The sequence below is a fragment of the Myodes glareolus genome, chromosome 19 (assembly GCF_982192425.1).
Source record: "Myodes glareolus chromosome 19, mMyoGla1.1, whole genome shotgun sequence".
In the NCBI taxonomy this organism is placed as follows: domain Eukaryota; kingdom Metazoa; phylum Chordata; class Mammalia; order Rodentia; family Cricetidae; genus Myodes; species Myodes glareolus.
In genome coordinates, this window is record NC_142044.1 from 62,490,991 (window position 1) to 62,632,587 (window position 141,597).

A 141,597-nucleotide genomic window follows, 5' to 3' on the forward strand; every position below is an offset into this window, starting at 1 on the left:
AGGAACACCTCTTCTCATCGTTTCTTTTAGTAGACCTTCAAAAACATTTTATTATTGATTAAATAATTAATTAGCTAACTTAGTTATGTTGTTGTAGAGAGGTCAGAGACAATCTGCAGGAATCAGTCTCCTCTGCTACCAGAGTTCTAGGGATTGAACTCAGGTCATGAGGCTTGGTGGCAAGTGAGCCATCCTGCAGGCTTGTTTATTCAGGACATTAGTCTAGTATGTTGCTCAGGCTGGCTTCAAACTTTCAGGATCAAATGATCTTCCTGCTTTAACCTAACTGGCTAGTACTATAGTGCATGACCTAAGCCGGGCCTGGGGGAAGGGGGCTTGCTCAGTATTAACTCCTGATTTAGATGGAGTCTTGGTATATTTATCAAAGTGTCCTTGTTTGTGGGAAGTAAGCACTATAGTATCTGAGATGGTGGAGCAACAAGCTGGCGACCCATTTGCAAGTAGTTTAGGAGAGAAAAAGTTCTCTGCACCACACTTGAAACACTCACTCATGCATGCCATCACTTCAACTTAACTGTGTGTATCTTAACTGGAAGTCTCACTCTGGTGAGGCAGAGGCAGGATTTCAAAGTTGAGGAAAGCCTCCTGTTTCAAAAAAGAAGTAAAAAAAAAAAACCCTACAAACAAAAATCTTAACGCTCTTAAGACCAAATTTCTTTCTTTTCTCTTTTGTGACAGGGTTTCTATGTTTAACAGCTCAGTCTGTCCTGGAATTTGTAGACCAGGCTGGCCTTGAACTCAGGGATCCACCTGCCTCCCAAGTGCTGGGATTAAAGGTGTGTGCCATCACTGCCTGGCCTGTTTGCCTTTAATTAGAAAATTTTAAAAAAAGGTTTATTCCTAAAATCACAGACTTGCCAAAAAGTACTTACCATGAACTTGTGTCTTTTAAGAGATTATATACTTGAAGTACCTCAGAGAGGGAGGAGGGTGTCTAGAGGAAGGAGAATTATCTGGGGGAGGAGGGGATCTAGAGGGAGGAGAGCATCTAGGGGGAGGAGAGCATCTGGGGGAGGAGAGAATCTAGGGGGAGGAGGGCATCTGGGGAAGGAGAGAACCTAGTGGGAGGAGGGGATCTGGGGGAGGAGAGCATCTGGGAGAGGAGAGGATCTAGGGGGAGGAGGGGATCTGGGGGAGGAGACCATCTGGGGGAGGAGGGCATCTGGGGGAGGAGAGGATGTAGGGGAGGAGACCATCTGGGGGAGGAGAGCATATAGGGGAGGAGAGCATCTGGGGGAGGAGAGAACCTAGGGGGAGGAGACCATCTGGGGGAGGAGAGCATCTAGGGGGAGGAGGGCATGTAGGGGAGGAGAGCATCTGGGGAAGGAGGAAGGGATCTGGGGGAGGAGGTCATCTAGAATTTGCTGCTGAGCCTTTCTTTTTTTAACTTTTTTTTTTTTTGGTAATGGAAATAAAACATACTATTTGTGGGGGTAAAAAAAAAAAAGCTAGAAATAGGAAAAGAAAATAAAACCACTGCAGCCCTGAGAAAAAGCTCAGTCCACAGTTTTGGGACGGCCTGCAAAGGAAGTGCAGCAGTGAGTGGTGTCTTTCTTCATGGGAAGGTGAACACTTGCCCATTGTTCTTGAGTTAGGAGTGAGGTCACTCACTTTATGAGCAGCTGTTGCACACTGAGATATCAAGTGTTTTGCCCCAGCCAGGATCAAGGAGGTTTTTAGCCAAGGCCTTCCTTGAAGTCCCAGAAACTGGGTTCCCTGGAGTATCAATAACTGCACCCACACACTCATCCCCAAACCGTTTCAGTTGGAGCTGGGCCCTCATTGGGGGTGGGCACAGTAGAGCTGTGGGCTGCAGCTGTTCAATGCAGAGGATCGGGTAGGAGAGCCATGGCGAAGGGCTGCCTCTGGGCATCGGCATGGCCCATGCAGTCCTGGGATGTTTCTCCAGTCAGCTCACACTGGCCCAGGGACCAAGGTGTACCTGGGAGTTTCAAACTCCCAAGAACAGAGCCCAAGAGCAAACTGACTGGACCCTGGCGAGAATGTGGATGGATCCTTTGGTCTTAGCTTTGAAGGGAAAGAGATGAGACGCAAGCCAAACTGCTTTCCAGAAAGGAATGGCCACTTGAAGGCCTGGGCAGTTCTAACAGGAAATGATGTAATACATCAAGCTTAAGGCAATAATAGGCTAAGAGAAAAGTTAGGAGGCTGCAGACTTCCTTCAGCCCACTTAGGAAGAGGCAGGGACATGAAGGCTGGCAAACTTAAATAAAACTGTTAGCATCACCCTGTTCTGGCTCTTGTAATGTCTTCAATGATGACATCAACTAGGGGAAGAAGGGATAGGCCAGACATGCATGGACTGCAGAGCGTTCAGGGGGAAGTAGCTGATGGGACCACCTGGCTTAGCACAACCTAATACACAGGTGAGGAAGACTGAGGTTTGTAGTGATTCAGCTTTTAGAACAGCAGCTTTGGTGATGACGATCCTTGACTTCTGGTCTAGTGCTCTGCAGCTATAGGGGATGGTTTGCAAGCCACGAGGACGGGAAGATGACATGGTGTAGCACCCACCAGGCTCGTCCCCTCTCTGCCTGGGCAGTCACTAACTGTTGTTCCTCTGCGCAAAGCCAGTGAGGCTGCTCTTCAACTGGCCTGTCCCCCAGCTGGCACACTGGGGGGCTTGAGTGCACCATCAGTCTTCCCCATCTCTCCCCAAGGCTGCCCAGCCTTGTGCCTTCCCTGGCCTTGGGGGCAGCCTCAAACCTCAGATCTAAGCAGGACCTCGTTCACAAACCCCTAAGTCACCTCCTAGAGGACTAGCCACATTCTCTTGCTGAAAGGCAGGCACACAGCCTCATAAGAGCATCTGGGGTTCCCTTGACCTGCCCACCTGCCCACCTCGGGATTATGTAGAGAAGCTAGCAAGGCTAGCATAAAGGGAGACGCTGTCACGCAACAGTCGCGGTGGGGAGAGGCCACCATATTTTATTAGGGATACCGCAGAAGCAGAGGCTGGAAGCAGAGCAGCCGCTTTAAACATCAGATAAATTAACTGCAGTGCGGGCTGGGCGTGGGGACTGGGCCAGGCGCTTTTATATATATACGTATATATATAAAAACAAAGATGAAGACAGACAAACAGACCCCAAAGACGTGGGGAAGGGAGGCAGCACCATTCAGACAGCAGGGAGGACCAGGGCAGAGAGAGAAGGCAATTTGTCCCCCTCATCCCCAAACTCCACAAGCCTGGGGCTTCCAAAATTGGCCCCATGGGGGCTTTTGGGGCAAGGTTGCAGCCAGGTTGGGCAGAAATGGCGGGCAGGAAGCCCAGCACCACAAGATGGCTCCGCCTAAAGCGGGAGCTGGGACAAAGCAGTCTGGGCCCCAGTCCCTTAGAGAAGAGCCTGACTCTGGGCGAACTAAGGGACCAGGGGTGAGGTCTCTCCCTGAGCTGAGCATGGTTGTCTCATCCACAGCAGCAGTGGGGTATGCCAGGGACCCCTGTCACCTTCTTATCCACCTTCTCCTTGGTCCCTTCAGATGGAGCCTCACTGGCTCCGAGGCAGGGAGCATGAAAGCAGGCCCAGTCTGGGGTCCCCAGCTCCGGAGGAACTGGAGTGGGTGCAGTCCTTCAGCCCTGACTCCCACAGGACGACAGCGAGTCATAGAGTGAGTCACTTAGGGACTCGGAGGTCTCCAGCCCGGGAGCTCCCCCACTGGCCACTCTGCCTTCCTCGCCCATGTCCGACGTGCTGGGGGTACGACTGCCCCCAAATGCTGGGCCCTGAGGCGTAGTTGTGCGGCTAGGCTCCAGGCTCTGCTTCCGGTCCACGGGCAGGGCCTAAAGAAGAAGGACCTGCTAAGAGGACCTCAGAGGCAGACTGGCGTTCTGACCATACACAGTCCTTCCAAGGTTCTAGGGAGCAATGAAAGCCCTCTCCCAAAACGGGCCATCACCCCTGGATGGGCAGGCTGTAAGCACCTTACCAGGCACGTCTGTCTCCCGGTGTCCCTCCCTCCCAGCCCAGGCCCCTTTCTTCTTCCTTCTGGAAGCTTACCATGGTGGTCCTAGGCAGGCCCTCCAGTTGTCGGGGTGGGCACAGGAAGGGGTCGCTGGAGCTGCCAGTTGCTCTGGTGTTGGGGAAGGTCCAGTTCTTGGCCAGCTGGACAGGTGGGGGAGGGCCTGGATCTTCACAGGGATCTGCCCAAGAGAAGGGGAAAGTGGCTGCGTCTGCCCAGCGCTAAGCATCCTCTTGACGGTTCCACTGCCTGCTAGGACACTCACCATCAGGACAGGTCTGATGGCTTCGGTGTCCTGAAGGAGCAGTGAGAAGTCCAGGAAAGGCTGGCATGCTGGGGTGCCGCCCACTCACCAGCAGCTCTTCAATGCCTGGCACCTCCCGCTCCAGTGTGTGGGCACGACGAGGGACTTTGGTGAGGGCTGAAGGCCGAGCTGGGGGTGCCCCTGGCGAAGGCTCTAGACGCAACGACTTGGTCTTGGGGAGATTCTTGTTGGGGGTTCCACTGCTGCCGTGATCTGGCGGGGGGAAGGTCCCAATGCCACTGTCCAAGGTCCGAGTCAAGGAGCCACAGGCTGTGGAGAGAGCACACAGCTTGAGGCCCGGGCTCAGCCCTTGGCGCTCTCCCAGCTTCAGGCCCCTCCTCCCACCCAGTCTTCTTGGCCCCGAAGGACGGTACGAATCTGCCACTCTCTCTCAGGTTGACACAGGTGGCCCTAAGGGCAGGGAGAATTATTCCTATGCAGCCACTGAGATCTACATCCCCGGCAGCTATGGCTGGGCACCAACATGTCACTCAAGACCTGGCACTACTGGCTCTGCTGCAGTGACAGGCAGTGAAGAGGGAAGGGGACCCCGCTGACCTGTAAAGTGTGTGGTGGAAACTGGCTCGGCCAGGCTGTCCTCCGAGGGCATCTCTTCCCGCCTACCTGGCTCATTGCTGGGCTGTGTGGGTACAGAAGATATGGGTGTCCATTCCAGTGACTCCCAAGTCCCCCTACAGTGCCTCTAGGGGTACAGAAGGCTGGGTGGTCGGCCCTATGCAGACTACGGCGTCCAGGTGCCCAGGAAGCCAGGCCCTTGATGCAGCCCCTGCTCAAGAACTTACCTTTCCAGAAGGTTTTCCGCAGCCCTGAAGTGGCCCTACCAGGCCATTCCGGGGTCCACAGGCAGGCCAGGGACTCTTGGGGTCAGTGGACGCTGGCTGGAAATCCCCATACTCAGGCTTGGGCTCCCGCCAGCTCTTGGGGGGCAGCTCCTTGCCGTCCACCCTAGGAACAACAGCACAATGGACATGAGGGAAATCGGTGTCTCCCAAGGCTTGAGGTTGAAATGCACCGTTCCTAATGAGGTATTAAGATGGAAATGCTGGTCAGATGGCAGTGCTGGCACACATGTTTAATAGGCAGATGCATCTCTGTAAGTTCAAGGCCAGTCTGATCTACAGAGTGAGTTCCAGGATAGCTGGGCTACGCAGAGAACCCTATTTTAAACCCCCATCCGAAAAGATGGAAACGTTGTCAGGCATGGTGCTGCGCACCTTAATTCCAGCACCAGGCGGAGCTTTGAATTTGAGGACAGTCTGGGCTACACAGGGAGTTTCAGGACAGTCTACATACTGAGACTCTGTTTCAAACAGAGAGACAAAAGATGAAGATGCTTCCAGAGGTAGGACCTTTCGGGAAGTGACCAGTAACAAGCATAGTCATTAGGGTACAGACCCATGACTGGTAGTTTTCAGGAGACACCAACAGAGTCACATACATTCCCTATTTCAGTCCATGACACTTGGGATGCTCTGGAAGGAGAAGGCAATCACCAGATATGACCCATGGATCTCTAGAGCCATGGTCCAAAATGAAGCGCTTTATAAAAGTGGTTTGTCTTAGATATGCATTTAATTAGTGGTACAAAATAGACTAATATACCAGCCATGAACCCTCCATCAGAGGTGGTCCTAGAGAGGTACTTTCTGCTGCCCATCCTGGGGAGATGGCCATATGGATGACTCCTCCTCCCGAGGTTTATGATGGGCAGGGTGGGGGAGGGGAAGCAGGAAAATAAGGAGGGGCAGGAAAAAGCGTGGGGGCCCAGATTCAAATCCTCCCAGGGTCATCATGCCCTGGCTCAGTGGCAGGCACTAGATACAACAGTCCCAGCCTGCTGCCCTGGGGTGTCTGAGAACATGGTAGTCCCAAATGAAAGCCCTTCGCAGGGTCTGAGTCCTTCATTCTTTTTACCCAACTGGCCTAGAAAGAGTAAACATTGTAAGTGGGTCCCCTTCCCTAAACCACTACCCCTTAGTGGCAAGAGTCAAAGGGGTCTTTCTTGTCCTCTCTGAGGCAGACTTCCATCAGCCTGGTTAGGAGCAGCCTTCAATTAGGCACCTGGGGGGGGGCGCAAGAATTGGGGGAGGTGGTGGGTTAAAAGAGAGCTAGTCTTTCTGAGTCTGACACCAGTCAGCATGGAGGAGGAAGACAGGGCTGTCAATCCCACACTTCTGAATCCTAATCCTCCTACTTGGTCACTGCATTCCCCTTGACCTCTGGAAAGCCCCAGCACTCCCACCTGGTCCAGGACCTCACCTGTTCAGGAGCTGCTGCATGAAAGTGTCTGCACCCTGATACATGCCAGCTAGCTGGCCTTGCACTTGCCCCAGACCTGTGCCGGGCACGGTGGCTGGGCCTGCAGGCCGCGGGCGGGCTCTGCTGCTCAGGTAGGCCTTCTCTTCCTCCAGTGCCCGGCGCAGGTCCTCTGCCTTAGCCATCAATTTGGAGATGTTGAGACTCTCAGCCTCCAGCTTCCGGGCGTCTGTCTTGACTTCTTTCCGGAGTGGGGAGCCTCCACCAGTCCCTTCCTTGTTCTTGGCAGCCTCTGTGCGGCGGTTCAGAGCTGGAAGTTTGCTCTTTTTAAGGCCAAACCAGCTGGCAATGCTGCTGGTATTGCGGTGCTTGGCTTCGGAGCCTGGCGTCCGTTCCTGACCTTGAAGTCGCAAGACATTCTCCTCAATGCCCTTCATCACCTTCTCCTCGATGGCCGAGTGTGGGGCTGGCCCTTCTGGGCCCTGGCTCGGATCGGTGGGGCCAGGTACCGGGGATGTAGGCTGGCCCACTGTGTTGCTGCAGTCTGCCCAAGGTGGGCCCTTCCCTTTGTCAGGCTTGGAGGGCTCCTTGGTGCCTAAGGGTGCCACAGGTCGGGGCGCCACCTTGGTGGGTGACTTGGAGGGTAGCTTTGTCGGACTGCTGTGAGGGCTTTTGGGCTTGTTCAGGCTAGGGGCTGGGGTTGGCACTTTTGCAGGTGTGCGGGGCACCTGGGGACACAGAGCCCCTGCCAGCCGACTCTTAGCTAGCTCCACTTTGGTGAGGCAGCTCCTTGGTGAGATGGGTTCCAGGTCCACTCGAGCACCCATGGAGTGGGAGGAGTAGACTCGGGCCCCAGGATCTGTCAGTCCCAGTTCCTGCTGCTTCAGGCTGCTTGTGCCTAAGGCCACGGCTCCCCTCAGGATGCCCTTAGCTTCTGGCTGTTCAAGAGGCCTCGTGGAGGGAGGCATGTCTCCAGTATTCTCACCTGACCGCCCTAGTCCCTTGGCCTTCTCCGTGCCAGGCCGGACTGGTACTCCGTTCTTCTCTAGACCCAGAGGCCCCTCGGGGCCTGTCTTCAGTTTGCTAAGGGCTGCCAATCTGTCCCGCAGAGGTGTGTGGCTAGGATCACCAGGTCGCCGCCCTGATCCCTGGCCAGGCTTCTTGGATGAGCCACCCGAAGTCCTGCGGCTGGGGTGGGGAGACTCAGAACCTGCCTTGTCCAGACCCTTCTCCTGGGGGCTCCCATATGAGCAGGGTTCTGAGAGGCCAGGGCTGGGAGCCCCAGGGCTCCTGAGGACCTCAGGGGCCTGGGGTACCTCCAGAGTCAGTTGTGAGTAGGCGGGCACCTGCAGCGGGGATGGAGGTGGCTCTGGGGAAGAGCTTCTAAAGGCGTTCCGGGAGAGGTCCAGGATGTTTTCAAAGCAGGGAGATGCTACTGGTCCTGGAGACAGTGTAGTGGGCACAGCTGACTGTGAGGGTCTGAACTGCACAGACTCTGGGACTGCAGAGCAGGGCGAAGGGCTGTTGGGCAGGCCCTGTGTCCCGTCTGGGGACAACTCTCCTCCACCCAGACCTCTGCGGGCCAGTAGCGGAGAGGGGCTACCATCAGAGCCACTGTTGCGACAGGGGATTCGAGAATTCCGGGGGAGCTGGGGGCTGAGTTGGGGGCCTCCTGGGCTGGGGACCTTCTCTGAGGCTGGAGGCAGTTTGAGAAACTTGAGACCTCTGGCTGGAGAGGGCAGAAGGGGTCCCTGGGCTTCCCCGGGAGAAGGGGGCCCAATTTGGAGCTTGCTTTTCACCTGAGATGAGTGGGAGTGGCCAGGCCGTGAGCCCAGCGGGGCATCCCCTGCACCCACGAACATGCTGAGGAAGGGAAGGGGTCCCTGGCCCTCTGAGGTAGCACCAAATCCCAGCCTGTTGACCTCTGGGGTACCCCCACCCCAAGCTGACTTTGGGAGGCCTTTGGACTTAGACAGCTGCTGGGGTCCTGGATCTGGTGAGGATGGCTTCCCAGCACCTGCGTGGTCACCATTGAGAGGGCCTGCAGCCCCAGCCAGGAAAGCCTGGAGATAAGTCTCTGTGTCTTCGAGGAGTTGGCCCAGGTTCACCTGCTTGTGGGCCAGGGCACCTAGCAGGCTGTCGGGGCTGGGTGCCTCATTGGGGTCGCCTGCTTCATCGGAAGAGGAGGAGGAGCTACTGCCTGGGGCACAGTGTGGGCCAGAGCTGGGGCCCTGAGCTTGTGGGGGAGCCCTGCTAGGTGCCCAGGGTTGCCGGGTACTTCCATCTTCCCCAGGGCCCCCCAAGAGACGCTCCCAGTGCAGCAGAGCTCCTAGGCTCCCAGAGCCGAGCAGCAGATAGGGTGCCCAGGGGGAGGGCTCAGGCTGGGGTGGGCCACAGAGCTCGCCATTGATGGGCTCTGGGGAGCTGGGGCCCTGGCCTGGGGGCCGCCAGGGGGTGGCCGGTGAGCAGGCGAGCAAAGGGTCAGTCTCCTCCAGGGCACGCAGCACCTCTAGAATCTGGGCTTTCTTCCGAAGAAACGGGGACAGAGCATCCAGCGCTGGGGGTGGAGTGGCTGGAGTTGCCGGGCCTCCTGGCCGCAACTGCTGTTCCCAGCACACCTGGGGAGAGACGGCGTGGGGAGAGGTGTGTGTGGCTGGCATGCAAGGCCCAGACAATAAACGTAAGAGAGTATCCTAGGGACAACCTCATCTGGCTGTCTGTCCTACAAATGAACACACAGCTCAGCTTCCTCGGGGACAGCTGAGCCCTGCTTAGCCCAGCTGCTGTGCCTCATACCCGGAGCAGACTGGTTACCCCATGCCCAGTTTTCCATCCCCACCACTCTTCACATTGCCAGGCTTGATCAGCTCCAGTTCTGACTTCCATATTTGTTCTAGGATGGAGGGAAGCCTGTCTGTTTTTCTGGCTCCAGAAAGAGATATTCAAGAGGAGGGTGTATCATAGCCAAGACCTAAGTCACTCGCTGCAGGCAAGCCTAGGCCTTCCGCAGCCAGCCGACCAGCAGGCAGGAGTGCCAGCAGAAGGGACCTGTGGATGCTTCCATGACTCTCTCTGTGACCCAGTCCCTTCTTGTTCTGGTACAGTGCTTAACTACATCCACTGTGGAGTCAGAGTGGATCAAGTCCAGGTCCCTTCATTTACATGACCTTCAGCAAGCCATCTGAGCCCTAAGTTTCAGGGTGTCCAATGTGAAAAGAGATAGTGATTACGCTTCACCCCATAAAAGAGCCCCAAGGTATCCTGCACAGTCGATACCCGGTATGGAAGGGTCAGCAAGTGTGAGCACTGACCCCGCTGCACGACTGCACACATTGGCCTGCAGGCCATGGCGCGGGGAGGGCAGGCCTGTTTTTCTTGGTCTAAGGCTGACAGCTGAGGGCTCACACTTCCAGCCTGGACAGGAGTCTGCACATAGGAAACAGCCCCTCCCCTCAGACTTGCTAAGAGCTGGCAGTGGAGCCTCTAGTCACTCAGACACAGCATCAACACCCAGTCCTACCTCTCTTTGCCCAGCACAGTGTCCTAAAGGAAGGGAGGTGGCTGGTCCCTCAGCAGCATTCAGGGACGGGGAGGCTGGTGCTTCTGACGGTGTCTGGAGTGGGGTGAGTGGGATCTGCAGACAAGGGAGAGTTGCACAGCTGTCATCAAGCCCTCACACAGCCAGGCAGGCGTTCCTACCTGCCGTGCCCTTCAGAGAGCTCTCCCAGTCAGGGAAGCCTAAAAGCTGGAGCCTGAAGACAGAGCAGGGTCAGGTAGCATGGAAGTAGACTAGCACAGAGGATTTGGGCTGGGAGAGACGTCCTAGGGCCAGGACCCGGTGTGCCTATCTCAGCTGCAGCACTACTTTGCTTTCCCGTTTACAAAGGAAACTACCATGAAGGTTCCTTCCTGTTCTGACCACCTAGGATCTGAGTATGCAGAGACGGAAGGGCTTAGAAAATGAAGGCAGGATGGATAAGATGGCTCAGTGGGTAGAGCACTATGCAAATGTGAGGACCAGGACTCGAATACCCCACATCCGTATGCATACCAGGTGGGCTATGAGACAAAGACAGGGGCTCCCTGAAGCAAGCTGGCTACCTACACTATCCAAACCATCCGGCTCTGGGGTCAAGTGGGATCCTGTGCCTCAATAGAAGGTAGGGAGAACAACTGAGGAAGACACACCAACCTTTGGCCTCTACCTGCAAGTACACACACATACATGTGCCCATCCATACACATGCATGCATACCACACACATATATACACACACAAAAAGAACCAAACTAGAGAAGACAGGCTGAGCAGGGGAGATCAGTAGGTAAAGTGCTTGCTATATAAGCATGAAGCCTAAAGTTTTTGATCCCCAGGACACATACATATATATAAAGCCAGGCACAGTGGCATGCCCTATTCATTCCAGCTTGCAGTCAGCAAAAGGTCAGTGAAACATCCTCTTCCTTTCCTGTGTTCCTCTGGGACAAGGTGGACAGCGTGCGAAGAATGGGTCACAACCAAGGTTGACCTCTGGTGTACACGCTCACACACATGCACAGGAACATACAAACACACACACACGAAAAAAGCCATCATTCTGTGTTCCCCAGTGGTTTCATGAGCTGAATGGGAATGAGTCAGCTTTAACCCTTCACTTACTCTGTCTCTCACAGCCTTCAGCGTCTGCCTTGCCTCTGGCCATTTGCAGCCCAGAGCTTCCCGCTTCTGGCCTGGACAGTGCTTGGCATTCCAGTGAGTCCCCTAGACCCCATTCAGTGGCCCTCTAGTCTGGCACATCCGTTTCCTAAAGCGTCCTCATGCTACAAAGCCTCCTTTCCTGGCCGTTGCCCACCGGAGATCTTCTCCCCTCCCAGCCGGCGATTCTCAAGACAGCTGCTCCAGCTTTTGTCACCCGCATCCTTTCACACATCCTTTGCTCTAGGCAAGCCGCCAGCATGCCCCTGTCTAGGTGTTCAGAAACAGGGATTCCTTCTGTCATCCTCCTGACCAATAGCATTTCCTTACAGGAACCTTAAGTCTCTCTCTTCTCTCTCTCTCTCTCTCTCTCTCTCTCTCTCTCTCTCTCTCTCTCTGTGTGTGTGTGTGTGTGTGTGGTGCTTGCACATGTGTGCACGTGTGCATGTCGGTGCTTTTCCTCAGGAGTCACCTGCCTTGTTTTTGAGACAGGGTTCATCATTGGGACCTGGGGCTCAGTGAGCAGGCTAGTGAGTCCTGGGGCTCAGTGAGTAGGCTAGTGAGTCCTGGGGCCCAGTGAGCAGGCTAGTGAGTCCTGGGGCCCAGTGAGCAGGCTAGTGAGTCCTGGAGCCCAGTGAGCAGGCTAGTGAGTCCTGGGGCCCAGTGAGCAGGCTAGTGAGTCCTGGGGCCCAGTGAGCAGGCTAGTGAGTCCTGGGGTACAGTGAGCACGTTAGTGAGTCCTGGGACTCAGTGAGCAGGTTAGTGAGTCCTGGGGCCCAGTGAGCAGGCTAGTGAGTCCTGGGGTACAGTGAGCACGTTAGTGAGTCCTGGGGCTCAGTGAGCAGGTTAGTGAGTCCTGGGGCCCAGTGAGCAGGCTAGTGAGTCCTGGGGCCCAGTGAGCAGGCTAGAGAGTCCTGGGGCTCTTCCTGTCTCCGGCTCCCCAGAGCTTGAATGAAAACTGCATGGTATCATGCCCAGCGTTTTACATGGGGCCTGTGGATTAGACACAAGCCTTAACATTTGCACAAGAGCAATAAGACCACTGAATAAGCCACCTCCCCAGGCCTCCGAGGGCTAGCTGTCCCCATACTGGGATAAGCAGTATTGCCACACTTGACTGTAGCATGGCTGCCCACAGACTGCTCTAAGCAGTCTCAGCCTTCCAGGGCCACACCCACTGCGCACAGAATGTGACCCCCACATGGCCTTGAGATGCAGTTCAGTTCCTCAGGCTTTGGCAAAGGCGTGGCTCACGAGAAAAGCTTCGTTGTGTCTGCCGAACAGAGCTTTTGCATAGTGAAGCACACCCTGGGAATCACATCAGTAGTAGAAACTGCTGCCACTTACTGACTTCCTGTGAGCCAACCACTATATATTATCTCATTTAATCCGAGCAACAATGTGTAATGTAAGCATTTTCATGTCCATTTGTAAGGGGGAAACCTATAGTTTATCCAGTTTGATACTTTGCCCGAGGTCACACTTAGTTAAGAAGCAGTTCAGTTAGAAATCTAACCCCAGTTTATCTGAGGCCAAGGTTTGTAATTTTCCATTGCATCATGGTAACTTGGAATAGAGAGATCTGCTAGACAAAACCCTCAGTGGTCCCAGAGTTCATCTAGGTTTTCTAAAAACCTGACTTAAGGTTGCTCCCTGTTTCGCTATCAGTCACTGAAACTGAGGGAGCTTGGTGACGGTAGGCCTCAGTTCTGGGCAGGTTTTCAGGGTTCTGCCCGGCAGTGACACAGCAGGGCAGGAACAACTGCTGACTCTCCCCTGCTGGTGGGGGCCCAGTTCAGGGGTCAGGCTCTAGGCTGCATTATCCGGCGAGATACACAAGTTCAGACCGACAGAGACACAGCTCAGCTCCTCCCTGCTAAAGCCCTTCTCTTCTTGTCAAGCTGGGGAAGGGCTGGTTGCTCCTCAGAAGTGACCTGCTTCTCTCCTCAACTTCCAGATTGCTCTTTATCTTCTTTCTGTGTCTCATCCCATCTTTGGGGTCCCTGACAGGTGGCACCAGTGACAAATGAACACAGGGCCCATCCACAGAGCCTTCCACTGTTCCCAGGGCAGGTAGGAGCCAGGCTGCCAGCAGAAACCACTGCCTCTGAAGGTACGAATCAGAAGCCAGTGTGTGCAGCCATATACATCTGGTTACCAGGGTGATGAGCCTTTCTTGTCCTCTCTGTGACACGAAGCCACGGGTTGTTTACGCTTAGCCCTGCCCTAGCCCTGGCCAGGAAGAAGCCGCGTCAGTGGCCACAGGGCCTCTATGGAGCTAGAAATAACTGCATGTCTAGCCTCCACCCAATTCTCCACACAGGGCTGGAGCAAGTTTGAATTTTCTGTCAATAAGAAGGGGTACACTGGCCAGGTGGTGATGGCATATGCCTTTAATCCTAGCACTTGAGAGGTAGAGGCAGGCAGATCTCAGTGAGTTTGAGGACAGCATGGTCTACAAAGCAAGTTCCAGGACAACCAGGGCTACACAGAGAAACCCTGTCTCAAAACCAAAAAAAAAAATTAAAAAAAGGAAGGGGGTTCCCTGAGGGTCATACTCACAATCTCAGTACTCAGGAGAATTGCCTCAAGTTAAGGTCAGCCAGGCTAGAGTGAAAATCTGTTCAACAACAACAAAGATGCTGGCTGGCTGGGTAGGGAGGAACTGGGAATGGGTAGCAGCTAAGTTTGTAAGAGGATTCAGTGAGTTTTCCCTCCCTCAGCTAAGGTATGAGTTTGTTAGTCTGGGTAGGCCTTCCCTGCATGGCCCTGCAAGCCCCTGTGCTGAGGACAACTCATGCCCTGCTCCTATGAGGTGAGCAGAATGGAATGCTGATGCCAACAGGGCCACAGACGCTGGCTCCAGGGAGAAAGGAGAAGCATTTTGCCTACCTGAGGGAGGGGGTTGGCCGTGAGCTGTAGCTTTTGCTGTAATAGTGCGCTCAGCATCTGGTTCTGTCGCTCCAGGTCAAACACCCTCTTCTTCAGCTTGATACACTCTTCCCGCAGGTCCTGTCCACCCAGGAGGTACAGGAAGCAAGGTGGGGAGGCAGGAGAGGAATGGAGAAATGAGCAGGTCTCAGCCCAGCCAGCTGTATTCACGGCTACAGCCTCTGGGGACCAGTTCTCTAGGTTTACTATTCTAATGGACCATAAAGGCCAGGGTCTCTGTCCTTTTCACCATTTCTGGGGCTGGCTTCCTCCCGCCTAGAAATCGTGTCAAAGAAAGGTCATAAGACATGGACGACCCTGAAGTCAAAGGGCTTCATGGTATGGTTATCCGCAGCAAATGTTTCCGGGCCACTGGGCCTCATAGCGTCAGTACCGCTCTGACCGCCATCCCAACCTAGAGAAGCCAGCGGGTTCAGACTAAGGGAAGGCGCCAAGTCCAAATCAAAGTTCCCACATTTCAGAGACCAGATCTGGCCTTACCTATCCCCACCCACCCCCCCACCCCCTCCACTGCCACCCCCCACTCCCCCACCCCGTCTCCTAGTAAAGAAAGATGGTCCTGCCAGAGGCAGCAGATTGGGCCCAGGTGGAGAGAGGATCAATGATAGCTCCTCCTACATTCCTCTCTCTCTCCTCTAGGCCCCTGGAGTCCCAGGATAGCCCTCCTGACTACATTCTGGGTCTACCTCGTGGTGGTCGGGTGTGAGTATGAGATGGTTCTTGAATCACTCACCTTCTGGTTCAGTAGTGCCTGGACCACATGGTTGGCAACCTGGAGACAGAAAGCCCGGAAGCTGAGCTGGCATCGTGTCTACCCATACCCATCCCCAGCACTGTCCTTTGGCATACCCACAGACCTCATCCAGACAGCGTTCGTAAGTCTCCCGCTGGTTCTCATTGGCCTGGGCGAGTGCTGAGTTCTCTGCCTACAGGGGGAGGAGGAGAAGGGAAGTGTTGGAGCTCATTCTTACCACGGGGGAAAGGGATGCTTTGCCTTGTCCGTCAACTGGGCCCTAGGTCATCTGACTGTTTTATTCAGTAGTCTTTGAGACCACCATTTCCCCTGGGGTCAGCAGGGCCATAAAAGTGAAGAGGCAGGGAAAGACACTTGGGGTATAGGATAGTTCACCCCTTTGCACACGTCTTCTTTCCAAGCTGCTCAGGGGAACTGCACTAAAGCACCCAGCCTCCTCCAGCTTGGCAAACCCTGGCTGGGCAGCCCTGACTCCCCAGGGTCCTGGCCAGCACCACTGCCCCACCCTGTCTGCCACCACACACCTCCAGCTCCCGAAGTCGGTGCAGAAGCTCGTGGCAGGTGCCCAGCTCCATGCTGCTATCGTCACCAGCCACTGGCTTCAGGCTTCCAGTGCCTACGGCCGGCTGCTCCATCGCCTTGGGTGTCAAGCCCTGGGAACAAGAGAGCGAAGCCCTGGCAGGCTACTCACAGGCAAGAAGAGAAATAAAGAGGAGGACAAAACTCTTTGACCCCTGTTACACCGTGACAGTGCGACAGCTCAAGGTCAGGCTGGTGACCCGTTTGCCCTTGGGGCAGAGGCTAAAGAAATCTCAGTGTCCCCATACCCTGCCCGGGTTCGGTTCCCAACACCTACACAGCAGCTATGCTCTGTCACCTCCTCAACACAGTGGAAAGTATCCCGTGTCCCTCCAACACTTCTAATGGCCCAGGTACTGAGAGAGCTGCTTTGCAAGGGGGCCCTCTCTGCAGGCGCCTCCTGCTGCTGCCCAGCAGCAGGTCTTCCCATTGTGGCCTGGGCTCTTGCAGCCAGTCTGTGCTTGGTGCTGCTCCGGCAGTTCTGTAATGGTCCCCTGACCAAGGCTTCTGAGCACAGGGTACAGCACTTCCTTCCCTGCCCAAGCTCACACTGTCCTCGTGAAATCTGGCATGCAGCAGACAGGCTGAAGACAAGAGACTTGTCTACCCTGGACAAACAAGCACAGCAGAGCTCTGACGAGCAGTGTGCCGTGTGTTCCTCCTGTCCACGAGGCTCCCGCCATTGCTGTTAGCTGTAAAGGCCAAGTCTTCATCTCTCACCTGAGTCCCACATGTTACGGCCTGACTATGAAATGCCCCCGCTGGGCTCACCTTGAGCACGCAGTCCCTGTCTGGCGGCAGTGCTCTGAGGGCCTATGCAGTCTTTAGGACCTTTGGAGGACACGGCTCAGTCCCTGCGCTCACCCTCCCCACCTCCTGGTCAGTAGATTGTGAACAGTTTTTAGCTCACACTTTTGCCACCAGATGAAGTCACTTTACACGTTCTTCCTTGCCAAAAGCCAAAACTCTTCTCCCATTAAGATGTTCCTGCCAGCTATTTTGGACCCAGTGACACCAAAGCCATAGGGAACCTTAGTGGGAAAGGGCTCCATCGCTTCCTCCTTAGCTGATTAAAGGCCCCATAAAAGGAAATTAGAGATTGTAGATCACAGAAGAGGGAGGAACTCAGCATCCAAACGCGCTCTCCTCCACACTGAGGCACAGTGCGCCCTTCTTGCCCCCAGCCCTTTCTCCAGACCCTCTCACCAGCAAGCACAGGCCTCAGGCTACTCACCGGTCTCTGTCCCTCACCCAGGCTGGCACCCTCACTCTGGCAGCCAGATCGGTCACCTCACCTGTAGAGAAAACAAGGAGATGATGTCAGTGACGCCCTCTCTCGGTACTTGTGAGCAGTGGCTTTGTGCCAGGTAGAGGGCACAGATGCATGCTGAGGAGCCCTGCCATTCCGCTCTCAAAGCTTCTACCTCATGGACAACACAAAGCACAAGACAACACAAGGGTCTGACTATAGGCAGAGGTCTTATCAGCTTTACAGGGTAAAGGATCTGCCACAGTCACATGACTGGTCCACACAACACACTGGACAGGCATGATGCCCCCTCCTTCGTGGTCTCAGCTTTACTGTCAGCTACATGGAACAACTTACATGCAAACTCTGCCCAGCCCTGGGAGCACAGTAGGTAGAACCTGCTGTATTCCTGGAGTTTTACAGCTAGGCTGACTTGAGCTGAAATACTGACCCCAGAGAATTACTTTCCTGGCTTAAGAAATGGGGATAAGGCTACTCAGTACAAAGGGCAGATAGAGGACACATGAGATAATGGATACAGTGTTCAGCAGAAACTCACAGGACACTTCCAACATACCACGTGCTCATCAGGCAGTCCAAAACCTGCTATGACCTTGGGATCATACACAGGAAGCCTAAGTTCCAGGCCCTCTGCACTCGAGTCTTAGATGCAGGGCATCTACACGTCTTAGGTGCTGCCTGGCCTGGCCTGCTCTGTCCTTGGAGGACTTTCCCTTTGAGTCCCTTGGTATATACACTAGAAAGAGTTAGCTGACAGTTTTGAGGGTTTTGAGAGTAACAAGCAAAGGAGAGAAGCCTTTCTAATGGTTTCTGGGCAGGGCCGGGAGGGCAGTGCCAGAGGCCTTGGGGCATGCCAGGCAAGTCTCTGCTGCTGAGCTACAACCCCAGGCCCAAGAAGTCTTTCTTCTTAGCTGTATGCATGCATTCCCGAGCGAGCAGAAAAGGAAGAGCTATGTAATACTTATTTTTAACATTGCACAAGAAAATGTACAGCACTGGCAGCGGGAGGGATGGCGCAGTGGTTAGGAGCACTCATGGCTCTTGGAGATGAGTAGGTTGTTTCCAGCACCCATTTGATCGCTCATAAGCACCTGTAACTCTAGTTCCAGGGGATTCATCACCATCTCCTGACCTTCAAGGGCACTGCACATCCGTGCTGCGTTTACACAATGCAGGCAAAAACATTCACACACATAAAATAAACATAGTAAGTCTTTAAAGAAATAAAGCCCTTTGTTATTTTAACATTGTCAAATGAGCTGAGTATAACTTGATTTTCCCGACATTATCTCATTTGATATATTTAGAAATGGGGGCCTGGGAAAAATGAGAACAACTTTAAGAAGTATTTCCCTTCCCACACATATGTAAGGGTTAAGACTCAGAAGGCCCCAGGTTACATTGACCCTTCGGCAGTTCTGTGCTCACCCCTCAACTCTGGTGTCTGCAGCGTCCCCCAGTCTGTGGTCCTGATGCCCAGTGGTCACCAGCTTTCCCCTCTAGCTTGCACTCTTTGTTTCCTCCATAGCAACTCCCAGGGAAGAGCAGCTGGCATGTATGCACACATCTGTGCACTGGGATGGTGAACGAGGCAAAAGGGATAAACTGGACAGGGCCCAGCGTCCAGAAATAAAACTAAAGCTAGCGAAGTCCAACAGCTTGTGCTCTTTACACAAAAACAAAACCCAAAAGAGAACAGAGGTCATTTACCGGGATGTCTCTTTGGAGCAAAGAGACTGGGAGTATTCTGGAAGCAGAAGCTCTCTCTCAGTCACTCCTGCGCAGACCACCGAAGAGGCAACATGTAAGCTGTCACACTGAGAAAGGTACTGAGCCCATGTGGCTAACATAGATAAGGATAATGGGGTAATATATGTTATAAGAGTTAACAAGAAGCCTGACCTAACGGGCCAATCAGTTTATAATCTTATGAAGTCTTGTGAGTGATTTTCTTTGGGCTTGCCAGTTGTGGGGTACTGGGCGGGACAGATACCCCAACAAGCCAGCCCTCGTGTTACATATGGCGCCCACGTGGATAACTGAATCCACAGAAAGCTTGGGGAAGCTTGGGAAAGAGTAAAGCATGTTTTCTTGGTAGCAGCAATTTCTCGGGTCTGCTCTGCTTGCTAGAGGCAAGCAAGGCTTTCATCTAAGAGAGGCTTCCTCAAGAAGCTAAGAGAGACTCAGCTTCAGCTGCAAAACCCTGCAGCTCTTTTAAGAGGTCCTGCCACGAAACACTTAAATGGTGTTGATCAAAAGCTTAACGCATGCTTTTCGGTTTTCAGCCGTAGCAGGAAAAAAGCTGCACTGTTTTAAAATGCTGGCTTTCTGGACTGTCCTGCCAGGGCAATCTCTGACTCTTTCAGGCAGGCAGTCTGACTGAGTGTGGTCTGTGAGCAGAGTGCTCCAGCTTGCTTGCTGGCAGGGACCTTGAAACGCCATAGAGTTGTGGCAGTGAACTGAAGCTCTGGCTGGTATCTCAGCCATGAGGAATGGGCTGGATCTAGCTGTCAAAGCCACAGCTCTCCATATTGCTTAGTAAATTAAAGGCTTATATAGTCAGAAAAAGAGAGATAAACAGTAAAGAGAGATTCAAAGATGAAGAAAACCTCTAAATGGTTTACAGTGTGTTAAAAATATATGCAGGCTAAAAGGTTAAAGTCATTAAAAATAAATAAGAAAGAAAGGGAGATATAGGGTGTGGTGGTACACAGTTTTAATCCCAATGCCTGGGAGGCAGAGGCACATTGACCTCTGAGACTTTAAGGGGCAGAGGTAGTTGACCTCTGTGACTTCAAGGTGTGGTAGCACACACCTTTAATCCCATTGCCTGGGAGGAAGAGACAGAAAGATCTCTGAGTTCAAGGTGTGGTAGCACACACCTTTAATCCTAGCACTGGGGAAGCAGAGACACGTGGATCTCTGTGAGTTCAAGGTGTGGTAGCAAACACCTTTGAGCCCAGTACTGGGGAGGCAGAGACAGAAGGATCTCTGTGAGTTCAAGGACAGCCTGGTCTACAGTTATTCCAGGACAAAGATATATACAGAGAACCTGTCTCAAAAAGCCAAAAGATAAAAGTAAAAATAAAGAAATAGACGTTAAAATAAAGATGGAAAATACAAAGAGAATCTTGATACTGTATGCTATTATGCTCTCTTTGAATTGTTTGAATGCTGAGGAAGGAGCAACAGTTGCTAGAAGACTTTTGTTTATAAATGCTGCTGAATTAACCCAAGATAGGTATTTTGAAAATACCTTGGATTTAGAACTGAAGTCAAAGGGTATGATACTTTGGAGAAGGGATTTTGCTTTTGTTTCCACAGAAAATGAGAAGCTGTGGATTCATTCAGAGTTAAGAAAAATCATCTTTGACCAAGGGAGGCCACCTGAGAAATCTCCGATAGGAACAGATGGCCCAGAAGACAGAATTCTACATCCAGAACAGATTCAAGACTGCTGCCTGAGATGATCAAGACTCACAGGATACTTCAGTCAGGACTTGATTATAATTCTACATTTTCTTTAGGTCCCCATAAGATTATCAGCACCCCCAACCAGCAGGAAGTAGCCTGAAATACTACGCCCATATTCCCAACAAATGGACTATGGGTATTTTCCTTTGTTTTAAAAAAAAAAAAAAGAGGGAAATGGTGCGGGAGAATTATCTGTATTCTGTCAATCATATTTTAATAAAACGCTGATTGGCCAGGCAGGCAGTATAGGCAGGAAAGCCAGACAGGAAGTAGGGGTGGAGCAAAGAGACTGGGAGTATTCTGGAAGCAGAAGCTCTCTCTCAGTCACTCCTGCGCAGACCACCGAAGAGGCAACATGTAAGCTGTCACACTGAGAAAGGTACTGAGCCCATGTGGCTAACATAGATAAGGATAATGGGGTAATATATGTTATAAGAGTTAACAAGAAGCCTGACCTAACGGGCCAATCAGTTTATAATCTTATGAAGTCTTGTGAGTGATTTTCTTTGGGCTTGCCAGTTGTGGGGTACTGGGCGGGACAGATACCCCAACAAGCCAGCCCTCGTGTTACATCTCTTCATAAATGATAAGAAAGCATCCCAGTCGGGAGTAAGGGCCAGAACTTGAGGTCACTGGAGTTTTATCTGCTGAAGTAGGTGGAGACCCACATACCTCAAAAGCAACCAGTACCTCTCTCCAAATATGAACCCTACATACGAAGAGGCAGGGGTCAAGTTGCACAGGGATATAGTGGATGACCTGCTGTTTCATTTTTTTCTCTTTAAGATTTATTTATTCAGTGTTCTGTCTGCAAGTTCTGAACACCAGAAGAGGGCGCCAGATCTCATTACAGATGATTGTGAACTACCATGTGGTTGCTGGGAATTGAACTCAGGACCTCTGGAAGAGCATCCAGTGCTCTTAACCTCTGAGCCACCTCTCCAGCCCCAACCTGATGCTTCTAAGCTACGAGTGATAGTCTCTCCTGCAGCTCTCTGCAAGTATTGACAAGGAAGACCGTGAGTCATTCCTACTGTGGGAGAAATGCTGTTGTTCCCTTCCCCAGAGGCCTTGGCCACTCAGGATGGCGTCTGTAGGCTTCCAGAAGCAGAGAGCAGGGAGCTGTCAGCCCACTCTGGGAATGGTCACGGGATAAGCCCTGTGCTGAGCCTTGGTGGTGAGAAGAAGCACATCGGTACCCATTTGTGGAGCCGGAAGGCAAGCAGAATACTTTTTTATTGTACTTACTGCATTTGTGTGTATGTGTGAGAGCAGGCCGGAGCATGTGACATATCTCACACTGCATGGCAGTGGATAACTTATGGGAGTTGGTGCCCTCCTCCTACCATGCGGACCTAGGTTGGCAGGCTTGGTGGGAAATGACTTCACCTGCCTTGAAGGTGCCAGAGCTGAAGGTGTACAGAGAGAGTTAGTGTGCGGGGCACAACCCTGGGACACTTGGGAGTTTAGGCAGATGTATCATGAGTTCAGAATCAGCCTGGCTGCATCTTGAGAGCCATTTGTTCTTAAAAACTTTAAAAGATTTTTTTCAAAGAAACTTCCTGTGGCCCTCTAGGGAACACCAGAATGCACCAGTGACATTATCTCCAGGCACACGCCAGACTCAAACAGGAACTCCGCTGATGACAGTCTCATTAAGACCAGGGACTGTACATATGGGATGTCACTGTGCCTCTGGGGCTGAGCACTCTCCTCCTCCCTTGGGTCCCAGGATTTCCGACATTCCACCACATGATCCCACAGCACATCAGAAAGGTTGTATCGGATCACTCCCTGCCAACCAGGCTGGGAAGGGACAAGACAGCTGGGTTTGGAAACTCTTAACTTGAACTGGAAGCTTCTGAATTGGAAACAGGAGGCCCTCTCAAGATGGCTGATTCCCAGGAAGTGGCCTCAGTGGAGAGGGAGTGAAGGGAGGACAAGCAGAGAGCTCTCAGGCAACGGGAGACAGGGAGGGGGAAACTGCGTTAGAGGCGACTGGTTAGCCAGGTGTGTGGCTCACACCTGCAATCTTGACCCTGAGGTAGGAGGACAGCTGGGAGTTGAAGGAGAGCCTGGGCTATGAAGTAAAATACACCACACCAGCTTGGATCTGAGTGAAAACCAGAAATAAATAAATGAAACAAAAACCTTAAACACAAAGGTATGGTGGCTAATGCCCGTAATCCAGGGATTGGAAGAGAGGGGCAAAAAATTAGGCCAACCTGGGCAAAAGGAAACCCGGCCTCAGACAGACAAAGAAATGACTGGGTTACTTTGGGACTTTTCTCAGTGAACTGGGTCATGGTCACCTCTAATCGGTCATGAAACGGCCCTTATCTCCCAATCCCAGTGCCAGGTCTGCTGCATGCAAAGTCCGGCCTCCCTTTAAATCTGGGAAGTTAGAAAGGGCAGAAGTCGTGCACCTACGGAGATCTTGCCATGCTGCCCTTTATTCAGCCAAGGAAAGCAGAGGTCTGTGCCCCCATCCTCTTTTTCTCTAGTCAGGGCCTGAGTCAGTCTCTCTCTCTCTCTCTCTCTCTCTCTCTCTCTCTCTCTCTCTCTCTGTGTGTGTGTGTGTGTGTGTGTGTGTGTGTGTGTGTGTGTGTCCTCACCTGGGCCATCAGCCAAGGCCTTCTGGCCCTGAGGAGCCCCTCATTTCCCAGCTGTTCCCCCAACAGTCCTCCTGGGAAAAAAGCCAGGGGCAGGCGGTGGGGGCGGGGTGGGCAGCTGCAGCAGGAAGGCAGAGATGGGGACTTACTTAAATAAAAGAATCCTCTGGGACACCAACCAGCTCAGCTCCCCCGCCAGCTGCTTTCTGGAATCCCAGCCTGTAACACCCAGGAGTTCACTTGTCAACAGCCAACCTTGGCACCCACAGCAAGCACACAGCAAGCTAAGAGGAGCCCTGGGCTGCGGAGGGTGTAAGCAGGGATAGGGCCAGACCTGAGAGGGTCCACGTCATCTCTGGCCCAAAGTACCTAAGAATTCCAACTGGAATTGGAACTGGGAAAGAGGGCAGACAAGAGTGTCGTCCTGTCCCCGTCATCCCCCGCAGCCCCCCCAACAAGTGGTCCTTCTGCAGTGATGCCTACCACAGGGGTGCAAGTTCTTCCAAACTCAACTCAAAGCAGGGCGGCATGTTATTAGCCCCCTGAAGTCCCCTGGATTTCAAGAGTCCTCACCTCAGCTCAGAGCTCTTGCTGTTCCCTGTCCAAGGCATAACCAACAACAAAAATAGCAGCTGCTGGAGGTGGGGCGAGGGAAGGGGTTCCACACAATGGGTTTATTTATAGGACCACACACCAGGGGCTCAGCAGCCAAGCAGCCTAGGCCCCACTCCCAAAAGGCCAGCCAAGAGCCTGCCCAGCCCAGCTAAAGAGATGGGAAAAACCTCAGACCTGAAGGCAGGGGCATAGCCTAGCCCAGCTCTACAATTTAGTTGCTTTAAGGCGACAATCTCTCAGGAACAAGCCCTTTCCCACTCCAAGGAGACTATTCTAGAATAGTGACTCACAAAGAGTGGCCTGGGTTTCTTGAAGCCCTGTCATGCAGTCCACAAGGTAAAAACTATTTTACAGGAAGAAGACACTGTCCACCTTAAATACTGGCCTTCTCTCTTAAGTGTCTCCAGTAGCATTTCCCAAAGACTGTGCAGTCCACTCTGACAAGGACGATGACGTTGGAAGCGGATGAGACTCTCTACTCTCTACCAAATCAGACACCAGATTTGCAAAAATTGAGAACACTGATATCCCCCTTTTTTTGTTACAGAATGTAATTGCTTTTCATAACATATCACTTTTATTATTTCTTAAATTTTTATTTTACTTTGACTTACTATTTTTTGTTTGTTTTTGGCGACAGCCTTGGCTGGGTTATGGTATTGTGGAATATTTTTTTTTAAATATTTATTTATTATGTATACAATATTCTGTCTGTGTGTATGCCTGCAGGCCAGAAGAGGGCACCAGACCTCATTACAGATGGTTGTGAGCCACCATGTGGTTGCTGGGAATTGAACTCAGGACCTTTGGAAGAGCAGGCAATGCTCTTAACCGCTGAGCCATCTCTCCAGCCCGTGGAATATTATTATAACTAGGAAAAGATGCATTACGTTTATTTATGCTGCAGACTATTACTTTAACTGTGTAAAGGTGTGTTACTTTTGCTGCATTTGCTTAATGATGTAAGAATGTGTGTTTAATTATGTAAAGATGTGTTACCTCTCTTTCACCTTGACTGCCTAAGGCACCTGACTGGACTAATAAAAAGCTCAATGGCCAATGGCTAGGCAGGAGAGGGCTAGGAGGGGAAATAAACAGAAGGAGAATCTAGGCTCAGGAGGAGAGAACAAGGCAGCCCCCAGCCAGCCATAGAGAAGCAGTGAATGTAAGATATACAGAAGAAAGATAATAAGCCCCAAAGGAAAAAGAAACAGGTTAATTCAAGTTAAAAGGGCTAGCTAGAAACGAGCTAAGAATGAGCATTCAAAACTAATAATAAGGCCGGGCGGTGGTAGCGCACGCCTTTAATCCCAGCCTGGTCTACAAGAGCTAGTTCCAGGACAGGCTCCAAAGCTACAGAGAAATCCTGTCTCGGAAAAAAAAAAAATCTAATAATAAGTCTCTGTGTCATAATTTGGGAACTGGTTGGTAGCCTAAAAGAAAAAGCCTGGTACAGGATGGAAGTTTCTTTGTAGACCAGGCTGGCCTTGAATTCAGAGATCTGTCTGCCTCTTGAGTACTGGGACTAAGAGTCCAGCTAGGTTGCTATTGCTGTCATTATTATTATATTATTTTTTCTCCACCCCCCCCCGTCTCTCTCTCCTCTCCTCCTTCTGGTGCCTTTGTGAAGATCAGCACTGACTACAGAAGTAGCTGTTTCTCTTCTAGCATGTGGTCCTTGGTATCAAACTCAGGTCATCAGGCTTGGTGGCAAGTGTCTTTACACACTAAACCTTCTTACTAGACCTGTTTTTACATTTACTTAGGGAGCATGCATGCACGTAGAGGTCAGAGGACAACTTCTGGGAGTCAGTTCTCTCCTTCCCCACCAAGTTTCCAGAGATCCAACTCAGGCTTAGTGTCAAATCCTTTACCAGGACAAGTCATTTTACTGCCTTAATTTTTTTATAATTTTTTTACTTATGCATATGAGTGCTCTATTAGCATGTGTGATGTGTGAATACCATTGGTTAATAAAGAATCTGTTTCAGCCAGTGGCTTGACAGAATACAGCTAGGCAGGGAAAACTAAACTGAATGCTGGGACAAAGAAGGCAGAGTCAGGGAGACAACATGTAGTCATCAAAGGGGAAAGACACAGAGCTGCCAGCTGGAACCTTGCTGGTAAGCCACAGCCACGTGGTGATACACAGATTGATAGAGATGGGTTAATTCTAGATGTAAGAGCTAACTAGCAATACACTTAAGCTATTGGCCAAATAGTGTTGTAAATAATATAGTTTCTGTGTGAATATTTCAGGTCTAAGCAGCCAGGAACAAATGAGCAGTCTTCCACTTCTCCTGTGTGCCTGAATGACAGAAGAGAGCACTGGGTCCCATTATAGATAGGAGTAGGCCATTATGTGGGTGCTGGGAATTGAACTCAGGACCTCCGGAAAGTCAGTCAGTGCTCTTTACCATTGAGCCATCTCTCCAGCCCCCACTGGCCTTATTTTTTAAGAGAATGAAATAAATATTTGAAACCCATAGTTCTAAGAAAGCACAGGAAGGTTGGCGAGAGCGTAGAGTGGGCTCTTCCCTGCTGCTTCCTGGATACACATTTCTACCCTGCCACAAGTCTAAAACCAACAGTCTGAATGAAGCCAGTGAAACTAGAGATTAAATAAATGAAAGCATAGAGTTCATACACCAACAGGCTTGAGAATCACATTTGGTTGTTTTATCTATTTCATTCTATTTTTGCAGTGCTGGTGATCAAACAAAGGGATGAGCACTCTACCAGCTGGGCTTCCGCACAGCCCCTGAGCATCACATGCTGTCCAGGGCTGAGAGGAAAGGCTCACTTTATCACTGTTACCACCACCTACAGGGGGAATGACGTCTAATCTGAGAAATTAAGCTCTATCTATCTATCTATCTATCTATCTATCTATCTATCTATCTATCTATCTATCTATCTATCCATCCATCCATCTACCTACCTACCCACCCATCTACCTATAATTTTACAGTAGCTGAGGCTGGCTTGAACTCCTAGTCCTATCCTCCCATTTCCTAGTCAAGGAATTCCGGGGAGGCACAAGCCAAGCTCAGACTGAGTCAGTTTTAAAGAAGCACTAGTAGCCGAGGACTTTAGGTCCACAGGAGAGGGAAAGGAAAGGACGGACAAACATTCCTTTGCTTACCTACTCTTCTCTGCCCAGACCAAAGGAGTCATCTTAGCTGCGCCATGGGCCCTGCCAGCTACCCACCAAGGCCTCCAGCGGGGTTGGTCTCTTCACCATTCTTTCTCCACTTTCCTCAGACTTCTGTCAGCTACCCATCCTGCATCCCCAGAGGGTAAAAAGCCAGCAGCAGGCTAATCTCTGATCTCCTGCCATGACATTTCTTCTAGTCCTATACGAATCTTCTCACCAGGCATGGTAGTGCACATCTCTAATCCCAGTGCTCCAGAGGCAGAGGCAGGAGGATCGACTGGTCTCTATGAGCTCATGGCTAGCCTGGTCTACACACTGAGTTCCAGTCCACGAGGACTACATGTCTCAAAACAAATTAACAAAGGAATTCTCCCTACCTACTCATCACCTACAGTGAGCAGTAAAAGGTGGGCCCTCTCAGACTAAGTCCCTCTCAGAGTTAAGCTGCAATGAAGACTCCCAGAAGAGAAAAGCTGCAAAGACTCAGAGACCAGAGAGACTGCCGGGAAGCAGAGAGCACCAGCTGCTTGCAGAGGGTTAAATCCTGAGGCACCCTGCTGAGCTTCCTGCAGGTTGTGCAGTGTGCTCCAAGTTCCCAGCTCTGCCAGCTGTCATTCATGCTAGGGTCAGCTTCCTCCAGGAACTGTCTGAGTCATTTCTGCTCCTGTAAGTAACCCCAATAAAACTGAGTGCTTCACCAAGTTGGGCCTTGGTGGTGTCCATACTCCGGTCTGTTGTGGGTTCTCTATCTGGGGTGGGTAGATGTGTGTGTTGTCTCTCCAGAAAAAGTTTTGTCATACAACACCAAGTTTCTTTAAAAGAGAGAGAGAGAGAGAGAGAGAGAGAGAGAGAGAGAGAGAGAGAGAGAGAGAAAGAAGGAAAGAAAGAGAAGAAACACTGCAGCAAATAACAAAACCAAAACTAAGAGCTGCTTCTCACTTGCGTATTCCTGTCCTGAGGAGCAGCATCAGCACAGCAGCAGACCCCACCGGCCTTTCCCGGTCCTCACTGCTCCTGCCCCCGTCCATACAGTCCACCCATTCACAGGTGCATGCTGGGCTCGGGGGAGCATCCTGGCATGCTCAGAGAGCACAGATGAGGGGATATCAAGCTGAAGGCCAGTCTGAGGCGAGACCGGCCTCAAAGAACATCTACGGATTACAGCAAGTACAGACAATTCAGTGGGGTTCACTCGGGTAAATACGCTCATAACATCCATTTTAGGACATCCTTTCCTTTACTCTTGCCTTTCTCCTTAGCAGCTTCCACCGGTCCAGCCCCGGGGAACCACTGTCTGTCTTCTGTCTTCATGGTTTCCTTATTCTGGACATCTTGCTTGAATGGAGTCACACAGTAAGTGGCTTGCTGTGACCACCTCCTTTCACCTGCTTTACAGTATCTTCAGAGCTCACCTGTGTGGTCAGCTTTAATGCTGTCCACCTTGTCATGGCACAGCCCCTGTTCCGTCTGTCTGTCCACCTGAGGGTGAGCACTGGCATGCCTTCACTCTTGCTTAATATGAATCAGATAATCTATGGGCACTTTTGTGTTCTCTTAGGAATCTACGGAATTGCTGGTCCATAAACCCAGGTCTAATTGTCCAAGGAAACACCTGACCGTCTTCCAAAGTAGACATTGCTCACATTTCACTGAAGGACGAGGATCGTGGCTTCTTCACAACCTCACTACTTGTTACCTGGTTTTCCTTCGTTCTTCCTTCCTTCCTTCTCTTTTGAGACAGTTCTCTGTAGTTTTAGAATCTGTCCCAGACAGCTCTGTTAAACCAGGCTGTCCTCGAACTCACAGAGATCCGTCTGTCTCCGCCTCCCGAGTGCTGGGATTAAAGTTGTGTGCCACCACTGCCTGGTATTACCTGGTTTTCTAAACCTAGTCACTCCTGACAGTGTGAATCAGTGTTTCACTGTGGTTTTGTTTTGAGAGTCTCGCTACAGCTCTGGCAGGTCTGGGACTTGCTATGTAGACCCTGGCTTTGAATTCACAAGAGATCCTCCTGCCTCTGCCTTCTGAGTGCTAGGATTAAATACGCAATCGACCATACCAGTTCTTCACTGTGGTTCTGGTTTATAATTCCCAGGTGATTTACAATGTTGGTCATTTCTGATAGGTCCCCTGCCCCGAGATTTAATTGTTTTATTTTATGTCTGGGGATGTTTTCCTGCATGTTGAGTTTGTATATCACGTGTGTGCAATGCTTGGGGAGGCCAAAAGAATCAAGTCCTCTGGAACTGGACTGGCTCGTGTGAGCCACCACGTAGGTACTGGGGACTGAATCGGGGTCCTCTGGGAGAGCAGCCAGTGACAGCCGAGCCATCTCTCCAGCTTCCCATATTTAAAGTCTTCCTTGATCCTCTGTCCATTTTCAGATTGGGTTTTCTAGACGTCAGTATTTACGTGTCCTGGAAACAAACCTTAAGATGTGCAAACACTTCACCCCATTCTGTGGGAGAACAGTTACTCCCTTGAGGGGATCTTTTTGGTCCTGGACTTGTCTCAGCTTTCCAATTCCTCATATTATTCTGTGTGCGTGTGCATGCTTGGGTGTATTTGTGTGTGTACACTTAAAAGATACAGTAGCATGCCGTTGGTTCTCTTTAGCAGGACAATTTTTAGAAGATGAAATCACAGAATTTATTCACATCCTACCAGCTTTCTTACTGCTGTCCCAGAACTCCAGAGGTCATGGCAACTCTAAATCCTGCACCGCCTTTCAGAACACTTTTGAAGGTAACTGGAGACCATCTTCCTAACTTGGGTTTGTCTGATACTTACTCTTGCTGGCCAAGCTGGCCATGTTCTGGGAGGCCTAGCAGACAGTGCCTCTCAGTGTGCAGTCATTTCAGGAGGGAGGTGCTCTCACCAGGACCTCTCAGCAAGGCGGGAGTCACCTGCAGTGTCTTTACTGCACACATAGTGACTTATTTGTACTTGGATGTGAACCCAGCAAGACAAAAGTAAAGCCTGGTTCAGTCTGGCTAAACACCTTTGATCCCAAGCCAGAGGCAGGCAGATGTCTATGAGTTTGCAGTCAGTCTGGTCTATAGTGAGTACAGAGTAGCCAAGGGTACATAGTGAGACTCTCCAAAAACTAAAAATCCAAACACAAACCAAACAAACATAAAAGTCTATATTTTCTCTCTGCAATTAACATTTCAGAAGGCAATACATTAAGATTATACAAACATCTGCTTCTCATCTCCACCTACTGATTTTAGGTTCATCAATCGGCCTTGCTTATGGGAAGTACTATGGTTCAATTTCTCCCATCCCTTGTACATTCATTAACTGGAAGTTCTTCTGTAAGGAAAAATTGTCCCTCTATCCCCAATTATTTAAATATATACTTCTATTATTGTGTATTAGTTAAGTTTTATTATTTGTTTTATAGTCCACTAGTACATCACTATTTCACTGCTCAAATTCCTGCCTGCTCCTGAGTTTCAGGCTGTCTCCAGGGCCCTTTTAGAAGCCCCCCACATCACCACACCCCTATTTTCTGGCTGGGAATATAGCTGATGGCAGAGATGCTCACTTAGTATGCACAAGGCCCTGGATTCAGTTTCCAACATTGTGAAAAACAAAAACACAAAACCAAAAGCTCTTAGCTCCTGCCCGCCTCAGTCATCCCTGCAACACTGAGAGCCGGTCATCTATATGAACACAATGCTGGGCTCTTGGGCAACTGACTCAGAGTTAAATCGGCTCTTCTGGGATTTCTTGGACTCTACACTCCAGTAAGAGATGTAACATACATATTTATGAAAACCAGCAGCATTTTTTTCTGGTTTTTCGAGACAGGGTTTCTCTGTGTAGTCCTGGCTATCCTGGAACTTGCTTTGTAGACCAGGCTGGCCTCAAACTCTCAGAGATCCACCTGCCTCTGCCTCCCGAGTGCTGGGATTAAAGGCATGTGTCACCGAGCGGTGGTGGTGTACACCTTTAATCCCAGCACTTGGGAGGCAGAAGCAGGTGGATCTCCGTGAGTTCGAGGCCAGCCTGGTTTACAAGAGCTAGTTCCAGGACAGACTCCAAAGCTACAAGGAACCCTGTCTCAAAAAAACAAAAAATAAAATAAAATAAAGGCATGTGCCGCCACCGCCCAGCTACCAGCATCATTTCTCTATCGTGACACAGAAAATAAGGTAAGGGCTGGTGAGACGCGCGTGGAGCAGACAGCGCTGGCTGAGCAGCCCTAATGAGGGGAGCTCAACTCCAGGAAACTTCATAAAGAGTGGGCCCCTGTGCATTCCAGGCTAACCAGGGGCAACCAGTGAAACCCTGTCTCAATTTCTCACCCCCTAAAAATTCAAACCTCATAAACTCATTTTTTTAAAAAAATGTTTAAACCTTTAAAAACAAGTAAAGGGTGCTGGAGAGATGGCTCAGGGGTTAAGAGTACTACTGGCTGCTTTTCCAGAGGATCTGGATTGGATTCTTAGCACCCACATGACAGCTCACATCTGTCTGTAACTCCAGTTCAGGGGATCTGACGCCCTGTTCTGTCCTCTGAGGGTACCAGGCAGTCAAGGAGTACACAAACATACAGGCAGACAAAACGCCCATACGATTGAGATAAAATGGTAACTACAAAATAGTAAAATACTTTGGAATAAACTTAACCAAGAAGATAAAAGACTTCTACACAGAAACCTATAAAACGATGAAAGAAACTGAAGAAACACAACGAAATGCAAAGACACATATGTTCACGGGCTGCACTGCTGAGATCTCCGTGCTAGTCGGCCAGGACAGATTCAAGGCAACCCCTAGCAAAACTCCAGTGATAATTTTCACAGAAACAGAAAAAAGTTTGTGTGAAACCATAAAAGACTAAACAGACAAAGCAATCTTGAGCAAAAAGAACAAAACTGGAGGCTTAACTGAAAATTCTGCTCCAAAACTACAGCAATCAAAACAGGATGGTGACGGCATTTAAAAAGAAAGAGCCCCACAGAACCCATGGGTAAGGAGTTTGGGGATTACAGTGCCTCAAACAAAAGTAAAATTAGGCAGATGGGATCATAGTAAAGTAAAAAGCTACACAACAAAATGATAGATAACTCACACAGTGGGAAAAATGCCTGCAAACCACACAATTCACAGGATTAATACCAGGAGTGTCAGGGCTGGCTATTCCTCCAGAGGGCCCGGGTTGGATTCCCAGCACCAACACAGATGCTTACAATGATCTGTAATCCCAGTTCCAGGGGATCTGACATCCTTTTCTGTCCTCTTTGGTCATCAGGTATATAGTGGCACAGACAAGACATTCAGGAAAAATACCCATAAATATATAAGAAATTAAAATGAAAAACATTTAAAATACAGAAAGAACTCAACTCAAAGTAAACAAATATGTCCTAATTTAAAAGTGGGTAAAAGTGAGCTGATGAGATGGCTCAGTGGGGAAAGGTGCTTGCCACAAAGCCTGACGACCTGAGTTCAGTCCTGAACACAAATAGACATTACAGACAAAGGACCTGAAATGGCACTTCTCAAGAGATGTATAAATAATGCTCGCAGTCACTAACCACCAGGGAAATAGAAATTGAAACACAAGGAGACATCAACTCCTATTATAATGGCTTTATGAAAACAGTGAAAGATAAGTGTTGATTAAGCTATGTAGAAGAGGGAGTATGACTGGGAGGAATAATGGAACTAGTACAGCGCTTACTGGAAGTAGAACAGAGGCCCTTCAAAATATCAAAATAGAAATACCCCGTAACCCAGCAATCCCATTGCCAGACATGAAATCACAAGTCAGAGCTGTCTGCACCCCACCCCCCGTTGACCACGCATCATGCACGATAGCCAGGCTACAGACTCAGCCTCCTACAGATAAATGACAAACCAAGAGAGACACACAAACACGCTGGAATACTATTCAGTCTTAAAAATGAAGGAGATCTTGTCATTTGCCACAAGATGAAGAATTTGGGGGCATAAGGTTAAATGAAGTAAGTCAGGTGTACAGAGATAACTACTATGTGCTCTCCTTTGTACGTGAAATTGGAAAAAGTGGACCGCATAGAATTCGGAGTAAGAAGGCAGTCCCCAGGGGCTAGGGTTTGAGGACGGTCAAGTACAAAGTGTTTGTACTGGTCAAGCTGTACCAAATTCAAGTTACTCAGGTGGCAACGCATATGCTAATTAGCTTGATTTAGTGACCCTGAAAACATACCAAGCTACCTTGCTGGGCTGGGCCTAGTGGCACAGACCTGTAATCTCAGCTACCCAGGAGGTTGAGGCAGGAGAATTTGAAGTCCAAGGCCATTCTGAACTATAGACTGAGGTTATGGCTAGCCTACCCTGGTGAGGCCCTAAAACACTTAGCTAGCAATTGTAAGGCCCAGTGCTACTACACAGCAGCAACGAAACCAAAACAACAAAAAATACATCATAAACTGGGTGGCCAGCACTCAGGAGGCAGAGGCAGGTGGATCTCTGTGAGTTCAAGGCCAGCTTGGTCTACAGGGTTCCAGGACAGGCTACAGAGGAAACTCTGTCTAGAAAAATAAAACAAAAGCAAAAAATGGTGTCTTACACCCCAAATGTACATATCTTTTATGGTTGATTTTTGTTCCCCTGTGCCGCAGAAGTGCACACATGAGAAAGGAGGCAGGAAACTGGCTGTGTGTGCAAACAGATGACTCGGTGCAGCTAGAACTGAGGACACCCAAAGTAAGTATTTTTCATGTTCTGATCTAGGGGACACTGACTCTTCTCTCGTCCCTGGGTAGGAGCCAGTATTTTTTAAGGTACTGGACATGGGGTAGGGGGACCACAGGAGTGTTTGCCGCCACTCACACATGAAGACTTGGGTTAGCATCCCCAACACATGCATACAAACCAGGCATGGCCACATCATGGCCACCTCTACCTGTGACCCCAGTACTGGGAGAGTAGAGATGTGTGGATTCCAGGAGCCCACTGGCAAGCCAGACTAGCCAACACCAATGTGTTTCAGGTTTAATGAAAGAACATGTGTCAAGGGAAGAAGACAGAAAGCGACAGACAGAAGGCCAGTGCCGTCTTCTGCCCTAGGAACATGCACCTGCACACACAACAAAGTGGGGAGGGGTGCTGGTGCTGGCTGTAACCAGACACACGCTGGGGCTTTCAGGAAGGCCAGAGGCAGAGGCCCCTGGAGGTGGCAGCAAACAATGACCACTGCCCTTAGGTGACAGTGCTGGCCGGCTGCTCAGCTGATTCAGGCTCACCTATGGTCCCAGGAAAGCTGGTCAGAGAACCTTCCAGATCCCCACACTTGACCCCAGGACCCACTCCTCTGAGCTCTGTACCTAGGTCTCTTTGTAACAGGAACGAGCTCTGAGCAGCCTTCTGCACCCAGCAGCTCCAGTGGGTCAGGCCCAGCAGTCCCCTCCTAAGCGGGCAGCTCAGACCTGGAGGGGTTAGTGCACTTCACCCACAGCTGCTCTTTCCCATCTGCCTACAAGAGAACACCTCTGGGCCTCGATGTTACTCTCTGTAAAGTGGGAGTGAGCCCTCTTCCACATCTCTCCCAGCTGGGTACAGAAGGCTGGTATCATGGAAAGGGCTGTGGACCACGAAGGATGGATGGTGTGTGTTTTGTGTGCCACTCCTGGCACCTTTGGGAACTAGCAGCTGCTTAGCAAGGCTTTCCAGGAAAGCAGTGGGGGAGGAGAGGAAGGGACTGCAGAGCCAAGAGTGTTCGCAGCCTTCTGGGGAGGGGGTGCAGGAAGTGAGGTGCTGTCTACAGAGGAAATGAGAAGCAAACACCCCTGAACTTCCCTTAAGTCTCAGGGAGGAAAAGCAGGCTTCAGCTTTAGCAGAATTGTGGGCCCAGGGTTGGGGAAACAGAAGGTACAGCCCAGGGTCGGGGAGAAAGGAAAGAGGCACTATTCGCACCATCTGGCAGAGAAGGGGGAGTCTCTGCCTCGGACACAGGGGAAGTCAAGGGCTGAGGACATCCCCACACTTGAGAAGTGGCGAGAACAGAATCACTAAGCCAGGCTGGGAAAGCCAGCACTCCAGCTCACGTGGTGCAGATCTGCGGCCTTGGCCAGCCGCCTGCTTCCAGCAGTGCCCAGCCACACAGCTCGGCACGTGCCTCCGCTCATATGAATACACACCAAGCTGGGGCAGGTCTTGCGAGTGCTTACTCTTCCAATACGTGCCTTTTCTTTAGAGTTGACACAGATTTGTAATGATTTATGGGGTACAGTGTCCCAATGCAATACATGTATACAGTGTGACAATCACATCACGTCTGCATGTGGCCTTTCTTTGTAGCCTGCCGCACAGCTGCATTTTACAAGTGTTCAGTGGCTGATGAGTGTAGACTCCCTTGTAGGAAGCTCTAAACTATCTGCTGGCTTTATGAGGGGCCTTGCATAGCTTAAAAACTCCTCAGCAGCTGGATAGGACAGGAATCCTGGCACCTGAGTGAAGATCACCATTTGGCCAATAAACCCTGACCGTCATTTGCAGTCTAGTCGGGAACCTGAGGAGGGGCCATGGCTGTCATGTCTGTAAACTACTCCCCATGAAATCCTCAGGTTCAGGGTGAGAGTATCAGGTGTCGGGGTCACTGAGAGGTGTGGTCAGGGGTGGTGTCCTTTAGGACAAAATTAGTGCCCTTATAAAAGAGGCCATGAACTCTTTTGCAACGGTGGCTCATGCCTGCAATCTCAGTACTCAGTGGGCTGAGAAAGATTACCAAAGTTCAGGTTCAAGGTCATCTTGGAATACAGTGAGATCTGTTTTGAACAAGAACAAAAACAAAACAAAGAGGCCTTAATTACAGTCTGGCCCCTCAGGCCTCTTTCATCTTTCAATGTCTAACTCCTAGGGAAACCTCTATGCTTTCCAGCACAAGAGAACACAATGAGAAGGCTTTATCGTCGAACCTGAAATCCGTCCTTTGCAAGATACTGAATATTTGCACAAGCTTGATCTTGTACTCCTCGGCCTCTAAAGTTGTCAGAATGAAATGTGTGTTGCTTGTAATACCTGAAGTTCACGTGACTTTGCTATAGCAGCCTGTAGCCAGAGGTCTGGGGAACCCCTCCAACACTCAGGGGTTGCTAACCACTAAGAGAACAGATGCACAGCGTAGGTGAAAGAGGGGGAAAGGGAATACACACTTGTGTGTTTGCTTTTGAATAAAGAAACTCTGCAGGGGCAAGCATCATGACACATGCCTGTACCACGAGCACTTGGAAAGCTGAAGCAGGACGGTCCTGTTGCCAGGTCAGGCTGGGCTAGGCTGGCTATACCGCTGAGGTCAGCGAGAGAGCTCAGTGGTAGGGGATTTGCCAAGCACACATACTGGGTTTGATCCCCAGCAAAAACAAAACAACTGGATGCTTAAGTGAGAGCCTAGTAAGGTGTTATCTATGAGAAGGAGGATGAGGATGAGAGAAGTTCTCACCGCATGCCTTTTAAAAAAACTATTGATTTTTCAACTTTGTAAAAAAAAAAGTGAAAAATAAAACTCTAGGCTGTATGTGAGGTGGTGGCACACACCTTTAATCCCAGCACTTGGAAGGCAGAGGCAGGCGGATCTCCGTGAGTTTGAGGCCAGCCTGGTCTATAGAGCAAGTTACAGGACAGCCAGGGACACTCAGAGAAATCTTGTCTCAAAGAAAAAACAAAACAAAACCCAACCAACCAACCAACCAAAATTCTAAGCTTCAAGTGTAGCATACACCTCTCATTCTATGACCCCAGTACACAGCTACCTAATACCAGCTCTAAAATACATTTTTTTAGACAGGGTCTCACTATGTAGCCCCACTATATAGGTGTTATGAGTCTGTAAGGACAAAACCTAGATGAGTCTGTTAGGACAAGTCTGGGACAAGTCCAGGAGAAGCGGCACTAGCAGACATGTGTGCAGTGATGCTAAGAGTGACGTACAGGCAGACAGGAGTGTTAATCTGGAGTGTGACGCAGGGAAGAGTGAGGTAAGGATGAGGAATAGTATAAAAAGTGAGGCAAAAAGACAAGAAGGCATTCTCAAGATGATCTGCTAGAGACTCTGTCGGAGAGGCGCCAGAGAAACTCTACAGCATCGAGAATCAATCAATCAATCAATCAATCAATCAACCGACACATTGGACCAGAGATCTTCCAAGAGCCAGAGAACAAGCTCTTGTCTGCGGATCAAGACTTGCTGATGCAGAGGTCTACGTCGAGAGCCACGAACCATCATCAGGTTGTACACCCCAGTGCCTTATTAGATAGAATATAGTAATGCTTGCCTAGGATTTAGGAATGTATATGTGCTTGTGTGACATTGCTTGTGTGATACTATATCCTTGCCTGTGATGATGATATTTGCTTCTTATTGGCTGTGACAGAACAACTGTAAGATCTTGAAGGGCCTGTACAATAAATGTAGTTCAGACAAAGCACAGAACTGCTACCCTGAGTGTCATTCACTTGCAGACCTCCAAGTGAGGCCAGAAGGCCCACTCAGTAGGGCTCACGACAATAGGCCAAGCTAGCCTCAAACTCACGGGGTGCTAGGAGTAAAGGCATGACCACCATGCCTGGCTAAAATAACTTCGGAGATGTTATAAGGAGTCCGAGGTTGGGCACTCATCTTTAATCTCAGCATTTGGGAGGCAGACACAGACAGGTCTCAAACTCAAGGCCAGCGTCGCCTTGAAGAGTTACAGGACAGCCAGGGCTACGCAGAGGGACCCTGTCTCAAGGAGTCTGCGGATGTAGAAGGGGAGAATAACCCTTGCCTGGGACACGTCCTTACAGCCCTGGGTCCAGTCACCAGCACCCCAGAAATAAAACACACACAGGTGGAGAGTGGCTCACACTTGGACTCCACTGCTTGGGAGGCTGAAGAAAGACTACAAATTTGAAGTCATTCCGGGTAACACAGTGAGTTCCAGGAGGCCAGCCTCAGCCACAGAGTGAGCCTCTGTTTAAAAAGATAAAATAAAAACCAATTTAAAAAAAAAAACAAAAACTGCTTGCCCAAGTGTCCTTTTGAAACAGAGTCTTGCTAGCATCCCAGGCCCGTACCATCATTATGGGCTAACCAAGTTTGTGCTAAAGCTTCTCCCAGCTGTTCCCACCTACAGTCCTGCACGAAGAAACAGAGGAAACATCCCAGGAGCAGGAGAGGCAGCCTGGCCAGGTGTGTGTGTGTGTGTGTGTGTGTGTGTGTGTATTTTCTGACTATGGGTACCAACGCCTTGGCTCCCTTCTTCCCCAGGATAAGAGGAGGCTTCTGTATCCCTGGTCTGTGGTGTGGGCACGGCAGCACTACTGAAACTGGCGAGAGCCACTTCTACCAGAGTGAGAGAGAGCTGTGTGCCATCTAGACTGGCAGTTCTCACAGGGGTCCAGACTCCTGTGAGGGGAGAGGTCAAATATATCAGATATTTACATTACAATTCATTACAGTAGCAAAATTATAATTATGAAGTAGCAACAAAAATTATTTTGTGGTTGGGGGTCATCACAACTGTATTAAAGGGTCACAGCATTAGGAAGGTTGAGAACCACTGGTCTTGACCCTTAGGAAGGAGCAAAGTCTAGCCAGATAGCAGGAGAAGCGGATCACCCTCCAGTCTATACAGAACTTGGGGGCCAAGAGGTCGGAGGTTGGTCCAGGGGAGACTTTTGAGTCAGGTGGGAATAAGATAGGCAAGTGACTTCTGGAAATGTCCAGAGCTGCTGTGGACAGTTTCTAGAGAGATGTATCAAGAGATCCCTGCACAAAAGGACCAATTACAGCCCCTGTATCAATCCAGCTGGTGTAAAGTGAATCCATCTTTGGGAACTTTGTCCCTGAGGACCCCAGGACCACACCCCAGGAGTTCCAGGGTCTATCACAGCTTCCCCCTGGGGGTCAGAAGCAAATTTAGGCTGAGATGGAAGAAATGCAGCTCAGGCCCTGCAGGCGACAGTACAAACACCAGTGCGGAACAACCCTCCTTTTAAGAGAGCTGTTAAAAACAGACACACAAACAAACAAACAACCACAGTGTTTGACATGGAACCCAGGGCTTTTGGAGCTCTCTCCTACAGAGTTATACCCCTGACCCTGTAAGTTTTGTTCCTTAAATAAGAAGCTTAGCTGAGTGTTACTAAGCTCCCGGAGCTCAAGGACCAGCACAAGGTTCAGGATGCTGTGCCTGACTAGGTTCTTCCAGGCACCTACTGGGTTTTTAGAAATCAGTAATAACAGCAATGATAATTCACCTTAATAACAGCCTGCCCCCCTCAGACCTCTTTCATCTGCGTAACTCCCAGAGCTGAGAAAAACGGTAATTACGGAGCAGGGCCACACCCCAATGATGATGTGTTATTAATTTAGAAGTCCTGCTGGGAAACTGAGGCCCAGGGAGAAGGATCTTGCTCCAGTTGGGCTAAGAGCCCCAGTACTGAGTTGCTGGGCAGTTGGGAACTGGAGGTGCCAGCTCCACTCCTGCAGTTTTGAGAAGATGTCTAGCGAAGTGCATTTACTCCACATGTGGGTGGCGAAGAAGGTGCAGACAGACCCGGATATGTGTCCAGGACAGGGCGGGCAGCCCTGGCAGGGAACTAAGAGCCTTTGTCTTTGAGTCCCTGCTCTGCTCTCCTGGAGTCCAGGGAAGCAGGCCAACAGCTGCCTGAGCCATCCCTAGACGAGGGGTCACAGGATAAGAAAGGGCCGGAGTTCCATAATTGCACATCACAAACACAGTACAAGAAGAGGCAATGAAGTGTCAGGGGGTGGGGCAACTGGCAGCAGGGTGTGGGAACCTAAGCAAGAGCAAGTCAAGAAGTGAGGAGTCTAGTTCAGAACCTGGCATCTGCAAGGCCCTGGGTTCAATCCTTAGCACAGGGGAAAAATGTCACTGAGAAACTGTTTTTTGGGACCGAGTTCATCGTTGTAGCGCCCACCCACCTTTGGCGATGGTCTTCTTCTCACAGAAAGTGGGACGTGGCAGAGGGTGCCCCTGCCAGCCTGACACTCAGGAGGGCGGGTGGAAACCCACAGCAGAGCTTTCCAACTTGTACCCAAGGAGGGAAGCAGCAAAAATTCAAACTAAGACAGCAGATAACAAGATTCCACAGCTATGCTCAGAGCCTACTGTGAGTCTAGCGCCATGCTGATGCTGGAAACAAAAGCAGCTCACGGGGAACCAGAACCACGGCAGGAAGCCATCCATGATCTAGTCTTCTGCTGCTCCAGTGTTTCTCCAACCAGTTAGAAAGCTGACCAAAGCACTCGGGGAAGCCTAGGCTAACACTCTAAATTGTTGAGTTCAAGAACTCGCTTTCTTTGACTTAAGCATAACCAGTTCTCTCATGAATGAGAGACTATGGCAGAAAACCATGTAAACCAGAGGCCGGAGGCTTGAATCCCACCTTGGGCACTCACTGCCCCATGAATCACTTCCTCTCTGTCAGTCTCCCCGTTTGGGGTGGGGGTGTTGAGACAGGGTCTTACTATGCAGCTCTGGATGTCCTGGAACTCATGGTAGACCAGGCTGGCCTCGAACTCACAGAGTTCCGCATGCCTCTACCTCCCGAGTGCTGGGATTAAAGGTCATGGGCCACCATACCCAGCTCTGTTTCCCCATTTTTAACTTGAAGGTGGGCCTCGGATTAGATTTTTCTCTCGGATTCCTTCCAGCCTGTGGAGGCTCTACATTGTTTTGATGTGGTGGCAGATCTCAGGTTGATTTACATAAATTTGCATGTTCAATCAAAAAACTCCAAACTCCAAGTATAGAAAATCCAATCACTCTATTAGTGCAGCCAGACAGGCTGGAGGGGCTGCCAGGTTCAGGAGAGCGTTGTCAAAGCAGAGAGTGATAGGGGCTCCGGGGAGGGGCTGAGGGAAGCCGGCGTGAAAAGGGCACCTGTCCTGAGAGAGAGCAGCACCAGCGAGCGCCCTGGTGACTCAGGTCTGCACGCCAGGGCCCCTCACCCCTCACTCAGGCTGCTGTCCTTTCCCCTCCACAGGGCCCGGGCTGACCCGCCTCACAGCCATTCCTCAAAATGGGATTGCCGCTTCTGCCTAGCAACAGCTGCATCCTTCAGTCTGATAGGAACTCTACCAGTAACTGCTTCTGGGAAACTGACCTCCCTGGGAGTTTCCATTATCCATTTCAAGGGCTTCACAACAACGAGGGTTTTAACCTACAAACCTTCAGTAGAAGCTTACTCACCTAGGGTAGTGGGGCTGAGGCTAGAGGGCTCCCCAAGCCCAGGACAGGGGACAGAGTAAACGACAATGCAAGAGACTGTGCCTCACAGCCCAGGGCCTCTTTAAGCACCACAATCTCCAACAATATTCCCCATCACCTGGGAGACCAAGGATGAAAATAAACAAGAACATGAAGCCTTCTGGCTCTTAGGCTGGAAAGCAAGTCCTAACCTGGAGTACCAGCGTCCTGAGAGAGCCCTACCTCAAAGAGGTAAGGGGGCTGGGAAAAACAGGGCTGTGGCTGCGTCTCCTTGCTGCTTGGGAGCTGGGCTGAGCACAGAGGCGCAGTGTGTAGAGCCAGCAGGTAGGATGGGCAGCAGCGATGGGGCCCTCCTTGCCCTCTTCCCACAAGAGGGTGGATGAATGTGCTGGGCTCCCTGGCTCAGATCCTAAGACAAGTCCCAACAGCTGAGATGCAAACTGTCTCCTGGGAATCTGCCTACCCCACTGGCCCTTGGCTGCCTCCTCCTCTCCCTCAACCCCTCCCCAAAGATCCAACTCAAAGTCTGGCCCAGTCATGGTGTCTCACCTTGATGGGTGGGCCGAACCTGAGCCAGCAGGAGTTCATATCCCAAGGCGGCAGGGTGAGCAGAAAAGCACTATTTACAGGCAGAACAGGGTTCTGTTCTCTCAATCCTAAAATCCAATCCTGACACACCGTGGCCCAGCATTTTAGCTCTCTTAATGGAGTCACCCTGCTGGAGGCCCTCTCTCCCCTCTCCAGGGATTTTTAGATCTTTCTGGCCCTACTGCTGAGTTCTGAAGATGAAGGAAACTGAGCCCCAGAGAAGCAAACTATCTTGCTCAAGGTCAGAGCAGGCTGGAAGCGCAGGGCCCAAAGCACAGGGCCAAAGGGCCATCTTGACAGCTGACAGCAACCCAGTGCCCACACACAACCTTCTCTGCCTCCTTCTCTGCAGCCTGGGCCAGCAGCCTCCCTGTCTGGGCTTTACTCTCCCAAAAGGCTGGAGCTGGTGGTGGATACTATAAAGTCAAAGACACCTTAGGAACAGACCACAGGCGCTGGAAGCAAAACCAAACAATCTCTATGAGGATCCCTCTCTTGACAAAAACGCTCCTGGTTTCTCTGGAGCAAGAAACTCCATTCATCTCACACTGGACTTGGGGTTCAAAAATCTGAGAGCCAGGCTCTCAGGTCAGAACTGGGGGGAGTTGTCTGTAAGATGAAAGAGGGTCTACAACAAAGCAGTTGTGCAATGTTCACTTCCCTTCAAAGGACTGGGCACACAATAGTTAGACAGATTCTTTCTCCATGGTTCCTCAAACCAGTTCTGGTCCCCGGCCTCTGTCTCCAACCACTTCCTCTGGCTGACAATTGTGTAGAAGCAGACCCGCTGGAGAAGGGAAGAGTGGGTTCGTGGACAGGGGAATAAGAGATTGCCTTTAAAGCTAAGGAAGCCCTCCAGCCTAAAACCACTGGCTCCTGAGGAGGGTCTTTAAAAGGCAGCTGTTGGGCAGACTGGGTGGCGAAGCCCTTTGGAAAGCCAGACCTATGGGGAGGTGAAGGCCTTCTGCGCCCTTGGGACAGTGCCAAGGCTAGGGAGACAAGAGGGGCCTTCTGTCCAGAATGTAAAGAGAGAGTTGGGGTCCCAAGAGCCGCTTTCCCGGAATATCAGGCACTAACAAATTCTCTGCATTTTTTTAGCACCCCAGCCAAAACCCAGAAAGCCTTTTCTGTTGGGGCTGCCCTGTCCCTACTCCAGCCCAGCCATTCTCTCCCGTCAGCTCTATTCAGCAGGCCCTCAGAGCCTCAATAGGGTTGTTCCCAAGAAGACCCGGTCACTCCGCCTTTCCCCGCCTTCCCCACGCCCTACAGCCCAGGGCCACAGGGACTGGAAGGAGTACGAAGGGGTGCCCCAGGCTCCAGTCTACGCCTGCGCTTTGGGGAGAGCCCCCTCCCTCTGCAACCCAGCACCGCTAAACAGTACCGGGACCGTGGGATGCCGGCAGGGTGGGATGTGCAGTGGGGGCAAGGTCAGTGCTTTCAAAGAGGGAGGGAGACCCGCCACCGGAACATCCCCCACTCCCGAAAGTTTCCCTTCCGGGGCCACCGAGTGTGCGCGAGGATGGCGCTAGGGGCGGGAGGGGGTGGGGTGGGGGTGGACAAAGTCACAACAGGACCCCTCCTGGGAGAGTGCGGCGGGAGGGACTGGCAGGCGACGAGGTGTGGGCCGGAAGCCTCGCTGCCCCTTCAAGCCTAAACTGCCACGAGAGCCTTTCACTCCACACTCCCCGGCCCCCGCCCAGGGCGTACGGCCCCCCACCTCACAGCCCGTTAAATGCCAAATAGGCCTGAACTCACCGAGATCAGGTGCTGTGCTGGGCAGGCCTGGTCCGCCGGGTCCATGGCCGCATCTCGGGTGGGGGGGGCAGAGAAAGGGGGGTACCGGAGCCGCCTCTTGATGTCAAGGCTTTAAAGGGGCCAATGAGCCCCGCCCCTCGCCTAGGCCCCGCCCCCTCCTCCCGCATAGCCAATCCAAGCTCAGCCTGGGTGCGCGCCCCTCCCAGCTCTGTCCAGATGTTCCCAGGACGAGAGCTAAGTCTGCCCGGCCGGCGCGCGCCGCTTCCGCCCGCCCGCGCCGGTGGGAAGGGCCTCCCCTCCCCCTCTGCGGAGAAACAGTCCTCGCCTGGCCGGAGCTGACCTGCCAGACCTTCCCAGCGCCAGGGTTAGGGATGCCAGGCTCGACCGAGTGGGGCTGGAAAGGGGATATTTAGAACAGAGAGAACTAAGTAGGTTCCCGCGGGCCCACGGGCATGCGCGTCTGCTTCTGTGGGTCTGGGCGTGCACGTGTATGTGGTTGAGAGCGTGTTTGTAATTTGCCTTCCTGCTTACGTGTTGGGTGTAAATCTATGGGAAGAATCCTGAGTGTCTCCTTGGCCTCAAATGCTCCCGTCGCTCCCTTCTCTAGGTCGGGGTCTTCCTAGATACCCAGAAACTGGGTGAGGAACAGTCAGCATTTGTAGAAAGCAGTGCAGGTTTAAGAGGCCAGGCAGACCCGGGCGTGATTGCTCACGCTTTTTAATCCTCACACTGAGAAGCAGAGGCGGGCAGATCTCTAGTGCAGAAAAGGATATAACCTTGATTTTTAGCCACTTTCTATCGGGGAAGAGGGAAGTGCAGTTCAAACCGTTGGAGTAGAGAAAGCAAGCTAACTAACTCACTCAGGCCTTTGCATCCTAAAAGCTCAGTACCACTCTCACTGGTCTATTGGTTACGTCTTTGAGGCACGGCCTCTATATAACCCTGGCTAACCAAGAACTCACAATACAGGCCAGGCTGACCCCAAACTTCCCATGATCCTATAGCTTCTGCCACCATTTTGGTCCTTAAAAGCTTTCTTTTTATTCTGTGAATAATTTATAGCCTTCACAACCTGCCCTGTACTGACTGACCTGGATTTGCAGGTTCTGAACTATATCACACATTGGACACAATGTATATTTTACTAAAATTGCTTCTGTTGTAGGTGTACAGGATTAGTCTTAAAGTGGAATGAGTCAAGTAAAAGAACATAAACCATAAGGGAACATAAGGTTGGCTGGGATTAATCTAAGAGTTCCTTTCTGAAGAAGGCCTCTTACATAAAGTGGGATTCTGAAGACAGAGACCTGGAGCAAGATCTAGGCAGGACGCCGGGCGGTGGTGGCGCACGCCTTTAATCCCACTCGGGAGGCAGAGGCAGGCGAATCCCTGTGAGTTCAAGGCCAGCCTGGTCTACAAGAGCTAGTTCCAGGACAGACACCAAAAAAAAGTACAGAGAAACCCTGTCTCGAAAAATCAAAAAAAAAAAAATCTAGGCAGGACAACAGAGTGGTAAAAAGCTAATTACCGGCCTGGGATAGCAAGCGAATGGGTAGGGAGTGGGGAAAGTTACCGCAAGAAGTTTTGTATGGAAATATACATATATTTTCGTTCTAAATATAGAACGAACCTATGGATAAAGGAGTTGTTTTGGATTTAAAAACAGAAACAAACAAACAAGGGCCTCACTGTGTAACCCAGGCTGACTTCAAGCACTCTGTCTTCTGGGTATTAGGACTGCAGGTGTGCCACCATGCCCAGAGGTTTACACACATCAAGCAAGCACTCTATCATGGAGCCAAATTCATGGCCTTCCATTCCCTTTTCTTCATATTTCTTGATGCTCAATTATGGCATTTTTGAAATACTAAAGGAATGATTAATCCTTGCTCAATCACTCAATGTTTATTGAATAGGGATCAATGGGCTAATCCTGGAGAATAACAAAAATTAGACACAGTTCTTCCCTCAACAGGCTTTAAAGTCCGATAGGAATGATGTGTCTGTTGCATTCCTGTGCCTTGGGATGGGAATCTTAAGTCTGCCAGGCATTTTCTAACTGTTTTTGAATGTCTGCAAGTGACTGAATTTTTGGAAGCAAACAACATCTAGATTTTTAAAATTCGCATGTTTACCCTTATTTAGTAGACACAGGCAGAACGTTTGCATGTCCTTACCGTCCTTACAGGCTCTCACACACCTTATATTTTGTCTATCATATTTTGGCAAACTTTATTCATCCTTAAAGACAAGATGTGAAACTGTAGCAATGTTCCATCATTATTTTCTTTAATGAGGCTTACTAAATTTTGATTCAGTTTTATTAATCAGTTTATTAAAACTTTGAAGCCCCAAAGTTGGTTCTCCATTGTTATTATACATCAGCAATCACTTCCTTTCCTTGTTTGTAATAAGACAAGCTAGACTTCTTGGGTGTCTGGCGCTGTAGGCTGCTGTTTACAAACCCGTGTGATGGTGTGGCATAACTATGTTTATAGTAATGATGACCTCGGAGAGCCACGCCCTCTCTGCTCACGCCAGCATTTCAATTGCGCACTCTCGCTGTTTTTTAAAGATTTATTTACTTTTTGAGAATGGGTGTTTTGCCTGCATAGAAATCTGTGCGCCAATTGAGTGCTTGGTGCCCACAGACGTCAGACGAGGACATCAGATCCCCTGGAACTGAGTTATGGATGATGTGAGCCGCCTTGTGAGGGCTGAGACTTAACCTTGGTCCTCTGCAAGAAGAAGTACTCATAAGAACACAGCACTGAGCTGTGTTCCCATAGTCATGCTTTAATACTGTATGGTCGGCCATCAGAGGTTGACATCGTCACTCTACTGTTGTGGCGCCAGTCGATAAGAGGATGTGGTCAGGTTGCTAACTGGCTTCTTAGAACACCTTACCTACCTATTCTTCAAGTTGGATCAACTCCAGGACACAGTCTAGATGTTACTACTGCCTACTAAGAGGAAGAAAGGAGCTGGTTAGTGTTTGGCTCATTTTCTCAATAAGAATACTTTGAAATCTCTCGCCTGCAAGATATGATGGATCTGCTCGCATCCTGGAACTCCTTTTTTTGAGTTGGACCCCATGATCCAGGCCTGTAGTTGTAGCTACTTGGGAAGATCACAAGTTCAAAGCCTGCCTGAGCTACAGTGATTTCAAAGGCCAGTTTAGGCAACTAAATGGGACCCCCATCTCAAAATAAAAGGTAATTATAGGGCCAGGGATATATAGGTCAGTGGTAGGGTACTTGCCTGGTATGTGTGAGGTCCTGGGTTCAGTCCCCCAAATTTTTGCTGAGACTTTTTTTTCTATGCTGGGCACCGTGCATATGGTGTTAGGCTCAGCAGCAGGGATGATTTTGGGAAAGTGAGCTGTGTGAGAACCGTACTTAGCCCTAAGAATGCAGCCGAGCCTTTGAATGCTTCTAAATGAGGCTGGGGTAGAGCTGGCGGGAAGATAATTAGATCTGTATGTTGTATCTTGTTTTTCTTTTTTGAGAAAGGGTCTCACTGTGTACGTATCTCTGGTTGGCCTGGAACTCCCTCTGTAGCGAAGGCTGGCCTCAAACTCAGAAAAAAGCTGTCTGTTTCTGCCTCCTGAGTGCTGGGATCAAAGATGTGCCACCAAACCTGGCTTCAGACTTGCATTTTGATTTCTATGCTTCTTTCTTTCTCCCCCCTCCTTTTTTTTTTTTTGACAGGGTTTCCTTGTGTCTTTGGTATCTGTCCTGGAACTAGCTCTTATAGACCAGACTGGACTCAAACTCTCAGAGATCTGCCTGCCTCTACCTCCTGAGCGCTGGTATTAAAGGTGTGCACCATTACTGCCCAGCCGGTTTGTATTTTGGAAAAAGCACTATGGCCACAGTGTAGACAGAGGTAAGACTGAAGTCAGGGCTACCGGACAGAAAGCATTTATAACAACCGGGGAGAAAAATAAGAAGTGATGTGGTCTGGGGTAGGCAAGTAAGACAAGTGATGGCTTAAAGTGAACGTGATGGCACATCTTTATCGCAGTTCTCAGGAAGTCGAGGCTCGTGGATCTCTGGGAGTTCAAGGTCAGTTTGGTCTACAAATGGAGTTTCAGGACAGCCAGGGCTTCATAACAGAGAGACCATGTCTCAAAAAAAAAAAAAAAACAAAGAAAATGAAATACATAGCAATAGAGTCATTGGACTTTGCAATTGGAAGTGTAAGGAAGCGAGAGGAGGCCGAGACCTTTAAACGAGGTACTTTGCACACAGTAGGACCACATACTGAAATAAAAGATGCTGGAGAAAGAAGGTTTGGGAGATGACATGCTTACTTCCAAACAGGTTGATACTGAGATGCCTGGAAGACATCTAACTGGAGAGCACTTCCTTCCCAGCTGCTGCTGTTCCTCAGGAGAGGCTACAGATGAGCTACACATGAACCTCAATCTTTAGGACAGTGCAAGTTCCCAGAGACAGTGTTTTCTATGTGTGCCATGACCTGAAAAGATTAGGGTGCTAGAACTTATTTCTATATAAGACAAAAGCAGAAGAGAGACTGGGAGAAAGGAGGCTAGCTGGAATCGGGGGAAGACTGGTGTGGAAGGGTGAGTAGTCAGAATACATGCATCTTATGATATCCAGCATCATGTACAACGGACATATTCCAGCAGGGGAAAGGAAGTTGGGGGGTGGGTCTGGGCAGATGGTTCAGAGGTTAAGAGCACTAGCTCCTCTTTTAGAGGACCAGGGTTTGATTCCCAGCAGGACCCACAACTATCTGTAACCCTAGTTTCAGGGGATCTGACATTCTCTTCTGGCCCAGCAGGCACCAGGCAGGCATTTAGTGCACAGACACACATGAAGGCCAAACACCTTCATACACATAAAAAAATAAAAAAATAAAGAATGAGAAGTGATAATGTTGGCTTTGGATAAATAATTTTGAAGCTCAAGAGAGGATTTGGACTAAAGAAATCTATGAGTCATTAAAACTGGGGGCGCCTGAAGCTACAAGGAAGAGAAAATTATGCAGGAGGCGAGGGGGTACTGTAACAGAACCCCTAGGAATGCCAGCATTAGACAGGGGTCTCCAGAGGAGAAAGAAAATCAGAGGAATTTCATCACCAGCGTTCAAGCCAGATGTCCAAGGACCAACTAATTTCCAGTGCTTCAGAGGTTGGGTCAGGACAGATATATTCTTGTTGACTTTAGCCACACATCACTGGAGACCGGCAAAACCAGATTTTGAACGATTGAGAAAGAAAGGCATACATAGTCAGTAATGGAGACAGGAAGTGTTTAAATCTTGCAGGCATCTTGGCTGCGAGGGAAAAAACTAGGCAGATATAGATGAACATGAACGAGGCAATCGGATATCCGTGAGAGTTGTTTAGTCAGTTTTAGGAAGGCATTGCTTAATTTAGAAAATTATTTAAATTTAATCTTTTAAAAGTATATGAGTGCAGGACCAGGGAGATGGGGCAGTCAGTAAAGTGCCTGCCACACACACGTGAGAACCTCAGTGAAGACCATCAGCCTCACACAGAAGAGCATGGTATGGTGGTGCACATCTGTAACACAGCAATGTGGAGGGATGGGCCCCTGCAGCTGGCTGACCAGCCACCTGGTCAACTAGTGTGTTCCAGGATCAATGACAGCCTTTGTTTCAAAAAATAAGATGGAGTGATCAAGGAAGACACTTGATGTCAATCTCTTCCACCATAAGCATGTGTGTGCACGTGTGCGTGTGCATACACACACACACACACACACACAAACACACATTTATGTGTGTCACCCCACATAACTCACACTTACACCACACATACACAGTGCATTACAGGAACTGGGTCTCTGTCAGTGCAGGTATGAAGACCTGAGTTTGGAGTCCCCAGCGCCCACATAAAAAGTTGGCTGAGTGAGGCAGCTTGTGTCTGTAATCCTGGTTCTGGGGAAGCAGAGGCAGGGACAGGCACAGGAGGACCCCTGGGTCTTGCTGGTCAGCTAGTCTAGCTAATCAGTGGGCTCCAGGCTCAGTGAGAAACTCTATCCAAAAAGCTAAAGGCCAGCAAGATGATTTAGCAGATAAATGCCACTGTCATGCAGGCCTGGTGACCTGAGTTTGGTCCCAGGAACCACAGTGGAAGGAGAGATCAACTTCTGAGTTGTCCTTTGACATCTGCATCTGCACACACACACTGCATTTCCACACACGCTCACACACTGCATTCACATACAGATGCTGCATTTACACACAGTGCATTTACACATGTGTACACACACACACACATACACTACATTCTCACACACACTGCCTTCATACACACACACTGTATGCAATAATAAATTAAAAATAAGGTGAAGTGCTGGGTGGTGGTGGCACATGCATTTAATCCCAGCACTCGGGAGGCAGAGGCAGGCAGATCTCTGTGAGTTTGAGGCCAGCCTGAGCTGTGGGAGCACATTCCACTCCTTCAGCCAATAGCCTTTAAGAAACCAGTCCATTTGGGTGTGGTCTCTGATACTCTGAAAACAGTTGTAAAGCATGTACTTACTCTCTTGCTTCCAGCTGCCGCTTCCGGCTGCTAGACTCTGTTCCTGTTAGCGCAGAGGACTGTTATCTAGGACAGTGATCTGTAAGTTTTTCCCTTAAATAAATAACCCTAAAAAATAAATAAATAACCCTTTTATTATTCATAATTCTGAATTGGTGTGGGATTATTTTGTGACTTCCTTCATCAAGCCTGGTCTACGAGAGCTAGTTCCAGGACAGGCTCCAAAGCTACAGAGAAACCTTGTCTTGAAAAACAAAATAAATAAATAAATAAATAATAAGGTGAAGTGATTGAAGAAGACATCCAACATCAGCTTCTGACTTTGTGTGCATGTACATGCCCACATATATATACACACACACACAGTAAAAATGAGTGCATATATTTTAAAACAAAAACACTTGCAATCTTTTGGTTACATTTTCCATCTCCAGCAATGAGCCATTTTATCCTTTCCTTGATTCTTTAAGATGACTAAACCTGCTTATGTGGGTGTTTTGATTTTTTTTACTGAATGTATATATTCTTTTCAATTTTTTCTTACATTTATTTGTTTATTGTCATGGAGTGATCACTCCATGACACTATGGTGATATTTTGTTTGTGATCTAACAAATAAAGCTTGCCTGAAGATCAGAGTGCAGAGCTAAGTCACTAATTAACCATAGAGGCCACGCAGTGGTGGCACACACCTTTAATCCCAGAACTCTGTGATTTCAAGGCACCCTGAGCTACATGACTGAAACACAAAGGTGGGCCCAGCACTTGGGAGTTACATGCCTTTAATCCCAACACTAAGGAGTTGAAGACAGGAGTGATATGGCTGGGCAGAGAGAGGAATATAAGGCAGAGGGGACAGGAGCTAAAGGTAGTCTGTGGATTCAGTGTGAGCAGACAATCTGAGGTTTCGCAGAAACAGAAGTCTGAGGATTTGTAGAGTCAGGAATGCTCCTTCAGTCTAAGGAGTCAATAAAGGTAAAAGGTCTCTCTAGCGGCTGACTGCTCTGCTTCTCTGATCGTTCAGCTTTCACCCCTAACATCTGACTCCAAGTTTTCATTATTAAGAACAGTTAGAATTCATGCCACAGAGGATACATGCCACTGTGTGTGTGGCCATCGGGACAACTTCCAGAAATTAGCTGTCTCTTGTTGGTTCTGGGGCTGACTCAGGTTGTCAGGCTTGGTAGCAAGTGCCTTCACCTGCTAAGTTCTTGTTTGCCCTGCTTTGTTTGTTTGTTTGTTTACATAGAATCTTGTTTTGTAGCTCGGTGGCCTAGCCTTGGACTCACTGCCCTGCCTCTTGAGTAATCACACACTGGTAATCTTGTGTTGTCTACTTTTTTTTAAAAAAAAAAAAAAGATTTATTTATTTATTTATTTATTTATTATGTATACAGTGTTTTGCCTGCACATATGCCTGCATGTCAGAAGAGGGCACCAGATCTTATGGTTGTGAGCCACCATGTGGTTGCAGGGCATTGAACTCAGGACCTCTGGAAAAGCAACCAATGTTCTTAACCTCTGAGCCATCTCTCCAGCCCCCTGTCTACTCTTTTTAAAAGAAAAGATCTTTTAAAACATCTTTTAAAAGGCAGGATCTTTTCTCTTCCATTCTTCTTTTGCCACAGGACTGGTAATGTAGTCCCGGGCTGCTCCATAGTCTTCAAACTTGAAAGTGTCCTTAGTCTTCTGAGTGCTGAGATTACATTTGTGCACCACCTCCAGCCAACGGCAGAATCTTGCCGTTCACACCATTCTTACCTTGGAGACCTTTCCTTCTCAACACGTGTGTGCATGTGCACACGTACATATGTGTGAATAGTGAAGGCTAGGGGGAAACTTGTCATTCCTAAGTAGCTACCCAGCTTGGTATTTTTTTTTTTATATAAAACACCTTTCTTTTATTTATTTATTTATTTATTTATTATGTATATAATATTCTGTCTGCATGTATGCCTGAGAGCCAGAAGAGGGCACCAGATCTCATTACAGATGGTTGTGAGCCACCATGTGGTTGCTGGGAATTGAACTCAGGACCTTTGGAAGAGCAGGCAATGCTCTTAACCTCTGAGCCAACTCTCCAGCCCCTCAGCTTGGTATTTTTGAACAGGATCTTATTATGTAGTCTTGGTTGGCCTGAACTCTACGTAGACCAGACTAGAGTCAAACTCACTGAAATCTACCAGCCTTTGCTTCCCACATACACGGGACAGTAGTTGTTGCAACCTTGTTATTTTTTTTTTTAAATGTGTCTCTATATGTGAGTGTAGGCCTGCAGACACCATGCTATGGTAGTGCATGTGAAGGTCAGAGGACAAATTTAAGGAGTTGGTTCTGAACTTCCACTTTGTTGAGACAGGATAGCTCTTGATTCTATCTGCTGTGTGTCCCTGACTCCCATCCCACCTTGCTGCCTAAGTCGTGGAACACATGTAACTTTTCGTACGTGGATCCCAGTGACTGAACTCAGTAGTGGGGCTTGCACGGCTCGTGTTTTCTACAGCTGAGCCATCTGTCCCGCCCTCCCACTCCCTCGTCTTGTTTTTTAAGACAGGGTCCCATTATCTAAGCAGAGCCCACCAGGTAGACTAGGTTGGCCAGCCCCAGGGATCTCCAGGTCTCTTCTTCTCCAGCACTGGGATTACAAGTGTGTCATCACTGACTCTTTCTGGGGGTTCTGCGAATCAAACTCAAGTCCTCCGAGCTTGCATGTCTCCCAGGTGGATATTTTCCCTTTACAATTGCAGTTGTGGCTATTCCATGGTTTGCTTTCAATTATTCACTCATGTCAAGTAATTGTAATGTTTTAACATTGCATATACACCCTTGCATACTTATGTGTGTATATCCACAGGATAACTTCTTCACAATGTAATTTCTATACATTTTGATAAACATTGGACAACTGCCTTCCCTAACAGCCAGGCCAACTTATGTTCCAACTAATGGTACACAATACAGTTTATCTTCTCAGCTTTATGCAGATGAATGTTTTGCTTATAAGTGCATCACACACATACCTGGTGCTCATGGAGGTCAGGAGAGGGCCTCAGATCCCCAGGGCTAGACTTGCAGGCAGTGTGAGCTGCCATTGGGTGCTGGGAATTGAGCCCAGGTCCTCTAGAAGAGAAGCCAGTGCTCTTAAGTCAACAACAACAAAACCCAGAAGCCTATCAGCATCGTACTAATCAGATTTTTAGTCAAGTGTTAAATTCTTATCTACCTTTCTTCTTTCTTTTTTTCTTCCTTCCTTCCTTGCTTTTTTTCAACAATTCTATGTAGTCCCAGCTGTCCTGGAGTTTGATATGTAAAATAAGATGGCCTGGAACTCAGAGATCTGCCTGCCTCCGCCTCCTCAGTTCTGGGATTAAAGGCATGTGCAACCATGCCCAGCCTGCCATTATTTTCTGTGAATGTCATTTTCTGAGATTTACAAATTGTGTATGAGCTTAACCCTTTGTCAGATACATTAGAAATAATTTTCTTAGCTGGTGCTCATAACCCTTTATTCTTCCCCTTTAGTCAAATGTCTGTGACTTCTGAGTATTTTGTTATATGTGGAAAGTATTCCAAAATTGGCATTGCTCTACGCCGACACCTGCCTACCACCAGCCCATCCTGTGTGTTCTTGCTCTGGCCACAGGATCCCTGATGTCAGGTTCACAGGGGCTGCTCCTGGCATCGTTCCACACCCTCTCACTGACAGCTGTCTCTCTTCTGTCTCCTGTGCCCACGGCAGCTACAGGCGTCCTTCCCTGACGCTCCACGCTCACATTAGCTGCTGTCGGCATCTTCTGGTCAACCTGAATTTGTAAAACAGGCTGAATTTAACCTGAAAGTCCAGGGCTGTTTAGTCTGCTTCCCGGCACTGTCCTGCGGCAGCTAAGGGCATGACAGGCGATGGAAGGACCTGGATGTGGAGCCTCCTCATTTGCCACAAGAGTATGTGAACTAGCCACATGCTAATGCGCATCTGAATAATGGCTGATCCAAATGGAGATGAACTTCATATGTATTTAAGTGCCAGAACTGGAAGCATCCGTGTAAGGGATGGTTGGTGGGTCTCTGCTGCTAACTGAATGGAAACACTTTGTAGATATTTGATTACATATCTAAATTTGTTTCTGTTTGTTTGCTTTTCGAGACAGGGTTTCTCTATGTAACATCCCTAGCTATCCTGGAAGTCACTCTGTAAACCAGGCTGGACTTGAACTCGCAGAGATCTGCCTGCCTCTGCCTCTTGAGTGCTGGGATTAAAAGCGTGCGCCACTACCACCCAGTTTGATTACATGTGTAAAATTTTTCTGGATACAGCATCTGTGTCACATAGTGTAAGTCGGCCTGGAGTTCTGTTCTCAGATTGTGGGGGAGCGCCCCTACACCCTGCTCGTGCCTTTTTAAAAATGCTGAGGTATATTCAGCTCATTCTCTAGTTGCGTCTGTCCCGAGGCCTAAAAGGGCTCAGCCGACTTGGTGCCATGCCTCAGTCACACTGGTTTGATATAAAGATGATCTCTTCTCAGAGAAAAGGCAATTTCATGGTCTTCACAGCTCAGAGGCGATTAAGCAGTCATTATTTGCGTGGCCTCATCTTTATGAGCACTAATTACACATTTTCTTCTAGCTGCCGTGCAGGTTGTAATGAAGTGCAGCGGTTCCTCTAACTGATCAAGCAACTACTTGCTCTGTAGCATGTCACTAGCGAGCAGGCGGCCCACGCCTACAGGCATTCGTGCCTGAAATATGCTCACTGTGACTGTGGAGATGAAACCCCTCCATGTCCTTTGGTCACTGAGGTCATTTTCTGCCATCAAGTTGTTTGGGACAGCTGGGCATGGTGGCACACACCTTTATTCCTAGCAGACGTAGGCCGATCTCTGTAGATTGGAGGCCAGTCTGGTCTAGAGTGAGTTCTAGGACAGCCAGGGCTGCAAAACCAGGAATGAAACAAGTTATTTGGGCCAGGTTCTGAGGCCTTTAAAGCCAGTCCCACGGAAAGAAGCTCCTGTGTTCGTGCTGTTTGTTGCTGTGACAAGTCACAAGTTTAGTGGATGGAAACATACGCTTATTCTAGAAATCTCAGATTGAGGTCTCAGCAGGCCCATGTGCCTTCTAGGAAATCAAGGAAGGCTGTACCCTCTTGCCGCTCTGACTTCTGGAAGCTACCTGCATCCTTTGGCTTGCGGTCCTTCCTCAGTGCCACCCAGTCTGCTGTGGTTAAATCTCTGCTTCCCTCTTAAAGGTGAGCCCAGTTAAGTTCCCTAGGTTAGGGTCCTTAATCACACCAGCAAAGTTAGCACGCTCTAACACTCACAGGCTCCCAGGACAGTATGTGGACATGCTGGGAATCGAGTGTGACCCGACACAGTGGCAGATACAATTCTTTGTACTGCCCTGGTGAGGGGTGACAGAGCGCGCCCCGCAGAGCAGCATGGTAGAGTTAAGATATACAGGGAAGGCTGAGCAGTGGTGGCACACACCTTTAATCCCAGCACTCAGGAGGCAGAGGTAGGACGATCTCTCTGAGTGTGAGGCCAGCCTGGTCTACAAGAGCTAGTTCCAGGACATTAGGGCTGTTACAGAGGAGGAAACTTAGCTCTGTCTCCAACTACGACCATTCTGAGACCACCCCAACCTAGCTTTGTTTCTATTCTTCCATTCCCATTTCTCCACCATTTAAAATGCTTAGTGGCCTTCAATCAGAGCTCCTTATTTTACACTTCCTTCTCATGAAAAACAAGTAAGAGTCATTTTCTGCCATTTTTCCTTTTAAACCTTTGTTCTAACAAGCATAATTGTAGGCTGCAGCATGTTGATAGGGCGTCGTCACAAAGAAATGGCACCTTAGTTTTGTTTAATACTTTATTCTGAAAAATTCCTTCTGATCCTTAGCTCACCTGGGTTCAGGAAAAGGAGAGGGCTATTTCGGATGTGTGGGTAAGGCTACGGCTGAAGGCAGGACCCAGGACCCGAGTGCTGCCGCATGGGTGCAATGAGTGGGATTATGTGCTGAACTGCACCTATTTCAGTGCGGGGAAGCAGACAGGAGGAGCCAATTAGAGTCTCTTGTGTGTGCAATAAATGAACGCCACAATGGGATTAGATTGGAATAGGATTAGTTTGCTTTTGGGATCTTTTGAATTTGAGTTGTCTAATAACTACTTCAGGGGATTATGATTACAAAATAGGACAGTATTAGTCTGGGGCCCTGGGGGTGGAGCTGCAATCAGGGGTAAGTTAAAGCAACAGGAAAGGAAGGCCTGTTAGCAGAAGGCTAGATAGAATCCCAAGCCGTCAGTGTTCTCTCTTACACTTGTACCAGAATCAAGGTGCCTGCTAAGAACAGAACCTTCACTGTGAATGTACTTAAAATGCCACAGAATTGAATGCTTAAAAATGGCCAGCATGGGGCTAGAGAGACACAGCTCAGTGGTTAACAGCACTGGCTGCTCTTCCAGAGGACTCAGGAGTCTGCACATCCACACACCATCTGTTAACTCCAGTTCCAGGGGATCCGCTACCCTCTTCTGGTGGTTCTGGGAACTGCATGCACATGGTGCACAGACATACATGCAGACCAGACAAAATACACATACCATAAAAAAATTAAAATGGCTATCATGACAAATTTTGTCACATAAATTTTGCTGCAATAAAAAAATACAAGGCTAAGCATGACAATGTAAACCTTTGTTTGTTTGTTTGTTTGTTTGCTTTTTTTTCGAGACAGGGTTTCGCTGTAGTTCTAGAGCCTGCCCTGGAATTAGCTGTTGTAGACCAGGCTGGCCTTGAGCTCACAGAGATCTGCCTGCCTCTGCCTCCTGAGTGCTGGGATTAAAGGCGTGCTCCACCACCAGCCTGGTGACAATGTAAACCTTTAATCCCAGCTCTTGGAAGGCAGAGAAGCAGGATCCCAGTGAGTTCAAGGCCTGGCTGGTCAATATAACAAGCTCCAAGACAACCAAGACTACATAGAGATGCCTTTGGTCAAAAAAACAAACAAAAATTAAAACAAAACCAAATCAGGCTGGGATGGACTCCGTGGCAGAGTCTTGCCAGTGGGTGCAAGGTTCCGAGTTCAATCTAGTCCTGAAAACTAAAGAGAGACGGCGAAGGGAGAGGAAGGGAAAGCAAGATTGCTGAGCTGTATTGTAGAACCAAATCACAAGTCACTACCTATCTTTGGGTTCATAATTAAATTCTTTTTGTTGTTTTTTGTGGGGGATGAGAAGGCTAGGGCTCAAACCTTACAGGTACTGAGTAAAGAGTCTATAATTGAGCTTTACCCTGAGCCCTAAACATCTGTTGTTATCACACTGGTTTTGTTTTTTTGAAGACAGGAGGGACTCACATAGGCCAGGCTGGCCTTAAGTTACATAGCTAAAGCTGTCCTCGAACTCCTGATCCTCCTGCCCCTGTCTGTCAAGTGCTAGCATCTGCCACTATACCCAGCTTCTAAGTATTTCTATGTGCTTTTTAAAATGCTAGTTAGCGTATCTTTTAGTATACAACTACGGTGAGACCTGACCTCTAGAAAGACGAAATGCTTTCCCTACTGGCCCTTTCCTGTAGCCAGTCCAGGACCTCTCATCGCAGATTTCATCACGAGGCTGTGTTTCAAGGCAGGCCTAGCAAGTCTAGAAAATGCCTGAAGATCCAGACTGGATTTAAGTTCAAAGAAGTGGCAGTATGCAGCTCTAGAGATGGCTCTACAGTTAAGAGCACTGACGGCTCTTCCAGAGGACCCACGTTCAATTCCCAGTACTCACAGACCTGACACTCGCACACAGACGTACATGCAGGCAAAACACCAATGCACACAAAATAAAATAAATAAATAGAAGAGATGACACAGTCTATTAACCCGGTCTGGTTTTTTTATAAACCCCCGCAGAGCTGGAGGTGTAGCTTGGTGGTAGACTGTTTGACCAGCACATACAAGACCCTAACTTTGGTCCCCAGCAAACAAGACAGCTTTCAAAGGCGGTTTCATTCCCCAGGACCACAATCTCCATCCAGACAGCCTAGCTCACTGCTCTCTGAATTCATTCCCCTCGGGGCTATCCAAACATCGGGAACACAGACACTAATTCTTTCAGTTGCTTGCTTCAGACACTTTGCCAAAAGTTCTTGCCAGGTCTGGAGGCCCAATAGCTCCAGGATGTGATTCTCAGTATGAAAGTGTCACATTGTGTCCCTGCTGCTCTTCCTGTTTGCCCTCCTTTTCAGAATTCCGATTTCTTCCTTTCTGTCTCTTGTCAGCGGTTCAGGGGTTGATGAGTCTCCACGGCGTGCTTCGCTCTGAAGAGCAGAAGGCTTCGGTCCCAGCTGGTGTTGCCGAAGCAGCGCACTAATTCCATCGCATGGTCCTGCGTCAGGATCCGCACGATCTGACTGGCCATATCGCCTCGGATGGTGAGAGAGCTGAAGTGATCAAAGTTATGGAGCCCCAGCTTTCGGAGGCGCCTTGCAGCGGCCCGGTAGCACTTCCAGGGCTGTGGCTCCACGAGGAGGTAGCGACAGAGAGAGGAGAGATGGGCCAGGAACTCCCACAGGCCATGGTCCCCGTGGTTCAGATGAATCCACATGGTTACTGACATGCAGAAGACAATGTCAAAAACAGAACGCCCAAACTGGCTTAAGAAAGCACTCAAGGGGACCTTCCTGTTCCTTTGATCCATGATGTCCAGGGTGATAAAAGTCAGAGCATCGGGAAAAGGGCATGCTTTTTCAGCTCGCTCCACAAGGACTGGGTCTATATCACAGCAGAGGAGGCGGAGGTCTCTGGAGGCACCTGAGCAGGGCTCCCCATCATGCAGGGAAAGGAAATGTTTGCACAGAGCCACACTCAGGTCCTAGAGGAATCCAAAAGAGTCTTGTCATTGCAGCTCTCAAACACTGAGCGAAAAAAAAAATCTCTCATCCTTTGAGACTGCCACTTAGCTCTTACTGTACCGACGTGAGGCTCTTAACATAATAATCTCAAGAGGCTAAGGTTTTTCATGAGCAGACTCTCAGCGCCCTCCAGAGGCTGACGGCTGTAATGCACCTGCCCTAGATCCTACATTCTAATTTTTTTTTTTTTTTGAGTCACTCTTAAGTGGTTCAGGCTGACCTCAAACTCATTATATAGCTGAGGATGGTCTCGAACTCCTGCTCCTTCTGTCTCTGCCTCCTAAGTACTGGATTACATGAATGCACCATGCCTGGCCACCTATATCCTGACACTTGTGTAGTTGGAAGTTATAGCCCAAATGAAGTGGCAAAGGTAGCAAAGAGCCCACGGCAGATGCATTTTCTTTTTCTGGGTGTCTTATATCCAAAGGCAAGGGATTCAGAAGTGTGAGTGGAGTCCCTTCTCTGGAAGGTGGGGACTACAGTAAGCGCGACCTTGTGAAAACCCGTTTCTTAGATGTAGCTGGCAAGGTCCGGATTCTAGCAATCCAGTCTTCAACCTTCCAGCCTTCGTTCCTACTGTCCGAGCTTTCACCACCTCAAATCATCATAATGTTTCTAGCTGTGTCTAATGACATGATTCTTCCCATCTCAGCAGACTTCTGACTCAAGCGAGACACCAGCTCATTCCTCTGAAACTATTACAGCTATGGAGCCACTGCGACTAATTCAAACATGTTGTTTTATACAGTTTCTCCAAGGCGTTGCCTCGTCTTTTCATGAAGGTGAAGAGCATGCACAGAGGAAACCACTCAGATGTCCACTAACAAGGCAAGCAAGAAGAACCTCATTAAGATGGAATAAAAGCTTAGTCCTAGCGCCCAGGAGGCAGAGGCAGGTGGATCTGAGTTCAAGGCCAGCCTGGTCTACAAAGCTAGTTCCAGGACAGCCAGGGCTACACAGAGAAACCCTGTCTCAAAAAACCAAAGAGCGGAAAAAGAAAGAATATTAGTAACATTGTAAAGTTGAGGATCTTGGCTTAATCCACCAAAATGGAGTATTTTCACCTCTACTACTGACTGAATTTTCAATTCAGTGCTGCTGACTAGAAAGCCAAGTCACAATGAAAATACATGGCAAGTTTTCCTTTTTTGTTTTTTGCAAACAAGTCTCACTATGTAGATCAGGTTTGTCTCCAACTGTGGCTCTCTTGCTTCAGTCTCTCAAGTGCTGGCACTACAGACATGTACCGACAGAGCGGATATGCAGGCTTCCTTTAAAAAAAAAATCCCAAAGTGGGAAAACTAAACTATATTATTTAGGGATAGGAAAAGAGTAGGATAGAAACAAAAGGAAATAATAGGCTAGTTGTTCCCTGTGGGTGAAGAAGGGCTTTTAATAGGAAATGGCACATAAAGAACCTCTGGGGTAGACAATGCTTTATTATTATTTTTTTTTTACTCTGACAGTGGTCATAAAGGTTGCCTTATAATCATAAAGTACAGACATGTTTGTGTACTATTATGAGGGTATAGAATAATTAACAAAAAAACTCTGTATTTTAAAAATTATGGCTCGAGGTTATTTACTTATCACATGGCCAAGGACACAGTAAGACTTAAGCTACACTGAGTTCCCTTTTCCACACTAGACTTTCCTGACTTTTAAAAATTTACTTTTATTTATGTGTGTGTATGCACATGTCTTGGTACTTACATACATCATGTGTGCAAGTGCCCGAAGAGGCTGGAGGAGAACACGGGCTCCTCTGGAAGAGCAGCAAGCACCTGGTACTTGTTGTATCTCTAGCGAGTGCTCTGAAGGGTGCTTCCTCTGGCCTTCCTACCTTTAACGGTACCCAAGTCATCTACGGAGTCATCTTAAAACACAGATGCTGGCTTAGCAGACATGGGAAAGGCCAAGAGCCTGCACTTCATATAAACAGCAAAGAAGTCATGCTAATGCAGTTCAGAGTCACAGCCGAAGGCACAAGAACCTGCACCGCGCTGCTAAGCCTGCCTCCTTCCTCCGGTCTGACCCTGTGTGTTTGGTCTACACGTATCCAGGGCAGTGTAGCTACACGGTGAGACCCTAGGTAAGATAAAAAAAAAATAAACCATATTTGGGAACAACTGCTTTAGCCCATCGCTGCTGTGTCCCTTCTATTGTGTTTTTATGTGGGATGTTTTCAACTTTAAAACCTTCAGTGGTTTCCAGGTTCCTTTCAGGAAGTCTTTTTCTCTGTTTCCCCACATTATAATGAAGCTGGCAAGGGACACAAAGCCCATTTGCTTACACTCGAAGCTACTCAGCTGAGCCCTCATGGTCTTCAACCATCTACCAACCTTTCTTTCTTCCTCTCTCTCTTTCTTTCTTTATTGTTTTATGTTTTTTGGAAACAGGGTCTCATATAGCCCAGGCTAGCCTAACTTGCTGGGATGCCCACCCTTATGTGTGCTAGCATTACACACGGGCCACCCGAGTCTCTTCTGCCACTCTGGAGTGATGGTCATTGGTCCTAACTTCGGAAACATTTGCAGTCATGGGGTAAAACTGCCTGCTCCATTAAGATATCCCTGTGGCTACAAAGAGGTGAGATTGGCATTTCCTTATTTTGCATGTGGTTTTGACTATAATCATTACAGGCCTTAGAACACTTTGCGGTGGGCAGGATGGTTAAGGCCTCCCTCCTCTGGCAGAAGGATCTGTTTTCTTTCTTGATCCTCTCTACTGTTCACTGTTGCACTCTGTCAGCATAAGTAAATACGTACCTGGCTCCAGGTCTGGCCTGCACTGTGTATCTGGAGCCTTAAGTTTCAGACATGATTCTGTCTCCCTGGCTCTTCTCTTCTAGGAACCAATGTTCCCAGATGTGGCCCCGGTTTCCCAGCCAGGAAGCCAGCAAAACAGGAGGCAAGCGCCGGAAATCCAGATAAGACGGTCCTCCTCCCTCACGGTCCGGCGGGAATTTGGAAAGAATTTGGGGATTACTCAAAATTCCTAACTTGATGGGGGGGGGGGGGAGGACAGTGGGAGGGCTGGGAAGTGCACGTGTCTGTCAAAGCTAAACTTTAAAAGCCCGCTTCGGGCAAATTCTGATGCCACGCCCAGGTCAGAACCACAGGGGATCTGGAGGCGACAACTGCTTGGCTCCCAGCGATCCGATCCCTCACTCACCCCGGAGTTACACCCCACGTCGAGCCCTAGGATCGGCCTCCTCTCGGGACCCTCGGGAGGGAAGAGCTGTCGAAGAAGCTCCCGGGGTAGAAGACGGAGCCTTTGCTCGGGAGGGTGGAAGCGAGAATAATGAGGGAAATTTCCGAACGGGGCGGCTCCGGGTTTCAGAGCTCCCGGAGTCTCAGTCTCCACAGCTTCTTCTGCTGCCAACTTCTCGGCCGGCAACTTCTCGGCCGGCAACTTCTCAGCCGCCGCCATCAGCCTCGGTCCCTCAGTCCGGGCGGAACCGGAAGCCCGGAACTTGCGGCGGGTGCGGGCGAGGGCCCGTGCGCGTGCGCTTGGGGGAGCGGTCAGGAGGATGGCGGCCGAGGTAGCGGGAGAAAGACCCCAGAGTGTGGGCAGTAGAGGTTTGCGGTAGCCTACTGAAGGCTGGGATCATCCCTTTTTACTTAATGGACTTGCCCAAATTGAGGCCAACTGACCAAAACAAGAAGTTTTTGGGGTCTTGGAAATCAAGTTGGTCCAATTTCCTTTTGTTTCAAATGCACAAAGCAAGACCCAAAAGAGAGTTTTCAGTTGCCTGGGGTAGGGTGGGAAGTGTGTGTTTGGCGCGTGACGGGAGTTACCCGGTGAGACTGTGACGCAGGAACTTGAACCTGGTTCAGTAAAAGGTAGCTGGGAGCTGTAGATCACTGTAGTGCCCGGAGACCTGGTGGCCCTGCCTGTCTGTCCTTAGGGACAGACAGACATAACTGAAGACTATCTTCTGAAGGATGGCCTTGCAGCACTGATATTTTTCAACCTTGAATCTCCTATACTTTCCGTAAACGCTGGTGCAGAGATGGTCGGTAGATTTTTGTAGGATGAAAACTGCAGTATGCAAAGCAGGAACCACACCGTATCCATCTTGGGGAAAATAAAGTGGCCGGGAGAAAGGAGTTACCTTAAGGAGCTGTGATGAGATGGAGTGAGACAAAAAGTGGGTGGAGGGCTGTAGAGACGGTTCAGTCAGCAAATGCTTGCCATGTAAGCATGTGGACCTGGGTTCAGCTCCCCAACACCCACATTACTAAGCTGCTTGTGGTGCATGCCTGTAATCCCAGAGCTGGGGACGCAGAGATCATTGGATCCCTGGGGTTTGCGGGCTAGCCAGCCTAGCCTACTTGGTAAACTCCAGTTCACTGAGAGATTCTGTCTCAAAAGATAAGGCGGGATGATCAAAGAAGACGCCTGACAACAACCTCTGGCCTCCATACACATGTACACACACGTAAGAAACAGTACTGCTTGAGAAGCTTTAAATGTGGTCTAAACCAGAAGTGAGGGCTGGGGAAAGCGTGAGGGGAGAGACTGAGAAGTCATCGGCCTTAGTTACTGCTCTGTTGCTATGAAGAGATACATGACCATGGCAACTCTTTTTTTTTTTTTTAAGATTTATTTATTTATTATGGATACAACATTCTGCCTCCTTGTATGCTCGCATGCCAGAAGAGGGCACCAGATCTCATTACAGATGGTTATGAGCCCCCATGTGGTTGCTGGGAATTGAACTCAGGACCTCTGGAAGAGTAGTGAGTGCTCTTAACCACTGAGCCATCTCTCCAGCCCCCATGGCAACTCTTATATTAAACAAAAAGCATTTAATTAGAGAGTTGCTACAGTTTCAGAGGTTTAGTCCATTATCTTCATGGTGGAGGTATGCAGGCAGGCACCGCAACAGTAGCTGAGGGCCACATCATGATCCACAGGCAAAGAGAGAACCCCCTAAGCCCACCCCCAGTGACATACTTTCTCCAACAAGGCCACACCAATCCTTCTAACCCATTCAGAGTTCTACTCCCTGGTGATTAAGCTTTCAAATATATGAGCCTATGGGGGATGTTCTTATTCAAACCACCCCAAAGCCTAAGCAGCAAGTTCAAGTTAGAAGTGAGGATGGCCCAGCATATCAGACAGAGTCAACCAGTGGAGTTGTGTTCTGATCAGTCTGTCTTAAGGAGACCTTCTACTCTATTAGGCCAGTGATTTGCTAAACTTATAAGAGATGTCTACAGAAGTGCCAACAGGATTCAAATAGGTCTCTAGGGACACCCTACCCCTGGGAACAAATTTGTTTTTGTTTTACTTTTTTTGTTGTTTTGTTCTTTTGAGACAGAGTTTCCCTATGTAACAGCTCTGGTTGTCCTGGATTTTGCTCTGTAGACCAGGCTGGCACCTGTCTCTGCTTTCCAAGTGCTGGGGTTAAAGGCATGTGCCACCACTGTCTGACTGTGTGTTTTTTGTTTAAAAGTTTTTTTTGACCAAATCTCATGGTGTAGTCTAGGTTGGTCTTGACCAAATCTCATGGTATAGTCTAGGTTGGTCTTGAACTTGTTATATAGCAGAGGCTGACTTTGAATTCCTGATCTTCCTGCTTCCACCTCCCACATGCTAGGATTATAAGAGGCCACCATGTCCAGCTGAGGTCCTATTATTTTTCTTCCCAGTTTTTACTTTGTCCTTCCATCTCTGCCTGATTTCCTATTTCACTCTTTTAAGACTCAGAGACACAAAGTAATGACCAAGCGTCAAAGCTCAGTGTTTTGCACAACTTCCAGAAAATCTTGGGAGAAAGCCAACAGTATTCTCTCCGTCCTAGACAGGAGTGGTTTTTTTTTGGGGGGGGAGCAGGATCTCATTCTATCTTCCAGTCAGGCCTGGGCTCACTCTGCTGCCCATTCTAGCTCTGAGCAACCCTTCTGTGGTCTCCTGCGTGCTGGAATGACTTGTGTGTGCACCACATCCTGTGCTGGACAGGTTTTTGGTAAACTGAGTTAGCCCTGTTCTGTCACTAGATGTCATTGTCACAAACACTTAACCCTCAGTTCTTCAGGTGCCTGAGTCACCTTCCCTACACACTTTTTGTTTGTGTCTTCAAGTACTCGGTGGAGGTGCTGGCTGTTTTTTGTTTTTGTCAGTAAGGATTTAATTTCACTAGGAGGTGGGCACATCTTTGCGTTCTCACAGCACTGTTGGCCAGGAGATAAATAGGCATCAGGCAAGAGGGTGAAGGGTAGGGTTGTAGATAGGCCTTTCTTTCCGGCTGCTAGTTCTCAAAGAATTCACAGTTTTAATACGAATTATAAATACTCAGCCAATAGCTCAGGCTTATTACTAGCTAGCTCTTATTTCTTATCTATGCTTTGCCACATGGCTTGGTACCTTTTCTCAGTACAGCATGCCCATCTTGCTTCCCTCTGCATCTGCTGGCGACTCCTTAGCTCGCCCTTCTTCCTCCCAGCATTCTCAGTTTGGCTCTCCCACCTAACTTTATCCTACTCAGTTATTGGCCAGTCAGCTTCTTTATTCAACCAATCACAGCAACATATATCCATACAGTGTAAAATAACATTCCACACAGGGCCTTCCAGAAGGAGAGGCAGATGTTGGCCTGATGATGCTACCAGTGACCTAAAGTGCTTTAGAGGTTCCCCATAATGAAACGTTTTAATTTGACCCATTCTGTTAACTTTTTTTATTTTTAATGTGTGAATTGTGTGGAATCTGACCAGCCCAGGTTTCTGGCCCTGTTGTATGAAGAACCAGTCTTAGACAGTTGTAGCAACTCCTGGGAGTTGTTCTGAACTTTGGTCAGCTAGATTTTGGGGCATCTGATTTATGCCTTAGGCAATTCTCTAGGTCAGGGGTCAGGACTAATGACAGAGGGTGTCATATCCTGTGGAACTGGAGTTATGGGCCATTCTGAACTGCCTAACATAGGTGCTAGAAACAGAACTTGGGTCCTTTGGAAGAGTAGCAAGCCCTCTGAACTGCCGAACCATCTCTACATCACATCTGCCCTTATTTATTTATTTTTTTAAAAGTACTGCCTTAGTTAGGGTTTTATTGCTGTAAAGAGACACCATGAACATGGCAACTCTTATAAAGGAAAACATTTCACTGGGCTAGTTTACAGTTCAGAGGTGTAGTCTAGTGTCACCATAGTGGCAGACATGGTGGCATGCAGACAGACATGGTGCTGGAGAAAGAGTTGAGAGGTCTACATCTTGATCCACAGGTAGCAGCGGGAAGAGACAGTGACACACTGGACCTGGCTTGAGCTTCTGAGATCTCAAAGCCTACCTCCAGTGACACATTTTCTCCAACAAAGCCACACCTACTCCAACAAGGCCACACCTCCCAATGGTGCTAGTTCCTATGAGCCTATGGGGTGTTTTCACTCAAACTACCACAATTCCTTACTAAACCTGGAGCTCGCCAACTGCCTACCTACACCAACATCTCAGGATCCTTCTTTGGCCACTTCCCAGTGGCGTGCAAGTGTGTGTCACACAGCTGGCTTTTCTTTGGGCACTGGGAATCCAAACTCAGGTCCTCATGCTTGTGCAGCAGGGACTTTACCACAGGCACCCCCAGACCTGGCATCTCTATTGATATTAAGTATTGTTTGAAAAAGAGAAAAGAGATTAGAAAGATAATTCAGCCTTTTAGCATAATGGGTCAAACTTCTCTTCATGTTTGAGTTTTCCAAAGTTTCTAGTACTAGGAACATAACTCTGTTGGTAGAGCTGATGGCATGCACAGGGCCCTGGGTTCAAGTCTCAGTGCTGCATAAACACTAGGGATTCTTGCAATCCTAGCACCCTAGCAGAAGGGAAGAGGGATCCAAAGTTCATGGTCATCCTTGGTTTCTTAGTGAATTTGAGTCCAGCATGGGCTACAAGAGACTCTGTCTCAAAAAAAAAATCTCTTTTAGGGCTGGAGATGCAGTTCACTTGGTAGCGCATGCTCACTTAGTGAGCACAAAACCCTGGGTTCCATCCCTAGACTCCAGAAAACCAAGTGTGATGCACACTCATCATCCCAGAACTCAAGAGGACATGACTTATGGCCATCCTTGCTGCACCGTGATCTCAAGGCCAGCCTGGCTAGGAGACCTTGTCTCAAACAGAAAGAGTTTTGAGCTGGAGAGAAGGCTCAGCAGTTAAAGCCCTTGCCCTTGCAGAGGACCTGGATTCACTCTCCAGCATCTACATGGTGGCTCACACCCATCCAGTTCTGGAAACTCTGATGACAGGGATCCAATGACTTCTAACCTGTGGTCCACATACATATGTGCAGGCAAAACACTCACAAGTATAAAATAAATGATCTAAAAAATGTAATTAAATTTTCTTTTGGTCTATAACTTCTTTTTAAAACAAATGTTTACATTGCGATTTTAGTTTTATAGACCTCTGTGTATGTCTGTGCAGCATGTAGTGTCTGGAGGCCAGAGAGAGTGTTGGATGCCCTGGACTGGCACCCATGGAGTTACAGACAGTTGTGAGCCGCCTGTTGGGCGCTGGGAACTGAGCCCAGGTCCTCTGCAGGAGCTGCGCCGTCTCAGCAGGAGCTGCGCAGTCTCTGCATCCTCCGTCTCTGCAGTCCTCTGTCTCTGCAGGAGTTGCGCCGTCTCTGCAGTCTTCCGTCTCTGCATCCTCCGTCTCTGCAGTCCTCTGTCTCTGCAGGAGTTGCGCCGTCTCTGCAGTCTTCCATCTCTGCAATCCTCCATCTCATTTGCACTGAGAGAAGTATTTTGTGCCAAGTCATAAAACATTTGAACATAGGAATTGTTCAAAATTGAAAAAGATTTTATTTTTAGAGTGTGTGCATATGGGGTTGGGGACAGTTTGTGCACACAAGGGTAGTGTCAGAGGGGGCAGGAAGAGGGTATTGTATCTCCTGGAGTCAGAGTTACAGTTGGTTATGAGCTGCCTGACATGAGTACTGGGACCTGAGCTTGGGTTCTCTGTACAAACAGTATATTTTCTTAACCATTTAGCCGTATCTCCAGCTCCTAATTTTTTTTTATTACACTTTTTAAACCCCATGTGCCATGGTGCACATGTGGAGGTCAGAGAACAATTTTTGGGAATCGTTTTCTCTGTCCAGATTTGGCAGTAAGTTCCTTTACTCACTGAACCCTTGCTAGTCCTAAACATAGGAATTCTGATAAATTATATTTTGCATAATTTCCATAAAAAAGGAAAAGGATGAGCCAAATGTGATGATAAACTCAGAGACCGAAGTAGGAAGGTTAAACTTGGAGGCCAGCATGAGATGTGTATGTATGTATGAATGTATGTACATATATATATGTGTGTGTGTGTGTGTGTGTCTATCTATCTATATATATATCACAAGATATAATAAGACATTATCTCAAAAACAATGAGAGCTGGGTATATAGCTCAGTATGCTTGCCCAGCTAGCCAACACAGGCCCTGGGTATTCAATTCTCAGCATGCATGCACATATGCACACACACACCCCACAGTGTTTTATAATTATAAATGTTGTATTATTGAGTATATTGCCAACAGGATAAACTTGGTTTCACGGATGCCAGTATGGAATGGAATTCTCTGTTAACAATTCTGCATGGCTGATGATTGGAAGATTTTTCCTGAGACTAGATTCTGGCCTCATGTATATTAAAACCTTGATTCTTCTCCACTCCCACAGACTTCCAGTCCTAGGTGCTGTTGGACATGTTTAATGCCCTGACCTGACCTAGATGTGTACACACAGGCCACAGCCCCAGGTGATTCACATGCTGGGTGGATATGAGTGCAGCCGTCAAATGTTCATACGTGTGTCGTCAAATGTTCATACGTGTGCAGTGAGTAGTAGCTATCATTGTAGTCACAGCCCCAGGGGGAGGGCGTGGCCGATTCAGCTGACCTGCACCGGATGCCAAAAACGCTCATGGCCACTGCTGTGCCATCCAGCACAGGGAGAAATGTGAGCAAGGGGAAATAAGTTGCCTTAGCAATAAAATAGCTAACTTTTTGACATCTTACAAAACCTAATGACTTTTGGACCATTGCTACTAGACTCTTGGAGAATTCTCAAGCTATAAAGACCAGGAAGCTGGAGCTCAAACAACCAGCTACACAGGAAGCCTGTGCTCAGTCTTCACAGGCCATGCACTGAGGATCGCTTAAATGAAGAGGTACCGTCCTGCTGTGCTCTGTTGGTGGGAATATGAGGTAGTACCACCATGAAGGAGAACAGTATGGAGGCTCCCCAGAAAGTTAAAAACAGGGCCGATGAGATGGCTCTGCAGGGGTTAAGGTGCTTGCCTCTAAGCCTAAAGGCCTTGGTTTGATCCCTGAACCACAGGTGGTGTAGGAAGAGAGAACTAACTCCTTCCCACAAGCTGTCCTCTTCACAAACCCACGCTGTGGCACACACACACAATAAGTAAGCAAAAATGTAATATTTGAAAAGTTAAAAATAGAATTCTCAGTCTGGGTTGTGGCTCACACCTTGAATTCCAGCACTAGGGAGACAGAGGCAGGAGGATCTCTGAGTTCTAGTCCAGCCATGGTCACACAGTAAAATCCTGTCTCAAAATAAATAAATAATAAAATTCTCAGTCAGGCGAGGTGCTACATAAATATACTCCCAACACTCAGCAGACTGAGGCAAGATGACTGCTGTGAGCCTGAGGCTAGCCTGGGCAAGCAAGCAAGACCCTGTCACAAACAAATGGGAAACAGAACTACCGTGTCTCATATGTACGGAGTTTCAGTCCATTTTCATCACGGGGGGAAGCATGGTGGCTGGCAGGCAGGCAGGCAGGCAGGCATGATGCTGGAGAAGTAGCTGAGAGCATTACATCTCGATTCACAGGCACCAGGCAGAGAGAGACCTGGGCCTGGCGTGGGCCTTTTAACCTCAGAGACACACCTTCTCTAACAAGGCCACAGCACACCTCCTACTCCTCCCAAACAGTACTCATCTGGGACCAAGCATTCAAACATATAAGACTGTGGGGACCATTTTCAAATCCTCTCAATAAATAGTACTTGAACAATTAGATATCAATAGAAGAAGCAGAAGAGGAGACAGAGAACTTCAACCTAAATCTCCCAAAATTAAAAAAAAAAAACAGCGAAATCAAGGATGATGGCACATGCTTGTCATCCCAGCGTGGGGGAGGGGGAGGCAGAGACAGAAGGGTCCTGGGCCTGCTGGCCAGCTAGACCAACCTAAGGAGCGATGTGGAGGTCCAAGTGAGGGATCTTGCTTCAAACTACAAGATGATGGTAGGTGTGAAAGCCTGTGCCTTTCATTTCAGGCCTGGGGAGGCAGGTGCAGAAGGATCTCCATGATTTCAAGACTAGCTTTGTCTCCATAGCAAGTTCCAGGCCAGCTGGGGTCCTGAGGAATAACACTTGAAGTTGACCTCTGACCTCCACATTTGTGCATACATATTCATGTGCACCTACACATACATACACATGAGCACACACAGATCCATATTGATCACTTGATCAAGAATATAAGTGAAAGGCAGTGGTGGTGCATGCCTCTAATCCCAGCGCTTGGGAGGCAGAGGCAGGCAGATCTCTGAGTTCGAAGCCAGCCTGGTCTACAAAGTGAGTTCCAGGAAAGGCTCCAAAGTTACACAGAGAAACAAACAAACAAACAAACAAACAAAAGTGTAATATGTAAAACCAAACATGATTCACAAAGTAAAGAATCAGGTCAGCCATGTTGGGTAAGCCTTTAATCCCAGAATGTCGGAGGCAGAGGCAGGTGGATCTCTGAGTTCAAGGCCAGCTTGGTCTACAGAGTGAGACCCTGTCTAAAAACAGAAGAAAAATCAGTGAATGACAATTTTACTTTGAGGAAATCTCTGTTGAGTGGATAAGTAGATGGGCTGCAACCAGGGGAAAGACACCTGCAAGCCACATACCTCAAAAGGTTTGCACCTAAAACATAAAGTTTTTAAAATTATACTAAAATCTTCAATAAAATTAACTAAAATATGCAAAAGTTTGGGAGACAGCTCACTGAAGAGGATATACTAAGTCAGATAAACATACAGAAATGTTTTAGACGTAACCATTCCTTAGGAAAAGATAAACTTAAGACCTCCACGAATACCCTTCTCCATCAGTTAAGACAGGGAGAATGAAGGAAGCACCAATAGTACCACATGCTCGAGTGGCTAAGGAGAGAAACTGAGTGTGTCACCCTTTGTTGGTGAAAATGTCACACGACATAGACACCCTGAGAAATATTTGGATAGATTCTCTTTCAATTTGTTTGCTTTGTTTTTACAAAACTAGGGTCTTGCTTCCTGGCTGGCTGGCCTCAGGCTTGTTATATAATAAAGCAAGGAAATTCCGTCTCAGATGCTTGAGTCTGGGGATTACAAGTGTGCACTTGTGCACCGTTATTCCTAGATTGACAGATTACTATTGCTTCCTTTGTTTGTTTATTTTGAGACACAATCTCTCTGTGTAGCCTTGACTGTCCTGGAACACCCTATGTAGACCAGGCTGGCCTCGAACTCAGAGATCCACCTGTCTCTGTCTCCCAAATGTTGGGACTAAGGATGTGCGCTACCACCACCTGGCTATTTCTAAAATATATTAATAATAAGATTACATATATTATACTATTGTATATACATATATATTAGAAATAGTAACCTGTCAACTAGAACAGATAAAAATAAATAGCACACACATGAGCTGGGCAGGATGGTGCATATCCTAGCTATTTGGGAGGCTGAAACATGAAGGTCACTTAGGCCCAGGAGCCTGGAACCCGCCTAAACAGCATAAGGAGAGTCTGTCTCCTGAAAATAGTAAGCAGGCTTACAGATTGCTTGTTGAAGGCCATTTGAGCCTGAGTTCTCTGCTTTCTGGATAATGTGAACTGCTTAACTGAATTCTCTGTCTGGTGTTAATATAAACTGTGCTCTTGATTACCAACCATCTCTCCAATCCCTGCTCTAACAATTCAGAAGGAAAATGATTTTTTAATGTTCCATCTTGCACGTAGCCAAATGATTAATTAAGTGCAAAAATGCATTGAAGACATTCCTAACATTGAAGGAACTACAGACATTTTCTTCTGTAATTTCTTTCTGGAGAAGCTGCTGCAGCATATGTCCCCCCAAAATGACTCAGAGAATGCGCTGGGGAGAAGTGCTCACTCTGCAAGCATGAGGACCTGAAGTCTCTCTAGAATTCACCTAGGTGTAGAAGATTATATTTATATAATTTATATTACCAGTGCTCCCATGATGAGACAGGAGTGGAGGCAGGAACTTGAGGGCCAGCCAGCCTGCATAGGCAGTGGAGGATAAGTGACCTTATCTCAAACAAGGGGAGGGTGAGCACTGACCCTCTTACCTCCACATGTATGCTGAGGCATGCACACTCCCTGCATGCGCACGCACGTGACACATACACACACACACACACACGAAAAAAAATGAAAATTAAATGGATTATGACTTACAAAACCAAGAATTGACAATCACAGATTCTGGAAGGCAGTGTCCAAGAGAGGAGAATGGTGAAGGAGAGCCACAGAGTGGAGAGGGCAACAGCGAGATGCAGACCTACAAGAGTGACCAGCACAGGTCACAACAGTCAAATGCATCAGCACACGCAGTTAACAGAGCATCAGAGGAGTGTATGCATGGAGAGAACAGTCACCCACTGAGAGAAGAACTACCTACTAAGCTGTTGGTAAGGAAGGCTTCAGAACATTGAGGAAGTGGACAAATAACTAGCAGTAGAGGTTAACATTCAGAAGTACAAAATTGTGCCAAAAGAAAGGTTGGTGCTGAACGGGTCGAATAGGGAGAACAAGTCAAGTAACCCCAAGCTAACTCCGAATAGAGAGAGTATTCTAAGGTTTCTCTTCACTAAAAGGGAAAGCTTACAGAACAGAAATGGGGTCCAAAATTCAGGTGTGGAGTGGGAAGAGAGGGACAAGCAGGCAGGACCGCAGCCTTTTGGTACCCCAAAGCCACACCTCAACCTGGTCCAGTCTCTCAAAGGTCATTGACTGATGGAGATTCCCCATCACCTCCCCCTTTTGTTAAATAAGAGAGTTCCAAACCCAATACAAAACTATATACTATAAGAACATATACCAAGTATAAAAATTAGAATTATAGCCAGCATAAACAATAGTAAGCAAGAAGCATATGCTAAATAATCATTTTATCCTGGTGATCTAAGTCTTGTATTAGAAATGGTGTGGTTAAATCATAAGAGGAAGGTAACTATGACTATTTAGTCTCCAACCCCATCAAAGGCCTGAGAAGGGAGATAATATTACTCAAGCAGGCAGAAAGTGCAATCAAGCAGCTTCCAAAATGTGCAGTATATGACAGAGACAACTGGCTACCAGGGCAATCACCCAAAGTCTCATTTGCAATGTTGGAGCAACCAATGTTAGCTAAGGTCTAGAGTAACTGACAGACCATTTTCAGAGGCAGGAATTTCTTTTAAAAACAGTCTTACCCTGTCTCGGCAAAGTTTGACAGTCTTTTTTTCTTTTTTGTATCTTGTTTGTCCAGTCAGGACAACGTGTATTTTGTCAGGGGTCAGTGGTCGAGGAATGGGCAGTTTCTTGCCCAAAGGCCAATTTTGCTAAGAAAAAAAAACAAACTCCAAGTGGAGTGTCTTTGGTGCTCAACATTCTCTCAGGAATAGATCGGTGCTGCCAGGATCAATTGTGTCTCACGTCAACAGAAACCTAAATTATTTAAATTCTACAGGTCTTTGAAGTGGTTGAAGATTACCTATCTATGTAGAACACAGTATGTATATAAAAAACTTGATTAATCTAGTTATAAGTATAACAAACATAAATGACTATTGACCCATAATTCTTAATAGCTATATACTTAAAGACTAAGATTTTTGTTTGTTTTGTTTTTGTTTTTCAAGACAGGGTTTCTCTGTGGCTTTGGAGCCTGTCCTGGAACTCCCTCTGTAGACCAGGCTGACCTAGAACTCACAGAGGTCCACCTGCCTCTGCCTCCTGAGTGCTGGGATTAAAGGCATGTGCCACCACCACCTGGCAAGACTAAGATTTTATATTTGAATATTAAACAATCTTTTTTAAAATATTTTTTATGGTTTATTTAACTTTATGTGTATTGGTGTGAAGGTGTCAGATCCTCTGCAACTGGATCTTCAGACAGTTGTGAGCTGCCATGTGGGTGCTGGGAATTGAACCCGGGTCCTCTGGAAGAGCAGTCAGTGCTCTTAACCACTGAGCCATCTCTCCAGCCCAATATTAAACAATCTTTAAACAACTATGTAGCAAATAAAGACAATGACCTCAAAATGTAAACAATGTACAAGTATCTTGATCAGAGGCAGAAATGTATAATGCAATATGATAAATATATCCTAAAATTGTATCAATATACAAAATGTCTTAAACAGAGGTAGAAACATATCTGAATACAATCTGACAAAATGACTTTGTACAGGTGTACAAATATTGTAACAGAAATAGGAGCATATTCAACATAACAAATATAATTTGAACCTGTATCAATATACAAGAATCTATACCAATGTAAATTGTCCATAAATAATAGCTCACAAGTATTTATTTTTTTATTTACTATTATTATTAATGTGAATAATCTCACGCTAATCTACTATTTTATTTAATTTTTCCTTTTTTCAAAGAGATCTCTGAATATGTGTATGTGTATGTGTGTGTGTGTATGGTAGTCATTGCTCAGTGTGAGCAGGGTTTAGAGTCTCAACTGTGTACACAGTCATTGCACACAGCACAGCTCAGTGTGAGCAGGGTTTAGAGTCTCAACTGTGTACACAGTCATTGCACACAGCACAGCTCAGTGTGAGCAGGGTTTAGAGTCTCGACAGTGTACACAGTCATTGCACACAGCACAGCTCAGTGTGAGCAGGGTTTAGAGTCTCAACTGTGTACACAGTCATTGCACACAGCACAGCTCAGTGTGAGCAGGGTTTAGAGTCTCAACTGTGTACAGAGTCATTGCACACAGCACAGCTCAGTGTGAGCAGGGTTTAGAGTCTCGACAGTGTACACAGTCATTGCACACAGCACAGCTCTGTGTGAGCAGGGTTTAGAGTCTCGACTGTGTACACAGTCATTGCACACAGCACAGCTCAGTGTGAGCAGGGTTTAGAGTCTCGACAGTGTACACAGTCATTGCACACAGCACAGCTCAGTGTGAGCAGGGTTTAGAGTCTCGACCCTGCAAACACAGCTCTCATGCATGTGTCACAAGCCCTTTACCAGCTAAGCCAGCCCCTCAGCCCCTATAACTGCTCTTTTGTGGTTTTTCTTTTCAAATATAATATTTTTGAACTCTCAGTAATGGACATATATTAGTTTATAGTGAGAAAACCAGAAGCTCACTATAAGATATGGCAAAGAAAATGTTGGGGACCATGTCTCTGGAATCCTTAGCTTCCCTTTCTGACTCTGTTTGTTTTTTCAAGACAGGGTTTCTCTGTGGCTTTTGGAGCCTGTCCTGGAACTCGCTCTGTAGACCAGGCTTGATGTGGGAGAATTGTCTGTATTTTGTCAATCATATTTTAATAAAACGCTGATTGGCCAGGCAGGCAGTATAGGCGGGAAAACCAGACAGAAAGTTGAGATGATGTAATGAGAACAGGAGAATTCTGGGAAGCAGGGGTTCCTCTGTCTTTCCTGTCCAGACCATTGAAGAAGCAACATGTAAGCTGTTAGCTAAAAAAGGTACCAAGCCATATGATAATGTAGATAAGGATAATGGGGTAACATAAGTTATAAGAGCTAATAAATAGCCTGACCTAATGGGCCAATCAGCTTTATAAATTATAGAGATCTCTATATGATTGATTTTCCTTTGGGGCTTGCCGGCTATGGGGTACTGGGCAGGACAGATACCCCAACAAGCTGGCCCTCATGCTACACAGGCTGGTCTTGAACTCACAGAGATCCCTGTCTTTGCCTCCTGAGTGCTGAAATTAAAGGTGTGCACCACCACTACCCGGCCCCTTTCTGATTCTTATAGAAAATGTCTGTGGATCTCTCTGAATGTTATTTGAGCCTCCCTGTGTCTCCAGTAAGTGCCACCTTCTTCTGGCCTCCATGGGCTCCTGAACACAAGTAGTGAACATAAACTTACATGCTCACACATGCACACACATGTTTTAAATACAGAGTTACAAAGGGGACAAAAAATAATATTCAGGAAAGGATACTTGTATACCAAGACACTTCTCTCTGTCCTCTCTCTCCTTCCTTCCTTCCTTCCTTTCCTTTTTCCTTCCTTCCTTCCTTCCTTCCTTCCTTCCTTCCTTCCTTCCTTCCTTCCTTCCTCTTTTCTGTTTTTTTATTGTTGTTTGTTTTATTGATTTGTGTGTATATGGGGGGAGGTTGTTTTGGAATCCTCATTGACCTGGGACTTACTGTTTCGCCCAGGTTGGCCTTGAACTCACAATCTTTCCACTTCAGCTTCTGGTTACTAGAATTATAGGTACAAGTCACCACACCCAGCTGTTTATATGTAATTTTTAAACTTCCCTTTAGAGTATACTTTACTGTGAATTCAGTATAGAAACATTAATAAATCTTTTAGTAAAAATTATAAATTCAGGGGGCTGGAGAGATGGCTTGGAGTTTAAGAGCACTGGTTGCTTTTCCAGAGGTCCTGAGTTCAATTTCCAGCAACCACATGGTGGCTCAAAACCATCTATAATAGGATCTGATGCCCTCTTCTGGCATAAAGGTATACATGCAAAGCACTCATACAAAATTAATAAGTAAAAAAAAATAAAATCTGGGAGATGGCTAAGTGGTTAAGAGCACCACCTGATCTTCCAGAGGTCCTGAGTTCAATTCCCAGCAACCACATGGTGGCTCACAACTATTTGTAGTAAGATCTGGCGCCCTCTTCTGGCCTGCAGGCATACATGCAGACAGAACACTGCATACATAATAAACAAACCAAAAAAAATTAAAATTTACATATTCAGAATAGAAGACTTAGTAGATAGTATGCAGAAAAAAACTAGTCTTACTTTCTGCAGATAACCATAGATGTGTATGTTCGTGTGTGTGTGTGTGTGTGTGTACAAGTGTGCACATAGGTGTATGTGCATGAATATAGAGATGAAAAGTCACCCTCAGCTCTTGTTTCTCAAGTGTTGCCTACCTTGATTTTTTTTTAAAAAAATTGCTTTACGTGTAGGGATATTTTGCCTGTATGTGTTTCTATGCACAACATGCATGCCTGATGTCTGTATCTGTGGAGGTCAGAGAGGACATCAAATCCCCCTGGACTGGAGTTACAGACCATTATGAGCCACCCTGTGGATGCTGGAAATTGAACCCAGTTCCTCTGGAAGAGCATTCAGTGCTCTTAACCGCTGAGCCATCTCCTAGACTGTATTCTTTGTCTTTTTTTTCTCCCCCCACTTTTTAGGTCCACTATGATTTTTTTTAATTTATTAGAGTTTTTTAAAAATACAAATCCAAGTTCCCACTCCCTCCCCTCCTCCCATTCCTTCCCCACACTGTCCCACCCTACCTCATCCCATCCTCAAAGAGAATAAGGCACATTGCTTTATGGAAGGTCCAAGGCCCTTGTGGGCTGAGTAAGGTATACATCCAAAGAGAATAGGATCCCAAAGAGCCATTACATGCAGTAGGGGTAAATCCTGGTGCCCCTGTCAGTGGTCTCTCAGTCTCCCCTAGCAATTCAACTGTCAACTACATTTAGAGGGACTAGTTTGTACCTATGCTTGCTCCTTCCCAGTCTGGCTGGAGTTGGTGCACACCTATTAGCCCAGGTAAACTGTTTCATTGGGTGAACCCATCATGGTCTTGACTTCTTTGCTCATATTCTCATTCCTCCCACTCTTCAACTGGACTTTGGGAGCTCAGTCCAATGCTCCAATGTGGGTCTCTGCTTCTGTTTCCATCAGCTGCTGGATGAAGGTTCTATGGTGATATTTAAGTTATTCATCAGCCTGACTACAGGGCAAGTCAAGATCAGGCCTCCTCTCCTCTATTGCTTAGGGTCCTAGCTGGGGTCATCCTTGTGGATTCCTGGGAATTTCTCTAGAGCTAGAGTTCTGCTAAGCCTATAACGGCTCCCTTAATCAACATATCTCTTTCCAGGAAGCAGAAAAAGACAAGATCTCCTGAGTAAATTGGGAGAATGGGGACCTTGGGAAAGGGTTGAAGGGGAGGGGAGAGGCAGGGAGGGGGCAGAGAAAAATGTAGAGCTCAATAAAAATAAAAAAGATATCTTTTTCCTTTCTCTCATCTATGTCCTTCCTCCATCTCTACTATCTCATTCCCTCAAGTTCTCCTCAACCTTCCCCTTCTCCCCTCCTTTTCCTCTTCTCCCTTCCCTTCTCCCCCAAGCCCCAGGCTCCCAATTTTATCAGTTTTTATTGGTTTTTATTCCAGTTTCGTCTGTTTCCTATTTCTGGTAAAAAACAATGACATCTTGAATTTTGTATGTAAATGGATGGAATTAGAAAACACTATCCTGAGTGAGGTAACCCAGACCCAAAAAGATGATTATGGTATGTACTCACTGATAAATGGATACTAGCTATAAACAAAGGATACATGAAGCTAAGTAATGAGGTGAACCCAAAGAAAAGCATATATAGATCCTCCTGGAAATTGGAAACAGACAAGATCTTCTTTGTCTTTGAGGCAGGGTTTCTCATTGGCCTGAAACTCACGATGATCAGTGACCTCCGGGGTTCACATGTCTTGGCCTCACCGGCTCTGGATTTACAAACCCACAGCCACGCCATCTTTCTTATGTGGGTTCAGGTCCTCTTGCAAGGACTTTACTGACAGAGTTCTCTGCAACCCCCATAATTAACATTTCAATGTATTATCCCTCTAGCTTTCTCTCTATTTGTAAGCAAATATAAAATGTGTGTGTAGTCAATAAACGTTAAACAATTAGTATTATTCAAATACAGCTGTGGGCATGTTCTCCTTTGAAGACAGCACCAAAAAAATTTTTTTTGAAGGTTTCCATTGGTATATGTTCTAGAACATCTTTGAGGAATATAAGCTAATCAGTTGACTTCTTGCTGGTGAGACTCAGGCTTTGCATGTCTTGGTGGGATTATGTTGTACTGAGTTTTGTTTTTCCAATGCTGAGATTGGACCTAGAGATGTGCGTGTGTGTGTGTGTGTGTGTGTGTGTGTGTGTGTGTTAGACAAGCACTCCACCCCTAAGCTGTGCTCCCAGGCCTTGATTCTTTGAAAAAAGATCTCATCACATAACTCATCTGGAACTAATGGTCCTCCTGCCAGTGCACCTGGAATGATGAACTCATAGGTACATGCCACACCCCACAGTTATTTTGTAAGTAGACTCGTGTCTTTTCCAGCACATAGATCAGAAGGCACATGGCATCAGCTTGTACCATTATTTTTCAAAGATCTATTTATTTATTATGTATACAGTGTTCTGCTTGCATGTGTGCCTGCAAGCCAGAAGAGGGTGCCAGATCTCCTTCTAGATGACTGTGAGCCACCATGTGATTGCTGGGAATTGAACTCAGGACCCCTGGGTGAGCAGCCAGTGCTCTTAACCTCTGAGACATCTCTCCATTCCTTGTGCCACTATTTGTGGTGTTAACTTAGATTTGTGATTATGGGAGACTCTAGTAGATTAGTGTGAGCTTACTCACATTAATAATAATAGTGTGTAATAGAGTAAATATTGTGAGCTAATATTTATAGACAATTTACATTGGTATAGATTCTTGTATATTGATACAAGTTCAAATTATATTTGCTATATTGAATATGCTCCTATTTTTGTTTACAATGTTTGTATATCTATGCAAAGTTATTTTGTCATCTTGTGTGCATGCATGCTTCTACCTCTGCTTAAGACATTTTGTATATTGATACAATTTTAGGATATATTTATCATAATGCATTATACATTTCTACCTCTGATTAAAATACTTATACATTGTTTATATTTGAGGTCATTGTCCTCATTTGTTTCACAGTTGTTTAAAGATTCTCTAATATTCTAATATGAAGCCTTAGTCTTTAAGCTATATAGGTATTAAGAATTTTAGGTCAATAGTCATCCATGTTTGTCATAGTTATAGTTAGATTAATAAGGTTCTTTAGATACATAGAGATTGTATTCAACATAGATAGGTAATCTTTAACCACTTCAAAGAACTGTAGAATATAGCATTTAAATAATTTAGGGTTCTGTTGACGTGAGACACAATTGATCCTGGCAGCACCAATTTATTCTTGAGAGAATGTGGAGCACTGAAGACACTCCACTTGGAGCTTGTTTTCTTCTTGACAAAACTGGCCTTTGGGCAAGGAACTCCCCATGCTTTGACCACTGACAAAATACACATTGTCCAGACTGGACAAGCAGGATACAAGAATAAAGATTACCAAACCTTGCCAAGACAGGGTAAACCGGTTTCGAAAATTTTCCTGCCTCTGAAAATGGTCTGTCAGTTACTCTAGGCCTTAGCTAACATTGGTTGCTCCAACATTGCAAATGAGACTTTGGGTGATTGCCCTGGTAGCCAGCTGTCTCTATCATATACTGCCCATTTTGGAAGCTGCTTGAGTGTACTTCCTGCTTACTCAAGTGATATTATCTCCCTTCTCAGGCCTTCGATGGGGTTGAAGACTTGGCCAAACCATTTCTAATACAAGACTTAGACTCCTTAGGATAGGTTAATTATTGAAACATTTAGCATATGTTTCTTGCTTAATATTGTTTATGTCATTGTAATTCTAATTTTTATGCTTATATCTGTTTTTATTGTATATAGTTTTGTATTGGGTTTAGAATTCCCTGATTTAGACAAAAGCCAATGGCCTTTGAGAGGCTGGACCACTCTGGCCATAGCCTTGGGTACTATAAAGACGAGTGCAGCCTCTCTCTTGGCAGTTGGATTCGGTTCCTGTTCCCTGCTCATGTAGAGGACTGTTGATCTGTGAGTCTACCCCTAAATAAAGAACGCTTTATTATACTCCATTCTGAGCTAGTGTAGGGCTACTTTATCATGATCTTCTACTTGGGCACAGGAGGATCAACAATTCCAGGTTATCTTAGCTATCTAGTGAGTTCACAGACAGCCTGGACCAATGAGATGCTGCTTAAAAAAAAAAAAAAAGGAAGGAAGAAGGAAAGAAGGAAGAAAGGAAAGAAGGAAGGAAGGAAGGAAGGAAGAAAGAAAGAAAGAAAGAAAGAAAGAAAATCCCTGAAGGCAGAAAATAAATTAGTGGCTTCCTGTGGTTGAGGACTGTGATGGAAGGATCAGGTTCTAACTGTAATGAGAATAGGAACCAAAACTTTCAAAAATTAGGTTGTCGTGATGGTTTCAGTCTTTGGATATACTGAAAACACTGGCAGAACATGTTAAATGGGTGAAATATCAGTATGTGAATTGTTTGTCAGCAAAGCTGCTTAAGATGGTGGTGGCGACACCTTTGATCCCAGACAGAGGTAGGCAGATCTCTGTGAGTTCAAGGCCAGCCTTGTCTACAAGAGGTAGTGCCAGGACAGCCAGGGCTACCCATAGAGAAACCCTGTCTTGAAAAACAAAAACAAAATAAAACAAAAACCCACAACAAAGCTGCTTAAACAAGAGGAACTAGCATGCCTGTAATCCCAGCGCTCAGGAGGCAGAAGTGTGAGGAGCGTGCATTTGAGGCCAGTTTGGACTGCGTAATGAGATCCTGTCTCAAAGAAACAACAAAAAGCAGAGACTGAAACTATTGTTCAGTAGTAGTAGAGTGCTTCCTGGCTCCATCCCCAGCATCACACGAAGAAAAACAAGTCTCTATCAAAGTTTGACCGACAAGCTTTCACATCCATTGATGATTCTTGCTCAAGTTAGTCATTACTGTGATACTTTGATTATTGCAATGTGATAATTTTTTAATTATTTTCTTCCTTCTATATTATCAGGTGAAGGGACCAATAGGCTCCGAGGTTTCGAACACTGACTGCTCTGCCAAAGGACCTGGGTTCAATTCCCAGCACCCACATGGCAGCTCACAACTGTCTGTAACTCCAGATTCAGGGAATCCAACACTCTCACACAGACATACATGCAAGCGAAACACCAATGCACCTAAAATAATTTTTAAACTTTAAAAAAGAATATATAATATTAGTTGGCATTTTATTATAAGAAAGAGTTACAAAATATTTTTATTAAAATGGGACCATACATAATACTTGGTAATGTTTTTATTATTGTTATTTTATGTATATGTTTTGCTTGCATGAATGCTTCTGCATCACTTCGGTGCCTGGTGCCCACAGAGGTATAAGAGGGTTACAGAGGGTTGTAAGCCACCATGTGGATACTGGGAAGTGAACCCACGTCCTCTGAAAGAGCCGCTGGTGATCTTAACCACTGAGCCATCTCTCCAGCCCCTTGTGATTTGCTTTTAAAGTTAACATCATTAGTATGGTGAGTCTGGGCTAGTTCCTAGTCACTGACTAAGCACCTGTCACGAGCATGCGAGAGGGAAAGACAGTTGCTTGACTTCAGAGGTTTCAGTCCATGTCAGGGAGATGATGGCAGAGGATAGCTCACGTCACAGAGGCCAGGAAGCGGAGAGAGAATGCCTGCAGTAGCTGGATGCTTCCTCTCAGGGACTTCTTATTCTCTCCAGGTCTTTGAACAACAGAATTCTGCTACCCACACTCAGTGTGGGTTTCCTGATGTTAACTCTCCTGGAACACTTCACAGCCTCTTCAGAGAAGTCTTTACTAAACTCCTGGGTACTTCTCTAGTCAAACAAGCTGTCAGTCAAAGTTAATCACTATGAATCTATCCCCTGTCAACTTGATATCAAAATGCACCTCTTTAAAAAAGAGCATCCCAGGGCTGGAGAGATGGCTCAGTGGTTAAGAGCACTCACTGCTTTTCCAGAGGTCCTGAGTTCAATTTCCAGCAACCACACGGTGGCTCACAACCATCTGTAATGAGATCTGGTGCCCTCTTCTGTCATGCGGGCATACATGGAGGCAGAATGTTGTATTAATAAATAAATCTAAAAAAAAAAAAGCAGCATCCCATTCCCATTTCTCTGTTAACAGCCCTGGCTGTCCTGGAACTCACTCTGTAGATCAGGGGGGCCTCAAACTCACAGCGATCCACCTGTCTCTGCCTCCCCAGTGCTAGGATTAAAGGCATGTGCCATCACCGCCTGACTCAGGTCTCTGAGGCTTTAAAGCAAACTCACTCAGCTATAAGTCATTTTTCTTAAAAAAGAAAATGTGTGCCTTCAAAATTCTGTGGCATGGTTACATATTTCTATTTGAAAAAGGATGAATAGGGAATGGCAAGGAGGAATCCAGGCAAAACAAGATAGACACACCACACAACAAACGTTAGGACCTGTAGTTCCGTGGCTGTCTTCCAGGGCACACAGTGGCATAATGTAAGTGCCAGAGGACTTGGCTGTCCCTGCTCCTGAGCCTCCTGGCTGCTGGCCCTCTTGTCACTTCTCCCCAGGAAACATCCCTGTTTCTGGCACTTTCTACTTCCTATGGTCTCTACTGAAGCTTAGGATCCACCTTCTCAGCAGAGCTTTGTTGTGGAACATCATTTTAAAATGTGTTACATTTGTTTCTGCTGGGGAATATTTGTTTTAATGATGTAAAGATGCATTGTAGTCTTTTATGTTACATTTGTTTAACTTTGTGAGATTGATTCTTTACCTGTCTAAAACACTTGATGGTCCAGTAAAGAGCTGAACGGCCAATAGTGAGAAGGAAAGGCGAGGCGGGGCTGGCAGACGGAGAGAACAAATAAACGGAAAAAGAAGAAAGCAAGAGAACAAAGAGAGGAGGACATCAGGGGCCACCCAGCCAGCCACCCACCCAGCCAGCCATGGAGTAAGAGTGAAAGTAAGGTATACAGAAGTAAGAATAGGAAAAAGCCTGGAGACAAAAGGAAGATGGGATAATTTAAGTTAAAAAAAGCTGGCTAGAAACAAGCCAAGCTAAGGCTGGGCATTTATAAGATACAATTAGACTCTGTGTGTGATTTGTTTGTATAGCATGAATAATAAAAACCTAGAAACGGATATTGGGGTTCAACTTGAAGATCAGAAAAGCAAAGCAGCCAGTTACTGGCTCTTATCTCTACCGCAGACCAAAATGGCAATCCTGCCTTTATGAATCCTCAGAATGAGACTGAGCTGAGAACTGTCTCCTCCCATCTTAAATTCCTCTCTAGTGCTGGGATTAAAGGCATGCACCACTACCACCTGACTAACTGGTTAACTGGTGTGGCTACTGGGATTAAAATTGTGTGCTACCACTGCCTGGTCTATGTGACTGACCAGTGTGACTGTTTTACTCTCTGATCTTTAGGCAAGCTTTATTTATTAAAACATAAATAAAATACCACTATATACCACTATATTTCCCCATTTTTGTCTAAAATAAAAAGAATGCTATAACTAATATAAGAAAAACTATATACAATACGTATAATAATTATATATAATATATACAGGCAATAAATACATCAACAATTGATAAATTCAGAGAAAATACTCCATATCCTATCTTGTGAGTCAAAAGTCTTGTACCTAATTTACTTTCTATCAAAACTTGCATTCTGCATCAGATAAATAAGGAAACTATAACTATCTACTCTTCAATTCCCTCAGATACCCAAGAAGGAAATAATATTAACTGATTAAACAGAAAGTGCAAGCAAATGACTTCCAAAAATTGTGAGAAATGACAGAAACAGCTGATGCCTGCACATTCACCCAAAGTTCTTCTGTAATATTGGGGCATCCATCTTCAGCCTACGGCCCCATAGTATCTGGCAGACTTTTCCAGGAAGCAGGAAATTTGAAAAACTCTTTGACCTATATTGGCAGTTTGTCAGTCACTTTTTTCTGTGTCTTGCAGAATGTCCAGCAGACTCTTTCATGAAGCAGAAACCCTAAAGGACTATCTCACTTTCTTTTAGCAAGTTCAGCAGTCATTTCTCTGTGGGTCCTGCATGTACAATATACATGCAGACAGTCAAGTAGCCCAGGCAAGAACAGTTTCTTGCTCAAATGTCTAGCCTTGTCATATTAAGTCAGTTCCATAACGAGCTTCTTCAATGCCCATCAACTTCTCTGAAGTAATTCTCTCAGAGGCAGACATGTCTCACTGTCAAGAAAAGTCTAAGTATTTAAAACATTTTAAATGCCATATTCTATAGGTCTTTGAAAGGTTTGAAGAATACCTATCTATCTGAAATATATCTCTGTACGTCTGGAAAACCTAACTAACATGACTACAAGTTTGACTATTATTATTATCTACTAATCTGTAATTTTAAATTATATATTATATCTTTTAAAATATTTATTTATTTATTTATTATGTATACAATATTCTGTCTATGTGTATGTCTGCAGGCCAGAAGAGGACACCAGACCTCATTACAGATGGTTGTGAGCCACCATGTGGTTGCCAGGAATTGAACTCAGGACCTTTGGAAGAGCAGGCAATGCTCTTAACCACTAAGCCATCTCTCCAGCCCCTATACATTACATTTTTAAAAAAAAACTTTATTTTTATTTTTTATTTATTTATTATATATACAGTGTATAGTCAACACGTATGCCTACATGCCAGAAGAGGGTACCATATCTCATGTTGTAAAACACCATGTGGTTGCTGGGAATTGAACTCAGGACCTCTGGAAGAGCAGTCAGTGTTTTTAACCTCTGAGCTATTTCTCTAGCCCTATACATTACAATTGCATTTTTAAATAAGTTGCACAGCCACAATACCTTAAACAAGAGCAGAAATACACACACGCACACACACACACACACACACACACATATAGTGGAACAAAAATTGACCTTAAATTTGTATCAATAGACCAAGATCCATACCAATGCAAAGTATTCATCTCTATATCATATCCCCTTTTAAATGAAAGCAAACATTTATAAACAATCATTTTGGGAATTTGGGCATAGATTTCTCCAAACTGTTTCCTGCTGTTTGTTGGTCAAAGTATTTTTAGGGTTCATGGATACCGTTTGGGAGGTCTTTTCCATCAAACCATATTAGCCTGGTAGGAATTCACAGGTTTTTATCCTTTGTGGAAACAAAAGCAGAATATCTTTTCCAAAGCAACATATACTTAAACCCAAATTTTGAAGTCAAGATACCTTTATGTTTCTTTAACTTAGCAGCCCCCCAAATCAGTGTCTCTCTGCAATCAAAAAGTCCAAAGAAAACACAATAATATGCATAATCTAGACTCTCTGTGTATATTCCATCTTTATGTGTCTTATTTTTCTTTACTTCTTTAATCTATGACTGTTTGTACTTTTTTATATTATTTCTCTCTCCCAAGCCTATGTACATTTTTTTAAAACACACTGTGACCCATTCAGAGGTTTATTTTGTCTGAATCTGTCTTTACTTCATATCTGTAATCATTTTCTGACCAGGAGCACTTTTTTTTAATGCTAAGTGGGCATGGCTAGGACCAACTCCATGGCCATGACTGTTGGCTCCGCCATCTGACGTGGCAGAGGTATGTTCAGCACCTCTGCTAGCCGTTCTCACTGCCTCGGTTCTGGGGATGCAGCGGGTCTATGTCACTGTTAAGCAACTAGTAGCGTGATGCTCACAAACCCCATTTAAGTTCAGGATCTCGCAAAAGAGCCAGAGAGTTCATGCTGCCTGCACAAATCAGGAAGCTGTCTCTTAAAGAAGCCATGAAGTTTTTGCTACTAATTCTGAATCAGGATGCCTTCTCTTAAAGAAGCCTTGCCTCTCCTTGCCACCAGCAAACAGTCTATCTGAAAAAATGTGACTACCAAGCAGCCATGTTCTTCTGTTCTTCATTGTTAGAATCTCTCAGGTTTTATGTGGATGTAGTTGGTCCATGTTGGTGCTATTTTGTAAATGGAGATGCTTTTCCATTTTCTGGCTGCCCTGACCTGAATAGTCACACAGAAACTATATTAATTACAATACTGTTTGACCAATAGCTTAAGTGTATTCCTAGCTAGCTTTTTTTTTTTTAATTTTTCAAGACAAGGTTTCTCTGTAGCTTTGGAGCCTATCCTGGAACTAGTTCTTGTAGACCAGGCTGGACTTGAACTCACAGAGATCCACCTGCTTCTGCCTCCCGAGTGTTGGGATTATAGGCGTGCACCTTGCTAGTTCCTAGCCAGCTCTTACATTTTAAATTAATCCATTTCTATTAATCTGTATATCACCATGAGGCTGTGGCCTACCGGTAAGGTCCTGGCATCCTTCTCAGCAGCTACATGACATCACCTTGACTCTACCTACTCTTTCTATGTTCAGATTTCCTGCCTAGTTATATTCTGTCCTGCCATAGGCCAAGGCATCTTCTTTATTAACAAATGGTTATAAAACATATTCACAGCATACAGAGGGGAATTCCACATCAACCACCCACTCCAATCAGCAGGAAGTAGCCTAGAAAACTACACCCACATTCCCCCAAAATGAATTATGGATGTTTGTCTTCGTTTAGAGTATTGGTTACAAGTTGTTTTGGATAACGGTCAAGAAAAAAAAGCTAAACAAGGGAGATTAGATTCAGAGTTCTTGTTTTGAAAAAGAAAAAAAGGGGAAATGCTGTGGGATAATGCTTATACAGTGTAAAGATTTGTCACTCATACTAGTTTAATAAAATACTGATTGTCAGTAGCCAGGCAGAAAGTATAGGTGGGGTGACCAGACTAGAAGAATTCCGAGAAGAGGAAAGGCAGAGGTACAGTCACCAGCCAGACACAGGGAAAGCAAGATGAGAATGCCTCACTGAGAAAAGGTATCAAGCCATGTGGCTAAACATCAACAAGAATTATGGGTTAATTTAAGTTGTAAGAGCAAGTTAATAATAAGCCTGAGCTAATAGCCAAACAAGTTATAATTAATATAAGCCTCTGTGTATTTCTTTGGGACTGAATTACTATGGGACCAGGTGGGACAGAAACTTCTGTTTCTATATTTGGGAGCTATGTGGCAACCCCCCCCCAAAAAAAGGCAAAAGAACCCAAAGAGCATAAGAGTAAAAACAACTAACAGCAGAGCTTCTTCTCCATTCCCTTCTTGAGCTACAATGGGTGAGGTCTGGTCAGTTCCTGTAATGAGGCCAAGGTATCTTTCCTATTTTCCCAATGCAAATACTTAATTTCTTTTTAATGGCCCCGACCTCTTCAGCCATCACACATTTCTTTGGTACCAACTTTATGTCCCTCTTTCTTTCATTAGGTTTTTGTTCAAATAAGCTTTCTTCATTTGCTCTTTATGGAATGAAGCAGTTTCTAAAAGTTAATGCAGCAGACTTTTTTTCTTCTGTGGCATGTTCCTTTTCTGGCTTCTTTTCAGCTGATAGTTTCTCAGAGGCTGTAACCTTTCCCTCTCTACTTGTTGACATGTGCCTGTACCTTTCCCTTTTTGCTCTCTGAAGGCTTCTGACTGAAGGCCCCTCCTCTGTTCCTTCTGCTGTGACACTTCCACCCTTGTCACCAAAGTCTGTAATTTCTGACCTGGTGAAGAATGGCATCCTGTTGCAGTCTTTGTGCTCAGGTCCAGCTGCTGAAGAATGGCATCCTGTTGTAGTCTTTGTGCCCAGGTCCAGATTCAATGTGATTCTCAGGTTTTCAGTGGATTCTTCTTCAGGACTCTATGGTGAATCTTCTCACATGGTACTTAGAGGGCTCCTTGGATCTCTGGGCTTTTCAAGATTCTGCTCAGGTCTGTGTTTGTCCTCATATACACGAGGAAGTTCTCACAACACTTCAGGAGAGCCACTTCGTACGAAATGTCAGGAATTCATAAAACTTCTGGACAGCCCTGTCCAAATGCAGGACACCACACATGCCCACCAGCAGGAAGTTTCACAGTGTCCGGTTTGCTCACAGTAGGCAGAGTAACACCAGGGATGCTTCCGAAGACTTTGACGATACCACTGCCTTCATTGTAGATGATGCAAGGTCACCTGCACTGCCATGACATCAGTTTCTCCTCTACTCTTGCCAGCTCTCATCCGCAGAGAAACATGGACCTTGATGATGTCATCCCAGGCTTTGTGTTTCTCAAGCAGCAAATCAGCCTCCTTGGTCTTCTTGTAACTTTCAAGTTTTTCTCCAAACACAGAAGGCAGTTCAGGGACTTTCTCAACATGACAAACTTTAGCCATCACTGGAAGCTAGGGTGGTTGAGGCGGCCAAGGCAGAGAGGGCATATCATTCTGGGGTTGTGTTCACTCTGCAGTGCCAATAATGCTAGGTTTTGATTAGTGCAAACATGTGACCTTTTTTCTTAAGGTACTCTGGCCAGAATGGTGGGCCCCAGCACCTTGACCTCTAGGAACTGAACCATAGCTCTGCCTGTACTGTCCTAAAGCTTAGTGCTGGTCTTCACAACTTGCCAGTTCATTCATGGCACAGGGCTGTTGTTTTTGCACAAATTGGTGTGAACAAAGCTTACAATATGTGTGAAATGGGAGCATAAAACGCAGCTGGCAAAGTGATTTCTGACAGGTGACCCACCTTCTCAGAGTTGATGTGAAGGCATGCGTGGTCACATGACATGGCAGTGAGAGTAAAGGCTATGCCCCACACTTCTTTTTTAAAAAAGATTATTCATTTATTATTTATGTGTGAGTTCCTGGGTGTATGTGTGTGCACTGTGTATGTGTGAGTTCCCGGTGTATGTGGATACACCTGTGTATGTGTGAGTGTCCAGATGTATGTGTGCACCTGTGTACATGTGTGTACTATGTACATGTGAGTGCCTGTGGAAATCAGAAGAGAGTGTCAGATCCCCTGGAACTGGAGTCACAGGTGATGGTGAGCCAACTGCGCAGGTCCTGGGAACTGAACCTGGATCCTCTGCAAGAGCCGCAAATTCTCTTAACAATTGAGCCTTATCTCAAGCCCCTATATGTGCTTCTTTTCAGGAAATACTGCAAAAACCCTTTCCCCCCTCCTATTTGCTCATTATTCTCACCACTGTAAATGTGTCTAAAAGCAGCTAGTAATATCCATGTCGCAACCTGAGGGTTGGGTTGCCTTGAAATTTCCTCCCCCATATTAATTAGACATTTTAATTCAACCTTTTTCAAAATCTCAGAGAATGGATAAAATGCATAGAAACTCATTGTCAGAATGTAACAGGAATGGTCTCTAATTCCTAAGCGAGCTGCAATTTCTCACGTGCCTAGTCTTTTCCGCCTACATCCTTGTCCACGTTCTGGACTTTTGAGCTCCCTGCAAACCCGGTCACAGCATTCTAAGCCTTTTCTAGCCTTGTTAGATTTTACCAAAACTCACTGGGCAGCAATAGCCACGCCTTTAATCCCAGCAGTCAGGAAGCAGAGGCAAGAGCGTCTCAGTGAGTTCAAGGTCAGTTCTATGATGTAAGTTCCAGGACAGCCAGGAATGCAACCCAGAGAAATCCTGTCTCAAAATACAATACAAAACAAACAAACAAAAAAACCAAACCAAACCAAAAATACTTTACCAAATCCCTCCTGTAAAATAACCATTTGATTGTGCCACCATAGAAATGGTCTTCCTGCCACTATTGATTAGGTTTTGGTAGTAAATACCTGCTGCCAACGGCTCAAGAGAGGAAGGGTGTGTTGTGACTCATTGCTTCAGTGACTTTGCCCATAGGTAGTTGGTTCCATTTCTGTGATCCTGATTAGAGACTGAACATCATGGTGGGCACACGTTGTGGAGCAGCCCACCCTATGGCAGGCAGAAAACAGAGAAAACTGAGGAAGCAGGCAAGATCTAGCCCTAAGGCTTAGAATGCTGTAATGGGATCTGGGCAGTGTTGGCACACACCTTTAATCCCAGCATTCCAGAGGCAGAGGCAGGAGGATCTCTGTGAGTTCAAGGCCAGCCTGGTCTTCAGAGAGAGTTCCAGGACAGCTGGGATTGTTACACGGAGAAACCCTGTCTCGAAAAACAAAAATAAACAAACAACAAACGAAAAGAAAGTTGTAATGGGACTGAGTGATCCTGGGATCCGGGGAGCTCCAAAGACTGGAATACAGACAGGGATGTAGATGGAAAAGATGTGAGACATTAGAACTTGTTGGGAATTGTACAAGAGGCCATTCCTGATACATTCAAGCAACGTACCCCCAACTATATACTTCCTGCATCTAGACCTGACCTCAAAGCCTGGTGCGCACCCCAAACTTTAGCACCAGCACAGGAACCTGTGGGGGCATTTCTTACTAAACTGTAAAGCACCGTGTCAATGTTTACGTGTTTCGTCATGTTTTGTGGCTGCTAAATGTTTACTAGAATGTGCAGCACAAGCTGTTGAGCAGCCTTTATTATTTAATATTTGCTTGTCCCAGCTTTTACTCCTACGAATGCTATACCTGCAAACAACCCTGTTCCTCCTTAGGAATTATTTATTTAGGATAAACATCTAGAAATGTGGTTTCTAGCCAGAGAATAAGTTGTCTTTCAGAGCTGTTTCTCAAACACCGATCCGACTTCATTACACCTCTACTCACCCCCTTTGATGTGCCTCCTGCCTGCAGAGTTGAGCTCCCTTCCTTGGCAGGCAGGCAGGTTCTCCATAACCGTCTCTTCCGTAGGTCTAGGCCATCACTTCTCATGTGTTCCACCTACATTAGGCAGCTCGCCATCCATGTGTGTGCATGTGTGTGCGCACACACACAGACCGAGAACCGCTGCTCTGTATCTTTCTACTGTATGACCTTGAGACAAGATCTCTCACTGAACTGGAAGCTTACCATTTCTGCTAGCCTGGCCAGCCAGTGAGCTCCCAGAGTCTACCTGTCTCCTCCCTTAGTTCTGGTGTTTCAGGCCTGCACAGGCATGTACTTCATGGCTACTGGGGGCAAATATATAACTCACAGACAACTGAAGCAACACCTCTATCCCAGCTGAAATTACCTGGTGCAAGTGAAAAGGAAACATGGAACATACAACAAACCTGCTTAGGAGTTTACTAGAGGGACATGTATAGACCTGGGAAAGTCAGTGTGCAGAGACAGAAAGAGAGGGAGATGGCGCATCCACCTTTTCAAAGCTGCCTAGCGCATGTGCACAGGGGGTTGACCTGACTACATCATATGCAGATGACGGAGCTCACGCGCACAAGGGCTTAGCTGAGTCATACGTGGATGATGCAACCACACATGTACACAAGAACTTAGTTGAGTCATATGTAGATGATGCAACCATGCGTGCATGTGGGTCATGCAGGGCCCTTTAAGATCCCCGGGGCCATTAGGCACTTCTCCCTGAGGGCTTGTCCCCCCCCCCCCAAGTGTCAGCCTTATTGTGGCTGAAATCATTACATTTCACCCTTTTGTTTATTCTAAAAATTTGGGAGTTTGGGGTCTTTAATGGGTGGGAATGGGGTGTTGTAAGGTCTCTCGTGACTGCTTCCTGCTGGTTTTGTGGGCATCAGAGAGTTGAGATGTTTGACCACGTCCTGGAGTGGCTGGTTACTTTGTGTTTTTTCTGAGCTCTGTGGAACTGGCTGGCTGGCAGCTTGGACCTCGCAAGATGCTGGAAAGGCAGAAAATTATGTCTGGAAAAAATTTAGATCCTGGTGATCAAGGGAGGAGAGTCCCAAGATGGAAGATAGAGAATTTTTTTTGGGGGGAAGGCAGGTGGAGGGGGGAATTTCCCAGGTGTTCCTGAGACCAGGAATGATAAGGCAAGAATTAAATGATGCTTATTCTGGGTGAGTCTGGTCTGTTTAGATAGGTCCATTTGGCTCCCTGGAGCTTATGGAAAAATGTTTGAAAAGAAATAAATTTTAGACATATTAAAAGCTTATGTTTATGACGATATAGTGTTGGAATGGAAGACGGTGGGGGGAAGGAAGGAAGAGAAGGGGGAATTATTAGAAAGGGGAATTATTAGACCCCTCAATGTTTTACCTGAAGCAAATCTTATGGCACTTGTTCTCTTTAGCATCATGGGATTGATTACCTAACATCCAGGAGACACTGCTGCAGTCGGTGATAAACCTGTTATGTTAAAGTCTGTTTTGTGAGTTTTTGGAGTCTGGGGCTGTGAATGTCCCCAAACTCGTTATTGTTTCTTACCTCCTGGGCTTTTGACAGTCCTTGTACCCTTGGCTCTATGTTTAATGATGGTCCCTGTAATAACAACTTATACAGAGTTTTTGGCACAGGAGAGTTGAGTATGGTGATGAAACTTTTATTTTTCTGGAACTGGGGAAAGAGTGGCTGATCTTGGTGCCCTCTGGAACTTAGGGGAGCAGGGCCCTGTAGAAGGCCGCAACCACACTCTCCACCATAGATGGCGCTGCACCGCCAGGTGAGCTAGAAAGCTCACACGTGTTGGTAACTTTCCACTACTCCCAAGGTATCACCTGGGACTGGGAGCAGTTGACCAATCCAAGAGTGACACGTCTGAAGCTAGGACTGTTTCATATATAAGGGATGGCTTCCTTCATATCTGGGTCTCCGCCATGTGGCTTATGCTCTAGCTCCCAAGAGGATTAAAGCCATTTCTGCAGAAGGATCCTGTGTCCCGCGTGGTTCTTGCAGGCGAGGCCGAGCGCAGGACATCTGGTGCGATACCCGGGAAGAAGAAGAACTTTGCACCGCCGGAGACCAGGAAGGATTCAGAACTGCAGGCATGCATGCTCAGAGAGGTACGCTCTAAAGTCCAGAGAGCATATCAGAAACTGAGCAGCAGTGGGAGGTTGTGCGCGCACCCAGATAAGTTAAAAAGGACCCCCCAGTGATTCTAAGAAAGTAAAAATGGGGGAGAAGGCTGATTTACAAGGTCAAAAGCTTTATGTTATGTTGCTCATGTTGTCTTTTGTGTACCGGATAGGAGAAAGATATTTAAATTTAGAAACTGCTAAGGATATGATGTTTTGGGAAAGAGGTTCTGTTTTCATCTCCACAGAAAAGGAGAGCCTAAGGGTGTACTTGGGATTTATGTGGTTTGAATCACCGAGACCTCCTGAAATGTTATAGTGTTTACCCCTAAAATACAGCGGCCCAATTCAGCAGGAAGCAGCCAAAGAGACTAACGGCGCCCAAATTCCCTAAAAGATTAAATGAGGTCCTTTCAGTGATTACAGAGCAGCAAGCCTGCTTCTCTGAATTCCGCTTTGCTCCATACACCGGTTTGGGCTCGGAGTGGGTGCAGCTGGGGCTGGAGGGCAGCTAGAGCGGAGCTTTGCTCTGTGGCTATGGTGGGAGGCACGTTGCGCCGGCTCAGTTGGTGCCTGGCCTGGAGGGTGTCATGGCGGTGCCCGGAGTAAGAGCGGTGCCACAGGCAGCCGGGCCAGAGGGCTTACAGTGTACCTGGGACTGTGAGGGTCTCTGAGGCTAAAATGGCTCTGGTTCCATTTGGCTATGCTAAACGATGCTGACTTCAGGCAGGGCTGGTCGTAATTATCATAATAAAAGCGCAATTAAGGTTTAGCCGCAGTAAACAGGCAGTACCGTATTACATCTACATAGTGCGACTTAAGTTTTTAAGAACTGCTTAGCATTTTAAGAACTCAAGTCCTCCTAAAAGATTGCTGTGTATACGCTTGGCTTGTCTGGTGTTTCAGGATCCGCAGGGAGGTGGATGCGAAGGGCCCTTGGATTTTGGGGTGATTGGGTCGTTGGCTGGATCTGTGAGAGTTTACAGCCGCTTTTGCTGTGGCACAGGTGTTGAGAGTTGGCTAGTAGGGAAGCGGCCCTGGTCGCCGCCTCTCCCATCGGCCCCTTGAGCCGCAGCGGCTCTGGCGTGGACCTTGAGATGTTGCCGCCTGTGCCGCCTCAGTCTGGGTGTCGGCTCCCGCCACACTCCCCCACCAACACAGCCACGGAGGACTGGGCTGGCTGGCCCCGTGGGGAAGGCGGGGGCGCCTGGGGGTGGAGCCGCCACTTCCTGGCCTGGGACACGGGGATCCGCACAGCGAGCAGGCCCAGGGCCGCACACAGCCCTTGGATGGCGGGCGGGCTCTGGAACCCAAGGCCACCGTACCGGCAAGGAATACGAGAGCCAATAAATCTTAAACCTAATATCAACAAACAGGGCCTGGGTTTTTCCTAGGCGCCACTGGGGCAGCACGGCCTATATCATGAAGAACAAAGACCCTCAATCAGTTATCTACCACAGTGGCTACAGCCCTGGATCAGTAGGCTACCATAGATACATCTATTAGAGGTGGAATAATTGTTCTTAATCAAATAATTGACCTAGTACAAAAACAGGTGGATATCTTATGACAGCTTGCCCAATTGGACTGTGAATGGAAAACTCCAGCCTTATGTGTGACCAGTGTACCATATGAGAACTTTACAAAAGTGGCTAACTTGTCCCGAGAATTGTCTTTGTATCTTGCAGGAGAATTTTGATGATTTGCTGTCCTCCTTGAGATGGTCCATCGTGACAATCAACTCCACGCGAGTGGACATAAGCCTGGCCAAAGGATTCCAGTCCTGAGTCGTGTCCTTCATCCCCTACTTCAAAGAATGGGTGGGGGTGGAAATGTTTTGGAACGGTCCTACGCTATGGAATAGTGTTTCTCCTCTGGATGGTCTGCTGACTCTAATCCCAAAGTCTTAGGGACAAAGTGGTTTTTGCACAGCGCTGGCTGCCCTGGAACAGGGAGCCTCTTCTGATATGTGGTTATCTATGTTAAAGCAGTAAGGTTTAAGCCAACCAGCTCCTGCACCCCTAGGACTGTGGTCCATGGCACAGGGTGGAATGCTTGGCTTAGCTAGCCCTGAAGGTTGTGGAGCTGAAAAGCATCGCACAGAGAATGGCCCTCTCTGAGAGATAAGTCGCCCTGCATAAGGGTTTCCTGCTGTATATTCCCCTTTCCCAGAAAAATGGCAGAGGGCAGGCCGGATAAGTTCCAGGTGTCATGAGCCTAGGGGCAGATTCCGTGTAAGCCCATTTTAATGTTTTCATTTTGGGAAGTGCGACCTCTATCTTTACCTTCTGAGGGAGTTGCCTTTCTGCAAAGAAGTAAAATTAGGGGGAGATGTAGAAGGCCGCAACCACACTCTCCACCATAGATGGCGCTGCACCACCAGGTGAGCTAGAAAGCTCACACGTGTTGGTAACTTTCCACTACTCCCAAGGTATCACCTGGGACTGGGAGCAGTTGACCAATCCAAGAGTGACACGTCCGAAGCTAGGACTGTTTCATATATAAGGGATGGCTTCCTTCATATCTGGGTCTCCGCCATGTGGCTTATGCTCTTGCTCCCAAGAGGATTAAAGCCATTTCTGCAGAAGGATCCTGTGTCCCGCGTGGTTCTTGCAGGCGAGGCCGAGCGCAGGACAGGGCCCTGTTTGAGTTACCGTACACGAGGGGTTTCTTGAGCTGGAAGCGTAAAAGGTTTAAGGTGGGACAGGTGGATCCAATGAGAGAGTCCCTTGAGCTTGACAGCTGTGGGAGTTACAAGAATTACTTTAAAGGGGCCCTGCCATTTAGAGGTAAGGGGTGAGGGGTGTTGGTCTGGGGAAGAAAATAGTGCCCTATTTTAATCGGTGGTGGGCATGAATTGGCACATGGTTGAGGTAAAATCCCATAATAGGGAGCAAAGATGGGATAACAGCAGAGTAATCAGGTGATCAGGAAGTGGAGAGGTTTTGGGTGTGAGGCCAGGGGTTAAAACCGGCTGCCCATATATGAGTTCAAAGGGCGAGGAGCAGGGGGCTTTTGGGGAGAGCCCTAAGCCTAAGAAGGGCCAGAGGCAAAAGTTTTACCCCGTCGAGGTGAAGCTCCTGTGACATTTTAACAAGAACATTTTTTAAAAGAACAATTAGTTTGTTCTACCTTCCCTGAAGACTGAGAATGGTATGGGATACGAAAATGCCGGGGAATGTTAAGAACCTTAGATAAAGTTTGAGAGATCTGGGAGGTAAACTCTGGGCCATTATCCGACTGAAGAGAAGTTAGGATTCCGGGGGATAATTTCTCAAGAGAAGAACATCAGAAACTGTCTGGGCTCTCTTGTTGGTGGTGGGAAATGCTTCATTCCACCCAGACATGTCCACCAAAGCCAGGAGATATTTTAGCTCATCTGACTGTGGGCATATGAGTAAAATCAAGCCGCCAGTCAGTTCCTGGAAGTGAGCCACCTGAGAGGCTGGTAGAGGAAAAGACACATTGGAGCTGGGGGGTTGGGAGGCTAGAAGGAGGAGGGGAGCTGTTGGCGAGTCTGAGGTAAGGTGAATGGAAGGAGCAAACGAAATGGAAGCTCCTACTTTTGATAAAACATCTCTTCCCATAAGAGGTACCGGGCAGGTTGGCATGACTAAAAATGAATGAATGAGATAAATACCCCTAAAAACACAGTTAAGTGGTGGGGTCTGCTGAGGTAGATAAAGCTGTCCCCCTTCCCTGACAATAGGGAAACTAGAAGGAGAGGTATGTCCCCAGAATTCCCTCAGTAGCAAATATGTGACTCTGGTGTCCAAGAGAAAGGAGATGGGCTGTCTTGATACCATAATGTTTACCCGTGGCTCCCTGTTACAGATGACAGTTGTGGTCATGTCAAGGGAGCCTGGAAAGCCTCACTCATCCATGGCCAGACCTAGAAGATCAACTTGGGAATGGTCTAGGTTTGATGTCTCTATGCCACGATGTTGCATAGAGAGGGGCTGCTTGTTGGTCCTGGCTGCCCAGCTAGCTTAGCCCAGAAATAATCACACAGAAACTGGATTAGTTAAAGCACTGCTTGGCCCATTCACTCTAACTTCTTATTGGCTAACTCTTGCATCTTAGTTTAACCCATTTCCATTAATCTGTGTATTGTCACATGGCAGTGGCTTACTGGGTAAAATTCCCAGTGTCTGTCTCCGGTGAATCCATGGCTTCTCTCTGACTCTGCTTTCTTCCTCCCAGAATTCAGTTCTGTCTTCTCTGCCTACCTAAGTTCTGCCCCATCAGGCCAAGACAGTTTCTTTATTCATTAACCAATACAAGCAACACCAAGAGGGGACTCCCACATCACCGAATCGACTGCCCAATGTCCTTCCCTATGGCATCTTGGACAAGGTCTCGTGGGACCAAGATGAGGATTAGGGCATGATTGGGCCCAGTGAACAGCTCTACCACATTTGAAATACAGGCCTGGCTGTTCTCAAGCCCCAGGGGGCAAGGGAGCATGGACAGCACAGATCGGCCGGTATGTCACCTCGGCCAGTTGGAGGGCCGTGGCAAGCATGTGATAGTGATGATTGTGGGCTTTGTCATTCTTCACATGGTACACCTTAAAAGCCAACTCCAAAGCTTCTGCCTGCAGGGTCAAGGGGCCTTTCTCCAAACGTCTAAGTTTAACCTTAATGTCAGGGTAGCACTGAGAAAAACAATGAGTCATGAGTAACTGTCTGCCTTCTGTGGTTTCTGGATCTAAGTTAGTATATTGTAATAGGGCTTTAGTGAGGCATTCAAAAAACGCAGAGGGATTGAATGACCTCTGAGAGCTTACTATGATTTACTGGCTTGAGGGCAGCCTTGCAGAAACCTGCCAGAAGGCAAGTCAAGAACTGGCCCCTAGCTAAAATTCCACCTGAGGTGCTATAATCCCAGTGTGGTTCCTGCTCAGGGACTGCCTCTGTCCTTGGGGGAGGGGGGTTGCTTGTGTTTGGTGAACCTCGCCTGCATGTAGTCTGGCCTGTTCCCAAACTCACCTGTGCTCTTCAGGAAGTAGGTTATTAGATAGGGTCATATAGATATCATGAAAGGTGAGATTATAAGACTGAGACTTAGAGTTTAGATAGTAAAAGGCTTGGATGTAAGGAAACTCCTTTCATTTGCCTGTGCGCTGACAGTAGTTAGAAAGCTCCTGTAGAATATCAGGATCAAAGGTGTCGTTAGGCAGCCACTTTAAATTGTTAATCTAAATTGTAACAAAGTCATTTTTTGAACAAAGATGGACAAGTGTGTGAATCCCTAAGTAGGGAATTAAGGCCTGGGGTTTCAGGGCCTCTAAAAGGCATCCCAGGGGGTAGGCTGGATTGATGGTCTTGGATGGCTTGTTACCCATAGCTGAAACCAGGAAACCCCACAAAAACAGTGACACCACAAGACTTATAGGGGGACATCTCCCCTTTATAAGCGGGGTCAGGGCTTGTAGGAGCGTCCTCTACCTACCTACAGGAGGGGCGTTAAAGCCTGATTGGCTCCAGCCCGGGTGACTGGGTGACTGGGAAGCCAGAGAGGCTGGAGACCGAGTGCTCTCTCACAGTGGTCCAAAGGAAAAGAAAAGAAAAAGAGAAAGAAAAATCCGAGGGACCCTGGGCCCCCAGTCATGGGAGGACTGACCCCAGATCGTCCAAACACGATTTCAGCTAAGGGAAGCAATCCAGAGATGCATGTCAGCAAAGGGCTCAACCGTAGCCATGAAGGCCGTGGGGTTGTCCCTCCATTTCTAGGAACGCCAGAAGATTTCCGGGAGCTCAGCGGCCAATTCCTCGGGTTCAGAGAAACAGTTAAGCTGACCAGAAGGGTGAAACTCACCACCTGAAGCCAGTGGTGTCCGTAGAGGTCACGCTCAGGCAGAAGGAACACGTGGTTGCTGTGGGAAAAGTACCCAGTTTTGGATCACGAGACCAGGGGAAGGGCTCAAGTCTCATGGCACCAATGAAATTAGTGAGTGAGAAGGAAATGCGGAACACGCAACAAACATGCTTAGGAGTTTACTAGAGGGGAGTATACAAACCTGGGGAAGTCAATGTGCAGAGAGAGAGAGAGAGAGAGAGAGAGAGAGAGAGAGAGAGAGAAAGACAGGGAGAGGGAGAGAGGGAGAGAGAGAGAGAGAGAAGGAGATGGCACATCCAGCTTTTAACACACGTGCACAGGGGGTTGACATGACTACGTCATATGCAGATGGCGGGGCTCACGCATGTATGCAAGGGCTTAGCTGAGTCACATGTGGATGATGCAACCACACATGCACACAAGGGCTTAGCTGAGTCATATGTGGATGATGCAACCATGCATGCGCGTAGGTCATGCGGGGCCCTTTAACATCGCTGGGGCCATTAGGCACTTCTGCCTGAGGGCTTGTCCGCACATGCATGGCCCTAGAACTCAGAAGTGTCAGCCTTATTGTGGCTGAACCACTGCACCACTGTCATGGTGACTTGCTCAAGGGAAAGCTTATGAATCAAGGAGGGACAGTCAGAGTTTGCTTAGAACTTCTGCTAAAATCAATGGGCCGGATCGAGACTCACATATGTCACTTCCAGCACATTTCATTGAGCAAAGAATTTGGAGCCATTGTTTTAAGTGCTCCAGCTTACCCTCCAGCCCCAGCAAAAGGCACTCACCCCTCCCGAGACCTCCCCAGATCCCACATCATTATCGCATTGGCCTCAGGCCTGAGGCCTAGAATGATATCAAATCAGCTCTGCTCAGGGTTGGTTTGGAAAAGATTGCTCTGCCTGAAGCAGGAAGACGCATTTTAGTGTCCCTCATATGCTGCTCCACACAGCGCTTGATTTTGGGGATCCACTGCCTGGCAAATAAATGACTTCAGACTTACTGGCCCCCAAACCACGCCATTTACCTGTGCTCATAGGGTCTGTGGATTAGGACCAAACCACGCTGTTTAACTGTGCCCATAGGGTCTGTGGATAGGAAGTTGGACAGGACATAGATATGTCCATGTGCCATGAAATCTTGAACCTCAGACTTGGAGACTCAAATGCTTGAGGCCAGGAGCAGCTGAAGCTAGCGTGGCCACGTAAAAGTCGATTTCTTCCTTCTGTGGCTGCCACCTTGGTGGGGATGGCAGGAAGGCCCATGGTCTCTCCAGCATGGTAGCCCAGGACACTTGGGCTACTTATAGAACAGCTCAAGAGGTAAAAGGAAGCAAGCAGAAGGCACTGGAGGTATTTTAGTAAGAGAAAGCAAGGGCTGGCTTCTTTTGGAGGTTTTTCCCAGAAAAGAGAACAGAAAGGGCTGGGGTAGTGATCTGGGAAGGAAGCGCCTTAGCTGCCCGTGCAGTGTAGGAGGGCACAGTCCAGGAGTCTGCAAACAGGTTTTCTGGAGTAGACACACGCGAGTAGAGATGGATGGTATATGTGAGCTGGGTCAGGCTGAGGAATGGGCAATGGGAACGAAGGTTCTCTCTGCCACGGGGAGAGGGCTGTGTGGAGCTAGCAGCGGCCTCTAGAGTGGCCTGGACAGTGGCCCACTCGGCTGTGTCCAGCTTCTAAACTCCCTATGTGTGAATGGGACTTCATAGAAATTGGATCTTTTTCTAGACTAAGGATCTGATGATGAGCCTATCGGTCCGAATGTGCAGCAGACACAGACTGTTCTTGCCCATTAAAGGAAGGAGGAGGAGAGGCAGGGAGAGTCCACGTGATGATGCAGGCAGAGACTGGAAGGTACCACAGGACGCTGAAGAAAATTAGCAGCCATCGTTACCTCCTGAGGGCAGGAGCAGGCTTCAGGCCTCCCTAACTGTGGTGGAACAAAGCATTCTGTTGTTCTAAGCTACCCAGTTCCTGATCACTTGTTACAGCAGCCTCAGGAAACTGATGAAGACAGTGTGGGCATGAGATGGGAGGCGGCGGAGGAACATGACAGACAGTCCAGTGCTCCCTCTCCTCCCCACCCATTCCTGCTCTGTCAGAGGCCTGAGTCAGAGGTTCCTGGTCCCCTGTACTGTATCTCAGCACTGGTTCTTCCTGGGGTTCCGTGAATGAATATGTGCAGGCCAGGCAGGGTGGTACATGCATACAATCCCAGCTCAAGACAGCAAGGCTGTGAACTGGAAGCCAGGCAGCCTGGGCAGCACGTTGACACTTTGTACCAAACAAAACAAACAAAAAAACAGTAAGGAAAGAAGGAAGGAAGAAGAAAAAGAAAGGAAGAAAGAAGGAGGGGGAGGAGTGTTTACTCAGGTCCAGGCTATGGGGTCTCAAGCTGTTGTGCTTCTGTCTGCTTCTTCCGGCCATGGCTTGCTTTGTATGCACCAGGTGCTCAATGAAAGCTACCCATCTTCTCTTCCCCGTCCCTGACTCCTGCTGCCTCTTCTTTCCCACCCCCAGATGAATTTACACTAAAACCATGTTAGTATAAAGGATAATATTCCCCCTCCAGTGTGTTCATGTCCCCTCCCACACACCTGGGTACCCATGTGTCTTAGTTGGGGTGGCTGCTGCTTTGTGAAACGCCATGACCCAAAGCAGGCTGTGGAGGAAAGGGTTTCTTCAGCTCACCCTTTGTTATCGCTGTTTATCAGGACAGGAACTCAAGCAGGGCAGGAGCACCGAGGCAGGAGCTGATGCAGAGGCCAGGGAGGGCTGCTGCTTACTGGCTTGCTCAGCCTGCTTTCCAGAAACCAGGACCACCAGCCCAGGGATGGCACCACCCACAATTGCCTGGGCCCTCCCCCATCAATCATTAAGAAACTACCCTACAGGCTTGCCTACAGCCTGACCTTATAAAGCATTTTCTCCATTGAGGTTCCTTCCTCTCTGTTTGGGTCAAGCTGAAGTCACTCGCGGGAACCTTTTGACACACCATTAGCTGATTTGCCTTCTGACGTCACTGCTGGTCACTAATTTGTTCATAAGCTTGGTCCAATCACTGAAACTTTTGATCCTAAGTGTTCTGTTATGTAAGATGAAAGGGTTGACATAGATCCCTCCTTTCCTGTTCTCAAACGGTGCTTCTGTCTGTGGGTTGTAAGCTGTGTGGCTCTGGGGTGCACAAAACAGCCCCCAGCAGCTCGAGTTTATAAGTTCAAAACTGCTGCTTTGGGGGATGTGTGAATACTCCTTTATTTTATTTTTTTATTTTGTTTTGTTTTGAGACAGGGTTTCTCTGTATAACAGCCCTAGCTGTCTTGGAACTAGCTCTCGTAGACCAGGTTGGCCTTGAACTCACAGAGATCCACCTGCCTCTGCCTCCTGAGTGTGGGGATTAAAGGTGTGTTCCACTACCGCCCAACTAGAATACTCCATTTTAAGGAAATATTTTTGTTCAAAAAAGGAAGATGACTCTACCAGAAGGCCCGGAAAGGGGCAGGCTCCCGCGGACCAGGCAAGTTGGGTCGATCTGCAGAAGGCTTCGGGGAAAGGATGTACTGAGCAGAAGGATTCCTCACCTTTCCACATGAAAATAAAGACGGGAATTAAGGGAGCCTCTGCATGAAAGCCACATCCCACTGCTGAGTGACGCCACACACGCTACAAAGCCAGCTGAGACCACAAACAAACAGTTCAGGTGTCTTAGTAAATGCTTTTATTCTTATTTCCAATCAGTCACAGGTCCTGAGCAGGTAAGGTCAGGGAAGGGCACATGGGAGGGACCCGGGAAAGCTCGTGGGAGCTGAGGCCAAAAGGGCAGCAGCGTCTGGGTATGTGGCAGATGGGTCTCTGTCCGGAAAGGCTTAAGGCAGGGGTCAGAGTTCTGCCCCTCGCCACTGTTCCCTCCTTGCCAAGCCGGACTCTGCTTTTCCCCTAACAGCCAGAAGGGGGCAGCAAGGTCCTTGTGTAAAATTTCCAATTTGACCACCCCGCACCCCCGCACCCCACTCCCACCCGCCTTTTGGAATTAGGGTGCTTGAGGGATCCTGACTCCTACAGGAGAAAGGGTATGGAATGAAAGAACCAAGATTCTTAATCTCGTGGCTTCCTCGGGCTGTATCGAAAGAGCTGCTGTACACGAACCCAGGAATTGGTGTGGGGAGTGAGGGACTTCAGGACTCCTTCCCGGGACCTCCTGACCGGCCATGCTGCCTCTCTGTGCCTCTCATCGCAGATGGATTCCTGGCTCCCTCTAACTTTATGAAATCCAACCCACCCCGTCACAGGTCCGGCCCCACCCGAACTAAAAATGTGAGGGGCCAGCGGGAGTCCTTCCTCCTTTACAATTTGCCACACCTGCCCAGCTTCAGTTTCTCATAATCCCGCATTCCTCATAATCCTGCATTCTTGTTCCCGCCCTTCCTCCTGCCAAGACCCACCCAGGTGTTCCGGGGACTCCTCACTGCTCTGTCAGGGGTCGACACCAAGGCTTTCTCTGGCCTTGCTGCCAGTTTAGCTGCGGGCTGGGTATCAGACTGAAGCTAACCTGCTGGCAGGCCTCTCCACCTCCACGACCGAGCCATCTTTGAGATCACTTTGACTCGTGCCTGGGCTGAGGGCTTGCCCCTCCCCCAGTTTTTTGGAACTTAGCCTTGGAAAAATTTCTTAGTACTCAGCCTCTGCATAGATTATCCCAGAAGAAGAGGACTTGGACAAGTGGATTCTGGGAAACTGGCCAGTGTGAGGGTGTCAGGTCAGTAGGGGAGGGGCTTTAAACCTTTCTAGAGCTGAAGACAGAGATTAGGAGAGGCCCTCAAGGTGAGCAACTAGATGAAGTCAGTGGAAGTGTCTTGGTGCCTCTGCCTGCCCCCACATTGGCACTGGTTGGGGACTTATAGATAGGGAAACAGAGTCACAGACAAAACACAAGTCTGTGGGCAGCGAGGCCCAATCAGAAGCCAGGAATCCTGCCTCCCAGCTGACTTCCAGGGAGAGAAAACCTCAGTTTGGCATCTCAGAGTGCCAGGATGGGAGATGGGGGACACACGACAACACCCCCCCCCTCCCTGAGATGCCAGGCCTTGACCACCCACGTCTATAGTTACACAAGTCTCAATCCAGCCCGGACTCAGACTGGAGGGGTCCTCGAATGAAGCAGCTGTGGCTGACCCCAGGATTACTAGATGACAATGGATTTATCATCAAAGCCCCTTGGCTTTGCCTCTGCAGCGGGGATGTGCTGATCACCACTGCAGGGCCCCTTTCTGGACTGCAGCAGTGGGCACTCACGCCAGTTGCCCCACCCCACCCTTGTTCTTGGTTCCTTCCTTTCTCAAAGAGCCAAGAAAGAACAAAATTTCAAAGGCTTCTATAATGTTTCTCAAAGGTGGGGAGGGACAGAGACCGAAATGGATAGGCTACCTAGTCCCCTTTCTTGGGGGCAAACAGAGCCCCTACATCCCACAGAGTCTTCTAGCCTCCACCCAGTAACTTTCCACTGGCTTGGAACTGGCCACGTGCATTGTGGGCTGCATGCTGCCCCAGGTGTGGCCCCTGGTCCCCTCTCCAGCAGGCACTCAGCCAGGACAGGGTGACTGACGCACACTCCGCCTGAGATCCTGGCCGCCTGGAGGCCGATAAGGAGTTCTGGCCTCATCACATGGGATAGGCTAAAGGGATTGGCTCTGGCTGTGACCGTGAGCTGGGCAGCTTCCAAATTACAGAGATATGAAGATAAGGGTGCAAGGGCCCAGGGACTCTGGGGCTGAGTGGCCAGGGAAGCTGGGGGAAGGGGCATGGATGCCTCAGCTCCTAGGGCCTCAGGAGGCTTGACTGGAGGGAGATAAGGCAGGACATAGCAGAAGGAAGGGACAGATAGACAGCCCCTGGTAAGGGCCGGCCCGCAGCTAGAACTACTTTCACCAGGCCTCCCCACCTCACTTCTCCCTCAGGCCTGTGGAAAGAAAGATGGGGTGTTAGTCCTGCATTCACACATGCCTGCCCAGTGACTGCAGTTTGACCGATTACCCCATTCAGAACTTGCACCTGGCTCACTTGCTTTACCCTGCCTGGGAGCTCAGGACAGGCCCATGTTTAGGAACATTTCCCTGTCCGTCCTATGGCCTGGGAGGGCAAACTGAGGCAAGCAATGGAAGCATTCCTACTCCTTTTATATTGTCTGGGTCCCTAGAACTGGTCCTACCAGCTGAGAGAGGGACAGCCCAGGACAGCTTCACCCCCACAGCACGGTGCCCTGTCCTTATGTTCCTGTCATGTTCCCTCAGTCTTTTCCCTTACAATACGTGGTTGTTCAACCTGAGAGAAAAAATGAAATCCTAGAGCAGGTTTGGTGGGGTCACAGTTGCAGCCAGGTTTCTGGGGTCTCCTTCCCACCTCTGAGGGGGGCTTCCTCCCACTCATTCCCTGGGTCTGCAAATCCAGAGGTGCCCTCAGCCTTGATTGTCCCATTTGGAAGATGTAATTGGGTGCCAGGGGCACCGCGGGGGATGGTGTGGCCTCAGGTCTGTGGGGCCCCAAGGATGGCATATGTACAAGCTGAAGAGGGCTGGCTGCAGGAGAGAGCGACCGCTCGCAAGCTGACTGCAGCACGTTTATGTCTGGACTTGCAGGAGCACAGAAGGGTCACAGGACAGGAAAGGGACGTTCCCTGGAGGAACGTAGGGATGGGGAGGCCTCCTCATTCCCTGTTGGTGCCGAAAAGCTGCAGGAAGAAGGTGAAGATATAGATAATGTCTAAATAAATGTTGAGGGCTCCAAAAATATACTCCTCGGGACTCAGTGAGTGGCGACGGTTACCCATTAGCAACTGGGTATCAAATGCCAGGAACTGGAAGAGAGGAAAGAATGAGAAGTCAGATATTCAATCAGTATGGACACTAAGGGGTCTAAGCTGCTGGTTTTAGGACCTGGTGGTTTAGTGATAGCCCAGAGCTTGGAATCTTCCCAGCACCTTCCACCCCTAATTATATCTAGTGCCTATTTACTGAACACTTGTTTTCTCCCAGGCAGGGCTATAGCAGAGGGCACGGTCCCTGCCCACTGAAGCTGAAGTCTGGAGGTGGGGGGAATGTTAGAAAGATGAGAGTAACCCCACAGTAATACAAAGGGCCTCTGGCACTGCTGAGGGTTAACGGGAGTCTGTCCTGGGTGAGTGTGGGCGCTTATGAGGGCTTCCTGAAGCCGGGGGCGTTCTGTTGAGACAGGCTTCGTGCGGTTGTCCAGGTCCTGCTCGTGTTTGAGGATAATGCACAGTACTCTGGGAGCTTGCTATATGCTTTATGGACATCAGCTCCTTCCAGTCGAAGTGCCATTACTAGAGGAAACTGAGGCCAGAGATCTTAAATATCCTACTTCACTCACGTGGGGAAATGGCAAACCCGGGGTTTGAGCAGGCTGGCTCCAGCGCCCACAAACCCAACCATTCTGCTCGGTTGCGCTCTGCAGCACGCAGGATTAATGCATCTCTCGATCTCCCGGGGGAACCTTCTGGGCCTAGTGGATGTTTCTGCACCAACTGCCTTAGCCACAGCTCCCCCTCTGTCCCCAACCACCACTGCCAGCCCTTTCCACTGCCCACAGAGACTCCGCCCCTCTCTCAGAGCTTTCCTCTGGGTTCAGTCTTGGCCACAGAAACCCCTTGCAAGCAGCATATGAAATTAGGCAGGCAGGGACACCTTTTGGAGAGTAGAGTCTCCAAAGTCTCCCAGTGTCTAAAAGAAGAACCGAATCCACACCGGCTGAGATTTCTTTAGATTCATTCATGTTCTGCACCTAGCTCCTTCATCACTTGTATGTGGAAGGCCTGGGTTCCTCATACACCATCCCACACACACGCACACAAATGCACTGGGTGACAAATGCATGCCAGGGACTAAGAGTGGAAACCACAAGGGAGACAAATCTGTGTGCTTTGGCAAGGCTCACTGCTTAATGATGTGGGGGAGATAATTACGTGGAAGCTGTGCCCTTGCTATAATTAGGGCTGTGGAGTGAGAGCTCTTGACTGCTCAAGAGGACGGTGTCCTGGGAGGGTGACATGTTACCTGGGGTGTGAAGGAGCAGTGGGCATCGGCTAGACTGGACCAACTTAGGAAGCCCTGGGGACCTGAGGGACCTGTTGTGAACACTGAGGAAGCAGTGGGAGCATTGTGGGAAGGCAGGTGACAAGAGGGAGGTCACCTGACCTTGGAGCTTGGATTTGCCCGAAGGGGGGCTGAAAGACATCACAATCCATTTCCTTCACCCCATCCAAGAACTCCACTCCCAGGACCCAGACTCCTTGGGATGTTTAAGATGCAGCCCCCAGGGAACCCTGGGAGGATTCTTGCCCTCCATGCTAATGCCACAGACTACAGGAACCAGAGACTCCAGCAAGCCCAGCACATGGCACATGAGTTGGGTCATCCCCCTTGAAGGTGAAGTGGGCAAGGGTGACTGTGAGCTCGGTCTTGAAGGTCATCCGGCTTGGAGACTGTCCTACTACTTACTGAGTTGGGAGAATGAACAAGATGCCAACCCTCTCCTTGGCCTGCGAATCCCCAGCTGTGAGGGAAGATGAGGGTGTTTGCCTCATGAGGCTGTTGCAAGCCTGCGATAACCATACTGTGTCCAAGACACCTGACCTCCAGCCTGTGCCTAATGAACGGTAGCTGTTGTTGGGGCTCTACCACTGCATCTGCGGGAGCGGCGCCCTCCCAAGACGAGGCAGGTGCTGCTAATGAGACTCAGGAGGCTCCGGCATCGCGTCAGGGAGGCAGAGCGATCTGAGGGGACTCTGCATAGTTTTAACAGAAAGGAAAATGGGGAGCCACAGTGAGGGTTGAGGGGGCCCTCTATGCAAGGATCGGCCCTCCGAGCATGACAGCATTAAGGGCAGGGCCTCCCCGGAACACAGACTGAAGCTGGAAGGCTGAGGTTTGAGTCCTTGCTCCAGGTTTCAAGAGTTATATAGCCATGTGACCTCAGTGCCTTCATTTTACAAAGCAGGATGGTCACGTCACCCCTGACTGTACAGAGGCATCGACGGCCATTATCCCTCTCTATCGTTTTTACTCCAGTCTACTTGGCAGAATGAGGTTTGGCTTCCTAAGTGAAGTTTCCTCTGCAAAGAGAACAAGCAAGGGGCAGCGGAGGGGGGCTCAGATGCTGCGGGCTGTTTAGCGGGCACAGCTGCCAAGCCGAAGTTAATAAATCGCTGAGCTGGCTTATCAATCAGCAGCGCTTGGTTGATTTCCCAGAGCCTGGTCACCCCTGGGTGAGCTCATGAAATAGAATCTTTCAACCTAGAAGTCTTGGACCTGATCAGGTTTGGGGGTGCCCCTCCAAGAAACACCCATCCGGTGGCCTCCCAGAACAGCTAGCTGGCTGCGGAGAAGCGTGGAATAATAATTGTTGCCCCTGCTCTTGGCCCCTGGCCCCTGGATGCTCATCCGAATGGTGCTAACCGGGGTGGCTACCCCAAAGGAGTTACCATCCACGGCTGCAGCCTCATGCCTGAGAGCCAGTCAGGCGCCTTTTACTTACTTGTGCTTGCTCATACTTACTGAGCACCTACTATGTCCCAGGGAACTTGCCCTAAAAGAACTGGAGTTTAATGAGAGCAACAAACATCATCCAGAATTCCATTATAAGGGCCAGCAAGATGGGGCAGATAAGGGTACTTGCTATCAAGCCTGGTGGCCTGAACTTGATCCCTAGAACCCACACAACGGAGAGAAATGACTTCTGTGAGTTGTCTTCTAATCTGCACACACACACACACACACACACACACACACACACACACACTGTGGCACGCATGTGTACAAACACACACACAAATAAATGTAAAATGATTTTTAAAAATCCCATTATAAGCACGCATTACGAGGGGAAAAGTAACCGGTTAGTGTCTCCATGGTGACTGAAGCATTGCCAACCTTCTGAGCCAGCAGTGGGTTGCCTTGTTTACAGTTAACATACTAGTTGCAAACTAAGATCAGCTGCTGACACCTGGAAAAGTAACTGTTCTATCTGGAAAGGTTAACTTGTAGCTGAACACGGGACTCTGCAAGAGTGGCTGGGATGGGGTCAGAGGCTGTGCAGCGTTAGAATATGATGAGTGTGGAATATATGACGGTCCTTGGTCCTTGGACATGCTACTACGTTATCTCAACTCATTGTCCCTGTGTGCACAGGCAGGTGGACATTGTCACCGGTCAGCCTGTGAGGTTAGCAGTCTTAGAGAGAAATTTGGCTTGCTGATGGCCACTTGTCTAGTGCTGGAACCTGACCACACCCCTGTTCTGGTGGAGCTGGGGGCAGAGTGGGCTTGGGGGGGGGGTGGGACCCTGTCCTAATTCTCCCACTCAATAGGGCTGCATCTAAACCAGTGGTTGTCAACCTTCCTGATGCTCGACCCTTTAATACAGTTCCTCGGGTTCTGGTGACCCCCAACCATAACATTATTTTCATTGCTACTTCATAACTGTGATTTTACTGCTTTTAATGAATCGTAATATAAATGTCTGATATGCAACCCCTTCCAAAGGGGTCACGACCCACAGGTCGAGGAACACTGATCTACAGAGACTCTGGCCACATAGCTGACTTGACCCTGCTACGTTGGGAATTTAGCTTTTATCCGTTGTTTGTCCCTCCCTCAGACATGGCTCAGAGGTGAGGCTGAGGCACTCTGGGAGAGCCACACCATGGTGAGGCCATCAGCAGACAAGGGATGAATATAAAAACCCGGGGTTGCAATGTGTCGAGCCAGCAGGTCGGTCCTACAGAAAAGGCAGCACAGTGCAGGAGCGGAGAGCCCTGGCCATTGGAGGGCGGCTTCTCACAGCTTCACTGGAAACCACCCAGTCTCGACAGAAGCCACTTAAAGAAACTGACGCAGCACGGCGGAAATGCTTCTGTTATCTGCTACCATGAGAAGAAAGCAAGCCGCAGAAAAGTCCTTATCACACGGTTGCACAAAAGTACATGTGTGACCCAAGAGCCTATAAGCAAGCACGTCTGTAGAACAGTCTAGGAAGAGGGCGACTGCCCACCGTGGTCACCACGAGGGAAGGCCAGGAGCGTGGTCAAAATGCTTGCTTCATCCATATCTAAGATTCTTAAAAGCTGAAACCCAGGAGTGGATGTATTCATATATTGTGAAGTATAACGTATACAACAGGATTAAAATAGCACAAGGCGGGCCTGTGACTGTTTTAAATACTCATGTAAGCTTCTGTGACGAATGTCACATTTCTGTTCCTGCTGTTGGGTGACATGACTGAAAAACAGGGAATATAACCAACTTGCTCTGATCACACAGCCAAGAAGACAGCTCAAGTCTGCTGATACCAAAATGCCAAGAGAAGCAATGGGGGGGGTGCACTCATGCTGGTGTGTGTGCACGCATGTGCGCATGTGTACACATATGTGTGCTATAAGAATGAAGTAAGAAGAGATGTACACATAACCCTTTGCTCAGAGAGACATGGGCTTCCTAGTTGAATCGCACAGAGGACTGAGCTCCTCTGGTGCTCTGTCTGCTCTTTTAGAATTGGAGAGTGACTTTGGTCTTTGCGATGCCCCCCCCCACTTTCTCTTTAAGAGAGGCCAGGCTGGCTTCCAAATCTCAAGTCTCCTGCCTCCCAACTCCTGGGTGCTGGCATTAGAAGTGTACACAGCCACCGCTGGAGGGCTTTGGATTTGTAAGAAAAGAAGCTGCCAGGGGCTGTGGGTCTGGCTCAGCTAATAAAAGAGGAGAGAGAGCTTGAGCACCCCTATTTGGATCCCCAGCACAAACATAGAAGCTGCATATGTCATGCATTTGGAATACCAAGTGCTGGGGAGGAAGAGATAGGCAGATTCCCCGGAGTCAGACTTGTGATGATAATTTGTTTGTGATCTAACAAATAAAGCTTGCCTGGAGATCAGAGTGCAGAGCTAAGTCACTAGTGAGCCATAGAGGCCAGCCTGTGGTGGCTCACACCTTTAATCCCAGCACTAGGGAGGTGGGGATGGGAAGGGATATGGCTGGGCAGAGAGAGGAATATAAGGTGGGAGGAGACAGGAGCTCAGGATTCGGTCTGAGGTTTTGTAGAGACAGAATTTTGACCCCCTTTGGTCTGAGGATTCAGTAGAAGTAAAAGGTCTCTCTAATGGCCAGCTCCTTTACTTCTCTGATCTCTCTGCGTTTACCCTGAAATCTGACTCTGGCTTTTTATTATTAAGACCAATTATAGGTACTGGTGAGCTAGTTCCAAGTTCAGTGGGAGATGGAGGGCAATTAAGATTGTTGTCTACATTGACTTCTGGCTCCACACTTGTGGGAATACACGGACATCACACACTCACACAAATACACACAGATAAGCACACACTCATACAAGCACACAGATACACACACACATAGTCACACACACACACACACACACACACACACACACACACACACACACACACTGCACATGCATAGAAAAGAAAGAGGCTCTCCTGTCAAGACCTCAGACCTTCCTGGCCGGCTGCAGGCAGTATGGGGCAGCAGGGGAGCAGGGACAGGTTGCTCAGTGGAGGCCTGGACTCCATTTGTTGCCTGTTGCCTGACACCAAAGGAAAGTCTCTTCTCTAGCTAAGGTTACAGAAGTATCAAAGCCACAAGCCCTGCACCTCCAAACAAGCCCTTGGAGGAGTAGGGTCTGGCAGGAATTGCAGCCAGTGAGTCTGGCTCAGGAAGCCAGGGAAATGTTGTATAAATGAGTGTGAAAGTAACCACAGCAGAGAAGGCGAGACTAGAAAGTTGTGCCGGAGAGCACAGGCTGGGAGGCCTCAAAGCACGGCCCTGACCTTGGGCAGTCCACTGTTCCTCTCAGGTAACTGGCCACATGCCCTGCCCTTCCTAAGCACTAGACATAACCAACTCATTTTAAAGTCACAACCCCTAAGGGGTGTGATGTGGGATTCCCCTCTGCATGGTATGAATGTTTTACTACCATTAACTAATAAAGAAGATTTTTGGCCTATGGGAGGGCAGAATACAGCTAGGTGGGAAAACTAATCTGAATGCATGGAGAAAGAAGGCAGAATCAGGCAGATGCCATCTAGCCTTCCAAGAAGCAAGATGTGAGGTAACGAACCACAAGCCTTGTGATAAAATATAAAATAGTAGAAATGGGTTAATTTAAAATGTAAGGGCTAGCTAGGAATATGTCTGAGTCATTGGCCAAATAGTGTTGTAATAATATAGTTTTTGTGTGATTATTCCAGTCTGAGTGGCTGGAAATGAAAGCACAGTCTTCATTTACAGGGGTGGGTTCTGTCACTGGTCCCACTTAGAGAAACCAAAGCAGAAGGATGTTTCCTAATGGGAGCGGCTCACACAGCTAGAACTTGATATAGAAGCATTCCAGACATGATGCCCTGGCTCCCAAGCCCTGCCCTAACATGAGGATGACAGCAGAGGCTGCCATGTACCAAGTGCTAAGTTTCTCTTTATCTCCATGGCAAATGACCTTCCCAATAGACTTGTGAACGGATGGGAAATTAGTTCCATTGTATAGATGAAGCAAGTGAGGCCCAGAAAGATCCAAGGTACAAGCTGGCCAAAGGTCACACTAGGGTAAAGATGAACAAGGCCTGGATGTGATTTGGTGGGGATGTCCTGGTCAGCAGAAGGGCTTCTCCTCTCTGCATGCCCATTGTCCCTGTCCACCATGTCTCTGCTTGGTTCTGCGGTGGACAGCCGCATGCTGGACCAAGAGTTGAAATTCCTCTCTCCATGCCCTGCCCTGCATGCCTGGTGGGTGTAGTGAGTTCTTTTGCCTGCTTCAGTACAGCCTCCTAGTCACCCTGACCCCTCCCCTTGGGGACAGGGTTTCCTTTCTCCTCTGCCTAGCAGGCTGCTTCGTGACCATTCAGGTGTCCCGAGGTGTTGGTGGGAGGGTTAGAGTCTTAGGAGGGGAGACTGTGTGTCAGTGACCAGGAAGTAGACCTCAGGACAGCCAGTTCACCATACCCTCCCCCTACCTCAGACCCAGCCACCAGCTTCACGTGGCTCGGGGGAAATAGCATCTCCTGCAGCAGAGGAAGGATGACAGAATGGAACCGTGGCCCGTGGGGCTGGTTTTCACTGTGCATTGTTGCCTTGATTTGAGGAAGACTTGGCCTACACTATGGCCCTCACTAGACAACGACCAAGTGAGAGGCGGAGCAGGGACAGGGGAGTAGAAGATTCCCTTAAACTTCTGAGGTGCTCGGGGTTGCCTTCAACTGTGTCAGAGAGCCCAGAATCTTTGTGGGGCTGGATGGAATTAGAGCTTCCTCCACTCTAGGTCCGTAGCCCCCCAGTTCTGCCTCCCTGCCTTTTAATGGGCAGGGTTGAATCAGAAGGACTATGATACTTAGGCTGTGTGTGCATATGCGTGTATGTGTATGTGAGTGTGTGTGTGAGTGTGCGTACACGTGTCGTGAGTGTGAACACATGAGAGAGTATGAGTGTGTGTGAGTGTATGTGTGAGTGTGTGTGCAAGTGTGTGCATGTGTGTGTGTGAATATGCATGTGTATGTGGTGTGTGTGAATGTGTGAGAGTCTGTGTGTGTGCGTACATATACAATTGCTGTCTTTGGGCCTCAGGAGAGACTAAAAACAGAGGGCTTAGCATGATAGTCAGGGGTCAGCACCCAGACCTGGGGCCCAGCACCCCATACAGAAAACTTCCCTCCACTCTGTGAGGCCTCACAGCCTCCAGTCTTGACACAGCACTTGACCTGGAGACACAGCACCAGTTCCAACTGGTCTCCCAACCTCTGGCCCACCCACCTGACTATTTGCTGATTTTTCCAAAGTGTGTGGCCTGCCATTTCTCATGTCTACTCTCAGTGGCTCCCAAGGTCCTTAAGAACTGGGTCAGAAGGCAAAGTTCTCTTCCTAGTGCTCCCCAGTTCTTATGGCCCTCGTCGAATTTCTTAGACGTCTGGATTTCTGGGACTTGGCTTCCTGCTTTGGGTGGCTGGGACGTCTAAGCTACCCCAAAGAAGGTCGGGTAACGTTAAAGCAGCTTTTTCGGGTGTGGGACCCTGGAGGAGCAGCTGTTCTGTGGGACAGACTAGCCAGGTCTTTGGCCCCGCCCTATGCAGTTTCTGCCCAGCCCCACAGCTCTGCCCCATCACCCCAGCCTGGCCCAAGAGTTTACCTCTCCAGAGGGTACTAGTGGAGAAAGAATGGCAGAGCCACTCAGAACCAACACCTTTCGGCTGACTCACCCACTTCTACTGGCATTTCAGCCCTGGCATCCAGAAAGGAGTAGAGGTAGGGGTCAAGATGCAAACTCAAGGCTTCCTGACAATGCACCAAAGCTGGACATGGGAGAGACCTAGAAAGGCCTGCTTCTCGAGGCTGGACCAGAGCCCCAGGAGGCCTTGGCTTCCAACCTGGGTGGCCCTAGTCTGAAAAATGGAAGGATTTCTCAGAGTGGGAGTTGAGGATTCTGGGAGAGTCATTGGATGGTCTCAGTCTCTGTAAGGCCCAGGCTGGTGGGAATAGGGAGGGAAGGCCCTACCAAGGGTTCAGGGCCTCATCTGACTCTTTTCTTTATCACTTTCTCATATATCTTTGATGAGGCAGTAATCAGGTCAGGGGGTGCTGTGTGCCCCTTGTCTTGCCTGACTGCAGAACAGAGAAAGGGTCCACTGTGCTCCAGCTAGAGGGGGCACAGATCCCACAAACAGATGACACTAGGATCTCCTTCTGGGGCAGCTGCTGATTTTGGAATTTTGGAATGCATCGTGGCATCCAAGGGCTTTCTTCCCTCCCCTTCCCTAAGCAGAAGGGCCCACTCACATCCTCTCTCAACTACTCTTTATGTAACTTTCAAGATGATCACAGTCAAGGCTTTTGGAGGAGTTGATTGAATGAGACATTATGGGGGTCACTGGGCACCAAAGTTCCTCCTCCTCCCTGTGACTCAGGGAGACACCCAGGCTAGCTGTGCAACTGGGCCATCCCAGCACCTCAGACATGCCCTGCCCCCACCTCGCTCCTCAGGCACCCATTCGCCCCACAAACATCTGTGGGTGTCTGCTGTGTATTATACCATCCCAGGTGCTGGGGCTACATCAATGAACAACCCAGAGTGGTGGGTGAACCCCACTCTCAAGGAGTTTAAATTTCCCTTAAGTCAGAAAACATCAGGAAAATTAGAAAAACAAATCAGAAAAAATCAGAATGTGCCCGAGGAAGACATAGACGGGCTAGTGAGAGTTAGGCGGCCAGGAAAAGGGAGCAGAGGGAGTATGGGGGCGCTCTGTGCTGTGAAGGGGACACAATATGGTCGGAGTGGAAACTGTGAGAGTCTCAGGGGACAGAGGAGCAGGTCAGGTGTGGAGCCCCGGGTGTGGAAGGAGCCTGCTAAGCCTAGGCAGCAAGGGACCTGACTGGATGCAGCAAAGTGGGGGAAGAGGAGGTCAAAGGTGGGGGGAACCTGTGGGAAGCAACTGGCTGCTGGATGCCAAGGGTGGTGTGTGTGTGGGGGGTTCCCACTCCTGCTTGCGAGCTGGACCAGAGATGTAGGCACAGTCGGGGAAGCTGCAGGGGCATTGCAATGAGCCTGGTGGGAAGCAATTGTGTCTACACTGGGAAAGAAGGGCTCTGGGGCTTGGCAGAGGACTTGAGCTATAGATAAGGGATTCATGAGACCTGGAGCTGCTGAGTCTGATGTGTAAGGAAAGGAATTTGTCCTGAGTGGGAACAAGGAGAGAGGCTGCAGGAAGAACCTAGAGGCAGGGGCACCCAGGAAAGAAGCCGCTTGCATGTGTTATAGGATGAAGGGCATGCTGTGGAGGCAACTGAGCATTCCAGTCCGGAACTCAGACACTAGGGCTGACAGGTGCAAATTTACAGTCGTCAGCATAAAGCACAATATTCAAAGCACGGAAGTTGTCTGGGCTCCTGAGGGAAGGAGGCAGAAAAAGAAGACTCAGAGACCCAACACAGGACATGGTGGGGCCTGCTAAACAAAATCCGGAAGCAGGAGGCATGGAGGATGCTTCTGGGGGACTGAACAATGAGTCAGATTCTGCTGAGCTGAGCCCCCGAGGCTGAGGCTGCTGCTGGCTTTGGCCCCATGGAGGTTGCTGATGAACTGGATGACAGCGTTCCCCAGAGTGCTCAGTGGGCTAGGGACGAGCTCGGTGGTAGACCTCACACTTAGCATGTACAAAGCCCTGGCTTCAGTCCAAGAGAGAGTGAGAACAGACAGATAGAGGAAGGGAGGGGCCGGGACGGGGAGAGTGACGGACAGGCGGGGAGGCTTGTTGTAGGAGATGAACACAGATTCTTACAGAGCTTTTGCTATATGCGAGGAACAGAGACTGGGCAAGGGCTTCACGGTGACGTGGGTCAAGAGTATTCTGTGGTTTTTATTTTTCTTTAGATGGGAGAAATTACAGCGTGTTTCCATGCCGACACAACGCTCTAGTAGAGAAACCAGCACATGAATGATACTCATGAAGATGAAGATGTTAGTGAGGGGAGGGAAAAGGACACCTCTCCCCAGGTGACCACAGAGGCACTGGACACCAGTTTCAGGATACCTCAGCCCTGGGCCTGGCCATGAGACTCCACCAGCCCCACAACTTAACTCTCAGGCCCTCCAACGAGCAAGGCAGCTCTCAGAAGACCAGCCTTGTTTCCTCCCCTGGACTGTAGTAGAGACACAATGAGGCAATAGGTGTGAAAGTGTTCTACGGGACACCATGGGTGGGACAGGTGGCTGGGATTATTTTTATCATCCTAACAACACAAGAGATTATTAAACAGATTAAAGGCTTAGTACCTTCCACCCAGCCCTATCTGTACGCGTAGCCTCCTCATACAGCTTCCATGCTTGCTGCCACCTGATCCTCAGGAAGCGACATGCATGCCCTGGCCTTCCACAGATGCCCACTCTTCTCCAGCTCCACCAGCCTCCCTTGCTCTGGCTTGATTCCTCGCCTGTCCCTAGCCGTGACTGCTCTCCGAGGCCTCCTGATGCTACTGCCTGGGTTTGTGGCCCCAATTTTGCCTTCTTGCCATCCTCCCATTCCTTTCCTGGAGTTGATCTGGAAGGAATGGAATGCTCCTCCAGGTGCTGGAGTGGGCATCACTGATTACCCAGGGTAACCAGACAACCCACTTTACTTAGGAGTTAAGGGTTCCCAAGAAGTGGGATTTCCAGTGGAGACACTGGGAATGGCACTAACTAGGCACAGCATCCCTGAGTCTTGATCTCAGAGCTGGTCTTTACTGTAGAGTTTACCTAGAACGTCTGATTGTGGAAGTTCCTTGGTTTCACTTTGCAGTGCTTTCAACCTCAAACTCTCTAAGGAACCAAAGATGATCCTCCTGCCTCGGCCTCCCAAATGCTAGGATTACAGGTATGTGCCATCATGATGGGTGGATGGAAGAGGCAATTCTTTTTTTGAGATGGTTTCTCTGTGTAACAGCCCTAGCTGTTCTGGAACTTGCTCTTTAGACCAGGTTGGCTTTGAACTCACAGAGATCCACCTGCCTCTGCCTCCGGAGTGCTGGGATTACAAGTGAGCACCAACACCCCCTGGCAGAAGAAGCAACTCAAGGTTGTCTATCTCCCTGGGATGTATTGGACATTCTTGTCACCCATGAGTCTGGAATTGGTGACTAAACTGGGCACTTTGGCCACTCAGCAGAGCTGAGAGGAAGTCTGACTGCTGCGGCACTGGCATGTCTCTTTGGATGGCTTCCCATGAAGATGTTATGGACACCAGCTTGTCTCTTGGGTGATCTTGGGGCACATATTCAGGTGCTCAGGGCCTACCTGATCAAAGGGTGTGTTGGGCTGTCTTGAGCAGATAGGTTTTGGTCATGTTATCTGGGCACCTGCTTCTCCGCACTTCCCACCTGGCTGTAGCCTTTTAATGGTCCTCTCGGGCTGGATGTCTAAGTTCTCAGCCTTGCCCTACCATTTTCTAGGGTGCCGGAATAGCCTTGGGACATTACCTGACACCACTGAACTTCCTCTTTGTTGTGCTCGCAGAAGAGTGAAACCTATCCGCTAGGTGTGGTGGGAGAATTAAGAACAAAAGAGAGGCGGCTGGCCGAAAGTGAGTGCTCACTTTTAGCTGAGCCCTGGGTGTGATCGCCCATAAAACCAGTGCTCAGCGGGCTGAGAGATGGGAGGACTGCAAGTTCAAGGCCAATTTATTTTGTCTGTTTGCTTTTTTGGTTTTTCAAAATAGGATTTCTGTGTGTAATGGCCTTGATCTGTCCCGGAACTCATTTTGTAGACCAGGCTAGCCTAGAACTCACAGAGATCTCCTCCCTACCTCTGTCTCCCCAGTGCTGGGATTAAAGGCATGCATCACCACCACTTAGTGAAGTCAATTTGTTTTAAAAAGGCAAATAGGTATATAAATGCACAAATAAATAAATTAGCTATTACTGTGAAGTGAATTTGGTGAGAACAGCAAAGAATAAGTTCCCTCTAATGAAGACTTTTACCAGGTATGTGAATCTTCCCAGAATGCCTAGGACCATACTAACTTAGTCTATATAGTAGGATATCCCCGACACACAGTAGGCTATCCCCAACACATGGTAGGCTATCCCCGACACACGGTAGGCTATCCCCAACACACGGTAGGTTATCCCCGACACACGGTAGGCTATCCCGACACATGGTAGTCTATCCCCGACACACAGTAGGCTATCCCCGACACACGGTAGGCTATCCCCGACACACGGTAGGATATCCCCGACACACAGTAGGCTATCACCGACACACGGTAGGCTATCCCCGACACATGGTAGGCTATCCCCGACACACGGTAGGATATCCCCGAGCTCTACCCCTCCTCTCAGTCCTGCTCTGGTCAGCAGCTTCGACCCTGCTGCTCTCACCCTGCTCAGAAAGCAGGTCTTGGACACAGGTGGAATTCCCTAAATGCAGTTCTGCACCAGCCCTACCCTCAGATTCTGCAGAAAGGTTCCAGAGAGACTGTGAGGAAAACAGAGTGCAAGATTCACAGAGCTGAGAAGGTGCCCCAGAAGCTGGGCCAAACTCACCAATGTAAACACGCCTGCTCCTAGCACGGCATAGACGGCGTGGAGCCAGGGGACCTGTGGGCACAGGAAGGACGGGTTTAGCGTGTGGAAAGGGTAACTGGCAGAAGGGCCAGAGGTTGGGAGGAAAGCTCAGTCCCGAGGATGGAACAATGGGGTAACGCCACCCAGGATCCAGAGGGACTTGTGATTCTCTGGGTGTTCACAGTGTAAAACAGAGAGACCCCTGAGTAATCACAGGGAGACCTGCAGGGAGTCCCCACAGACCTGACATTTTTTTCCTTCACAACAATGCCCCAGGCTCGGGCTGGCCAAAAGTGACTCATCCTATCTGACTGTGGTCCTCTCAGCCTGGGTCTGGCTCTAGGCTCCCCCTACTGTCCTCATCCATCCTTGCTCTATCTGGGGTCTGCCTGTTCCTCTCATGCAGAGTTCTCTTGGGAGCAAGGGCTCGGGAGGAAAGTCAGCTGAACTCAGCAGGGGCGGGGACAGGTGTGGAGGCACCTGGAGTATCTGCCAGATGGGCACGAAGGGCCTGGTGGCTAGAATAGTACCCTCCCAAGCTTGTGCTCCCCTTGACTGTGCAGGCCAGCTCCACAGCTATAAGGAGCCATGTTAGCCCTGCCCTCTGTGGAGCCCATCCAGAGAACTTTCTGGAAGACAAAGGCATCCCATCAGCTCAGTGTGGGTCAATAAAGGGTTCTTTGAAGTTCTGGTGCCCCTTCCTGTAGCCCCATCCCCATCCTAGATACATAGAGGCCTCCAGGCCAGCTCCGGTCCCTCCCTTTGTCAACAGGATCCTGAGAAGAGCCAAAGAAATGCCAAAATCAATCTTAACATCCGAGACTGGGTGCCAACCACCCGGAGGCTGGGGCTGGATGAGGAAAGCCATCTCAGCTTAGCACACAAGAGGCAATGGGAGGTCGGGTACCAAATGTGGCTGGAGAAACTGCCACTGAGGCCCCAATAGACCCAATGCTTTCTTTCCTGTGTTCTCAGGACTCAAACCACTTGCCATGTCCCCAGTCTGTCCCCCAGCATTGATGCCTTCAGCTCCTGCACAGTACACACAGTCCAGATGCCAGCGAAGGGGGGTGGTCTGTGAGCTGGAGGCAGAGAGTCTGTTCCTGCCTCACTGCCCTCCACCTGGTCAGCCAGATTCTGCCTCTTTGGGCTTGGATGGTTCCCCAGGAGGTCCCCTGAGCCTGGTGACCTCTGGAGCCCCAGTGTATCTTTCTCAGCTATGGTCCTTCTCCTCCTCCCCTCTAACCTGTTGGGGGGGATGGGAAAGTGAAGCCGGATGCAGCTCATGGAGCTGGGCAGGTGCCCGGGCCTGCCAAGAAAAGCCTCCTTGTTTGCTTGCGTATGCTGCCAACACACCTAGAGCAGGTGCCAGGAGGGCTGGGCAGGGTGACAGGCTGTGGGGCTTTGGCCCTGGGTCTGCCCTGAAGGGCTAGAAGAACATGGCGCCCTGGGCATCGGGCCATCCCCACCCTCTCCTTGGGCCCGTAGGTTGGAGACTCACGTATTGGAAGGGCAGGAGGATGGCTAGGAGGAGTCCACTGAAGAAAAGGGTCATGAGCAGCACAAACAGCACACCCTGGCAGGAGGTGAAGTCAAACTGCGGGACACAGGGGGCCGTCAGCACCGACCCGCCAATTCTGCACTTACCCCCACAACCCAGTACATCCCTCTTCCAGAAGGCACCCCCAGACCCGGTTCAGCCCTCTGCCTCTCCTCAGCCCCACGTGGATCCCTGACCCACGCGCCCTCCCCCGCCCACAGGCCCCGGGGCCCCACGTGGATCCCTGACCCGCACGCCCTTCCCTGCCCACAGGCCCCGAGACCCCACGTGGATCCCTGACCCGCACGCCCTCCCCTGCCCACAGGCCCCGGGGCTGACCTTGGTCTGGAAGCTGAAGATGGTGACTGACAGACAGACAAGGGCCGTGATCCCCAGACACAGCAGCACAGAAGTAGTGTTGTAGTAACTGAGGACAGACACGGGGTCAGTGGGGTTCCCGACTCCCCACCCCCCCTCAGGATGGCCCTTTTCTGCCAGAAGGTGACTTCGTGACCTGTGGTCCCAGCCTGCCCCGTTCCCAGAACCTCCCACTCTCAGCTTTCCCAGGCTTCTCTGTTCATGAGCACTCATCAACGGGGTGAAGGGTCTAGAATGTTGGTGTCTGAGGGCAGTTTACAGGTAATGACACCACCAGGACCCCGAGGTTTTATAGTCACAGCTTGGGTAACACCATCTTACACTCTGCCATCCCTCACCCCAACTAAGACTTGCTTGGGTCTTAGAGTCACTGGCCGTGTAGTGCCTAAGGCGACTCTAGGCCAAAGTGGCCTGTCTGTTCGAGTTCCTCCCCCCATCCAATGGCTCCCCCAGAAAGATGTATTGGGGGTGTTCCCTTCAGGTATGGCCAGACTCTGGCTGCATGCCTGCCTAGGACGCCCTTGCCCCTTTTACCTGGACAACATCCCAGTGAGATAGGCCATGGACAGGGTCTGAAAGAGAGCAGGGTGAAGGAGTGCTCCTGCAGGATGAAGGAATGCTCCTGCAGGATGAAGGAGTGCTCCTGTGTGGTGAAGGAGTGCTCCTGTATGGTGAAAGAGTACTCCTGTATGGTGAAGGAGTGTTCCTGTGTGGTGAAGGAGTGCTCCTGCAGGGTGGAGGGGTGCTCCTGCAGGGTGGAGGAATGCTCCTGCAGGGTGGAGGGGTGCTCCTGCAGGGTGGAGGAATGCTCCTGCAGGGTGGAGGAGTGCTCCCACAGGGTGAAGGAGTGCTCCCGCAGGGTGAAGGAGTGCTCCCGCGTGTGGACGTGGGGGTTTGGGCACTCTCAGGCTCCTATCCAGCTCACAGGCACTCCGGCTAGCTGTCCCTTTATCTCATAGGCAGCCTTTTTCTTCCCATGAGAATCCCAACTCTTCCTAATTCTGGTTGGAAGTCCCACACAATCTTCCCAGACAAGAGACTGGACACATAAGGGCTTCATCACATTCAGAAAGGAAGGGTGGAGTGTTCTGGTAGGAGAGAGGTTCGACACCTCTGTTCCACCAAGAACCTTATATTGATATCCCCAGTTGAGACTCTCAATCCCCATGCTGCCCCTGTCCTTCCTCTGTCCCCACTCAGCATCTGTCCCCAGTTCACCCCAGTCACTTACAAAGATGGCCAGCAGAATCAGGTTCCAAGGGAAGTGTCTCCTGCAAGGCAAACCATGGGCCTCAGAGGACATTCGAGCCTGCAGGGCTCTGTGCACACGGTGGAACCTCTCCCTTCATCCAAACCCTCTTAGTCCCCATTGTCCCATCCACCTGAGACATGAAGTCAAGGGCAGAGGGGCTGCAGTTCAGAGAGGAATGAGGCCTTCTCAGGGACCACAGCCCCCTGGTGGAAGGCAGGGCTCAGAGCAGATTTTTAAGGTCCTACTAACAGTTCCCCCAGTCATGATCATACCTGGGTCCAGAGCAGCAAGCCAGAGTCAGGTAAGTTGCAAAGAACACAGCACTATGGGAGAGAGAGAGAGAGAGAGAGAGAGAGAGAGAGAGAGAGAGAGAGAGGTGAGCAAATCTCTCAGGTCTCTCCTGGGGCCTCTGCCTAGTCCCAGATGATCCTACTCTGCCACCCCTCCCCAAACTGCACCAGGCAGGAGGGCAAGAGCAGAGGGGAGGGCATGGATATCCTCGGACTGGGCAATGGGCAGGATGGTAGCCCAATTCCCAAAGGAGACGTGGTGGTTGGTGGGACAAGCAGCCCACTTCTAGCACATTTAATCTTGGGAGCGACAGTCTGCTGTTTCTCAACATTCAACCCAAGTAGCCTCAGAGACCTTTGCTGTTGTTTGTGTGTTTTCTGAGGCAGAATCTCACTGTGTAGTCCAGGCTAGCCTTGAACTCTCAGTGATCCTCCTACTTTAGCCTTTAGTGTTCTGACACTGCAGACTTGCATCGCCCCACCTGGCTAAGAAACCTTAGTGAGAAAGTTCATCCCCCGTCAGGCGGTGGTGGCGCACGCCTTTAATTCCAGCACTCAGGAGGCAGAGGCAGGCGGATCTCTGTGAGTTCGTGACCAGCCTGATCTACAAGAGCTAGTTCCAGGACAGGCCCCAAAGCTACAGAGAAACGCTGTCTCAAAAAAACAAAACAAACAAAAACAACAAAAAAGAAAGAAAGGAAGGAAGAAAGGAAGAAAGGAAGGAAGGAAAGGAAAGAAGGAAGGAAGGAAAAGAAAGGAAGAAAGAAAGAAAGAAAGAAAGAAAGAAAGAAAGAAAGAAAGAAAGAAAGAAAGAAAAAGAAAATTCATTCTCCAGGGCCTGAATAGATCACTCAGTCACATACAGGGACTGAGGGTGGGGGTAACTCAGTGGGAAAAGTGAGTGGCCAGCAAGCATGAGAACCTGTCTTAAGTTCCTAGAACCCAGGAGAAAATGCTGGACATGGTGGCATGCTCTTGGAATCCCAGCACTTGGAGAGGCAAAGAGAGGAGGCTTTTTGGAGAGCAGCTTGATAGCCAGCCAGTCTAGTCTCACTGGGAAGCTCCAGGCCAATGAGATGCTCTGTTTCAAAGGAGTTGGACAGCTTTCCTGAGGACGACACCCAAAATCGGCTTCCAGCCTCCATATGCACATGGACACATATACACCATACCAATCCATGGGCACACATGTACGCACCCATATGCATTACAAAAAAAAAAAGTTCATGCCAGGCATCATTGCGTGGTGATGCAATCCCAGCACTCAGGCGGTACAGGTGAGAGGATCAGGGACTCAGCGTCATCCTGATCTAATTATGGAGTCTGAGGCCATCCCACTCCATGTGAGACCCTGCCTCCAAAATAGTAGGTAAATATAAACCAAACTAAATGCTACCATAGAATATATTTTGTGTACTGGGCAGCTTTTTATTTGTTATTTATTTATAGTTTCTGAGACAAGATCTCACTGTGTCCCTCTGGCTGGTCTGGAATCTACACATAGGTTAGGGGAACAGGGTTTGATGTTTGTTTGCCTTGACAGTGTTTAATAAATATTGATATGATTCCTCCTTCTTTATGAACCATGTTCTCCTTTACAGAGGAGGTCAGTGACTTGTCCAAGGTCACGAAGCTGTCCTATTGCTGCAGGACTGAGACCTCGGTTCTCCAGTTGCAGGTAGTGACCTTCCAACCACTGCCACACACTGCCTCTCTCGTCGCTACCTGCAGCCATCCTGTTAGCTGTTTTTTATTGCTCTACCCTACCAGGTTGTGGGCTCAGCATGGCCTGGCAGAGCAGGAAGTGGAATCAGCTTCTGGATCAGGTAGTCATGTCCAGTGGGAAGTGGCTAGAGGGGGTTGGCTGCTCAGAGTTTTCTGGAAAGCAAGGGGCAAAGACCAGGCATGGAAGACAGAGACCAAGTTCTGAAGACAGTTTGCCTCTCAGGGCATGGCCTCCACCCTCAGCAGGCCTTCAGCATGGCCCTGCAGCCCTTTCTTTCCCCATCCCTTCAGCGTCTCACCTGCCCTCCATAACAGCAATTCCAAACAGCCTCCTCCTTCCCCAAACCTCCCAGGCTGCCTCACTCTCTGCTATGCTCCAGAAAGATCAGAGATAACGAGGTGCGGCTCCTGTGGTTTCTGGCCCATCACCTGAAAACCTCACGTGGCGCTCCCAGACTTCCTGTCCCTCATCCCCATGACCTGGGTTTTGGGTCCCGGGCCCTCAAAAGCCCAGTGACGGCTTACATTAACACTCCTGGGGGGGTCACCTCTTTTCCCGTGTCAACCTCCTTGGACTCTGCCCGTCTTCCTCAGCATCTCCCCTATTTCTAGCTCCAGCTACTTTGCACCCTCTGGGTTCTCCACTCAGCGCCTCTTCTCCATCTCCTCAGCTTGCCCAACCGCCTGGCCTCGGCCCCACGTAATGAGAGCTGGCCTGATCACATCAGGGTGACCTTGTTGAGTTCAGTTGTCACTCGCTGGTCCTTACATTACCCGACTTCTCAATGTCTGGTCACTCCTATTGTTTCCCTGCTTCCACAATGACACACTTCTGGATTCCCTCCTTCCTTCCTGGCCACTCCTCCTCATTAGGAGCTGGTTTCTTCAAGGCAGACTCCTCTCCTGTCCTGCTCTCCCCAGGTAGGCGCGCTCACCCCAATGGTGAGCCCATACCTTAGGATGGGTTCTCACTGCCCCTTCTCAGCACTAGACTGGGCAGCCAAGTAGATGTTCCAGTCAGCAGTGGCTCTTCAGAAACGCATCAAGTTCAATGGTCTAGAGCTGAGCTCTGCATTCTCTCTGCCCCTGAACCCCCCCGTGCCCAGGACACCATGCAGCCGTCAAGCCGCCCAGCCAGAGGCTTCAGCATCATCGTTGGCACTCGCCCTGCCACACCCAATTAATTACCTAAATCTGCTCAGCCTCCCACTCAGACCTCACTCTTCCCTCCATCTCTCCCGCCTCCCTTTGATGTTGGGTCACCTCTTTCTCTTCTCTCCCTGGCTGGGACTGTGTCTTCCTGCCTTCAGCCCAGCCTTTTACCAGGACACTACAGGCCAATCAGATCACGTTTTCCCAGGAGACTTGGCAATGCCTGCAGCACAGTCTGCCCACCGCCGGCTCCTCTGCTGCTACCACACTGCCCTTTTCATCACAGCCTGTTCTGCACCCTCAAAACATGCCCACTGTCCGCTGGCAGGACAGAGATTCCCTCTTCTGCCTGGCTTACCCCTGCCTCAGACAGACCCCTGATCCCCTACTTGCAACTTACTTCTTTTTCCTGCCATTTAACCTGGAGCCTGACACCCAGTGGACACTCTTAAAATATTTCTGGGTGCCATGGAAAAGCCTAATGGAAGCAATAACAAAACAGGCAGTGCAGGAATGAAAGCTTACGACCTGGAGATTCCTCTGCAATTGGATGCCAGGTGCCAGAGCTGGGCCCACCCTGGACACGTGGGACAGGAGAAGCCTCCTATCCCTGGTGAAACGTGCCCTGCTCCTTATGGTCTCACTTGAGTCACTGCTCGGTCACTTCAATAACTACGACAAAAACAGAACATTTGGCTGTGTGCCTCCTGTCGCCCTGGCCAGACTGGAAGCTTCCCGAGGGCAAGAGCCTCATGTCCTTTTCTCCTGCTCCCTAGCTCCTCAGCCCTGAAGATGGGCATCAGAGGGAAGGACAGAGAGACTCAGGATTCCAAGACCATGGTGCAGCTTTGGAGCTGGAGTCTGGTCTGGTACTGGAAGTCCTGTCCCGTCCCTGCTACGAGTCTGTGGCCATGGGCAAGGGTTTACTAGCCAGTCCCAATCTCCTGCTGTGCAGAACAGGAAGACTGCTCCCCAGCTGGGAGACCTGGTGGGAGGGTGCAGATGACACACTTAGCACGGGCTTGGCACCGGGTTGGACTCGTGGATGGGAGCTGCTTTCTGTCATTAGAAGCTGGCTGACTGACAGCTTCCACGAGCCACCCCCTCCCCAGGTCTAGCCTTACACTTCTCTTCCTCTGCCCGCTCTTCTCTCACCCTCTGCTCTGCCACAGGCATCGTGCTCATGGGAGCAATCAGACAATAGGGCAAGAACCCAGTGAAGAGAGACGACAGGGACCCTGAGAAAGCTAGAGCGGCTGGGGCAGGAGAGGGCGGGGTTGTGTGAGCCAGAACAGTTGGGTTTCGTGTTGAAGCCTCAGCCCCAGGGCCTGGGACACTGGTGTAGTGTCAGGGTTGGCCACTCCCAGCTGACTTGCCCTCGCTTGTCCCCGGGGCTAGGGTCAGCAGACTGCAGTGGGCAAGCAATGTGGCCGTTAAGCAGTTCCAGCTTTCTACCTGGCTCTGATGCCCAGGAAGCAGCTCCTCTCTGCCTCAATTTCCTCATCTGTGAAATGGAGACTGTAACAGCACCTGCTTGGCAGGGTTATTAAAAGGAGGGTTGAAAACTATACGTCAAACCCTTGGCATGGCGCCTCGTGCATAGAAAAGAGCTGTTTTATTCTCACTGTTATGAATGTTGTTTCAGCAGGAAGAGACAAACAAGGGAGCCCTCAGGGAGCATTTGATACGCTGGGCTGGCGTGAGACCCGATAGGACGTAGGAGAGTGGAGGGTGTGGAGGGCAGGCTAGATCCTCAGGGAGGCCTATGCAGGAAGAGGAGGCATACTGGTGGGGGAGAGCCCAGCAGCACCAGGGCTTTGTTGCTTCCCAGGAGAGCACAGTTCAGGCCCCTCCCCACCTCTCCCCTGCTCCCACCTCAGAGCATCACAGGGAGAGCACAGTCCAGGCCCCTCCCCACCTCTCCCCTGCTCCCACCTCAGAGCATCACAGGGAGAGCACAGTCCAGGCCCCTCCCCACCTCTCCCCTGCTCCCACCCCAGGGTGTCACTGCTCTCCACTTGGGACACCATTCCAAGGCCAGAAACTCACCCCCCCTCCCACTTCCTCCTCAGTGTGATCCAATGTACTCCAAGCTGTTCCCACCACTACACATAGCACCCCAAAGACTCATAGAAGAGGGTCCAGCACACAATACCCACGGTCTCAGGGGCCCCGAGCCTTCTAGACAGTGCTGACGTGCTGGGAGCCATGCCAACCTGCTGTGTGGGCTGGCCAAGGTGGCAGTCCCCGGGGCCTCATTAGCTGTACGCACAGTGCCTCCCAACTCCTCAGACTCAGCACTCCCTCCTGGGATGCCGACTGCCCCTCTGTCCTGTGCCCTCGGAAAGGTTCTGTGTATAAATGTCCTCACCTCCAGAATCCTGGGAAGTTTCCTCACTGATAAGCCCGTTGCCCGCTGTGCCAACTCTAAGCCTGACTGTAAGGCCACTCTAGGCTCTGGTGGTGCCTAGGACTTTGGGCTGAGTTCAGCTCTGCACTTGGTCCCTATGGAAGAACAGGCTGGGCCAGTCAGTGTGCAACTCCTCTGCCATGCTCTCCCTCGATGCTTAGCCCACAAGGGCCACACTGCTCAGAGACGGCCTTCTTCCTGTCTGCCAGTCTAGCCCCTAGTGTGCGGACACACCTCAGTGTTCTCATTGTCATGTTTTCTACTCCAGTCACTCTTCTCTTGCAGCCGTGGTGCACGGTGGTCTGCCCCCACCGCCTCTGCCAGCGCCTCTGCATGGCTCATCGCCTTCCAGGCAGAGGCCTCCTTCCCACTAGTCCCTGTGCAGAGCTGGCTCACACTGAAGGCCAACAGGGACCATGGAGAGAGCAATTTTCTGACTCTAGGGTGGTTCTGGTCCGGAAGTATCCAAAATTATTCCTTCGTTATCAGAAAGGAGGGTCCAAACCACCTAAACCTCCAGAATCCTCCTTAAGGAACACGGTATATAGGACCGGCAGAAGCCAAGTAGCTGGAGGGCGGAAGAGAGACTGACGAGCAAAGGGATTAAGAACACAAGCCTTAACTTGAACCCAGCTCCACCGCTGACTAGCTGTGTGACCTTGGGCAAATTACCCAACTTCTCTGAGCCTTAAGGTTTTCTGAGGTAATCATACCTAGTAGATTTGAGAATCAAATGCAATACTGTACATCAAGCACACGAAACAATGCCCAGCCCTTAATTAGGTATTCTTTAAGTGGTGGCTCTTATGATTAATAATTTCATAAGCATTAATAACAATGTTACTAAGAGTACCAACATTGTCATTAGAGAAGGCCAAGGTGTTCCGGTCCCTTCCCTCATAGTGTCAAGTTACTGGCGCTCTCCATCCAGGCCCTAGTCAACCTGTGTCCTTCCTCCCCTTGTCCTGTCAGATCTAAACAACTCCAAGGTGGCCCCTGACCGTGCTTGGGGTCTTTGAAGGCTTCCCCCTGGGGTGTGGATCCATCAACAGAGCACAGCATGCCAAGGAAGGCATCTGGGGGCGTACTCACTAGGATGCCCAGTACCAGCCTGGGTTGGCCTGGACGTAGTCCTTCACGACGTCACTGTAGGGAAAGGCGAGCAGAGTCAGAGGCTGGCCCCGGTCTGTTTGTGTTCAGTGTCTGTACCTGCCCCACATAGACTCAGAGAGAGGAAGGGGGTGACTGGGGGGACTGGCTGGGTGACTGTGGAGCAGAGCCAAGTGACACCTCACAGGGCCCACCCGACACTGGGGACTTCTTGAGTGGTGTACACCCAACGTTCCTCCCCTCCAGTATGAGGGTGTCCACTGACCCTCATCTATCCAAGTGGACATCCCAAGAGAGGTTATATGGTGTCCCCCTGCCCTGAGCCTGCCCATGGCCCTCCTGGAAGATGTCAGTCTCCATCGCCAACTCACCAGAAGGTAAAGAGAGCCACAACAGCCAAGGTCACCAGCAGCTGGACCAACAGGATGGTATAGACCTGGGGGAGGGGACGATCATGTGGGGGTTCCCGAGAGACCCCAGTTCCCAGGGACTCCTTTGAACCTAGACCTACCTATCGGACACTTTCACCCTCCTTCATAGGGGTCACTGGGCAGATTGAGACAAGTGGAGGGGCAATAAAGGCACCGGACCCTCAGGTGCAGCCGACCAAGGAGCCCAGGGGACATGGAGCAAGGGCTCTGGGTGAAACCTCGGAAGCACATGCCAAGAGGAGCCACGGGCTGGGGTGGCGTGAGAGGGGGAAAGGTCGCCCTGCAGACAGAGGCTGGGCCAAGGACCTTGCAGGGGTCCAGCACAGGGCGCCAGACCCTTCACCCTGCCCCCCACCCCAGAGCACGGGAGAGGTGGTTACCTTTCTGATGAAGAGCCGGCGAACATTCTGGTCATCCCAGCTGAAGGTGGTGAAGAGCTCATGGTTTCCTGTGGGGAAAGCTTCGTAGCTGGAGCTGCTGCCTGGGTAGGTGGGCGGAGGGTGTGAGTTCCCTGCCCGCCCAGCTCAGGCCAGCCTGGCTCCCGAGGCTTCTGATGCCTTTCTCTCCAGCTCCACTGGCCCCCACCCTGCCCACTCCACAGCTGTCATCCTGATCACTTCTCGTTCTCCCTGCTGTGACCCCAGGAATGAGCTATATTGCCCGTCCTCTCCCTCACCATGGTTGGGGCTTTGGGAGCTAAGCTCCACCATACAAATGTCCCTTTTCCTCTAGTGTCCCTTGCTGGACACTTCAGCTCCTGTGAATCAACACTGGACGCCCAGTCCTCCTGGCCAGTGTCTGAGGACTGGCGATCCTGACTCTGACTGTTCTGGGACCCACAGGCTGGGATCAAAGGCCCGGTGGAGGAGCTAGGCTTGCTGGTGCTCAACTGCACACCAGAGTCAACGGAGGCTGACTTGTGGGAAAGGAGACAAAGGAATGGGCAGGGGTGCAGGCCTGGTCCCAAAGCTCTGGCTTTTGCAGGAATAAAGACCCCCACAGCTAATCAGAGCCACAGACGGGTCTGCCAATCCGTGGGACAATCTGCATCACCCAAGCCATCATAGGCCTGCTCTGAGTCTCCTGGTGTGGGCAACAGGCCCGCTTCACAGGGACCAAATTAAATAAAATGGAAAGTCTGCATGTTCTGTGCCTGGTGGGGACCACACCGCCTTAGCCCTTGCCTACTGCCCCCATCAGGTCTGGTTATCCTTCCCTTTCCCCAGCAACAGCTTCTGCCTTGGTCCCTCAAAGATGGCCACACCACTGCCCTGTTGGAGCTCCTCAATGGCTCTTCTTCTGCACATTGCTCAGGTTCAAGGTCTTTGTTTTGAGACATGATCTGAAGCAGACCAGGCTGGTCTTGAACTCACTATGTGGTTGAGGACGACCTTGAACTTCTAATTCTCCCATTCCCATCTCCTGAGCACCAGGTACATGCACCACCATGCCAGGCAAGTTTAAGTTCCTTTAACAATGCCGGGGTGAGCGGAGTCCTCCAGCCTCGCCGGCCGTGACAGTTCTCCCTACCACTCTCTCAGCCGACTGCCTCTGTTCAGTTACCTGCCTTCGTGCCCTGGACCCTGCCTGCTCAGTGCTTTCTGAGTGTCATCCATTGTTCTGCCTCCTCACGTGCTAACTCAGGAACCTCTTCAGAGCTCTGAGTGGTTATAGGAACCCTTCCCTGGCTGGCCGGCCAGATGTAAGTCACCAACGTCTCTGCTGGTAGTGACAGTTCTGGGATCCCAGCAGACTGGCTGAGCAGACTGCAAGGACTTTGTCACAGGCTGTGAGGAGGGTCCCCTAAGTCCTCAGCCCCATGCTACTGACAATTGACTGTCCCTTGCTGATTCTTTGTCATGGGAGCTGAAGTGTCCAGGGAGGGGAATGGGGACACAAGAAGGAAGGGGGATTTGTATGGTGGAGCTTGGTGCCCCAGAGTCCCAACCATTGTGGAGGGAGAGGATGGGAGATAGAACAGAGATAGAGTAGAGAGAGCAAGAAGCAACCAGGGTGCCAGATGGGTGATGGGCAGGGGTGGGCAAATGTGGGCAGGGGTGGACCAAAGGCAGTGTTTGACAGTGGGGCTGGAGAGAAACACTTCAGAAGCCTTAAAAGCCCAAAATAGGTAGGGCAGGGAGCTACCCAACTCTCTGCCCCCCCCCTGCTCCTGAGGCACTATGGCAAGCATGAACTGACGGTCACCACGGGGAGGCATAGCCATGGACAGACTGCTTCCCCAGGAAGGAGCGCCTCCCTGACATTTCCCAGGCTGCACTAGGAAATGTTTGTCACCTGCTGACTGCAAGGATGGGCCTCCCTTCCACCATAGCTCCTGAGAGGATATTCCTTAGGAAAGTGTCCATTCCAGCAACCAGGGCAGGAGAAATGAGAGGTATGGAATCCCCACCACACCTTCATTGACCTTCCAGTAGGTCACGTTGGAGTGGGGCAGCTGGGCTCTGGACCAAGGAGTATTCTTAGAAAAGGCACGGACCATGGTGGCCACTTGCTCCTTACGAGCAGGGGCTCTGTGGGCAGAGGCTGTGCCAGGGCATTGTTCTCAGAGCCTTCTAGAACTTTGCAAGCCGTGGGGGAGGGGGCAGCAAGGGAGCTGCCACAAACCCTGAAAAGTCTGAAAAATTAAACTTAAAAAATGTTATTTATTATTATACACAAGTGCACGTGTGACTGTATGCACACAAGTGTGCATGTGTTTATAATTTGGGTGCATACGTGCTATGATGCATATGTGGAGGTCAGAGGTCAACTTCCAGGCATCAGCTCTCTCCTTCCAGCGTCTGCCCTGAAATCCTGGGATGGAACTTAGGTCATCAGCTTTTTGGTGGCAAGGTGCATTTACCTGCTGAGCCATCTCACTAGCATGGAGCTGAGGACTCATGGGTCCCTCCTCACAGCCTGTGACAAAAGTCCTTGCAGTCTGCTCAGTCAGAGCTGAGAGCGCCCCGACTAGACACTCCTTCTCTTCTCTCCTAGAGTTCTCTTTGACCAACCCTGCTGCTGGGATCCCAGAACTGTCACTATTGGCAAAGATGTTGGTGACTTACATCTGGCCAGCCATGTAGGCTAACTCCCACACACCTACCCCACACTGTGCCTGCCCCTACAAAACCTGGAGGAATGGCAGGGAGATAATAACACTGGTTGGGAGGGGAGTCCCCACCCCTTAACCTCTGAGAACCCTAGGCCTTATAGGGGCCTGGCCCTGCTGAGTTTTCAGGCCAGTCACAATATGAACGCTGTACCCCACTGGGGCACTGGCACAGCCAAGGTCATGGCCGCAGCATGGCCTTACACTGCCTTTCTGCCCTCTCCTCTCTCCCAGTCGCGGGTCCGTGTCCCTTCCTCTAGGAGGGTCTTTTTAGACGGGGAACTTGGCTTTTGTCCCTTATCCGTCTGCTCCAATTGGCTTAGCTCAGTGGTTTGTAGAGCTGAGAGCACCCCGACTAGACACTCCTTCTCTTCTCTCCTAGAGTTCTCTTTGACCAACCCTCAGGAGAACCCTCCGAAGCCTCCCACAACAGTGTGCTGCACAACCACACCATACAAGTGGGGTCTGGGTGACTTCCTTCTGCCCAGCACTCCCTCCACCCCTCCAGCCTCTGGTGGCTGAGAGACTTACTGGGATCCACATAGGCCCAGCTTGGATGGAGAGGCACAGCCGTGGGGGCTTGGGGAAAGGTCCCTGACTTCAGCCCATCTCCAGAGGTGGCCTCCTCATAGGAGGGTGGCGCCGAGGGTACTGCTGGAACCTCCTTCTTCTCGCCGTTTGTCTGCTGCTGCCCCTCAGTCCCGGGGGCCTTGTTAGCCACAGAGAGCTGGAGAGTAGACGCAGAGAGAGATCATACAGGTGGTACGATCACTAGGGGCAGTCCCTGGATTCCTGGAATCTGCCTCGGTGTTCTTCCAAACTGTGCTAAGAAGTGGAACAGACGAGACCCACCCCCGAGTTCAGAGCCACAGAAGTGAGCTCAGGAGGTGTGGGGAAAGATAAAGACAGGAAACAGAAAATTTACGAGAGTGTCATGGAGGTCATGACCAGCTGGGGAGAGGACTGGGCCTCTGCTGTCCTACAGTACCCTGTGCTCCGGAACGTCCCGACCCATAGGAGATCTATTATTGAACAAAAGGTCCTCCCATTTTATTGTCTCCCAATTTGCTCACTGTATTCATCCAGTTTTATTTTACATCATCATCGTTTTGATGTTGTTTGCTTGTTTATGAGACAGGGCCTCCCTATGTAGCCCTGGCTGTCCTGGAACTCACTCTGTAGACCAGGCTGGCCTCAGACTCACAGAGATCCGCCTGCTTCCACCTCTCAAGTGCTGGGGTTAAAGCTGGACACCATCACGCCCAGCTATTCGGCCAATTTCAAGATAAGGAAACCCAGACTCAGACAGAAAGAGAGACATGCCAAGTCCCAGGTGCCAGAAGTAGGGCTGCGGGGGCTCAGGCTCCATCCTGGGGCACAGGTGCTTTCTACTGGGCTAGAAATACTGGAGGGTGGGATGGGGAGAGCCTGGGGGGCAAAGGGAGAGCAGGCCCCACAGAAACAAGAGCAGTGTCGTCCTCGCTGGAGGGCTGAAGAAGACAACTGCTTTAGATGCTTCCTTCCTACGAGACAAGGGACTGAGACCCAGGGAGACCTGAGCTCAGGGCGACCAGGAACTCCAGGATTGCTCCCTGCCCACAGTGGACAGGATAGCTTGGTGAGGGGATGGCAGCGGTGAGGGTCAGGGAGGGAAACACTGGGACAGAAGCCAACGAAAGGCTTGGCCTCAAGAAGCACCACTATAGCTGCAGAGGCCCCGAAGGATTGCTGAGATAGATGGGGGGGCCCTTGCAGGGAGACAACCGAGGAGGCCCCTGACTTCAATCCCTCTATAGCCCACTGGACTTCACCCCAACTCCTAAAATATCCTGTGGGGGTGCTAGGAGCAAGGGGCTGAGGAATGGAGGCACTTGTGCCACCAGAAGAGAAAGCGGAGCCGGCTTCTGACTGGTGGAGTGGGGTGGGGTGGAAGAGGAGGCTCCAGCTCCCATGCTCAGCTCAGGGTCTCCTGCCTCAGGGCTCCCTGACCCCCTTCATTACATAGACTGAAGGGAGCACGTCTAAGGAAGCTGCCTTAGCCTCTACCCTTCCACTTAGTCCCCAGAACCTCTGGGGCCCCACCACCTCTCAAATAAGGCATTCCCAAGTGACGTCTGGCCAGTGGCAGGAAGTGGTATCACTCAATGACATCATTTTGAGGCCTTTGAGAAGCTTGAACACAGTGGGGTCTGTGGGTCCGGGGAGAAATGCCATTAGTTCTGAGGCTGGTACCAGAGGAAAAAAGTGGGGTGTGGGGAGGGCCTCCTCCTGTTTTCCCTGACCAATCCTTAGCACCTCTGAACAGAGGGCTAGAGGACTCTCCCTCTTCACCCTAGGCCCTGGTGGTTGTGTAATTCCACAGGCTGTTGATGTTACATAAGCCTCCTGCACTACTGAAGGCTCTGCCCAGTCCTTCCCATGTAATTCAGTCCTAAATTTGGTGTATATGTGTATATGCGTGTGTGTATATGTGTATTTGTGTGTGTATGTGTGTGCATGTGGATGCGTAGGTGTGAATGAGGAGGGGGCAGGGGAGGATACATTTTTATTCTATCTAGTCCCCATGTCTGGCCAAAACAAAAACAAAAATCAGAGCATCCTTCTACAGGGTTGCCATAGTAACGCCCAACCATAGGGGATGTATACTGATATCCAGAGTGGAATAATCAAGGGAGCTGGGAGGTGGTGTTGGAGGGGGTGAAAGATGACCCTAAAGTGGATGGGTCAGTCCAGCACTGAAGGTAAAACACAGGCATTGCCTCTCAAGACTCACCCTGACCCCCAAGCAAGACTGATTTTCTCTCTCTCTCTCTCTCTCTCTCTCTCTCTCTCTCTCTCTCTCTCTCTCCCTCCCTCCCTCCCTCCCTCCCTCTCCCTTCTTCTCTCCCTCCCTTCCTCTCCCACTCTGACTCCTAACTGGGCCTAGGGCACCTGTGAAGGGGTTGTGATGCCACAGCAAGGGGTGGGTGACAGACGAGGAGACCCTGGGCATTGGTAAAAGTCCTAGGCCCATTCTTTGAAATGGGCTGTTTGGTCCTCTGTCATCAGCAAAGACCATAAGGATCTTTGCACTGGAGCTCGCAGAGGATGCTTAAAGTGGTCCAGAAAGCTTTCTCAGAATGGCAGGGAGGCAGGGGTCCAGAGAGCGGAGGATGGTGCAGGAGGCAGGGACATGCCCCTACCTTTCCCTGGGTCATGATGTCGTCTCTCAAGGAAGGGGTCCTTGAAGTAGGGGTGGCCGCTTGGGTCACCGCAGCCTGCTTGCGTCTCTTCCTTCCTCCGCGTGGATTCTAGCAACATCCACTGCAGCCCGGCCAGGCTTACCGGAGCGTACCATCCGCACACAGGGGGAGGGGGAGGGCCTGGGAGGATGCTGTTTGCGGACGCTGGAGACTGCCGACTTGAGATCCCAGGCGAGACATGCGGTTTTTACCTCCTTTGCTTCCTCCCACACGCTTCAGCCACCCAGGGGACCCGGGATCATTGCAGTGTGAAGCTGCAGGTGGATGGATGGGCCCGCGGGGGTGGGAAGAGGCACCAGGACTCCTGACACCCGACCAGCTGATGCTGTCTACCAATACACAGAGCTAGCAAAGTGCCTCTCTCTGAGCAAACAGTCACCAGCCTCAGTCTTTCTCCCCCTCCCTGTCTGGATGGCCTGGATTTGTCCCCAGCTCCAGCACTCCCTCATCGTCTACTTCATCGTTGCCCAGAGAGTGAGAAAGTTTACGTGACTGGTCTACTCTGCCTCCTACCAGGGACCCTGGCCTTTGCCAGTCCCCTGCCGTCTCCCCTTACTCTGATTTTCTCATCTGTAAAATGGAAGCTATAGCGCCCCCATCCCTTGTATAACAGGCCTGTCTTGTCTGGGATGCAGTTTGTCTCTTTCATCCTTGAGACAGATATCTCTATATCTTTGATACTAGTTCGTATCAAAGCCTCCCTGCTCTACTCTGTACGTGCCTTCTCTCAGCCTTCATCTCTCCGATTCTGTCCTCTCCCGGATCCAGAGCTCATCCACACCTCCTTCTTCAGCTTTGTCTTTAAGGCTCAATCAACACCAATTTCTTTCTTTCTTTCTTTCTTTCTTTCTTTCTTTCTTTCTTTCTTTCTCTCTCTCTCTCTCTCTCTCTCTCTCTCTCTCTCTCTCTCTCTCTCTCTTTCTTTCTTTCTTTCTTTTTTTTGCAGTTCCCCCAATGCCCCTGGTGAGAGTCACAATCTCAAGTCTCAGCTGAGTCACCTACAGACTGTGTGACCTTGGCAAGGCCCTTACTCTCTCTGAGCTGAAGCCTCTCCCTGTGACAAGGAGGCTAAGAGCAGGACCAGTCCTCCAAGACTGCAACCCTAGGGTAATGGTGGCAGGAGCCCACTGAACACAGGAAGTTCTGCCAGTGTGCGGGGTGTGAGAAGCTGAGGAATCGTTGACTTCACTGACTCCTATCTCCCAGAGTCCCTGGACTGGCACTGACGGCAGGATGCACGAAGGGTTGGAATCTTCTAGAAGGTGGGAAATAAATCTTGGAGAGGAGGCTTGGCCGACTGCTATCTGCTCTCAATCCCCTGGCTCAGCAACCCCAGCTCTCCTCCACCAAGTGGCCCTGGCTCCTAGCATTGCTGCTCAAGCTGACCCGGTGCCCTCCCTCTCTGCATTGGCATTGCCCTCTCCTTGTTACACAGTTTCTGGGCACCCTAATGCAGCTGCTGTCTCTATGCACTGTGGGATTCCTTGTCCGGCATTAATCCTACTGTAGCAGGATTTTTGGTTTGTTTTTTTTTTTTTGAGTCGCAGGTGTGTGAAATGCGCTCCATGGATTGTTGCTATCAATATTTCTCAGACAGCTGGCATGCTGCGGAGCCTGCCTGTGCATCCCCCTGCTCTTCATGTCCCATGCATGCTGCATCAGTCATGCAGGCTGTGTTCTTCTTTGACCAGACCAAACGCACCGAGCTCAGGGCCTTTGCACTTCCTGGGCCTGCCGACCAGGGCACAGTGAGGTCCGTTCCTTGCTGGTTTCACTGCTGCTGTGATACGGTCTTAGTGTGGAGGCCGCCCATCTTACAGTCAGAAGGCCCCACCAGGCACATTGGGCTGACCTTTATTTCTGATCCACGTTACTTTTTCCAGTGGCAATGGGCACCTCATATTTATATTTTTTTATTTAGTTCTCCCTCCCTCACCTCCATCACCCACTAGAATATCAGTTACAGAGAGGAGTAATTTGGAGGTGTTTTATGTTGCTATGTACCTGAGGGTTAAAACAGTGTTGGCACATTTATAGGGCGTGAACATTTGGGAACTAAAGCAAATGGCCCACGAATACTCAAGGGAGTGAGGATTCTTATGCAAAATCCTTATATTCCTCTGATGTTTTTGCCATCATCAGTACAAGTGGCACTGGCATTGTGTGCACCCTGGCATCTGATGGCCAAAGCATTGGCCAGACACAGATCCTGCACGCTTACTTCAAAGCTGTGTGACAAGCAAGGATTCCTCCCAGAGTCTCAGTTTCCTCACTGTTTAAAAAGGGGGACAGTGTTAGCTTTGGTCTCAGAGCCCACAGGGAGACTGCATGACGATGTGTGTAGAGATTTACGGGACTACCCAGCATGCAATTAGCCCTTGGTGGTGGCTACTGGTATGGCCTTAAGGCTCCCACCAGAGGTGTTTAGTGAAGCCATTAGCTTCCACTCTCAGACAGGTATAGCTACCCAGAACCACCTCCTTGTCAGGTCTGCACACCACTGGCTCCCTTTGCCATCCCCTACAGGTGAAGAAGAGAGCTTGTGCCCTTCCCTTTCTCTCCTTCTTCTCTTTCTCTTCCTTCTTTCCTTTGCTTTGTTCTTTGAAGCAGAAGGTTTTCTATGTATTCCAACCCCACCCCTCTGGTTTTTGAGGCCAGAGATAGGGACCAGGGAACCCCACTGACTCACAGTAGGTGGAGATCACAGAACAGGCCACGGGACAGGGATGGTCCAGCAGCTCAGGAAGGATGCTGGGCTGACAGGCCCCCATATGTACAGTTACTCTCCACAAATGCCGAAGCTTGCTATTCCCTGCAGCTTCTGCTTAACATAGGGACCCCTCCCCAGCATCCCTAAAGAAGAACAGACACTCCTGTGCTATCAGCTAGCCAGGGCTCCTCTTTGGAGAGTGTAGTTCAGCGGTAGAGCAATTGACTATATGGCCCCTTCTTGCCGGTGTGTCCATTCCTGTCTCCCACCCCTTGTTTTAAGACACATTGTACCTCCCCAGACACAATCTGTAATGCAAGGGATGCTGAAAGTCCAGGCCTCAGCAAGCAGTGATACCCTCACTCCACTGCAGGGACTGCTTACAAGAGGTGGGTCCACACTCCTGTCCCCGATATTCTTTCTGCCCCATGCCTAGGAGTTCCTGGGATTTTGGCAGGGGGAGGTCAGCCAGGATGTGGGACTGGAGCAGGCCCTCTCTGAAGCAGGAGTGGGGTCTCCAGGCTCCGCCCACAACCTGGCGCCCCGCTCATGCTGCTCCACTAACTCTTAGCCTGGATCAAGTCCATTGCAAAGTAGAATAATGGAACACATGAGAGGTTTCCAGCAGCCCGTGTCCTAGTCCAGACTCAGCCACTGGTGAAAGGCTTGACAGCGATCTCTTTCCTCTGGGTCTTGGCACAAGCCCTGCCCAGTTCCTGGAATGGTTGACTTCCCGTTCCATCATGCACGTTGCATTGTGTACCTTCTGCTTGTCTGCAGATGGAATGTCCTGGAAAGGTACAGGCTGTGCATCTTGGTCCTTCAGTCTCTGCTCTGCCCCTGATGCCTGATGGAGTTCAATAACGAAGGATATAGGTGTTGAAATCAGATCAACATGGGTGTGAATTCTTGTTCCCCACTTACCCAGTGAATGACCTTAGATGACCTCTCCGAGCTTGCTTCCTTCTCTGTAAGGTAGATGATCATCAATTAACTTAGGCTAAGCTCAAATTCAAGGCAATTCTCCTGCCTCTGCCTCTCAAGCTTCCAGAAACTATTAATGGAGACCTAATGCATGTCAGGAACTGAGGTATGCACAGGGATCCAGCTTATAGGGCTCGCTTGGTAAGAATCTGCATGCCTGTCACAGGCAATGATTAGGAGGATTCGAGGAAAACTGTGGATAGGGCTCTGTGCGATGTCTGCAACACGGCACGCTTAACAAACATCTGTTCACAGCCATTCGTCAAGGACCCTCAATGCTCTGGCACCATGCCATGTGCTGAGGAGAAAGAGGTATAGGACACCTGTTCACCCCCCACCAAGGGACCCACAGTCAAATGTCCTTTATTATGTGTCAGGGGACCTTTATCCACGTTTGAAAACTTAGAAGTAGCATCTAGAACTTCATGCTACAAATACAATAAAACTCTGGAACATCAGGCCTAGCAGGGAAGGCTGTCCGTGCATCATCGGTGCCTGCCAACAGTGTGATGTCAGAGAAAGAGAGGCTGTGACTGGCTGTAAGGTCAGAAAGACTAGTTATCATTATGAGATGATAAGACCTGACTGCTAAAGACACAGCACACTTTGGTCACAGAATGTGGAGAAACCAAGCTGGAACTGGCCTGAGAACTCCCTGATGTTGAGCTTCATAGTGCCAGAAGGTGCTATGCAGGCTGCTGGGGGAGAGACGTCACTGGTGACATTGCACGTCAGTGAATCCTGCATGCTACACTACTGACCTGCCAGGCATGACGTGCCCCCTGGGGTAATAGTGGCATGGGAGCTACTGGGGCAACCATCTCCCTTCTGAGTGGATTTGAGGCCTGCTCCACAGGAGAGAATTCACTCTTGGTACTGTCAACCTGGTTAAAAAGCTCAGGAGGCCGTAGGACCCCAGGGGAACCCACTACTAAGGTTTTGCTAAATGGTCCCGTTGTCAAACTACCTTTTAAACATTTCTGGTTTCACCTGTAGGTTAGCACTGCTCTCAGCCTTGGCCCCAGAGGCTCCTCTCCACAGTGGGCAGAGACTAACCCGGAGACTCTAACTGGTTACAATGCTGAGAGTGAGTGAGTTGTTGAGTGCCCAGCACTAAATGGAACCCCTGCCACCAGGGCTAGGAAGCACCATGGAAGGGGGGGTGAGAGAATGTCAGAGCTGAAGGTGGGGGTGGGGAGAAGTGCCGTGAAAGGCTTTCTTCCGAATGTGCTGTGGCCACTGGATTCATGAGTTCACTGCAGCTATGGTCACCTGCACAAAATTAAACGAGAGAGAGAGAGAGAGAGAGAGAGAGAGAGAGAGAGAGAGACGCCATGAGGCAAAGGCCTGGTGACAAACAATACGGTGAGGGAGGAAGGAAAACACAAGGCACAGCTTCGAGCTGACTTCTAGAAGAAAGAGGGCAGGGGAGGCGGGAGCCTACCCAGCTGCTCTGTTCATAGGCACAGACACCTAAGAGGTGGGATTCGAGGACCCAGTCCCAGCCTTGCTTTGCTAGCAGAACTCGAGGCTTAAAATTCTACCACTGAAGTTCAGTTCCTGGGTCCACGAGACAGCTCAGCAGGTAGAGATACTTGCCATGCAGGCCAGATGACCTGAGTTCAATCCCCAGAATCCACTGTAAAAGAGAACTTGTTCCCAAAAGTAAGTTGTCCTCTGATTGCTGTAGCCTGGTTGTTCTTATCCAAAGAGACCAGAATGAGTTCTTTATGAATTTGAAGTTTGTTTTGAGCCATAAAGACCCGGCCAGGAGCATGTACTCCTGTGAGTACAAGTCCAGAGGCCCCGAGCTGAGTGAGAATGGGGTTTGCAAAGGTGAAAACCACAATTTTGGTCCATCCCATTGATGTGGCTGTAATGGCTGTTAGCAAGCATGACAGGATA

At 49.1% G+C, this 141,597-nt stretch overlaps 3 protein-coding genes and 1 long non-coding RNA gene across 10 annotated transcripts; 1 reads left to right on the forward strand and 3 right to left on the reverse strand.

Annotated features, from left to right (window-relative positions):
- Window positions 1-2,933: 2,933 nt before the first annotated feature.
- Nckap5l (NCK associated protein 5 like) lies at window positions 2,934-43,355 on the reverse strand. Of its 4 annotated transcripts, none has more exons than XM_087899274.1 (13): window positions 43,248-43,355; window positions 16,801-16,861; window positions 15,512-15,640; window positions 15,091-15,159; window positions 14,967-15,005; window positions 14,174-14,293; window positions 10,107-10,220; window positions 6,590-9,204; window positions 5,113-5,275; window positions 4,868-4,949; window positions 4,359-4,579; window positions 4,044-4,186; window positions 2,934-3,826 (listed from the first exon to the last, which is right to left on the reverse strand). In XM_087899274.1, the coding sequence occupies exons 3-13, from the start codon at window positions 15,620-15,622 to the stop codon at window positions 3,664-3,666; spliced, it is 3,840 nt and encodes a 1,279-aa protein (XP_087755400.1). In that variant the 5' UTR covers window positions 15,623-15,640; window positions 16,801-16,861; window positions 43,248-43,355; the 3' UTR covers window positions 2,934-3,663. The 4 variants fall into 4 exon arrangements, with proteins under 4 accessions (XP_087755400.1, XP_087755397.1, XP_087755398.1 ...); XM_087899271.1 differs by having other exon boundaries at window positions 4,271-4,579; XM_087899272.1 differs by lacking the exon at window positions 43,248-43,355 and adding an exon at window positions 23,072-23,091 and having other exon boundaries at window positions 4,271-4,579.
- Window positions 43,356-57,644: 14,289 nt separating this feature from the next.
- Window positions 57,645-62,156, reverse strand: Bcdin3d (BCDIN3 domain containing RNA methyltransferase). Its single transcript, XM_048444597.3, has 2 exons — window positions 61,858-62,156; window positions 57,645-58,640 (listed from the first exon to the last, which is right to left on the reverse strand). The coding sequence occupies exons 1-2, from the start codon at window positions 62,113-62,115 to the stop codon at window positions 58,044-58,046; spliced, it is 855 nt and encodes a 284-aa protein (XP_048300554.3). The 5' UTR covers window positions 62,116-62,156; the 3' UTR covers window positions 57,645-58,043.
- Window positions 62,157-93,007: 30,851 nt separating this feature from the next.
- On the forward strand, window positions 93,008-96,002 carry LOC148119021 (uncharacterized). The gene is made up of 2 exons (XR_015735702.1): window positions 93,008-93,403; window positions 95,104-96,002. It is a non-coding gene; the product is annotated as an uncharacterized LOC148119021 (long non-coding RNA).
- Window positions 96,003-102,953: 6,951 nt separating this feature from the next.
- On the reverse strand, window positions 102,954-136,327 carry Faim2 (Fas apoptotic inhibitory molecule 2). Of its 4 annotated transcripts, none has more exons than XM_048444592.3 (12): window positions 135,939-136,327; window positions 133,288-133,483; window positions 130,025-130,125; window positions 129,585-129,649; window positions 129,196-129,249; window positions 122,799-122,849; window positions 122,506-122,545; window positions 121,809-121,846; window positions 121,236-121,323; window positions 120,858-120,953; window positions 119,336-119,389; window positions 102,954-106,108 (listed from the first exon to the last, which is right to left on the reverse strand). In XM_048444592.3, the coding sequence occupies exons 1-12, from the start codon at window positions 135,951-135,953 to the stop codon at window positions 105,959-105,961; spliced, it is 948 nt and encodes a 315-aa protein (XP_048300549.3). In that variant the 5' UTR covers window positions 135,954-136,327; the 3' UTR covers window positions 102,954-105,958. The 4 variants fall into 4 exon arrangements, with proteins under 4 accessions (XP_048300549.3, XP_087755401.1, XP_048300550.1 ...); XM_087899275.1 differs by having other exon boundaries at window positions 130,025-130,121; window positions 133,287-133,483; XM_048444593.3 differs by having other exon boundaries at window positions 130,025-130,092; window positions 135,939-136,325.
- Between the last annotated feature and the right edge of the window lie 5,270 nt (window positions 136,328-141,597).

What these genes read in the sequence shown, in the direction of transcription:
- Bcdin3d (XM_048444597.3), bottom strand. Translation starts at nt 62,115, where the DNA reads ATGGCGGCGGCTGAGAAGTTGCCGGCCGAGAAGTTGCCGGCCGAGAAG. An exon ending in ACGTGGGGTGTAACTCCGGG is followed by an intron (nt 58,641 to 61,857) that starts GTGAGTGAGGGA and finishes GGATTCCTCTAG; the next exon opens with GACCTGAGTGTGGCTCTGTG.
- Faim2 (XM_048444592.3), bottom strand. An exon ending in GCCGGCTCTTCATCAGAAAG is followed by an intron (nt 129,650 to 130,024) that starts GTAACCACCTCT and finishes CCCCTCCCCCAG; the next exon opens with GTCTATACCATCCTGTTGGT. An exon ending in TCTTCAGCTTCCAGACCAAG is followed by an intron (nt 120,954 to 121,235) that starts GTCAGCCCCGGG and finishes TGTGTCCCGCAG; the next exon opens with TTTGACTTCACCTCCTGCCA.
- Nckap5l (XM_087899271.1), bottom strand. Translation starts at nt 15,622, where the DNA reads ATGGAGCAGCCGGCCGTAGGCACTGGAAGCCTGAAGCCAGTGGCTGGT. An exon ending in TTCCACCACACACTTTACAG is followed by an intron (nt 4,580 to 4,867) that starts GTCAGCGGGGTC and finishes CTCTCTCCACAG; the next exon opens with CCTGTGGCTCCTTGACTCGG. An exon ending in CCATCAGACCTGTCCTGATG is followed by an intron (nt 4,187 to 4,270) that starts GTGAGTGTCCTA and finishes TCTCTTGGGCAG; the next exon opens with ATCCCTGTGAAGATCCAGGC.